This window comes from Antechinus flavipes, chromosome 5 (genome assembly GCF_016432865.1).
Source record: "Antechinus flavipes isolate AdamAnt ecotype Samford, QLD, Australia chromosome 5, AdamAnt_v2, whole genome shotgun sequence".
Taxonomy (NCBI): domain Eukaryota; kingdom Metazoa; phylum Chordata; class Mammalia; order Dasyuromorphia; family Dasyuridae; genus Antechinus; species Antechinus flavipes.
Window position 1 is genome coordinate 144,025,171 of NC_067402.1, and position 120,985 is coordinate 144,146,155.

Below are 120,985 nucleotides of genomic sequence, written 5' to 3' on the forward strand. Positions count from 1 at the left end.
CTTGGGCACCGTGCAATGCAGAACTTAGAGAGAGCAAGGTCAGTTTAGAGAGTAGCTCGGACGCCCCAGAATTCTCAGGCTGCTGAGCGGCGTCCAAGTCCCCCAGGGCAGGGTGCGGGCTAAACCAGGCGCTGGGCTGAGCTCTGGGAAACTGCGGAATAAGCAGCCCCAGCCACCCAGTGCGCAGCACTAAGCGAACTACACCAGAAGTTTCGTAACGTTACTAGGCGAGAAAGTAAATCCCACAAGTAGGTGCTTATCCTAAGGACTAAAACTGAGAGTACTCTCATGCATCTTCACACTCCTCCAATCTGCCCGAAGCGTTTCACACCGCAACTGAAAGCTGCTCTGTGCAATGAACACTGCCGCACACTCCCAGCGCCCCTCACCACACCACTACCCCCGCCCCTCCCCCCCCGCGCTCCTCCCCACGCAGGCGCACTGGGCAGCCAGTACACACACTGCACCTTGCGCTTGCGGGCCCGCTCCCGAATTCACCGTCTTTTCTTCTGGTCCTGGCCTGGGGGGCCGACAAGGACCAGAACAACTCGAAACTGCTTCCCTCCGCTGCATCATGGGCTCGGGGAGTAAGGTCAAAAAGCCAAAGAAAGCCAAGACCACGGTCAGCGTGGAAGTCACAGTAGCACCTCTGGAAAGCTGTTTTTTTTTTTTTTCGCTACCGGGAGGTTGGGGATTGAGGGGGGATGAACGTGACCAGAAAAAGCGGGGAGAAAACCGGGTGGGCGTGGCCAATGGCGAGCTAACGAAAGAACTGAGAGAAGAACAATCTAGAAACTTAGAATCTTTGCAGCTCAGCCCGGTCTCCTTAGCAACGACGCGCGTCTTAACAGTTGATTATGTCTTTTGAGTTTTTTACCCGGGGCTTAGAACTAACTAGTGCCCGAGAGCGGGAAGCTCTACTGTATTTGAAAAAACATCGGATCTTGGACTTGCTGGTCCATCTTACCAGCAGCATTCTCTTTCACCAACCAGGTAAAGCAGTCCCGCTTCGTGCCCTTCCTTTCTTGGACTCGACCCCCTTCTCCATCCATTCTTTGCACATGCGCCAGGGGCATTCAACTGCCCATACCGCGACAGGGCGCCTGGCGGTTTGAGCGGTTGATTGATGGTGTCAATCAATCAACAAGCATTAATTAAGCTTACATTTACTATATGACAAGGCGAGAACCAAAAAAAAAGGGGGGGGGGCAAATATACTGCTTACTCTCATATTTTAGTTCATATTTTAATGGTTGACACAAATTACTAGATAACCACGAGATATATACAAACTAGGTGGAAAGTAGTCTCAGAGGAAAAGAGACAATCGGGAAAGGACTCCTGCAGAGAAGCCAGGAAAATGCAGAGGTAAGGGAGTATGGCATTCCAGGTCTCTGGGATACTGGCAAAGAACTGGGAGAAGGAGGGTTATATCTGAGGGATTGCAGGTTGGTTAGTGTAATTTCATTATAGAAAGTAGATTTCCTGGAGTGAAGTGGAAATAGACTGAAAAGGTCCGGTGACTGCGATTCAAAGACTAGAATTCTAGTCTTGGCTCTGCTTCCAGCCAGTGTTAGTTATTAATTCATTTCACTTCTCTGTCCAGACTGCAAACTTATTGTAGATCCCTTGTCCCTTTGTCTTATTTCCAATCATGCCTTGGAGTAAAAAAATCCAAAAACCCAACCTTGAATTACTTCCCTTTAATGCCTTCCCTAAATTGTCATTTTATAGAGCTGGAAAAAAATCACAAAATTATGATGACTGAATCCACAACAACCTTTGGTCATATTTTATTTTCACCCCTTTCTATTTTCATACCTTCCCTTGCCCTACCTTTTAAGTTGAGTACTAGGACTCATACTTCACTGAAAATAACAGTGAGGTCATTTTCTAAGATCTCTCTTTTCTTTCCTCTTTTAATATCAATCATACAGACTTCCAATTCCCCCATCTCTTCCTTCATACCTGTCTCACATGAAGAAGTAGCACATTTTTCTTGTCAGGGTAAACCTATCTGAGTACCCTTGATCTCATTCCATTTTCTCCCCTTTATCACACTCATGCTCTCCAATCTTCAACCTCTTCTGATCCACTGTCTCCTTCCTCTTCTATCTTTATCCTTAAAAAAAAAAAAAAAAAAAAAAAAACAACAACAACTTACTGGATACTGATCCCTGTTAGCTGCCATCCTATAAATTTCTCCTCTTCTTTTCCAACTAATTGAAAAAGCATTCTCTACACTCAGTTCTTCCATTTACTCTCCCCTCTCTATTCTAAACTTTTTGCATTCTAATTTCCAACTTCATCATTCAACCAAAACTTCTCTTTTCAAAGTTTCAGTGATCTTTTAATTGCCAGATCTCTTCAGCCTTGTGTACAGGAGAAAAGGAAGAGGGAGAAGTAGAATGGTGCAAATAATCCATCATTTAAAAAAAGAGGCAAGACAAAAGAGTTACCAAACTGTGCATATCTTTTGATCCTACAGTGTTAATACTCGGCTTATATCCCAAAGAGATCTTAAAGGAAACAAAGGGACCCACGTGAGCAAAAATGTTTGTGGCAGCCCTTTTTGTTGTGGCAAGAAACTGGAAACTGAGTGATTGCCCACCAGTTAGAGAATGGCTAAATACGTTATGGTACATGAATGTTATGAAATATTATTGTTCTATAAGAAACTATTAGCAGGATGTTTTATGAGGATCAATGTTAAAAAATAGTTGAATAGATTTTAAAAATAAAAAAACTTCATTTAAAAAAGAGGCAACAAAAAGTTACCAAATTGTGCATACCCTTTGATCCAGCAGTGTTTCTATTGGGCTTATATCCCAAAGAAATATTAAAGAAGGGAAAGGGACCTGTATGTGCCAAAATGTTTGTGGCAGTCCTGTTTGTAGTGGCTAGAAACTGGAAAGTGAATGGATGCCCATCAATTGGAGAATGGCTGGGTAAATTGTGGTATATGAATGTTATGGAATATTATTGTTCTGTAAGAAATGACCAGCAGGATGAATACAGAGAGGCTTGGAGAGACCTACATGTACTGATGCTAAGTGAAATGAGCAGAACCAGGAGATCACTTTACACTTCGACAACGATATTGTATGAGGATGTATTCTGATGGAAGTGGATTTCTTTGACAAAGACTCAATTTCAATTGATCAAAGATGGACAGAAGCAGCTATACCCAAAGAAAGAACACTGGGAAACGAATGTGAACTATTTGCATTTTTGTTTTTCTTTCCGAGTCGTTTTTTACCTTCTGAATTCAATTCTCCCTGTGCAACAAGAGAACTGCTCGGTTCTGCACACATATATTGTATCGAGGATATACTGCAACATATTTAACATATATAGGACTGCTTGCCATCTAGGGGAAGGGGTGGAAGGAGGGAGGGGAAAAATCGGAACAGAAGCGAGTGCAAGGGATAATGTTGTAAAAAAAAAATTTTACCCTAGCATGGATTCTGTCAATATAAAGTTATTATAAAATAAAATAAAATATTAAAAAAAAACTAAAAAAAATAAAATAAAAAGAGGCAAAAAAAATCTTTTACAGTGAAGGTTAAAAGAGGAAGGAGAGGGTGAGAGAATGAATCTTATGTCATCAGAATGTTCTCAAAGAAGAAATAAAATAAAAATCTCACAATCTTCTTCTGTATACGCTTTCCTATTTAGGTTGTGACACTGGTTCTCTCTCTTTTGTCCTCCTTGCTGCACATATCCAAACTCTTTTCAAGTCTTGTTCTAACCTTGACAGAATGTGCCCTGTATGTCCCTTCTCACCATTCACGGTCACTGCCCATCATCACCTCTCTTCTTGTATATTTCAGTAACTTCCTAAATAGTCATCTCAAATCTCCCCATCCAATCCCTCCTTCACACAATAGCCAAAGTGCTTTTCCTAAAGCACAGGCAGTAATGACTATGTCATCCATTAATTTAATGGATCCCTGTTACCTCCAGGGTTAAATATAAAATACTCTGGCCTTTCATAACTGTTTTCAATTTTTCTAGACTTTATTCCATTCCCCATACTCTATAATAAAGTAATACTTGGCCTCTTTGCTGTTTCTTTCATACCACATTCAATCTCCAAATTTGAGGGATTTTCCTTTTTTTTCTTTTACTGAGGCAATTGGGGTTAAGTGACTTGCCCAAGGTCACAGAGTCAGAAAGTGTTATGTGTTTGAGGACAAATTTGAACTCAGGTCCTCCTGACTTTAGGGCTGGTGCTGTAATTACTACACTAACTAGCTGCCCCCAAATTTGGGAAAAAATTTCACTGGCTGTCCCCAAGCTTCCTCACTTTCACCTCCTGATTATGCTGGATTCCTTTAAAACAGCTCAAATTATACTCCTTTCCTTTTTCTCCTCCTTCCTCTGTCCCTTCTATCCCCTCTGCTTCTTATCTCCTTCCCTATCCTCATTTTCTCTCCCTCTTTCCTACCTTCTTACTTTTCTTCTCTGTCCTCCTTCTCCTGTCTTTATCTCTGCTTGTCTCTTGTCTTTTTGTCTGTCGCTTTATTTCTGTATGTCTTGTGTGTCTGTCTTTCTCTCTTTCTCTATGTCTTTGTCTCTTGCTGTCTGTCTCTGACTTTCTCTGTCTCTACCTTTCTCTGTTCTTTTTCATTTTCCCTATCACTCTCTCATCATACTAGAAGTACAGCTGTCATTTGGGGGCTGAAATCTCCTCTTCTGAAGGAGGTCTTTCTTGGTTATTACCTTCAATTTGCCTGTATATACCATGTATGTACAGTTATTTGCATGTTGTGTCCCCATTAGAATGTGAGTTCCTTGAAGATAGAAATCATGTTTTTGCTTTTCCTTGTATCATCATCAGTACTTAGAACAGTCAGTCAAGTTAATAAGTGTATGTACATTGCCTACTATGTAGAACATACTGTTTCTTCTTAAATGCTTGTTGACCACCTGGAATGAGATTTTGTCTTCTCTTGCTCTACAACCTCATCCTCACCCTCAGTATGTGTATCTTGGGACACATTAAATGTCTAGCTACTATAGATTACTATAACTTTTGATCAACTAATAATAACCTCACTGTCAACTTTTGTTAGCTCTTTTCTTTTTCTGAAAACAGTTTAAAGTTCTGATGATCAGACTTGCAAAAAGGAAGATATGTTTTTGCCAGCATTACTAGTCCAAGAGCACTTATGTTCTTATATACTATAAGAATTCTAAAGTCCAGTCACAGACATCTTCTTCTTAGATAGAATGGAGAACTGATCAGCCTGTTCTTCTGAATTCTCTACTTTCAGTTAGCACCAGTGATAAAAATTCCACCAATGTCCCAATGCCCTTTTTTTTGGTGCATTATTTCATAATAATTAATAATGCTTTTTAGGTCATTTTCTGTTGTTGATTAATCTTGTTGTCCCAGGATCCCCAGAAATAAATAGTAGTTATAAGAATTGGTCGATCTCCAAAGGTTCTTGGACATGTCCTAGACACATGCCCTGGAAAACCAGCAGACTACTCAGTGGTTTTGTATTAGGTCAACAAATAGTTTCCATGTTCAACCTCAGCAGAAAGTCATTAACCACTACTATTAACTTCTTCCTGTAATCATAATTGGATGACTTGATGGCACTCATGATGGCATCATTAAATTAAGGCACAAGGAACTTTTTCTTCCTGAGATGGTTCTACTGTCTTTTCATCTCTCCCCAGCCTTATCTTATAGGAAAAACCATTTTTTCCCTTTTTATGATGATTTCAGATTTGACGCACACAAATTTTCTACATATAAAGAGCAGAAAAAGACAATTACATATTGACCTCTGAATCTTTACTACCTAGAGCTTCCTTTTTATATTTCAAATTTAAGTAGCAATTCTAACGGGTCCTGCTTGTCTCTCTTCAGTTTTTAATTTCCTTCTGTATTCGTGAAGGGATTCATTAATTCTCTTTTCTTTCTTTTCTTCCCTTTACTGTCACTACTTCCAATAATAACCTCTCCCATAATCACAACAGTATTCAAACATATAAATATATATAAAATAAATACAAGGCAATTTTGATATTGAGAGACTAGAAGATGAACAATCCAGCAAAGACTTGTTTAGGAGGTGGTGTTTGTGGTACGGCAAGTTAGTAGGGCAATGGGTAGAGTACTGGGCTTAGAATCAGAAAGAAGATTCTTCCTAAGTTCAAATCTGGCTTCACACACTTACTAGTTGCTTGACCCTGGTCAAGTCATTTAAATCTGCTCATTTGTAAAATGAATTTGAGAAGGAAATTGCAAACCACCCAATTATCTTTGCCAAGAAAACCCCAAATGTAGTCACAAAGGTATGAAATGACTCAAAAGCAAATTGTGTTGAACTTTGAAGAAAACTAGGGATTTTTAGAAGTAGATAGTAGACATGAAAGACCGTATATTCTAAAAATGAAAGACTACTGCTCCAAGGCACTGACAAAAAAACAAACTAGTCTGTAATAGAGAAAACAAGAAGGCTAGTTTGAATACACTAGCCATTGCATGAAGGGGAGTGTCACATAATAAGGTAAGAAGTGAGTTGGAGAAGGTTTTAAATATCAAATAAAAGAGTTGTGTTTGATTCTGAAGGTAATAGAGAGTCACTGTAGCTTATTGAATATGGGAGCAACATAGTAAAAATCTATGCTTTTGAACTATTTCCTTGGCAGCTTAGTACAAGGAGGTCATTAATAGAGCCTCAGCAGCTTGCTAAGTGCCTGAATGGATGGAGCACAGGGCCTAGAGTTAGGAAGATCTGAGTTCAAATGTGGCCAAATGATTAGCTGAATGATCTTGGCAAGTCATACAACCTGTTTGCCTTAAACCAGTGGAGGTGGAAATGCCATGCTGTTGTCCACAGGATCACAACAAAGAGTTAAGCATCACTGAACAACCAAACAGCAATAGAGACTTATGAAGTCAAGTGTAATAGTCTTAAGGAAGAGGTAATGAGGGCCTGAACTAGGGTGGCCATTGTGTGAGTAAAGATGATAAACTCAGAACCAAAGGAACAATTGTACATAGTGATGACAACAATATCAGTGATGACACCATCGCAAGACAACAAAAATTCTTGGCTTTGAATTGCTAAGGCAAACATCTTTATGATTATAAATGCAAATGATACTAAAATGGAAAATCTTGTTGTTGAGCCCTGGATAATAGGCCATAGCCTCCCCCTCCTCCTCTCCTCCCCCCCCCCATTTGCAATTAGATCTGGGCAAATTGAGTTTAGAAGAGACCCCCTAAACCTTGAAGTTCTGACCCACCTTCACATACCATTATGTCACAGTAAAGGAAAGCAAAGAAAAATATCATCCAGGTGCCCACTTCCCTATCTATCCTCGCCAGGGTGATCCCTCCCTCACTCAGGACTTTCAGAATTGTCCTATGCCTTGCTGTCTCCTATCCTCCCAGTGTCCTTGCCTCCCTCATCTGCCTTTGTTTCTCTGTTCTGCTTTTAAAATGTTTCCCAAAAGATAACAGCTGCAAAATGTTAGGCTAATTGCATAATCAGCTTCTGTATTCTGCTTGGAAACCCTAGTTAGCTAAAATCCTATATAAGCTCTGCACCTCAGTTTCTCTAGTACCATATGCTTTGGAAACATTCTCATGTGGTCAGCTGGCTTATTGAACTCTCCACTTTAAAATTAAACCAGTTTCTACTCACCACAATTTCTCTGATACAACATGTTTGGAGGTCCCATCGAGATAGAAAGAAAGATTAGAGAACCGAGGGCCTCGAAAGGAAACCTTGGACTGGCTGGTTCTGAACTCCCTTAAGAAGGCCGGCCCCTGATAAGTTTCAGGCCCCAAGAGAGATTAGGTCCGGCCACAGTAAAGACTCACTGACACATACCCCTATTTGGCTACATTGGAGAACCTGGTCTGAAACCTTCTGGGGGTAGGTTTTTTTCTCCTGAGTGCTGGTACATCTAGGTCCAGAAACGTTGGACTGGACATAGCCATACAGCGTTTTGACAGAATTGTTGGGATGTCAATTAGCTCCTCTGGATATTTTTTTGTTTAAAAAGCAAGAAAATTCATCTGGGTGCCTTTAGACACAATCTGGGTGCCTTTGGGCACAATCTGGGTGCCACTTGGCACAACTTGGTTTTGGGCTATTTTTTGGTTTAAAGGCCAAAAAGTTCTTGTATGAACAGGGGCTATTTGGTGTCTCCAGTTTTAATCTGGAGCTTGGAAGTCTGGTTTATCTCTGAAAAGGCTCAGTCTGGGTATTTCTGTTTCTGAGAGGGAGAGATTGTCAAACTGAAAACTTGCCTCATGGAACTCTTGAGATATCAAGAGCTTGCCCCTGGCTTGTATTTGTTGATATTATAGTGAAAATTCTGTTATGTTTGTGTGATCTGTGTTTGTGCTTTGTCTATCTTTATTATGTGTCTCTTTAAGGAGTTCTTTTACACTGTAATTACCATAAACCCCCTCCTCCCTCAGCTCTGGCCAAGCTGGGGGCTGCAGAAATAACATTAGCTCGTTAAAATTAAAAAGAACATCTTAACTGATTCTAGAAGTTTTAAGAGCAATGATTGAGGAGTTTGGCAGTTGGTCATTTCAAGATTGAAAAGGTGCTTAGCAGTCAAGCATAAATAAAACAAATGCTATATGTGTTAATTTATTTATTATATTTAGTTGTAATCTCTTTGCACTGACTGTTAACAGAAGACTTAAGAACTGGGAACTTGGGAAAAACAGAAACATGATTTGCTGCTTTTAAAATCTGGCAGCAAACAACCTGGTCTGCAAGCCTGTTAAAAAAGAAAAGAGCAAAAATTTTATCTGGATCAGGTTACAGCTCTGAAAAGAGAGGGAGAGAACAAAGAAAGCTAGTGTCAATTAAACAGACAAGACTCAAAGAGGGGAGCATTCTTCTGGAATTCCTCTGAATTGTTTTTAGGGAAACTTAATTAAGTGGCTCATCTATTGAATTTTGGGGGCTATATATATATATATATATATATATATATTTAAGTTGGAATTGTGATTCTGAAATTGTGGAAGATAATTATTATTGACTGGTACATGCTAAATTTGTTTATTCTGAATTAGTTTGAAAATTGAAACATTAGAACTGGAAATTCAAAGCTGTATTTTATTTGATTCAGTTTAATAACTTGTTGAAACAAAGTTTTGATAACTTACCTGAAAAAAATCACTTGTTTGTTTTCCCTTCTTAAGTGAGGTATGTTGCTTTCTAAAATGTATATTGGGTAATTTGTAAAAATTATGAGCTAGGCTTTAAAAAATTTTGTCAGCTCTGCTGGACATGTGTATAAGCGTCATGAAGTCATTTAGTTGTTAACTATATTAGGAATCTTAAAAGTTTTGAAGGAAAAGAAAACAAAAGAGGTGATTTTGCAAACATGAGACAAGAAAGATTGATTTGCAAAAACAATTGATAGTTTGAATGGAACATCTAGTTAGAATATCACATGGACAAGTATTGATTTTTTTAAAAATAATTTTTAGTATGTTAAAATTTGAGACCACTGTAAATTATATGAGAATCCTATCCATTTCTGTGATAGGTTATGTTGTTTATTTGGCTATCATGTGTGAAAATTGTGAAATTGATAATTCTGTAGGGGTTATTGTTGTAATATTGAAACCTAAAATTGTTAAGTATTATTGATTTGGTGGGTTGTTAAAAGAGGGGAACAGCATGTTAGAAGGAGAGGGGGGGCAGCTTGTTAGAAGGAGAGAGGGACAAGAGATGTGAGGGCACAGAGAGGAGTAGGGTGGAAAGACAGGGCAAGTTCTTTAATGGGAGGAACTTGCCATTTGCTACAAGAAAGAAAACACACTGGCAGGCTAAATCCTGAAAGAGACTCGGCACTGTAAAAGAGTTATGGAAGTGGGGTCGGGAAGCAAAGTGGAGTTAGGAAAGGCAATATGTGAGGTAGAGAAAGGAGTAGGGAAAGGTCTGTAGACTTGGAAAGGTGCAGATTTAACTCACCCTCCCTTTTCCCCCAAGTGGGTATGGCTGCTTTTTTTTTTTTTTAAAGGAGAAAGAACAAACTCCACTCACAGGACTCCCCCCATTTCCGCCCCCAGCTAAACTCGCCCTGTGAACCTTGTGGGTCTGCTAGACTATCCCCCTTACCCTGCACCAAATCCTTCATGGGCTCCTTCCCTATCTTCTCTCTCTCTTCCTCCCCCCTGCGACCTTCCCTTATGGGCTTCCGGCTTCATAGCACACTGCTGGAGAACCAGTGTCTGGTCTGCCTCTTTCCCGTTCCTTCCTACCCACCCCAATTCTCCAAGTTTCCCCCTTTTCCTTCTGCTAGTTTCTTTCCCACTATCGGCCTATATTACATGGTATTCACAACTGAATGTCAAGTTTAAGGTACTTTAGGGCAAGGACATTTTTAAGCTATATAAAAGATTCTACTGTTTAGCAAAGCAAGAAACTTTTAAGAGGCTTGTTAGAACTGCAAGGTCTCTGAAATGATTATTTTATCAAGGTCTCCATCTGTCTTTAGCAAATTAATATTTACTTAAGTGCATAATGGTCTCCTTGTTTAATGAATATGATAACATATGTGACCTATAACTTTCTTGAAAATACCTACAGCAGGATTTCACCCTCTATCCCTGCACTTGTTTTGACTAGGTTTTGCTCAAGGATTTGTGAGATTTTTGTTTTTATATAGACCTGAACTCCTTGATTAGTGAACTTTCTATTGAGGTGAAATTGTTAATGCATGATTGGTTGTCAGAACTAAGGATATTTTCTCCCATATATTTGTGCTCCCAAGCCTGGAGGACCAGTTTTGGGAGTACAAACATACTCTTGGTTTTTTTTTTTCCTCTTATATCATATTTCTATAATCAGAGCAAATGGTAAATAGAAACCATTAGCATGATTCAATTATGTGATACCTTGCTATTTTCAATCTGCCTATGTATAGTCATTGTATTTTAAATTGAGTGAATGAGTATTTGGCCTAGTCAGCTATCAGTTACTAGATATTTGTATCTGTAGATAATTAGGTCCTTAAAGGTTTCTAAAATAATTTAAGAACAATTGACACAATTGTGGGTGAAATCTAACTGCTATAGTTGACACGTCTTTAATATTTGTCTGTATTGTGTCTTGTGATACAACAAACATGTTTCCTTACATGAAAAGCTGCTGGACAATTTATGTGGGCCTTTCTACATCTTCTAGCAATCCTTATGGAGCAATCTTTCTTTCTCAGAGTATTATTTTTTATTTTATAATTTCTCAGAGATTAGAATCTCTGTTAGAGGTTAGAATCTTTACCCCTGAATCTTTACCACCCTCTTTTCCTCAAATCACACCCGTCCTTAGCTTGCTCTCAGATGTTCACTGTGCCATAAATATCTCCAGGCTGGAGCGTAAGCCTGACTGTTGGTATTGTGTTGATCCCCAAACCCCCTTATTCTACTAAGCTGGCACTAATGGACCTGGTCATAGGAACTACTTCCCAATCCACCTGTTCTTGGGAACAACCATATTTATCCTTGGGAATCTCCAAAGTACAGGCACCTGTCTGGTGACTGCCTCCTCAAATCTTTAGGACCCACTCTCCCTCCTCCCCTCCTCTCCTCCACCCCCTCACTCCCCTACCCCCATCCTGTAACCCCAGTTATTTAATGTTTCAGCGTCTTTGGCTGATGATGCAGTTTGGTATAGGGCTCCTGAAGGTTCATGGCTATCCTCTCAGTATCCTTGCCTCCCTTTTCTGCCTTTGTTTTTCTGTTCTGCCTTTGAAGTATTTCCCACAAGATAACAGTTGCAAAATGTTAGGCTAATTGTATACTCAGCTTCTGTATAATGCTTAAAAAAACCTTAATTATCTAAAAACCCTATATAAGCTCTGCGCCTCAGTTTCTCTGGTATCCTATGCTTTGGAAACATTCTCATGTCGTCAGCTGGCTTATTAAACTCACCACTTTAAAATTAAACCAGTCTCTACTTGCCTCAGTTTCTCTGGTACAACACTATCAGTTACAATCACTAGACACACTAAATGCCTTTTTTAAAGGTCCTATGTAATTGTGAGTAGTTTGAGGAGGTGTTTCTTAGGAAATTACTGGAATCAAAATAAAATACAGCAATAAAAATATTTGGAGTTTTTAAAAGAACATCTTGTTTTAGATTAAATTTCATTTTTATTTCTTGAAAATGTAACAAGATTGACTAGATCAGATCAATACCCTAGACATATATTAAATTTCAGCAAGATATGATTTGGCAAAATTATTCAAATTAATCTTTTGATGTAGATTAAGAGGAGGAAGGAATCTGCAGAGGTCATTTTGTCTAACACTCCAATTTTACAGATGAGAAAACTGAAATCCAGAGAAATTAAATAATTTCCCCAAGGAGTTACAACAAATACAAATAATAAGTGGTAATGCTGAAATCCCATCTCAGGGGGTTTTAGTTCCAGTTCCACACTCCTTCACTATACTATTGCACTTTCTCTTAAACACAGATTAAAATTGGTTCAATGACCAGGTCAAGCCTTCAGAGTATTCACTAACAGGTTTATGTCAACTGGAAAAGAGATTAGTGAGGTGCTCCAAGAATCAATCTGTTGTTGGCCCTCTGCCGTTCAGTATTTTTATTAGTAATTTGGATGATGGTACAGAAATGATTTGCAGATGACACAAAGTTGGAAGGACAAAATAACATGGTTGTCAGAATCAGAATACAAGAAGTTTTCAGTAACCTGGAAATATGGGCATAAGATAAAAATTTAGTAGGGAGGAATATTAAGTTCTACATTGAGGTGAAAAAAAATCAGTTTCATAAAGGATAGGCATGGATAGACACATTCTAGTGAAAAAGACCTGTGGGTTTTAATATTACTGCAAGCTCAATAGGAATCAATGATATGATAACAATGGGCTGTATTGAGAAGCATATTCAAAGAAGGCAATAGTTTAGTAAGTTCTTCTCTGGTCAGTTTTTTTTTTTAAATTAAAACTTTTTATTGTCAGAACATATGCTTGAGTAATTTTTTACAACATTATCCCTTGCACTCAATTCTGTTCAGACTTTTCCCTTCCCTCTCTTCACCCCCTTCCTTAGATGGCAGACATTCTTATACATGTTAAATATGTTATAGTATGTCCTAGATACAATATATGTGTACAGAATCTGGTCAATATTAAAGAACACATTGTTCAATTCTGAGCAACTTTTAGCAAGGTTTAGGAATACTTCAAGAAGAAAGCAACCAAAAATCATAAAAGGACTAGAAAACATGTTATATAATAGTGGTATCAACTCAAACAGAAACAGAAACCTTTTACCATCTACAAGAATCCCTGTGGGCTTCATATTGATTTAGAAAATCACATAGTAATATCAGCAATGTTTAATTATACATTATTTTGTTAAATATTTCCCAGTTACAGGGTCAGCTAAATGGTGCAGTGAATAGAGCACCAGCCCTGAAGTCAGGAGGACCTGAGTTCAAATCTGGGGTCAGACACTTAACACTTCCTAGCTATGTGACTGTCTGGCAAGTCACTTAACCCCAATTGCCTCAGGCAAAAATTATATATATAATTCCCAATTACATTTTAATCTGGTTTCATTCAGGAGTATTGTAGGCTGCATGTGGCCCTTGGATGATAGCCTCTGTTGTAAAAGGATCAGTTTTGGGAAATGTTTTTTCCTGGAGAAGAAAAGCATGGCAAGCATTATGGCAGAACCTCAAATATTAAAAGACTGATATTTAAAACAAAGAATAAATAAAATCCCATGATCCTAGGGATAGAAATAGGAACAAGAGTTGAAAGTTGCAGGGAGTCAGATTGATATACAGAAACTCTTTCTAAAAATTAGAGTTGAAAGAATAGCAGAGATATCTCAGAAAGTGCTAGTAGATTTCTAATGACCATACATCTTTAAAGAGGTTAGATGACTCACTTGGGACGATTGTAATTGGGGTATTTGTTCAGGTTTAAGTTAATGCTTAGGCCCTTTGATTCTGGGAAAATTTATTCTGTACAACTGAAACCTTATAAGAGACAATTATGACTTAATGTAATAAAGTATCATTAAATTTTGATGGACATTTTTTACACCATCTGATTTGATGGTTGTAGATGTTTCCAGTCCTTTTGTGAGGAGAAAGAAAAGATGACATACCTAAAAATCAGATGCGTGTGTGTGCCTGTGTGTATATATATATATATGTATGTATATATGAATGACTGTGTATGTATGAAAGAGGGGGAGAGGAAAAAGAGGGTCTTTAAGTAATGGGGGAAAATCAGAAATTTTCCCCAGTCCTACCATGCCATCCCCATTACATTTTAGACACAATTAGGAATTTTCCTCTTGGGCTTGCCTGGGCAAGCACAGGCAGTTTGCCATGTGCTTCTTCTGAAAGCCACCATTTTTAACTCTTGACTTAACCTTGTTTTATATTTAACTGAAAAACTGGGGGCCATTTGCCAAAAGGAACTCTTTCTCTCCATTCCCTATCTCACGTGGCTGAGATGCCTTCTGCTACCTTCTCCTTTTGTTCAGTCATGAAGCAATTGCCTTTGTGCCAAGGCAAATCCCTTTACATGCACAAGTAATTGCATTCCAACCCAGTTTTCTCTAGCAAACTGTCCCCAGCCCTTTTAATCCCCCAGCTCTGTCATTAATCTTCAATATCTGCCTATCTGCTCCCTGCTTGCTTACTTGCCTAAATACACCCACTTCTCCCCATTCTCAAAAAACCCTCTCTCAATCTGCCCATTCCCCTAATTGTGTCTCTTCTTTTTTGTTTCTACACTCCTTGAGAATGCCTTCTATCGATGGTGTTGTTGAGGTTCAGAATGGAAACTCCAAAAGATTGGGGTTTTGCATACTGGTGTCATGAGGTGTCTCAAAAGAATTGCAGGCTTGACCGCTCCTCCAAGTCAAGAGGCAAAGTTTATTGTTACATCCAATTGACGTAGATTAAGCTCCAAAAGGATTTAGCAAAGAACCATGGGTAGGAAGATAAATTTATAGGAAAAGTTAGAGAGATGGGAGCTTCATGTTATTCTAATTATATGATTTACAAGTAGGTTTGATTGTCTCAAGAACTTGGCTATCACTGACCAGCAGATTATCTATCAGCAGTGTTTGTAAGACTGTTCTAAAGCCAGAAGACTTTAGGATCACTGACAAACAAGTTGTTAGAACAATAGCACTCTAAGGTCAGGGGACCTCATCATCACTGCTATTTTTCCTTGAAGCTGTACCCTCTTCAGTGCCACCACGTCTTTTCCTCTCACTCTCTCAATTGCAGTCTAGCTTCTGAATACCCCATTCAATTGGGTGCTCTCTGCAAAGCCATCAAAGATCTCTTAATCACCAGATCTAATGGCCTTTTTTTCAGTCCCCCTTCTCTTCATTTCCCTGCAGTCTTTGACACTGTTGTCTAACCTCTTCTTGATCCTCTCTTCTTTCTAGGTTTTCCTGAGACTATTTTCTTTTAATTTTCCTCTTGCCTCTTGCCTGATTCCTCTTCTGTTTTCTTTGCTAGATCTATATCCAGGTCTTGCCCAGGGACCATGGATATCTCCCAAGTCTCTGGTCTTGGGGCTCCTCATCTTTATTGTTTCACTTCGCTAGTTCAGCAACTCTTCTGAGTTTAATTATTATCTCCATGCAGATAATAATCAAATATCTTTATCCAGTTCTCCTGAGCTCAAGCTTCATATTGGCAAATGGCTATTAAATATCTCAAACTGGATGTTACTTAGGTAAACATATCTAAAACTGAATTATCTTTCCCCATAACCGTTTTTCTTTTCCTTAATTTTGAAGGCAGCACCATCCTTTCAGTCACCCAGGCTTGAAAAATAGGTGTCACCCTTGATTTCTCCCTTTCTTGCCAAGTCGTGTGAATTCTATTTTCATAGCATTTCTGATATGCCATACCTCCTCTGAAACTGCCACCATCCTGGTCCAGGATTTATTTCATTATTTCATGCCTAGATAATTGCAATATCTTTCTGATTCATCTCCCACGTCTCATGTCTAGTTCACCATCTATATAGCTGTTAAATATACCTTCTTTGTGCATAGCCCTGACCATGTCGCCCCTTCCCCACTCCTCCATTCAGTAAAATCTAGTAGTTTTTATTACCTCCAGGATCAAATATAAAATCATCTTTTTGGCTTTCAAATCTCTACATAATCTGGTCTTTCCAGTCTTCTTATAACTTTCTCCTCTCCAAATAGTCTACAATCTATTGAGCCTGGCATCCATGCTATTCTTTCCAATTTGGTGCAGTTTCTATAACATGACCATAATGCCTGGAATTTTCTCTATCATTACTACCTCTTAGATTCCCCCAACTTCCTGTAAACCTCAGCTAAAATCCTATCTTCTCCAAGAAACTTTTCCTGGTCCCCTTTAATGCTAGTTCTTTCTTTCTGAAATTATTTCCTATTTATACTTTTAAATATCTTGTTTGTACATAGTTGTGAGCTCCTTGAAGCTGTTTTTGCTTTTCTTTTTATTACTTGTTCTTAGCTCATTGTTTGCTTGTAGACTCTTAATAAATATTTGTTGTTGTTGACTTTTGGGATGCTAGGAAGGAGGAGAAATTCCCCTTCACCCTAATTCTAGTCTAAAAGTTCAAGAAAGAATAACATAGGAAAAGGAAGGAGTCTAGTTCACAGCTCAGTATTAAAGCAAAGAGGGCAAAGGGCAGTTCAATAAGAATCTGTTCTTCCTTGCTCATCCTCTTCATTTTGGAAGCATCTCCAATTCCTGCGGACCAATCAGAGATCAGTTTCCTTCCTGTGTTTGTGTTTGTGTGCCTGCACATGCGTGTGTGTGTGTGTGTGTGTGTGTGTGTATGTGTATGTACTTCCTTGAAAGATGCCCTTCAGACAAATGATTTGGGAACTCATCAAATTGATGAAACACTCCCCTGATTATTCCCTTTACACCTAAAATGAGGAGATAGAACCAGATTATCTTTAAGGTCATTTCCAGCTTAAGGACTCAAATTTTATGCCAAAAATCCTGCTTTTAAAATAAATGGAAAATTCCATTAAGTTAAAGCAACTAAAAAGAATTTCTTTAAAGATTTACTCTGCAAAAAGAAAATTGAGATTTTTATATATGTTCTGATATTTCCTTCAGGTTTATGTCTTCCGTTTTAATATATAAACTTATTTTATATAGTCTCTATATATTATGCTTTTCCTTTTTCATTTTATCTGCCTTTCACATTTAGCTTAATATCATTTCAACTTCTACTTTTTGATTTCTATTCATATAACTGTTTTATAAAGTATTGTTTTGGCTTTTATAAGTTTTATTACTTAATTACTATTAATAAAACATTCAAATATGCAAGTATGGATTCTTAAAATTTACATGAGACCATTAACTTCCATTAACTTATCTAAAAGTTTTTAATCCATGTGTTAACTTTAACATTTTTGTATTCTCATTCAAACAATTTTTTCTATGTATTTTTCAAGATTTTGTTGTTTTATTATTACTGTTCACATAGTTGTTATAATCAATTTAGTCTGACTCACTTTAAGACATATCCTACCTGTGTTCATATTTGCCTTTTAGAATTTTTTTCTTTTTCTCAAGTCCTAACCATAAAAGGAAAATAAAACAAAACAGAAAATTTGCCCAGCAAAACAACAGAGAAGATTCAAAATGTTTAACAGCAAATTATCAATTCAAGAAAATATATATTAATAGAAGAAATTATATTCATGAGTATCTATCTTTTCTTTGCTTCCTTTGTTCTTTTGTTCTCTGCTTCGAACTTTTTTTACTTTATTTTTCTTCCTTTTGGCCCTCTCATTCCCCCCAACCGTGCTATAGCTAATCATATATTTATATTTTTATACTATAGATAAAACACACACACGCATATAATATATACAAACATACATTCATACCTACCCACAGACCCGACACATATCTAATACACACATGTACATACATGAAACCATTAACTTCCATTAATTTATCTAAAAGTTTTTAATCCATGTGTTTACTTTAACAACATGTATATAGATATCTACCTATACTTAGACACATACACACACATTTATACATGTAAACATGCACCATGTAAATTTCTCTCTTGATTGAATCTTTAAGTCTGACTTATCTCTTCTATCCCTGCTAACTCTTCTGCTATAATTCTGCTTCTCAATTTGCCTTACTATTTAACCTTTGATCCTTCCTTTTTCTTATTCCCCCATCCTATGCTTCCCCTTTTACCCATCCCTCTCCCTTTATTTCCTTAAAGATTTTGGAGAGTACTATATCATTCATGGTGTATATATGTAGTGTTGCCTAGTTAACCCATCCTGATGTGAGTAGGTTTTCAGAACTGTGAGCCCACCTCTTCCAATACTTCTGTGTCTATTTTTCCTCTGCACTTCATTTGTATAACGTAATTACTATTTTTACCTTTGCCTAGATAGTTTTGGTTTTAAAATCAGATCATATTCAATTCTGCCCCACTCTTTCTTTTGAGCCACCCAATTGCTGAAGCCAGTTTTTTACATGGAAACTTATAACATATGTTTAATATAAGTTTCCATGTAAAAAACTTGTCCATGTTAAATTCCTTGAAATTAATCTTGGATAGACTCATATATGAAATTTTCTATTGAGTTCTAGGTTTGATTGAAAGTCCTGAAAATCTTCAAGTTCGTTGAAAGTCCATTTTTTTCATTTAATATTATAGATAATTTTGTTGCATATATTTGTGACTGCAGGCCTAATTCTTTTGATTGCCAGTTTTTGTGATTTCAGGACCTGTGATCTTTTATTGTGGCTGCTGATAAGTCCTTTACACTTCTAGTTTAGCTCCAGTGTATTTGAATTGCTTATATTTCTGGTTTCTTGAAAAATTTTCTCTTTGATCTGGGGTTTTCACAAAAGATATTTTTAAGATGCTGATTGGAAGCTATTTCCCCCTCATATTCTATTACTCCAGGACAATTTTTTTGGATTATTTCTTGCATCTGTGTCAAGGTTCTCTTTTTTGGTTAACTTTTTTTTTTTCATAATTTTGTTTTTATTGGATAGTTTTTATTTTTTGAGTTTTTCCTCAATGTCTCTCATTTGATTTTTACATTTTAAAAAAGTTCTTCTATAAATTCTCTCTGGTCAGAGAGCCATTTAATGTTACCCTTTGTGGGTAGAAGTAAGTTTTTTTTTGTTTTTGTTTTTTTACACTTAAGTGTCCTTCTCTGAAGATGAACCCTGGTCTTCCCTATTCCTACAGTAAGTTTCTGTGGTTGGGTTCTCTCTTTGTTGGTTCATTTTCTTTTTTAAAAATAAGTATTAGTGTAAGTATCTCTAATCATGGAGTGTGGAGATAGTATCTCTACCTTCACTTCAGCTCTTACCTCTGAACTGGAATCCGAAACCAAAAGTTCCACTCTCATGTAAGTGTGGGCCTCATTGCTTCTGCACTTAACCAGATGTGCTAGTCCCTTCTTGCTAAGGGCAGCATCTCTGTAGCACATCTGGTCCTGCTGTTTCAATCAGCCAAAGTTCTCCCAGTCTGCCTGAACTTAAACACCCTCTTCAATTCCACAAACTGTCTGGGAGGTGAAAATGTCTGTGATTTCCTATCTAGCCCCAGGTTAGCACGTGGTGCTAATGCTTGGTGTTTCTGCAGAGCTAGTTGGGAGATGTTTGCATTTCACACTGCTTAATCTCCAGCCCTGGGTTGGTCTTTTTATCTTCTTAGGTTGTACCCAGGAGGACCCCCTGTTCTGCCCCAAGTCTTGTTGATTTTTCACCAGTCTGTGTTTGCCCTGAAATGCACATTTGTTCTATTTATGAGAGGATCTGGAGAGCTTGAAAGTTTTTGCCCTACTTGGCCATTTTCCCAGAATCCTCTCCCTATGATTTCCTCTATTTATTCAACTCCTTATATTGGGAGCTCTCTTTGGAAACTCCTACCAATGTAGCTTGATGAAATCACTATTACTTATATAGATTTAGGGGGTTAGCTTGGACATTGGGAAGTTAAATGGCTTGACCCTGGTCACTCTTGTGACCAGGATATGTCAGTGACAGGATTACCCAAGTCTTTCTGACCAAGTCCAATACCCTTCCATTTCATCAGAGTTGTCAGATACAAGTAACAGCTGAAGCAGAACCAGATTAAAAAGTAACTATGAAATATGTAACAAAATAGAAATTAGATAATAAAATAGAATATAGATAAGGTTAATATGTGGTTTTCTAAGTCAGATATGGTTTGGTGGTCCTGTTTCTATGTGAGTTTGACATTACTGAACTTTATCATGTCGCCTCTCCTATTAGACACAACACTTGCTGTATGTACATTGCTTAATGTTGCCTTGTATGTGTTTCCCCTCCTATGTTGCAGATTGATTTGGTTGGGTTCAAGTTTGATTTTGGAGACATGGAAATAAAATGACTTCAGCTTTATAGGAATTTGTGCTCCTGAACTTTCTTACTCTAATCCTTAGATATTGAATGGACATGGCCTCAGACAAATTGGGAAAGACCTTAATTGTAAAAGGCCAAAGTCTCCCACAGCATTCTGGGCTATTGTTAATCATCTTGATTATTACCTTGCTGAGTGGACTCCCGATGAATGGAGGAGAGAGTGAGGCTAATGGCTCTTCCAAGCTCTGCCTCACTTAAATGCAATTTAGGCAGAAGTCAAGACATTGCCCTTGTGATGTCATTGGAGCTCATCAAGAAGAAGGGTGAACAAGAACAAAGGTGATAGTGATGACAACAATAACTCTAGAGACTCCTTCTAATTGTTTTCTAGCCCATATCTCCTATTCCCCAACTGTTCCCTTGACACTGATTTTTGTCTAGACACTATGCCTCATATACAATTACCCTTAATGTTTGAAAGAATCATGATCATAGAATGAAATTAAAGGTTTCTTTAAGGTTAAATGAGAAGTCCACTGCTAAACATATATGTATGTGGGGCTGGGGTGAGGAGAAAGTTTGGCACTGAGAGACTCTGTGCTTTAGTGCCATGACCAACCTCTTCCACTTCCTTTTCCACCCCAGCCCTGATTTCTCCATTTCATAGTTTTAAAACTGAAAGAAGTTTTATGTGTCATGGAGGCCTACTCTATTTTATAAGAACCTCAGAGAGGTAATTGCTTTGGACTTGATAGTCATACAGCTGATTGATGGCAGAGGCTCAGCTAGACTCCAGGTGGTTTGGAATCCAGGCAAGTGTTTTTTTTGGCAGATAAAACATTCACTGCCTGTTGAGATTTATAGACCTGAAATTGTACCAGCTTGACAGTAGCTCCTGTAGCACCCCAAGGGAGGCAGAGGTCAAAACCAAAGCTGAGCCAGTCCTGTGTATTTTCCAGTACAAGTTCCAGGTCTCCCTTTCACCCTGGAGAGGCCAGGGGCTTTCTCGGTATTATATATCACTAATCACCTCTGGTCTGAAATGACAACCCCAGGAAAACCGTGGGGCCAGTGCAGCAGGTTCATGGGACAAAGTGACACAGCGATAAGTTGAGTATTTACTGAAAACCCTGAATTTTTTAGGGTTGGGGGCTCCAGCACGCGGCTAATTTGTTATGTATGTGGCAGGTTTGCAAGGTTTCCAAATGCCTGTGAAGAGCCTGGGATGGAGACTGTATTTGCCAGCCAAAGATGTTTAATTAGTTGGTGAGGTAAGTGAAGGGATCTCCAGGAGAGACACATGAACCTCGAGTGATGGTTTCTTCCATGTTTTGTGTGCCCAGCATATCTAATCGGCAAAGGTTAAAAAAGAAGGAAGGAAAGGAGAGTAGATAAATGGGCCGGGATCAGAAGATAGGGACTGAAGTCACGGTGCTAAGTAGCAGCAAATGACCTTGGGTATGCAGCTTGACTAAAGTAAAATCTGGAGACTGTTCCCTCCAGGATTCTAGCTCTGACTAGTTGGAATTCTCAGACTTCAGGAAATGTAGTTCGCAAGAATCTGATCTTGGATCCGGCAAGACGCACTTTGGACCTTCAGGAAATCTTGTCAGTAAGGCAGCCCTCGCCACACTGCCCATATTGGAAACTGCTAGTAGTACCAGAAGTTATGCTTGTAATAACCAGCTGAACCAAATGTCCTTCTGGGAGAGCTCAAGACGACTCTCTCACCTTCCTTCTCCTCTTCCCCTCACCCCCCTTCTCTGCAATAAGACCTTGGCACCGCTGTGAAAATCTCAGGTTAAGAATGGGGGGTGGAGTGGAAGCCTGGCCCTAGACGTGACCCCTAGGCGGACCCAGCAGCGCTCCCCGACCGGTCAATGCGTCTTCCTTTCCCCGGGTTTTAATTGCAGGTCCTGGGCGTGGCTTCTTTCCGAGCGGGAATAAGGGGCAGGCGGGGCTGGACGGCTAGTGAGCTGATAGAGTCTGTGTGACTGCCCAGTCTCTTAGCAACAGCTCCGTTGCAACTCTTTCGGTTATGGGCGACAGTCTTAATTCCCCGGAGGAGAAAGCCCGGCTTTATTTGAAAAAGCATCGTATCATGGAAATGCTGAACTACCTCACTTTTCAGTTGCTCTATCATCGGCCGGGTAAGGGTTCCTCCTTCCCCTCTGGCTTGGTGCGACACCGGAGCAGAGACCCTTACTTTCCTCTCCAGCATCTTTAGTACCCTTTCCCGGCAGGGCTCCCCACACACATGCATCCCTATCCCGCTCTCCTTTCGTCTCTTCTTCTCTTCTTTCAGACAATTAAGAGCTGCAAGTGGGGTCACTGTGGGGTAGGGTCTGGGAGCCAGGAGTTGGGCTTTAGTCCTAGCTTTGCTTCCTGTCAACAATGACCTTAAGTGTAATTTACTGAGAGTGAGATTGCAGGCTCCCGGTGGGCAGGAACTGTGTTTTCCAGCTTTGTAGTTGATATTTTCCTTTTTTAATCCTCCCACTCGTTCTCCTCCTCTCTCCTTCACTCAAGAATGCTCTGTCGCCCCTCTTCCCCCTGCCTCCAAAGGGCGATGGGGGAGCAGAGCCGACTTGTTGCTAACTCCCTCTGCGGCCATTCAGCAACTCGTCTCCCTTGGAAGTTCGTTCTGTTCAAATGTATCACTTGATTATTCTCCCTCCATCTATCTCATAGTCTTCATCTTCTAACCCGTTCCCTTAAATTGGAGGCGACAATATGGACGTTTCCTCTATCGGAATCAACAATTCTTCAGTCGGCTTATATCCCTTCTCTTTGATTTGCCACCTAGGTCTTCCCCATCCAAAACCAAACCAAATCAAAAATCCCAAACCCTTAGGACTCTCCCAAGCAACCAGTCAAGCCATAGAACTCATCTCTTTCAAATAAAGTGGGGGGGAAAGAGCTTGTCTTTGCTTACAAAGTTTTCTCTTACTCCTCATCCCTTGTTTCTAGTCTTGCCACTCGGCTGATAGGGCTCTCTTCAAAAGTTATCAGCTTTTAATTGCCAAATCTTATACTTTTCTCAGTTCTCATACTTTTCGACGTTACAGATAATGCATGCTGATAATTTTAGATAGATGGTGCTTATCATTTTAAGAAAAAAATCTGTTTATACCTATGTTTTCAAGTGTTTTTAATAAGAATGTTTCATATTTTGGCAAAAACTTTTCTAAATGTGTTGATATGATTGCTACTTTTGTTATTAATAGGATCAGTTATGTTGTTTTCCTTAAGTTCAACCACCCATCCCTGCATTCCTGGCATGAATATGAGATTTCTTGCTCACAATGTATGTTATTTATGATATACTGTTGTAATCTCCTAGCTAGTATTTAGGATTTTTGCTAAATATTTATTAGTGAAACTGGTCTATTATTTTTTCCCTTTTGTTTTTGCTCTTCCTGGTTTAGGTATCAGCACCATATTGTTTCATTAAAGGAGTTAGGTAGACCTTTTGTTTATTATTCCAAATTATTTATTATTGGAATTAGTTGGTCTTTAAATATTTGGTAGAATTCATTTGTAAATCCATCTGATTCTGATGGCTTTTTCTTTAGGAAGTTCATTTATAACCTTTTTTTTTTTTTGGTTGATTAGTTGTTAGAAATAGTTTTTGGGGTTTTTGTTTTTTAGAAATTCTTTAATCTAGTCAGTTTACATTTTTCTAAGTAGTTCAGTGTCACTTACATTGTTAACTTTATTGGTATAGACTTGACAAAATAACTTAATAATTGCTTTGATTTTATTTTCATTAATGGTATATTCATCTTTCCATTTTTTAACATTAGTGACAATTTTTTCTCTATTTAAAAAAATACTAACCAATCGATTTTTTTTTTTCATATCAAGTTTCACTTAATTCAGTAGTTATTTTACATTCAATGTTATTCATTTCAGTTTAAAATTTTTAGGATTTTTAATTTGGCATTTGGGGGTTTTAATTTGTCCTTTTCCTATTTTTAAAAAAATTTAATATCCAATTCATTGATCTGCTCATCTTTTGGCAATATTTTAAATTAATTTTGCTTTAGTGATTAAAAAACAAAAAAAAGAATTTCCTTTCCCTCCCTTCCCCCTGCTGAAGAAAACAAAAAACAAAACCCTGCAACAAATGTGCATAGTGCAAACAAAGCAAATTTTCACATTGGCTATGTAGAAAAATTGTCTTATTTTGCTTAGAGTCCATCACCTCTCAGGAACTTGGGTTGCTTCCTCACTCATTCTCATCTGCTCACTTTGCATCAGTTCATCTTCATCTTCCTAAGTTTCACTGAAATCATTTTTTCCATCATTTCTTTATGGCACAATATTATTCTGTTACATTCCTTTACCATAACTTGTCCACCCTTTCCCCAATTGATTAAAAACCTTTCTTTTCAATTTACTACTACAAAAAGAACTGTTAGAAAATCACCTTCCTTGAGATTTCTTAACATAATAAATTCAGTTTCTGAATTCAATTTAATGGTAATTTGCTCATTTTCTTCTTAATTCCTTTTTTATTCATAATCCACTTAATAGTGCTTTGATAACATTCTAGGTTGGGGCTTTTTTTCTGTTGGTATTTGAGCATATTTTTTTCTGGCATGTGTCTTTTGCTTTTTAAATCTGTGGGTTTTTTTTTTCTTTTCTTGTTTTTAGCTAAATGCAACTTTCTTTTGGGAATTTCTTTTATGGTATATCTGTTGCTTTATTTTTTAACAGCACAGATGATCTTACTGTTTTCTTTAGTCCCCATATCTATCTTAAGTGACATCCAATAAAAGGCAATCCACTGGAAAGAATTAATAGTATCTTGTAGATCGTTGCAATTTCCAATAGTATTTTGCCTTCTTGAAAAGGTTAGAAAAGTATATGCATATGTGATTTTGTGTTTTACCCAGCCATCTAATCTCAAGACTTCTCATAGAAGTCCCAAGATTTGTCAGTTTTGTAAAAAGTTACTTTTAGGGGCAAATTAAATAAAAAGAGTATGAATGAGCAGCTAGGATCAATCACTTCCTGTACAAACCTTCATTTCTCCTATCTGCTTTAGTTCTTACTTTATCCTTCAGCAGTGTTCCAGAAAGTATGGTTTGTATGATTTTTCACTTCATATAAATTATTCCATATAGATAGATTTTTGCTTTTGCTAGAAATTAAATTTTAAAATTTAGTTAAGAATTCTGGGATCCTGTGTTTTCGTTAAATTATCCTTTAATGTTTATTATTTTTTGAGAATATTTTATTTGGAATATACCTGTAGTTTTAATTTTATGGTGTTTTATGAAAATACAAACTATTCTTTTACAGATAAACCAAGAGAATTTTTGCTAAATATGTTATCAAAAATAAAGATTGCGAAAACAACTTCGGTAGACTTTCCTTATCTCATTGATGACTCTAACTTGGTTTCTATGTTTGAAATAATGGACCCTACAAATCAAGGTTTTATAACTCCTGTTCAGTACAAAGAAGGTTAGTGATTTTCATTTTATAACTATAAATAGTTTGTAGTCATTTTAGAACTTTAAATAATTTACATTTTATGAATTTCCTTTCTCTTTTTCACACGCATAGCTCTAAAGAACCTTGGTCTGCTGGATTCAGAGGAAGTAATAGATGAAAAGTTAGACGTTATCACTAAGGATTACTTCAGGAAAGATGTGTAAGTTTATTTTTTAAAATATTAAGTGTTTTTCAAGTAGAATGATCATTGCTTAGAGGTCTCCCAACTTTTCATGAGAAAGGAAAATTTATATTGTGAAACTTTCAGTTTACCTGGGAGTTGATGAGGACAATGTTGACACTAAGGGGATTGAGCAGAAGTGCTTAGTAGACAGGCCATTCCCAGACTCCCTCCCCTGTTAGCAGTTCCATAGAAGTAATTTTGGTAGTAATTTGCCATGGCCAGTCTTTGAGATATTAGCAGCTTCTGATCTTTGATAACTTAAAGAATTTAGAAGTCCTTTTGAATTTTGAGGTGTGTTTTATAAATGTTAAAATGTGTTTTTTTTCTTTAAACTAGAATAACAGGGATAAAAATACATCAAGATCAGTGCTTTTATATAAGTAACTAAAAATACTAGTATTAAATCTATATTACTTATATGAAAATGTAAATTTACATATAATGTAGATTTAATACTTATTTATTAAGTATAATCCTGTAACTATGTATACTTTTCCTACTAGTTTATTTCCCAACCATTCTACAGATTATTTTATGACTAGCTATGACCAAAGAAATCACTTGCCTAGTGATCAGTTTGTTAGTAACAAATCTTTCTAACCTTAGTTGGGCAGGTCCTCATATACCTAGATTCAAAACCTTTCCATCTTGGTATATGACCTACCAAAACTTGTACCTTTCTAACACATTCTTCAAAAAAAACGTTCACCTCAATGTCATAGAGAAGCATCCTAGTAGAACTTTAGTTGAGATTTAATATTTAACTTAATAATTTATAATAGAAATTCCTTGAGGGGAGGAATTGTTTTCCATTTTTGTTTTTCTGTCTCTTGTACCTAATAGAATAGTTGACACTTATTTGAATCAAACTTTCTGAATCAAATTGATACTAAGAATAGTATAACTGAATGTTTTCAGTCTTAAAATATGAAAAAAGAATTTTTAGACCAACATATTTTAGAGATGTCTTGTCCAAGAGAAAATTTTGGCCCCTATTAGAATATATTGCTTGTGCAATAATCATTCCTTCTAAGATCAAAGGAACATCTACTCAGCTAGGTGGTGCAGTGTTTAGAGTACCAGACCTGAAGTCAGGAGGACCTGAGTTCAAATCTGGCCTCAGACACTTAACACTTCCTGGCTGTGTGACCCTGGGTAAGTCACTTAACCCCAACTGCTTAGCCAAAGGAAAAAAAAAAGAAAAAAAGAACATGTACTGTACATAGTAGAATGAAGTCTTCTCTTGGGGTGCCAGCTATAGAGGTATTTTCCTAGGCAATTGAAAAAAAGTCTTGGATCTGGTATCAGGAAGGACCTGAGTTCAAATATGACCTCAGACAAAAGCTGTGTGAAATTAACTTGTTTGCCTCAGTTTCCTCAACTGTAAAAAGAGGATAACAGCACCTACTTGTAGTGTTCCCATTAGTTTTCTGGAGGTCCTTGGACTAGCCTTTGTTTCAGCAGAGTAATTACCATGAGAATAGCCAGGGATAAAGTCCAAATTCTTTATTATCTCCTTCACAGTCTAGTTTCCTTGCCTGGGGCCCAGGTCAGCTTTCTTGAGGTCCTCTGGAATGTGTCTTGATTTCTGTGGGGGAGGCAGGAGGACTACCAGCTTTTCTTTCTCTCTCCGAGTCTGTCTCCAAGCTTTTCTCTGAGTCTCTAACTCCGACTGGCCTTGGTCTCAGTGGAGGACAGGCTTGCCAGGCTTGTCGGTGGTATGAGACAGAATGAATGAATCTGGCTGAGTTTGTCCCAGTTTATATGCTCTATTACAGTTAAATCCATTCATCATACTAAGTATAAGCCAATCATGATATCACTAGGGAACCATTATTTGTTGTAAGATTAAATCAGTCATACAAAACTAGAGAACAATTAATCACCATGCTAAACTAGATAACCATTGTCTCATCAATTCCACTGACTTAACACCTTGTAAGAATCCTTGTTTCAAGGACAGAGTTCTGACCCATATTATGAAAAGCATCAAATGAGATCATTGTACAGCACTTACTATATGCCAACATGTGGCAGAGGTTAAGCTCTATCTAAATATTAGCTATAAATATTATTAATACCTGTGCTCAAGGTGAGCACAACGTCCATTCTTTGGTATCTAGTTCTTATATCCTGAACATGGACACTAGTATCAGTGTGTACCTACTTATGTTCTCCTGTGCTCAGCATGCAATTCTAGTATTTAATGGGTAGTGGAAAAAGAGATGGCCCAGATGACATGAATATGGTTATTCAAAGGCAATTAGGAATACTAGATGACACACTTAGATATTCATTAATCCTGAGACCCTTTTTTAATATTTTAGCAATTTGTAAAACAGAGAATCCATTTCTATCAATGAATGAGAGATTCACTTAATCCGATTTGTTCATACATGGCAACCAGTCATGGAGTCTGTCCAACTTGTGAGAATTAACCGAGTTTTCAGTCCCTCTTAACAAAATTTGGTCACTCTCTCAAAATGATGAGCCAGAAATAGACTTTAGTAGAGGATTACCATCTCTATTTACTCTCAAGACATAGCATTCACTTCTAGAAATAGAAATTATATGAGGCACATAGTTCTCTAGAAATGGATGTCTTTCCCTATAATTGTTTCCAGACTATCTTGTAGTCTTGGTCACAATACAGCCTAAAGCCAGGCAGGAGCTGGAAAGAGTATTTAAAATTTTCTCCCTGTATTCAGCTGCAGCTTCCAGGAAAGGTCAATTCTGTTCTCCATCCTTATTTCAGCCCCCAACACAAAGGCCAAGTATATAAAAAGTTTTGAGTTTTAGAGAGAATTCTGGCTTGTCTTGATCTGTTTCAGTTCCTGCTGGCAGAGCACAAAAGAAATTGATTAGCGAAATGATTGTGAAAACTGAATAGTTTTTCAGCTCTTCGTAAAATCTGGCTTCAAAAATGTGGTTTCATCCTCTTATTGGCATCATAAATAACTTAAAAATCAAGTATGTTTATATTTACATAAGAATAAATATGCATCATAATTGACAAATGTATGCTTTGGTTCATTTGTAGTTTTGTATTGTCCAGAATACCCCCTTAAATAATATAAGAAATGACTGGTTTAGTTATATTTTATCTAATTAGGCCTGTTCTTTTCTCAATTGCCTTCAGTGTTATATTCAAGTGTGAATCAATAAAATTTTTATTTTTGTTCCCTTTAGGGCTAGAAAGACCTTGAAGATGTGGTTATCTTTTTAAAAAACCGGATCCAATTTGGTTCCTAATGTTTATCCAGTTTGGATGCTAAGTGCATTTCCCTATAAAAATTAGTGTTTTCTTCATTAATACGTTAAACTGAATGAGTTAAATGTATTACATTAAATGATTTAAATTGTTAAAATAAAAATATCATGAAAAGTTTTATTTCTGTATTTGCTTTTATCTTTACTCTAGGCCTCAAGGAGGCCTAACATAATTCGTTGAGGGAAACATTTGCTTTATTGCTATACTCCTATTTTTGCTTGGGGGCATATACTTTCTATTTCTGATTTAATACTTTTACTGCTGCAGTGTGAAAATGAGCAGAGCTCAGATGTGCATGTGCATTTACATGAAGATATGGCCACTGCAAAAAGAATCTACTTGAATCCCTCGATTTCTTTAGGATATTTTCTTAATCTTAAACCTTAAACCTTAAAGGTGAGGGATGACCTTTATGAATAGACCTTATTTAATTAAGCAACTGGTATGATAGGGTCAGTGCTAGATGCTGGGCTATCAAAATCTCCCTAAGTCTCCCTAAGACAGTTTTTATCACATCTATAGTCCAGTAAATGCATGCATATATAAGAGTATACCATCTGGGCAAAAGATCTATTCTGTAACCATAGCATGCCAAATTTCAAGTGATTTGAATGGAGGTAATAAGCATTGATCAACATGTGCTTCTCATCTTCTGGGACTTCCAGTGAGATAATCTTCACTCATTTGAATGGATGGGCTCAACTATTAATTTCTTCAGGATGATGACAGACACCAATAAACAAGAAAAAGATGATGGTGACTGAGGCAAATGCTGGAATGGCTTGGTAGGTGGGGTATCTAAAATATCTATCTGTCTTTCCTAACTACTTTGAACTCAACTTCTATTTCACTTCTAGAGAATGAATGACAGCAAGTCTTTGCTAAACTTTCAAATTAATCTCAAGTTCAAGAGTCTTCATATATTGTCTTTGAGAGATTAGAGAGCACTGAAGCAGATCAGGGCAAGTTTCTCTCTACCCACAAGCTTCTTTTAACACAAGGTTTTAGTTCTCACTAACTTTATTCAATGTAAAAAAAAGTCTTTGTCTAGGCTCAAACTATGTCTTTAACGAGCTAACTCCTTTGCTATATTAAGAGAATTGTTTGATGGTTTCTAAGATCAGTACTCACACACAAAAAAACCCCAATTACTGTATAGAGAGATGATATTTCTGGTAAGGACCAATGCCACATTTTATTAGGATAATGAACAAAATCAGCTGGTTAAAGTATTGTATAGATAGATATTTTGCATTTGATTTCAGAAGAAAACCAGCTAGATCAAAAAAATTGTTTGGGAAGGTCAGTGAGAACATGAAACAATGAGGTATATATATACCAAAAAATATAGAAAGGATGCAGCTGCTTTTTTTTTTAATGAGTTCACATTTATGTAAATGTTGAAACACATGTAGGAAAAAAAAAATTAAACAGTATTTTACTATAGTGAAGCCAGTGATGAAATACTGCAGACAAAAGTTCATTAAGCAATTCTGAATCAAGTTTTACTTCTTTATTTAACTTCTTTAAAAAATTATAATCAAAAGCCTTTTGAAAAAGGACTTGCATTATTTTCCTGTGTTGGGCCAGTTTGTTCTTAAATTAAGTAGAATCTCAACATCTTGCGGAGCTAGTTTATAAATTCCAAGTTCATTTAATGCTGCTGTAGCAGTAGGTTCTTCTGTAGCTGACTGTAGTACATCCTTCAAAAGTAGGGCAGATCCAACATTTAAATTCAAGACAATACAGGCTTCTTTGATACTATTTTTAAGAGAGGGAGAAGGCAAACAAAACAAAAACTTCTTTACACTCTTATAAAGTAATTTCATTTTGAGATACTAAGTACCCCTTACTAATAGCTTAATCTTTAAAATATATATGTAATTTCCTCCCCAATTATATATTTGTTAAAACATTCATTGTTGGGAGTTTTGTTGTTGTTTTGAGTTCCAAATTCTATCCTTCTCTGAGGCAATAAATAATATGATGTAGATTATACATTGCAATCATGTAAAACATTTCCATACTAGTCATTCTGTTCAAGACCCGAGCTCCCCCCAAAATGAAAGTTTATGAAGTATATTTAGAAATCTTATATATGAATCATCATAGCTTTTAGCCCCATTAAAGCTAAATAAAATTATTTTTAATCTTTCAAATTGAAATTTTTTATATTTTAATTTTCAATAGCTCATTTGTTTCTATTGTATATACTTTCTTTGCTATCAGTCAAGATCTCATGTCTATATAAAAATAGATTTGGGATGAGGAAAGAAAAATTAAGAAGCAGAAAAAAAAAAGACTAAAGTGAAAATAGGGCAGTATTGACTGTTACAGTTATCTTTTATTGTATTATCTACCAGAAGCAATTCTTCTTAAAAAAAAAAAAAGTCTGTTACTCTGTATTTAATTCAATTTTTTTTTTAAAAAGACAATTCAATTTTAAAATCAATCCTGGAAGCACTTGCTTCTGAATTTACTTCATACAAGAGATAAGAGTTGGGAAGCGGAGCCCTGACAGAGTCATCCTTAGCAGTTACTTAAAAGTAACTCAGGCAACTTCAAAGAAGGCTCTATTTAAAAAAAAAATTTGCTAAACTTTGTTGGTGGGAAGGAGTTTCTCTGTACCAATGAATTCTGAGGTCCAGACCTCACAATATAATGATAACCAAGTTTACTATTATCAGGTTTAAGTAGGTAATGAATGAACTTCAGGTCTGGTTTAAACTTCAATATTAAGTATATTACATTTTACTATCTTAATTCTATCTTTACAGTTATTTAAGAGACCTGAATTTATTTTCCATGTTGTGAGAACTACACTTTGTAAATCACTATATATGTGTGTAAGCTATTATTTTTATACTTTGTCACATAAAATCATGCAAAATTTAAATATTAAATAAAAAAATCAGGTAAAAACCAAGATTTCACTCCTTTTCATTTATAATAAGTTCCCTGAAAAAACAGGGACCAAGCATTTTGTTTCTTTAGTGTTGACCAAACAGAAAGTGGTACTTAAAGAGGTAAGTGGGAGGAAATCATTTTTAAAATCTTATAGGGCAAAATTTAAATTGGGTTATATTATCATTATAGTTAGCTGAATTTAATTGATTCCAATACTTTTGTCACTTTTTATAGAAAGTCTACCACTATCAGACTTATCTTTTTTTAAAAAAGAAATCAACTTGATCCAACTACTTAGCAACACTAGTTAAATTTAACAAATCTGCAATTCACTTACTGCTTGAAATAGTTTTCTGGTCTCTTGCAATAGTGGGAAAACAAAGGGAAAAGATTTCGAGTCATGTCAAACTGAAGCTGAGCTGCTCCTCCTTCATTGAAGTAATTTGCAAGAATTATCTGTGTAAAGAAAGAACAATTTATCCCATGAAAGAGACTTTTTTCCACAAATATTAACCTAAGGAGCCAACTATGGGATCTACTTACTTCTTGATAGATGTATATATCCAGCTTTTCTACAAGCATTTGCCAGAAAATTTTAAATAAGGAGTAACAAAGCTGTTGTTCCAGTTGAAGTAGATGATCTCTTAAAGAAAGCAACAATGGACAAGCTGAACTTGACAGAGACATTACTGCTTGCTCTGACTGGGAGGGCAAAGACAACCACCTGAAAGAACCAAAACCGCAGTCCACTGCTGAAAAATCTATATAGCAAAAGTTATTTTACATTTTGTTTTGTTTAAAAAGCTGTAATGCATTTCAAAATTTACTCAAACTGTATGGGAATTATTTTGAATTAAAAAAAATAAACAAACCCAAGCCTTGGTTATCAGTTGAATAAAATTAAAACAGGACAAATCCTAAAGAAAACTACTAAAGATTTTATGCCATACTAATAGTGGTTATTATGAATCAGCTACCTGACTACGAAATCAATATTTAAAGTAAATGTTCAGTTTTTGTAGTAATAACCCAAATGAAACAACTAGGAGTAGTGACATTTTCATATCTGAATATTTTAAAGTTCAAAGTGTTTAATAAGATTTAAAATATAGTCAAATTCTCACTTTGACACTAGCCTCCTGCCACTTTTAAGGAATCTTAAATCTTAATCTTTCCCAGAAAGGGAAGGAAGAAAATAGTATTTTTGGAAGAGAAGAAACAAAAACATAAAGGCTGTGAATGGTCAGATTACTGAAAATAATTAAGAAAACTTTGACATGATGTCTACAAATGATCTTTTTCAACTAAAAATCACGAAATGAGAAAATACAGAAAAGACCAAGTAAAGCTGCTGTCAAAAATGGCAGCAGTCAGGGAAGCGAAACTTGGAAGAGGGCAAAGGCAACTGACATTGTAATGAGAGAATGAAGGGAAACAACCACAAGAGAAGCCAAAGTTCTGAAGGTCTGCTGTCAGCATTTACAAGTTCCTTGGGGCAGATACCTATATGCCTTCTAACTTTGAGTGGTTGGGAGAGGACACAGTAGAATATATAGTCCATTCAGCTCTGTCAGTCCATTTATACGGTTCAACAACGGATCAAGATCAAATCAAGAAAGTAAGTTATTTCCCATAAAGTCAGGTTAAAATGGCAAGAAATATAAACTATACTTTAGAAGATTTAAATGGAAAATTTCAAATTATTGGGACTTAAGTATAAAGAGCTATTAACCCTCTAATAATAATCAGGATAGTTCATTCTCTAATGATTCTGGATGTTAATTCTAAACAGATATTATTACAAAAAACTTAATTCTAATTAAGACTAAAAAGATTCCTATAAATGAGGATAGAGAAAACTCACCTTTCTTTTGTGTATAATTTGGCTGCATCTTTGATATCTCTGAAGACGTGGTCTACTTGACGAGTCAACATGTCAAGCTTCAAGCGCTCCAAGAGGTTAATCATATCATCAAAAACTGAGCTCTCCATAGAGGCTAGCTGCCCTAGCTGCAATTTACTGAGAGCTTTACTCTCTGCAAGAACTTCCAAAGCAGCCTGTTGAAGTTGCAAGAAGAACTAAAAGCCAAAAAAAAAAAGTTTATATATTCTAACATAGTAGTATATGTGTGTGTGTACATATATAAGTATATATATATATTATATAACTACTATAAGGTTTTTTCCCTCTAAAATAATTGTGTGATAGAAGCTGTCTGAGAAGCTAAAGAAAGCAAACTAAAAATGTCAAATGACTTTTACAATGATATTAGTATAGTAATTTTTCTTTGATAACTGAAACACCAGATAATTTATTTTCATCCTACCATCTTATTCTCCCACACGTGACCATAAAAGTAAAACAGAGTGTGAGTTTTCTCTAGAAACTTGAGTTAGAAATTTGTTGAGTTTTCTCTAAGGTATTTCTTTTGATTTACAAGTTTCTCCTGAGGAAATATAATTTCTGCCTTCAAGAAAGAGATGGGGGCCCATGAATGTGAAATGCTATACTTGTTAACCACAGGTGAGATGTACTTTTGGTTTTGCTGTATTACAAGGAAAGTCTGGGTAAGGGATATGGGAAAAAGTTTATCTGAAAATGACTGTGACTTTGTAAAAACAAGAGGCACCTTAAAGTTTCAATATACTTCAAAGTATCAAATATCAAAGTTTCAATATACAGCAAAATATTTACACATCTTTTGTGATAGCAAAGAACAAAGTAAATCTATCAACTAGGAATAGCTAAAAAAAACTTGTGGGACATGAATGTAACAACCTATTACTGCACTGTAGCAAATAATGAAATGTGAAGAATTCAGAAAAGCCCAGGAGGAAATATGTAGTCAAAGGTGCAGAACCAATGAATACAGTGGAAATGGAATAGGAACCTCCTCTCCAAATTCTATCATTATTATGAACCAAGTTTGGCCCCCAAAAGAGATGAGAAAACATATGTCCCTCCCAAAACTCCAAACAGTATTAGATATAGCTGATGTCTGGTTAAGTTTTGCTGATACACATTCTTCTTTTTGTTAAAAAGGAAGATTCACTGAGTAGGGAAGTAATATAGTTGGAAATGAAAGTGATATAAAAAGCAGGAAAAAAAAAAAGTTTTAACAAACACCATTTGGGAAGTCATAAAATTAAATACCATATATATAAAATTTTCACTGAGCCAAGTAAAATTTGAACAATCAAGAATATATGTGTGTGTGTATACATACCTAAATATTTGTATATACAAACACATATATGTATACAGTCAGGAAGTGACTATTTTTATCTTTTTTTTTTTTTTTCCCCCAATTAAAATTCTGGATAGCCCTAAGTGGCAAACACAGTATCATAAATCATTTTAGGAGCATCAGGCATTTTGTTGACTTCATAGTAGTAATAAATTCACTTTTATATAGTAGTATTTAGTAAATTGTAAAGCATTTTCCTCACAATCCTGTGAATTAGGTAATGATGTAATAAATGTCACTTTTAATAAATTGCAAATACTTTGGTTTTACCAAATTCTTTGGCTACAATTGAACAAAACATGAATTATGACAGGGCTTTGCTTTTTTAGACAATAGTAATAGTAAAATTCAGGTATCTAAAATATTTAGACCAAAAACTTTAATATTTTGTTAATTATAGGAATAGAGGTAGATGTGTGTGTGTGTGTGTGTGTGTGTGTGTGTGTGTGTGTGTGTGTGTATGTGTGAGAGAGAGAGATGCTGGAAACAAACACCCAGACAAGGGTATAGTATAAGAACATTTTAATAAAAATTTAATAAAAGCTAAAAATTTTATTGTAACACATAAGAAAAAGATAAACATAAGGCATCAAAGTAATGTGATCATATAACAATTGAAACATACTGATAAAAGCATTATTGGTTTAGGTTTAGGAGATAGCCCAAGAATAAGAATGAGGAAATTTTAAAGAAATATTATGGAAATTAAGCCTATTTACTTAGTGAAAAATATTCACATGAAAAGTTTTAACAAATGGTTTAAAATTTAAGAGGAAAACACAATATGTTCTTTTGTATATCCCCTTCTCACATTTAGGTAAATGCTAGAGTGGGAACAAAATAGTTAAGTAAATAGGAATGTAAGGAAATGACTTTAGCTTTCATATAAGTAGTCGTCTAGAATTTCCCAAAATACATATAAATCATTATTAGGCCAAAAAGGCTCTTATTTTCCTACCTAGAAGCAACAAGAAAGAATGTTGGGAGAAAGAAACAGGAAAGGGTAGCCAAAGAGCTAGAGAGGACTAAGAACTATACAACTCACACAGAATAGAAATAACTATGTAATGCAATACTGAAAAAAAAAAAGATTCAAGTAGAAAAAGATTCAAGATTTGCTTTGAGAGCAAAAATCATTACTTTGAAATGATGAGAGAATAAAAAATATCAATGGAAATCAAGGGAAGCTAAGAAAGAACAAGCCTAAATTCACTTTTATTTCCATTGAAGACCAACATTAATATTTAAAATAATTCAGTAAAAAAAAGAAAAATGTAAAATCCTATACTTGGGATTCAATAAAACAATTGCACAAGTACAGAATAAGGGATACAATGTAAAATAGAGTTTTGGGGACTTGCAAACAAGATGAGTCAAGTGTGATGTAGAAGCCAAAAATGGTAAGGGGATCTTGGGCTACAGTAATTTAGAAGCAACAAGGTGTCCAGAAAAGGGAGTTATAGTCCTATTGTATTCTACCCAGGTTAGGCCACAGTTGAAAGATGTTATCATTTAATTTAAAGAAAAAGATTTTGCATGATAAAAGGCAATTCTCAAAATGAAAATAAATGCACTGGAAAATAATTTTCACCATAAATATACCTGATGAAAATCAACAAAGCCATTGTAAAGGCGGAAGAATTGTGACCAAGAGAGTGAGGGGATTCAAAATCTAATGCCAAAGTAAAAACTGGTTGAAAGGACAGTTAGTCAATATAAAAGAATATTCTATAGAAGGATATGATTGTTGTCTTTAAGTTTTAAAGAGCTGTTAAGTAAAAAACCCTCTCCACCTTTTAAAAACATTATTCTAAATTAGGTGGTAATTGCAGAAAAATTTTGGGCTTCTAATATTGCAAGACATTGGCAGTTTCTCATGAAAGCATTGAATTCATTTTATGAAGAGTAAGGAAAAACTTTCTATTGACTTGAAACTATCTAAAAATAAAATGTACAGTGAATCAAGTTGACAAGCACTTATGAATGCCATTATGTTTTTTATCATTATGGCACTGTGCCAGACACTGTGCTAGAAATGCAACTATAAACAGAAAGCCATTCCCTGCTCCTAAGAAGTTTACATTCTAAAGAAAGAAGGCAATACATAAAAGGGAGATGAAAAGCAGGGACTGGTCTGGGTACTTTCCTTAAAAAGGAGGTTTTTAGGAAGAAAAGAGCTGTAGGAGTAGAGCATACTATGAGGATAAGAAGGCAGCTAGGACATAGTAGACAGGTTTTTAAATGAAGATTAGCCACTTCTCAAATATATAAGAATTCCTAAGTCTCAGTTCCAAATCTATATGAAAACATGTCAATTCTTCAGTGGAAAAAATGATCAAATGGTAAGCTATTTTTAAAGGAAACAAATTGTTGTGAATCTGTTGAAAACTTATTTAAATTATCTAATACTAAAGAAATATAAATTTTTAAAAAACTTCCAAGTTTTCTGAAAAAGAAGCACTTGAATACATTCTTGGTGCAAATGTAACTAATGTATGTCTTTTGGGGATCTATATGGCAATATACAATATGATATATAAAATGGATCATATCCTATTACAAAGCTGCTTAAGTTGTGGGTCATGACCCCATATCAGATCATGGAATTGAATGTGGGGTTACAAAATTATTAGTAGTCAATGTTTGATTTGTATACCTATTTATCCATATATCCAGGATCATGTAAAAATTTCTCAGATGAAAAAAAGTCGCAAGTGAAAAAAGTTTAAGAAGCCCTGCTCTGTTCTGCTAGTACAAATTGCTTTTGTTGTTATTCTGCACCTTTGATTTCATCAATATAGGGAAAAATCTGTGTGGAAACACTTTCCACCAATGAAGACCAATCCTTCTGTAAAGCTGAGAACTACTCAAGAGACATCTCAATCTTCGATTGTATTTGAACCTTTTTCTCTCACCTAATGTCTATGATTCCAAAACAACATGAAAGGAATAGACTTTTTTAATGGAAAAAGGAAAAAAAAAACTGGACTTCTGGAGAAGTTTCCAGTGGCTCTAAGATATTAAATGACTGATTTTAATCCCAGAGCTTCTTGACTTACTTAAGAAAATAATTACTACTTACTAAATACTTTCTCTCATAATTTTATTTGTAACTACTAAAAACTGAAAACCAGACTATGTTTCAATGATTCTTGAAGAATGGTTGAATAAATTATGGTATATCAATGCAATGGCATATTACTGCATCATAAAAAATAACATCAAAATTACGTGGAAAGTTATGCAAGGCAATGAATGCAGCAAGAGAAAAACTGGCTGAATTTCTATATGGCACTTATATTAATTAGTCTGCAGACTACACAAATATACCCCCCCTTTCAAAAGTATGAGCAAATGTATGAGTAAAAAGTATGAGTATGCCACCAGCTATAAACTGTATGGTTAATGGAATGGTTGGCTCTTGTTCTTCAATGATTCAAGTTAATCAGAATTTCAGGATTTCTTATCACATTTGAGGTTTCAAGTTGAGAAACCTTGGTCACATATCTTAAATTTTTATTAATAGTATCCCTCATACATTTAAACTTTTGAAAGAATGAAAATAAGTTAGAATTATATTTTAAAAATAACTAATAGAAAAAAAATCCACTTACAACATTGTCAGCCCAGTCTGCTAGTACTGTTGCAATATAGTTAACAGCATTAAGAATTGCACAGTATCGAAAAGCAAGGGAAGCTCTGGTCTCTTCTTTCATAACTTGAGTTAATCGTATCCTGAAATCATCAACTAAATCTTTCTGTAACTCCAGGAACTGAAGCCTTCTGGAAGCTGTGGGAAGATTCTTATACCTGTCTGCAAAGAAAAGTTAAAAAGACATTGGGGCTCTTTTTAAAACCTGATATGCCCAAATTAGGTTTTTTCTTCAAAAAACACAGGCAATTAAATTGGCTACAATATACAATTGGGGCCCCCTTTTTTTGGTGAGCTATTGCTGCCAGGAGACAAGTATGAAAACTTAAGAGATGAGCAAGGCAGTGCTGGCACAGCTGGGACAACTGGGACAAAGGTGGAGAACCTGAGAGAGCATCTGGAGAAACGATGGACAAAGACTGTGGTGTCTTTCTCTGACACAGACATCCTCCATAAATATCCCAATTCAAAAAGAATCACTTCTTCCTTATTTTTGATAACTTATATTCAAGAGTATACTAATCAACCAATTATCAGCTATTTACTGGAGACACTTCAGAAAAAAGACTTAGAAACACTATGTTTTATGAAATTTCCTCTCATTTAGCTTTATCTGGGGAAGTACAGCAATATTCTCCATACACATATAAATTCCTAAGGTTTCTTTTGAATTATTAAAATATTTCAGAGATGGAAAATCGGCCCACAATCTGCCAAAATCTAAATTTTGAATTTGATGGCTCTGTGTTGCTCCCTGTATAGTTTCCATTTTAATTGAAGCCAGATTTCCCAATTCCAATTATTTGGAAATATACATCTGAATAGTACCTGTTATAACAAGCAGCAGGGTCATAAATGTCTCTGCACAATCTGGAACCTTCATTTCATCAACATCAGTGATATCCTTATATTGTGAAACCCAAGCAGCTTCTGATGAAAGCATTGAATCCATCTTCTGAAGGGCAACTGAAATACATACAAAATTATGTCACTTTTAAGTGTGTTTATATTGTTCATCTTCAAACTCAAATTTCTTAGGAAAGATCATGATTTAAAAATAAAATAAAATAAGCAAATCAACACTGAAAATGAACACCCATCATTATTCATTGTCAATATTACATCAAACCTTATTTTAACATTAAAACTATTACTGACAAAAGATGTTTTAAATAATTATATTTAATTGATTTAAATACCATCACTGGAGATTCTTCTGATATTGCAAATACTATAAATCAAGGAATCTAGAATCATAGTGTCATAACTTTAAAGTTCAGAAAGACATTAGAAACCATCAAGTCCAACTCCCTTATTTCATAGGTGAGAAAACTGAGGCAGGCAGAAGTTAAGTGACCTACCCAAGTTCACATAACTAAGGGTCTTAAGGCAACATTTGAACTCAGGTTTTCCTAACACTATGTCCTTTTCCATCATGTTGACTCTTCTCACAACATTCTCAGAATCAGAGAATTTTAGAGTCAAAATAGGTTTCAGAGAATGTAGTATTTTGTATATCATGGATCATTTTCATCTGGTGAAGTCTTTTTAAAAATTATGACTTTAAATGTATAAAAATGAGTTTACAAAAAAAAAATCCATTCTATTAACATATAGTTATCAGACCAAGTTAGGAACTTCTGATCTATTTCAATCCTTGTATTTCTGACAGAAGATATTTGTCTGCTCTTCAGTAAAAATATAGACAGTGCAATGTTTGGAAAGTAAGATTCCACAGGAAGAAAAAGAAAGGAAGTCTGGTTTGGCCTGGTGAAGCCCAGACCAAAAATAATTTATTTCAGCTATGTAGTTCTTATATTAAAGGATGGAGTGTTCCTATATGTATCTAAGAAGATTCTAATGGTAAGAGTCCTTTATTATTAGATTATAGAGAGCAGAATTCTGAATCAGGTGTCCTAGCCTAAACAGTGTTTTATGAAATTTCTTCTCATTTGCTTTTATCTGGGGCAGTACAGCAGTATTCTCCATATCCACATTAATTCCCAAGATCTCTTCTGAATTATTAAAATATTTCAGATATGGAAATAGAAGACTTTAGCCAGATGTGTACAAAGATCTGACATTTCTCATCTCTGTTTCTGTAGTTTCTAGGTCAACACAACCACTCTTCTTAAATGTTTGCCTCATCTTTTCCTTATGCACTTCAACCTATATGTTTGTTTGTTTCTCTGCCTCGCTCTCATGGCAAGGAGGAAATGAATCAGATGGCACAAAGACTGAAAACTCATTCTCTTTCCCTTTATTCCTGCCTCTCTCCTCTGAACTTCTCTACTTATGTTAAGAATAGCACCATACTAGAAGCTGGAAAATGAAAGGATGCCCATCAATTGGAGAATGGTTGAGTAAATTGTGGTATATGAATGTTATGGAATATTATTGTTCTGTAAGGAATGACCAGCAGGATGAATACAGAGAGGACTGGTGAGACTTACATGAACTGATGCGAAGTGAAATGAACAGAACCAGGAGATCATTATATACCTCAACAACAATACTGTTTGAAGATATATTCTGATGGAAGTGGATCTCTTCGATAAAGAGAGTTAATTCAGATCAAAGATGGACAGAAGCAGCTACACCCAAAGAAAGAACTGGGAAATGAATATAAACTGCTTGCATTTTTGTTTTTCTTCCCGGGTTATTTTTACCTTCTGAATTCAATTCTCCCTGTGCAACAAGAAAACTGTTCAGTTCTGCACATATATATTGTATCTAGGATATACTGTAACCTATTCAACATGTAAAGGACTGCTTGCCATCTAGGGGAGGGGGTGGAGGGAGGGAGGGGAAAAATTGGAACAGAAGTGAATGCAAGGGATAATGCTGTAAAAAATTACCCTGGCATGGGTTCTATCAATAAAAAGTTATTAAAAAAAAGAATAGCACCATAGTCCTACTCTTTTAGATTCGTAACCTGAGACTTCTTAAAAGCTTCCCTCACCCCGTCTCATCTCTCTTCTCTATCTCCAAATAGTTGACAGTTCTGTCAATTTTGCTTCCATGGCATCTCAAATCATCTTGCCTTCATTCCACTCCCATGGCCATTATGTTAGTACACACAAACTATGATCACATTTCATCTATACTATTAGAATAGTCTCCTAATTGGTCTCCCTGCTTCCGATTTCTCTAAGTCAGGAGAAAAGCACAAAAACAATAAACCATAAATGTATATACCATGTCTCCCTCCCAAGCCTAATAATAATAATACAGCTTCTTACATTTTCTTTCCATAGTTAACCATCTTTGAAAGCAGGTCTCCTCTGAGAGAATATGCATACAACTAGGAAAGGTGCTGGGATATCCATGAACACTTTGTAGCTCCCTTTCAAACAGAAGTACCTCATCCACCAAGTGACAGAAGAGACTGTCATCATATAAAAGACAAGGAATATCGGCAGCTAATTTCTCAAGAACCAGCATCATAAGAGCACGAGAAAATTCTAGCTAGAAGAAACAGAAGCACATAGATGTAAATAACATCTTAGTATTATCTAATAATACACAATTAACTTTATAATGAGCACTTTGATAATGGTTTTCTTACCCTTGCATTTACAGAAGAGCCTACTTTATCTAATATTGGTTGAATTTTCTCATCTAGAAACCTAGCATGGTTTCCAATCCACATAAGTACCTGAGTCAGGTACCATTCAGGCTAAAAAAGAAAAAAAGTCATAAAATTATAGATTAAAATTAAACTTACAAAATAAATGTTTTTAATTGCATAATGCAGCATCATGATTAAACCTCACTGAGGTCAATTAAAAATCATTCTATTTGAAAGTATTTTTGTCCTACATTTTGTACATATCTAGTATTTGGCACTAAAATGTTTAAATATACTAATTCAGTATCTACAACTTTAAAAAATGATACTAAAAGTTAGTAACACACTTTTAAAAAATGCTCAGAAAAATGGAATGGGAACTTTTAAAAATATGATTTTTATATGCTTTTGTCCTTTTAAAGTAGAAATTAAAATAATTTTTCAAAATTGTTTAAAGGGAACTAATAAGCCAGTCTGTGTTAAGCTTTCATCCCTTTAACATCAGAGTTCAATGCCTAAAGTCAAAGCCAATTCGTTAAATTGCCCAAAAGAACCCTCTCTAGATTGGAGGTACATATAATGAAGTTTTGATAATAAAAAACCATTTTGAATTGATTGTCTTTTTCCACCAAATTTCACTTTTTCCCTAAAGAACTAGAATATCTGTCTCTGAGAATAATTCATGACAGGATTTCTAGTTAACAGGGCAAACAGTTATGGAATAAAAAGTTGGAGGGCAGAATATTGGTTTTTACAAAGGCTTAGTTTGATTAAAAAAAAAAATTGACACAAATTCCTTCCTGTCCCTCTACAATGTCACTGACTTGTCCTCTTCTAAACTAAATTTCCCTGTAGTTCTACTTTGCTCTATTTCTCTTTTCTCCTCCAAAAGTTTTAAGAAAACAAAAGTAAATTTTTAAAAAAGTATATCTCCCATACTCGTTAAATCCTTCTTTATTTTCAAATTATATTAAGACAAATCATATTTTAACTTTTGAACATACAATGCATTGAACAGTGAGGTTTTTAATCTTGCCATCATTCCATGAAAACAAGTGTATGCAAGATTGCTTCCCATTTCTTCAGGATGAAGAATAGATATAGACAATAAATGGAAAATTTACACAATTGGGAGTAATGTACCCAAAGAGCTTCTCTGTTTTCCATTTTTCTCCCAAGAAAAAATAAAAAATAAAAACATTCTTGTATTCTTATTTTGTAAAAGGTAATTAGGTAGTTAAAGGTATAGTAAAAATACTTAGTTGGATCCTGTGGCAGTGCATGTACCCAAGTTCTTGCAATCATGTTACATCATGTCATTGTGTTAATGTGTGTGACATAAATGGCCCAACTTATGCACATCACTTTCCATATATACATTTTTCTAGGGTAAGTTTCCAAACTAAAGGAATGTGAATTTCTAGAGAACAAAACATGTTAACTCCAAAGTTTCTAAATGAAGTCATGTTTTCATTTAAAACTGCTAAAGAATATATACAAATAATACTAGACGCAAACAAACAACTCATATGAAAGATGGTAATTTCACACCTTGCTTATAATATTAGTTTGTCGATTCCCACTGAAGTGATATCTGAACCTCTTCTGGAGGGGAGTCAGCATAATCTGAATGGGAAGGATGACCAGAGGTGAAGCTGGAAGAGAATATTTTTCTGGAAGTTGTTTTGGTTCAGTCAGTAATTCATCTCTGAGATGATTAAGTCAAGGTAAAAGTCCCAAAAATTATATGTTTAGAAATCATGAGTTTAAAAAAATGTTCAGCATTGGAATGTTACATGTACATTTTAATCATTTTTACTCAGGGATTCTATGATTACTATATTTATATGTCCCCCCAGGAAGTTGCTGCTAAGAACAACACCCCTAATATACACCAAATTATTAATAGTAGCACTTTAGAGATAGAAGAGAACCAGAAACAAAATAGATATTCATTGATTAGGGAATGGTTAAACACACTGTAGCATGTGAATGAAATAGCAAAGTATAGTGTTTTAAGAAATGACAAATATAATGACTACAGAGAAGCAAAAAAATCTACATGAACTAATGTAAAAATGAATTGAGTCCAAATTCCCTAATATATACAAGGACTACAATAATATAAATGGAAACGGTCATAAACAACAACAAAAAAAAATTGAATGATGCAAGATTAATAAAGAAAAGCATGGTTCCAAACAAGGTATGAGAAGACACTCTATTTTACCCTCTTGTAGAAGCAAGAAGTCTATGAGCATAGTATTGTACATACTTTCAGGCTTTTTTGAAAGACTGATTATTTTTCCTGATTTTCCCCCCCTTTTTCCTTTTTTTTTGATTAAAAATTATTATTTATTTGGGATTTGGTGATATTTTTAAAATTACATCAATAAAAATTTATTTTAAAAACAAACACAAAAATGTAACACTTATTAAATTTTTAAAAAATTAATACTGAAATAAGTGAAATTATTCAACTATAACATTCATAGCCAACTCAATCAGCAGCCTAGTATTCTGAAATGGGTTAAGTTTAAAAATCAGCCCACCTACTAATCACTAATCTACTGCCTCAAGGAATTTAACTGACTTTGAAGAATGCTTGTAAACACAAGGGAGCCTGGCCTAATATCTTTATAACCCCAAGCTGTCAAGGATGGTTTATCATTTTGCATCTGGACTCTCAGGAGAGAAGAGGGAGTTATTGTTACACCCAACTTCCAAGCTTCTAGCCAATCATGTTGTTCCCAGCATCATGACTCTGTAACCAATCACGTTGCTCTTAATTCCGTGATATCATCTACCCTGTTCTGTTTTTTGTTCTGTATTCCCTAAAACCTATAGAAGGGGAATCATCCTTTTGCTTAGGATCTTTGGCATAAATGGAGGTAAGCCACTGATTCATTTATTGCCATGCAACATGGCCCAGCTAATAAATGTTATCTTGCTCAAAGAGTAGTCTATTTACTTTTTTGTTAAATTTCACTTGAAATTCAGCTTAGTATCTACAGCCATCATGCTGAAAAGCAATTTTGGAAATATAGCCTGTCAACTGTTCCTGCAGGTTAGGTTGTGCTAAAATACAGCTATGAGGACCTAGGATTTATCATCAAAGTCTTTGGCATCATCAAATGATCCCAGATCAGAAATATATATGATTTTTTTTCTGAGGAAATGACATTAAAAAAGAGACATTAATATGTGCTTTAATGCTGCAACCTAATGGATATTTTTATCTGATTTACAAATAAAATCTTTCATATGCCTTCACAATTAGATCATGAGATCTTTGCAAGTAAGATAGGGACTCTTCCTTTTCCATCTGTATTCTCAGTGCTCTGCAAAAAGAGCTTAATTTTTTTCATATATCATCTAAAACATCACTAGCAATATAGATAAGGATGACTAGGACAATGATAAGGTCCAATTGTTATGGTGCTTTTCCCAACAAATGCTATTCATAAGATAAGCAATAATGGCATTACTGTTCTAGTTTTACAGATGAGGAAATGAGCTGAGAAGATAAATACTTTCTAAAATAGGAACCTCCATTTTCTTTCCTCTCATCCTCTTCTTAGCTCTCTACAGTTTGACTATCAATCTCATCAGTCACCCAAAATTGCTCTCTCCAAAGTTTTGAATGATCTCTTAATTGCCAAATCTAATGGCCATTTCTCAGTTCTCATTCTTTTTTGACCTCTCTGGAGCCTTTGATACTGTTGACAGCCCTCTTTTTGATACTCTCTCCTCTCTGGGTTTTTGAGATATTCCTACCTGTTTGACCATTCATCTTCAGTTTGCTGAAGATGCTCTTCATCCAGGTCAGATCTGCTAGTCATGGTGGTCCCAATGGACTCTAACCTTTCCCTTCTTTTCTTCCATGGATTCAATTATTCTTTTTATGCTGATGACTCTCATATTGCTTATGTAGCAAATCTTGCTGACCTCCATGCTTGCACCTCCAAATACCTAAATATCTTATAGTCATCTTAAACTCAATATGTTCAAAACTGAACTAAATCTTTCCTCCCAAATCCTCCCCACTTCCAGACTTCTCTGTTACTGTGAAAGGTATTTGGGGCTCAAAACCTAAGTATACTCTGACTCCTTCCTCTCACTCACACCTCACAACCAATTCAGTTATCCAGGCCTGTCAATTAAAACTTTTAACATGTCTTGTATATATTTCCTTTTACCTTCTGACACTGCTGCCACCGTATACTATTGTAATAGCTACTCTTTAGTTCTGCCTGCTACGAGCCTCTCCCAACTCCAAATCATCCTCCACTCAAAGTAGAGTCAAAGCAAAGATCTAAAGGTATTCCTCCCCACAACATAATATGTTCCAGTGGTTCTCCTCACCCTTAGGAGCAATTTTTTTTTTAAATTCTCTTTGGAGTTCAAAGGCCTTCCAGACTTTCCACCTTTTTACACCTTCTTACACCTTTCTCCCTCCCATTACCTCTATAAAACAGGGACATTGGTGTCCTTGCTGTTCCTCAGGAGACAAACACCACCGCCAGACTTTAGGATTTGCACTTACATGGATTACTATTCCCCACCCATAGAATACTTTCCCTCCTCATCTTTACTTCTTGATTTCCTTCAAGTTTCAGTTAAAATCCCATCTTCTATAGGAATCCTTTCCTGATTATTCTAAATTCTAGTGCTGTTCCTCTATTGATTACTTCCAATTCATCTGATATGCTGCTGGTTTGTACTTAGTTATTTACATAGTATCTCTCCCATTAGATTGTGAGCTCCTCCAGAGCAGGGACTGACTGTCCTTACTTTGCTTTGTATCCCCAGAGTTTAGCACAGTGCCTGGCACATGGCAGACACATAATGAAGGTTTACCAATTCCTATGCTTACAGTGCTAGCAACCCTCGAAGGCCAAATGTGCATCCCTCTTCTGAATCTAACTCTAATGCTACTTCTACTACACACACCTCAATTATTCAAAAATTATTTTCATGTCTGTGTACAAAAAAGTTTCTACTACTACAATGTAGATGTTAGAAACATTTCTTATTTTATATATATATATATTTCACTTTACATTCTAACAGATCTACAGTAAATATGTCTTCAAAGCTGGCCCAACAGGGTTAATTTGTCAGTCTTTCCTTTAAAGATAACAGAATAAAGAAGATAAATGAAGTTATAAAGAAAACATATTCACAAAATGTCTTTCAAGAAAAAAAATTCTATTTTCCCCCATTAAGATACAAAATTCTACTATGATGTAGTGACATAAAGAGCCAGAAAGCATACCAAAACCAAAACCTTGACTCCCTCTTGGTGGAATGGGGAATAAAGGGTCAGATTTCCTAAGTCAGTTGCATTCAGAGTTTTAATCCTTTGCTGAAAATCCTTTCCATGGGCCACAGGCATACTATGTACCTACGTGTGGCCATATTTTGCTAAATAAAAGGTCTACTACTTGAAGTTTGGAAGTGGGAATTTCCAGTGCCTAGCAGAATTTCTATAATATACCAGGCACATAAAATATCTACTGACTGATTTCAAATGTTTGTTTCAAGGAACCTAAAAGTATGATGGAAATTATAATTTAAAAGCACTATTTTCTTGCTGAAGGAAATGCAAGTCTCTTAGATCAAGTAAACATTTTGAAATTCTTATTCTACTCATATACAACGTTTTAAAAGAGGACATTACATTTTCTGCAAGGATACATGAAGATCAGATCCAAACCTCATGCCACTGATGTTAATTCTCAAGTTCATCACTCTTCCCCTCTTCTCTTTCTCTCTCTCACACATACACACACATGTGTTCACATATGTGCTCATGCATACATACACACACAGACACATATGCTGTATTTTAAAAAGATTTTACTCTTTAATCATATACTAATTGTATAAAAAGTGTTAGTTCCAAAAAGATACGAGGTTTGAAGTTTCAGAAGTTGACAGAACAGTGTCTCCAAGTTACTATATACCTCTGGGGTGCCAGCTATCTTGCATAAGCCAACATTCTGAGGCTGAGGGGGCCCAATGAATGGCCAGTGAAGCTGTGTTAATACCTCTTCAAAGTCACTGCAATAGAAAATTTTTACTAGCATATTTTAGTTAAAATAGAAAACTAAATAAACCCTCCATAATATTAAACATAGGCATATTACCTACCATGTTAGCTTGTCCTTGAGGATTTTATGCCAGAATTTAACAGTGGACCTAACAAAACTAAGGAGATGAGAACATGATGATTCCTGAAGTTTAATATCCAGCTGTGCCATGGATACTAAAGTAGTAGCTGCCTCTGGTACATTATTGGTCATTAGATATTGTTGAATATTATCACTGGAAAGCAAACATTAAAGTACAATTAAAAAAAAAAACCAAACAGGAAAACTGCTTAAAATTAGAAAAGCTTTTTCTTTCACTGATTTTAGATAAAACTGAATACAGATCTGGATCAAACAAAATGATGACATAGGCAACATTTACTTTTCCTCTAATCTCACTGCTTATTTGTTTATTGTTTATTGCTATCTAAGGAAAGACTGTGACCTCTTATCATCCTTTGCTATTCAATACTCATGTACTACCCAAAGTTCTCTCCCCATCCTCCCACAAAGGGTCTTCCTTACTTGAACCTCCAGTTCTACATCTCTTTCTTCATTGTCCCATTGTCCAATGTCACTATCCCTTTTCTCCACTATTAAAACTTACCTGACCTAACTGCTAAACTTTTGGAACTGTATTAGGTGATTAACCAACTAATCTTACCAATTCCAGATATAGTGCTAATATCTTAATATGTTTTACCCTTCCTTACATTTTAGCAGAGATTTTCAATGTTATTAATCAAAGCAATGCAGATATCTAGAGGAGGGGATGGGGAGAAGGGAGGGAAAATTTGGAACACAAGATTTTGCAAGGGTCAGTGTTGGAAAATTTTCCATGAATGTGTTTTGAAAACAAAAAGCTTTAAAAAAAAAAAAAGCAGAATTTTATGCACTGCGGCAATACAAATTGTTTCATCTTATCACAAAGGCAACCTATTTCCTACTCTATTTGGCATGCCCTGGTTTTATGTCACATAAACACAGGATTTGGAGTCAAATTTGATTCCTGGTTCTGCCATTTAGAACTTGTGAGATCTTGGGCAAGTCACAATCTCTTCAGGACACCATTTCTTCATCTGTAAAACCATGAAGTTGTACTAGATTACCTACAAGCTTCTTTTCAACTCTAACTTTATAACTGTATAGCACGATTCTACAATAATAGCTCCATTACTCTACTTGTTTGGATTGTTGTTGCTGTAGTATTCAATTAAGTGAGGTTTCCAGGCAACTGCTGCTTAGTTCCCAAATTAATTAGGGTTCCAAAATATCTCATTCCTATCTATTGTTCAAATTATTTTAACTGAGATTATCTAAATTCTGCTAATTGATCTGATGTAATTGCAGCAGACATCAATAAATAACAAGGACAAGATGGAGGACAGGGTCGCAAAAGGTAAAGGATTAAGAAAACTGAATTAAAATTAAAATTGAAACATTAATTTCTCATGGGTAAAACCAGTCAATACTACTTAAAGCAATTTACTTATTCACTATCATAGCAATCAAACTCTCAAAGGATTATTTTGTAGAACTAGAAAAAAATGATAACAAAATTCATATGTAGGCAAAAAGGGTTATGTGTCTCAAGAATGATAACAACAACAAAAAAAAAAGCGAGAAAGAAGAAGACCTAACAGAGACACAAGGATAATCATAAATTCAATACAATCTATTATTGAATTCAAATTCTCAAGTTTTAAAATAAATGAATTCTCTATTAATTAAAAAAGAATGTAATATTCAAAATTTAGTTTATATTATTAAGTCTTCTGGAATCACAAGCATTATATACAAAAAGTTACTAAATAGTATGTGCCCTCTGACCTAGCCATACCGCTGCTAAGTCTATACCCAAAAGACATCAAAGAAATGGGTTAAAGTACTATATGTACAAAAAGATTTATGACTTAAGTGAACTGATGCAGAGTAAAATAAGCAGAAGCCGAAGAAAAAAATTATATTATTAATTTTATAACACTGTTTTGAAGTCTTTTATAAACTGATGAACAATAACATGGGCAGAACCAGGAGAACAATTTATCGATAACAACACTGGAAAGACAAAAAACTTTAAAAACTTTATGAACTGTGACCAACAAAATGACCATTGATGCTTCTAAAGTATGAATGATAAAACACTCCTACCTTCCTCCTGCCTCACAGAGGTCTCACTTCTCTTAGGACAGAGACCAAGTATTATTTTCTGCATGAAGCCTCTGATTCTCCCAAATATGTGTCCTTCCCCAAACCAATTCTATATTTAACTACTTTATTTGTGCTGCATGTTTCTTGCTGTAGGCCCTATCAAAATGTTACTTCCTTGTGAGTAGGGATTGTTTCATTCTTTGTAGTTATATATCTAGAGAACAACATAGGGCTAGACACATTGTAGGTACTTTAATTCATGCTTATTGATTATATAAAAATTATATAAAATAAACTTCTTTTTTGAAAAACATGAGCAATTTAGTCATTGACACAGCCTTTCAGTTGAAACAAAATGTATACTTTAACTTTATTACATCTGAAATGCTGGGGTTTTTTCTCTTTGATGATTTCTTTTTCTTTAGCCTTCCAGACATTGTAATTCTCCTGGCAACTGTATAAGCAGCGTTAATTAATCTGATGCAATTGCAGCAGAAAGGACAGGATAAAGGGTAGGGTTGAAAAAGATAAAGGATCAAGAAAACTGACATAAAGCATTGTCTACAGCATGTAGTAGGTCTCAAATCAAACAATTCACTCACTAAGACCTGGGTAGATGACATAGTCAATCAAAAATTTCAATCTTTATTCTTTTATACATTGTACCAAAATTCAGAAGATACTTTTAAACATAGCTTGATGCACAGCTATAATTATTGTTTATTTCAGACAAACCATTCTAATTTCCATTTTAATCAACCACTTCTAAAAATAAATTGTAATAGATCATTACAAATTAAAGATTTTAATTAATTACTGAGCACTGTTTGCTTAAAAAAAAGAAAACCCTGATCCCTGAAAAAGTGTTTAAAGTAGCTGCTTCCACTTCCCCTGAAAGAAAGGATTTTTTCCTAAGGCATATGTACAATCATTCTCCCTCTTATCACTAAGCCTTTTACAATCTGGCTTTTGAACAAAAACTGCTCTTTCCTAAATTACCAATGATCAAATTGCCAAATCCCATAGTTTTTCTTAATCCTTCCTGATTTCTCTTCACCATTTAAAAGTTATAACTATCTGCTCTCCTTCTGGATAGTCTTTTCTCTGTCAGTTTTCATAATATTCTTCTCTGTCATTCCCAAGTTTCCTCTGATTCCATAGCATACAACCTAATTACAAGGCTGCCCAAAAGCTCTGGCACTGTATTGTGTCTTTTACTCTTTCTATACTCTCTTTATCAACTCCTTTGGACTTAATTATTATCTTTGCATATGATTCTCATATCTATACATTTAGCTCTTATCTTTCTATAGAACTCCAGTCCACACCATCAACTGGCTATTGTCCCTTCAGGCATTTCAAATCCAAAATGTCCAAAATAGAACTCATCTAACCCTGAAATTTACCTTTCTCTCAAACATTCCTAATTCTGCTGAGGATATCACTACCTTTCCAGATTTACAACCTTAATGTTATCCTTGATTTTATGCTCTCACTCCACATATATAATTAACTGCCAAATCTTGTTATTGTTACTTCCACAAAAGTCTTTTCTTTTTTTAAAGTTTTTTTATTTTCAAAACATATATATAGTTTTCAACAGTCACCCCTACAAAACCTTGTGTTCCAATTTTTTTTTCTCTTCCTTTCCCTACATCGCCCTAGATGGCAAGCAATCCATTATGTTAAACATGTGCAATTCTTCTATATATATATATATGGTATTTTATTTTTCAAAAGACATACAAAAACGGTTTTCAACATTCATCTTTGCAAAAGCTTGTGTTCCAAATTTTTCTCCTTCTCTTTCTCCTCTCCCTCCCCAAGATAGCAAGTAATCCAATATAGGTAAAACATGTGTAACTTTTCTAAACATATTTCCATATTTGTCATGCTTTGCAAGAAAAATCAGATTAAAAGTAAAAAAAAAAAAAAAACGGAGAAAGGAAAAAAAAATCCAAGCAATCAAACAAAAATAACAAGGTGAAAATATTATCCTTTGATCCCCATGCAGTCTCCAAGATAATACTTCTAAAGTATATTGATTAAAGAAATGCAAATTAAGACAATTTTATATCTCTCAGATTGGCTAAACTGACAGGAAAAGATAATGAAAAATATTGGAGAGAAAAACTGGGATACTAATGCTTTGTTGGTGGAGTTGTGAACTGATATAAGCATTCTGGAGAGCAATTTGGAATTATGTCCTAAGGGCTATCAAATTGTGCATATCCTTTGATCCAGTAATATTACTACTGGGTCTATATCCCAAAGAGATCATAAAAAAGGGAAAAGGATTCACATGAGCAAAAATGTTTGTAGTAGCTCTTTCTGTGGTGGTAAAAGAACTGGAAATTGAGTGGATGTTGGGGAATGCCTGAATAAGTTATGGTATATGATTGTAATGGAATATTATTGTTCTATAAGGAACTGTCAGCGAGCTAATTTCAGAAAGACTTGGAGAGATTTACATGAACTGATGCTGAGTGAAGTGATGGAACCAAGAAAACATTGTACATAGCAACAAGATTGTGTGATGATCAACTGAAATGGACTTGGCTCTTTTCAACAATGAGGTGATTCAGGGCAATTCTAATAGATTTGTGATGGAAAGAGCCATCTACATCCAAAGAGAGGACTCTGGAGACTGAATGTGGATCACAATATAGTCTTTTTACCCTCATCGCCTTTTGCTGGACAATTACAATAGCCTCCTAATCAATTTCACTATTTCAAGTTTCTCCCTTTTAAAAAATCCATACGCCATACAATTTCCAAAAGTGATTTTTCTGAAGCATATGTAAAATCATGTCACTCCCCTACTGAATGAACTCCAGTAGCTTCCTATATGGCAAGTAAGTTACGTAGTGGTTAGAGTGACACGCATGAAGTCAGGAGGACCTAAGTTCAAATCTGGTCTCAGACACTTACTAGCTCTGTGACTCTAGGAAAGCCATTTAACCCTATTTGCCTCAGTTTCCTCATCTATAAAATGACTTAGGGAAGGAAATGGCAAACCCTTCCAGTTTCTTTGACAAGAAAACCCCAAACAGGGTCACAAAAAGTCAGACATGACTGAAACAAATGAACAACAACCAAGCTTCCTTATAACCTCTAGGATTTCTGGTATTTAAAACTCTTCCCAACTTGGCCCCTTCCTAGCTCTCTAAAGTTCTTACATACTATGACTTCCCAGTCTAGCACACTGGCCTACTGCTCATTCCTCAGACACAGTGCTCCATCTCCCCTCTCCATGCCTTTGTATCTCCATCATGCTTTAAAATAAATTTTTTCCTTGCTTCTACCTCAAGAATTCTTAAGCTTCCTTCAAGATTCAGCTCAAATGATAACTTCTAAATGAAGTCTTTCTTGGGCCCTTTGTCTGTTGGGGTCTTGCCTCCTACAATCTACCTGGTTATCTTGTATTAGATTTATATTATTTCTATATCTATCTAGATGAGTGCATGTTGTTTCCACATTAGAATATAAAGGTTTTCAGGGAAGGGACTATTTCATTTTTGCTTTTGCATCACTGGCACTTAGTACATACTATAGCATGCCCTTAATAAATGCCCAATGAAGGAAAATTTTCCCACATCAGATAATTTGTAATATTTAAATTTAATTCTCTTCCAAATGGAAATAAAGTTCCAAGAAAAAAACTTGCATTCATTTACAATGCATGAAAAAATTAAGTTATTTTTATGACAACCAAAAGAATTAAGATTTTATAATCTAATTAGCTTGTTTAATGTTACCAATATCCTGTTCAAGATAGAAGCTTCCAATGAAATAATAAATTAAGGGTGTAATAAATAAAGCATATTTTACCTTAGCTCCTCTATTTGTGAAATCCATTTTAGATAGGCAAGATGTCGCTCAATCTCTTCTATTTGGCTAATCGATACTCCAAGATCATCCATCCATGGCTGTGCTGTCAACAAATGGTTGTTGATTGAACTAAAGAGAAGAGTTTCTTTTTCTAGAAGCTGACTAAGAAATTTCTTTGAATCTTCAGCATTTTTTAAGGCATTCTGAATTCTTTTAGGGACTTCTGATGAAATTGTAAGCACCTAACCACACCAAAAAAATTTTTACAAAAATAGAGATTAATGCCAAAATATCCGTACTTTTACATTCAAAATATTTTAAGTTCTTTATTATGTATAAAATATAATACAATTTCAAATTATCATAACATGATACTGAGCTAGAAAACAAAAATAACCCATATATACCAAACTCAATTTCAAACTTTTACTCAGATTTTATCATATCTAAAACATCTTATCATGTTAATGTTTTAACCCTTAACATTATGAAGCATTTCCCTTTAACTGTGGCTGTCCAAAAATAGAACAAGGACAGAGAGTTTGGGGTTCTAGAGAAAGCTTTGTATGTAGGGATTGTGAGACTCAAGTAAATTCTCTGTGTGATACAGAACCAGTAACACCACGCACTCTGGACTGTAGTTTTTTTATATATAAAATGTGGGAATAAAAGAGGACTAGAGGAAAATCAGTAAAAAGGTGCTGCTGCACATCACTACAGTGCTTGTGTAGCCTCCTTACCCCCACTAACTTCAACAAGACAGAAAGGGGAAAAGAAAAGGCATTGTTTTGGTTTTGCCATCCCTGGCTGCAAACTGTAAAACTTCTACAAAAAGAAAAGAAAAGTTCTTCCTATATTTAGAATGGCCCTCTGAGTTAATGGTTTTTAGAAGTATGGATTGAGAACTGGTAAGAAATTTATCAATACTTTAGTCTAACTCTCTTCATGTTACAGATGAGAAACTGGGTCCATTTATTTTCTCAAGGTCATGCAGCTAAAAGTAGAAGAGGGGCTTTATTTCTATTTGAAAGACAATTAGATTTAAACATTACAAATGAACAGATTAAAACAAGAATTAATTTTTGAAAACTTTACTAAAGATTTCCATATTATGGAAATATAGAGATTAAGATTAAGAATGATAATCTTGCACCTATTTTGCAAGTAAAAATACATTTTATAGGCAACAGTACATTAGAAAGAATATGCATTGTTCACGGAAAGAATATGGACATGTTATTTTTAAACAATTTGGTAGTCATAAAAGAAAATCTCTTAATCTTTGCAAAAGGGACAATATAATTAAATATAAAAGCACTTTAAAATAATTCTAATAAATGCCATTACCAACATCATTTTTCCAATTATATTCTGCCATTCAAGTAGGAATTTTGTCTTTTATTTTGCAGAATATATAATAAGTGGTGGGTCCTTAAAAATGCAAGTTATACAACCATTACCTAATTCTCCTGATCCCGAAACCAAAATGCCAGTTTTTTCTATCTTTAGCTTACTCTATACAAAAATTGCAATGAACTCATCAATTCTATACTTCAACAAAAGCATGGTTTAATATTTACCTGTTCTTCTAATTGTGCTTTATTTTCTGTCAGCTCTTCTATCAGTTTTCCAAGTTTCTTTAAAGATTTAAGATCATTTCCAACTTTCTTTTCTACATATTCAGACACGTAGGAAGGGATATCACAGACATCTACATCGTAGTTGGTTGGTTCTTTTCTAACAACAGCTGCCATTCTTAGGTCACCTGAAATTTTTTTTATTGTAAATCACAAAATTACAATATTCACTCGATGACAACTTTATGCTACAGAACATACATAAGAAAGCACAATAGGATCACTCAAACAATCCACAAGCATTTATTACTCTGCAAATATATGCTGGTTCTGAAGATACAAAGGAAAAAAATAGACTTTATTCTTAAAGAATTTGCTTACTACTAAGGGATATCATCATGTACAACATAAGTAAAATATTTAAATGTGTGTACAAATAAATACAAAATAATTTCCAATAGCTGGGAGTACCAACAGTTAGAACAGAAAAGGTTTCATATAGGTGGTGATACTTAAAAAGTAAAGAAACAAGAGCAGCTAAGTAAGTGATGGAGAAGATAGTGAACACCACCAAAGTCAGGAATACCAGAACTAAAATTTTATTGCTGACACTTACTAGCTGTTTGATTCCAGGCAAGTCATTTAATTTCTCAGTGTCCCAATTTCCTTATCTGGAAAATGAAGGGATTAGACTTGATCTCTAAGGATCCTTCAGGTTCTAAATTTATGGTATAATAATCTCTAACGAGTCAGAAGAGATGAAGGGGAAGTGTTACAAGCATAAGGGACAGTCTATGAAAAAAGCACAAAAACCAATTGAATGCTTCTATGCAAAACTGTTTGGCTGGAAGACAGTGTACAAGAAAGGAGGATTGTGGAACAAGCTAGAAACAAGAGCCTATAGTTAGTTTATTAAAAGTTTCAAATGCAAAATGGAGGACTTTGTATTTTTTACTATATGCAATAAGCAAGAAATGATAAGAGCTTCCTGAACAGTGGAGGGCCATGCTTCAGGAAATATATCATTTTGGTAAGATCTATGAGAGACAGAATAGAGAAGAAAGAGTAGAGCCTCAGAGGCTAATGAGGAAGCTACTGCAATACTTCAAGCAGTAGGGGATTAGGGCTCAAACTAGAGCCAGAGAAGTGGAGAGAACTGGACAGATAGGACTGTTAGGAAGAGAGAAGCAACGAGACACAGCAACTGATTGGATGTGACAATGAAAAATAGGAGGATGTGCACCTGGATGAGTGGAAGGATGAGAGGACCCTTGACTGAAATATCCAGATTAGGAAGTGGAATAAGTTTGACATTGGGTTGAGGAGTGGGGATCTTGAGTGAGTCAGAAAGTTCTGTTTTGAACAAGTTGAGTTTGAGATTCCATTAGGGAAATCTAAAGGAAAAATCCTTAAAGGAGAGAAGAAGGCTAGAAGAGAGGCAAAGAAAGGTTTGGGATGGGAAAGCTAAAGATAAAGATTCAGTATAAGAAACCAAGGAGTGGTCAGACAGACAGAAGGAAATACCAGAGGAGGCCATGAAAACCAGGAGGGGAGAGAGGATCCAGGAAGGAAAGCGAAGAGGTAATAGTATTAAACAATACTGAGACATCAAACAGAATGAGGACTGAAAATAAGCCACTGAATTTAGCAACTATCAATCACTCTGGAGGGAGCTATTTCAGTTAAATTATGAAGTCAGAAGCCACACTTCTGTGGCTGAGAAGCTGAGAGGAGAGAAAGCAGAGGCAAGGGGCAGAAATAGTTTTTTTCTAGCGTGATTGTACAAAAGGAAAAGATACAAGGCAATATCTTTATTTCTGTTATATTCTGTTATTACCTTAATGATAGTTCTTCTTTTTTAAAAAAAATATTTAACGATAGTTCTCAACACTTACCCCTGCAAAACCCTGTTTTTCTCCCTCCCTTCTCCCAGATCTCCTCCCCAAAACAGCAAACAATCCAATATAGGTCCGGTCTCAGTGAAATTCCTCTAAACATATCTCCACATTTACCACGAAAATCAGAAATCAGATCAAAAAGGAAAACAAATGAGAAAGAAAAAAAAAAAAAAACAAGCAAACAACAACAAAAAAACAAGAAAACATCTTGAGGTCAAGTTTTTTGAGGATGGTGAAAATCTAGAAATGTTTGTTTTAGGCAGCCCAGAAAGAGGCAGCAGAGGAGAAACTGAAAATAAGAATCAGAGGGAATTGGATTGCAGAGGCAATCTACCAGAAGTTACACAAAAGAGGAGAATCAAAGGTACTTATAGGGGGGTTGGCCTTGGTAAGGCTATAAGTAAGGGCTTTGGTAAGAAGGGCTATCATTATCATCAGGAAGCAAGTTGGAAGCACAGTAGATGGGGCAGGCTGGGTCTGGAATCAGGAAGACCTGAGTTCAAAAATCTGACTTCAGACACTGCCTATATCATATTAGGCAAATCCCTTAAAGTCTGCTTGCTTCACTTTCCTCAATTGTAAAATGGGGATTAAAATGAGGATAATTTGTGAGGATCAAATGAGATATTTGTTGTTGTCATTTTTTAAAAGCACTTAGCACCATACCTGACATACAATAGGTATTCTATAAATGCTTCTTCTCTTCCCTCCTTTTTATAGGAGACCAAAATAAAGGAGGAGACAGTGGAGGATGATACCAACTAGTTTATTTTCCCTAGTTACATATAAAATAATTTTTTAAATATTTGTTTTTAAAACTTTGAGTTCCAGATTTTTTTCCCTCCTTCCCACCATCCCCTACCCCCCCCCCTTTAAAAAGGCATATGTAAAATTGTGCAAAACATTTTTAAGGATATTTATATAAGTGGGTCTTTTGAAACTAGCATACAGATGATCAATTCTGATGGACGTGACTTTCTTCAACAATGAGATGAAACAAATCAGTTTCAATTGACCAGTAATGAATTAAACCATCTACACCAAGTGAAAAAACTCAGAGAAATGAGTGTGAACCACATAGAATTCCCAATCCCTCTATTTTTGTCCACCTGAATTTTTGATTTCCTTCACAGGTTAATGGTACACTATTTCAAAGTCCGATTCTTCTTGTGCACCAAAAAAATGTTTGGACATGTATTCATATATTGTATTTGGCATACACTTCAACATATTTAACATGTATTAGTCTACCTGCCATCTGGGGGAGGGGATGGGGGGAAGGAGGGGAAAAGTTGGAACAAAAGGTTTTGCAAGCTGAAAAATTATCCATGCATATATCTTGTAAATAAAAAAAAACTATTAAAAAAAAAAAAAAAACTAGTATACGAAAAAGAGACAGCCTGGACTTGTGAAGTAGTAAACTTGGAATGTACTCTAAAGCCCTTAACTTCTATATGCTTCAAGCAATTCTCTAAGATTTAACTACTAAATTATACCTGGCGGGAAACTAGATGGCACAGTGGACAACCCTGAAGTCAGAAGGAACTGAGTTCAAATCCCACCTTAGACATTATTATTAGACTTATCAGCTGTGTGACACTGGGCAACTCACCCCCAATTACCTCAAAAAAAAAAAAAAAAAAGAAGAAGAAGAAGAAAAACAAACACAAAAAATAAACCATAAGTGGATAATAAAGCTTTATCATAAACAAAGAACCATATGGGAAAAATACCATCACTAGACTGATTAAGTAATTTAGGAAATCATTGATTTTTTTTTCTTTCATGAACTTTAAGATTTAATTATTGCAATAGTCTTCTTCTAATTGGTGTCCTGCCTAGTATCTCTCCACTTCAATCCCTCCTCCACTCAATTGTAAAAATGATGTTTCTAAAGCATATGGCAACCTCCTTTTCCCCTCCTTCAATCCCAGAAGCTTCCTAGGACATGCAGAATTAAATATAAAATCATCAGTTACACTTGAATCCTTCTTTCCTTTCCATCATTCTTTTACCTGCTGCCCTCCATTATACTCTGCCACAAATAACACAGAGCTTTTCTTTGCTCTTCCTCACACCCAACACTCCATTTCCAAGCTTCTAGCATTTTCACTGGCTCTCATCCTATACTTGAACTTTCTTCCTCCTCACAGCCTCCTAGCTTTCCTGGCTTCCTTCATGTTTCAATTAAAGTGCTACTTGCTGCAAGAAACCTTTCCCAATTCTCTTTAATCTTAGTGTCTTCCTTCCTTTAAGAATTATTTATTGATATGTCGAGCTATCTCCAATTTATTCTATCGTGTTTGTTTTTATTACTTTAATTTTTTTTAAAAAAATTATTTTATTTGTGCAAAGCAGTTTGCACATAGTCTCCTGCCCCAATCGCCCATGACCGGGAACAGCCTTTTAAAAAATCGTTTTGTACCCCTGCCTTTCGTACAGCGCCTGACACATGGTCAGCAACATAAATACTTGTCAACTGACTGGACCCCTACGGCAGCGGGTTAAGGTTATACAGACCCCTACTTTTTTTTCTATAAATGCATTAAAAAGTTATTAATAGTTATCACAATTTTTAAAAATTCAATTAAAGTAATAGGCTTCACCAGAATTCATGGATTTCCCTATTAATTTATCGACGGATGATCTCTGGACCCCTAGAAACACTCCCCTCCCTCTTGATTTTGCAGATGGGAAAACCGCAGTTGAGGGACATTAAGTGACTTGCCGCGGGACGCGTAGATAAGTGCCACAGCCGGGACTCGAACTCAGGACGCTGCACCCCTCAGCCTCCTGTGTGCAACCCGCCTGCACGGTTCTCTCGGGCTTTTTTCCTTTATGGAGGGCAGGGGGAGGGGAGATCCCATCCCTAGTTCCTGGCCGTATTCCCCCTCATCCTCCTCTGACCTCAGCTTAGCTCCGGCCGCCTGATGCTCTCCGTCTTCTCGACTCCATGCGCAGGCCGCCAGCAGGGAGCAGCCCGTGCTATCAGCGGAGGGAGCCCCTCCAGGGCCGGACTTGCTGAGACAGTGACGGGCGTTTCACCCCGGAGGATGCCGAGGTGGCTGCCAACGCCACTTCCTTTCCTCGACTCGCTGATTTCTTCCTCTGGTTCCCAGAGGGACATATTGCTCATTTTCCCTAGCTGTAGAGAACTAGCCTCTAGCGCCATCGCCTAGGCGGAGGTAGTGCTGCAGCTCTTATGAGCACCCGGCGTCTGACTTGCCATTTTTGTCCTGGTGTCTGAACTTATCGTGGTCCTGATGATTTAAACTCCCTAGGATTGCGGGTAATAGTAGTAGTAATAGTGGTAGTAGCATTTGGTTGGTGGTTGTCATTCATGCTAGCAGGTCAAAATGACATCACTATGTAGGGGTCAAGGTGCAGTGTATACTGTAACTAATCAGACCAGTCAGAACAATAGGAACTTGGAAGGCTCTATCCTTTTGGAGTACTAAATTTGGAGTAGAGATGCCTTTGAAGAGTAGTAATACCGATAAAGTGAAGCAGGGAAACATTATACACAGTAACAGCAAGATTATGTGATAATCAACTACGATATGATGATCAACTTAGCTCTTCTCACCAATTCAGTGATCCAAGCCAATTACAATACACTTAGGATAGAAAATGCCATCCACATCGAGAGAGAAAATTATGGAGGCTGAATGCATTGGGAAGCATACTATTTTCACCGTTTTTTCCCTTTGTTTTTTCTCTTCCTCAGAGTTTTTCCCTTTTGTTCTGATTTTTCTCTCCCAATATGACTCATATGGAAATACGTTTAAAAAAAAAAAAAAAAAAGAATATATATGTATAACCTAAAAAAATTTAAATTAAAAAAAGTTTTTTAAAAAAGAGGAGTAATAGTGGTAGTCGTAGTGGTGATGATGATGATAATAGTAGTAAACAATAACAATAATAATATAATTTTTATAGAGCATTTTATATAACATTTATATTTACTGCAGATTGTATGAATCAAATAGAGAACACTGGATCTAAAGTCAGGCTGATCTGAATTTGAATCCTGTCAAACAAGTCATTTTACCTTTCTCATTCTCAATTTCTTCACTTGTAAGATGGACATGGCAATAACACTTAACTCACAAGATTATGATGAGGATTCAGGAAGGTTATGGTGAGGATTCAGTAACCTATGGATAGCACTTTGCAAATCTTAATGTGCTATATAAAATATTAGCTATTATTATTAGTGATGGATCACAAATCTTACAGGTGATAACTGATAAAAGCTGTAATAGCAAAGAATACCCCTCTATGAATCTAAAATTCTTTGCCTTTTAATGTATAGATTTAAACAGTAATAACTAAGAGTGCAATAACACCATTAGAGTTTTGTAAGATTGCTGCCTTGACTATAATTTTCAGTTGCTTCTTGTCTGCTCCCCTCAGTTTTTATAGAGTTAGAGTTTTAAAGGACCTTAGCATATAATCCAGTCTCCTAATTTTAGATAACTTACCTTAAGTCACACAAGTTAAGTAACATATAGCCAGAACTTGATTTCAGTTCCTTTTGGCTCCAAATATATTGCAATCCATCTCATTGTGACATTAACTGTAAATCAATAATAATCCTAGGAAGAATATGATGGTCCCCATATATTTAGTCTTCGGAAAATTGCAGTTGTGAATCTTCCTCCTATAGGATTAACTATAAAATACACTTAATTTTAATTAGTTGTCCTGTCTTCTTTCAAGTGTGAATAATTTCAGTATTAATAAATTGAAGAATCCCTACCAATAATGCCACAAAACAGAAGTTTAAGGATCATAAATCCTAGTCTGGTTTTGAAATAAGTAGAATATTAGGCTTGGGCCTCAAGTCAGTTAAGAGAACTGAATTTAAAATTTGACCATCACTGGCTTTGAGAAAATATGTTTCTGGAAAAGCATGGAATGATGAAGGTAAAGCATAAGAGAGGATTCAAAATATAAAGCAATAACTGTCCATTTCAAGAAAGCCTATATAAAAAATACAACACATTATGTTCAAAACATAAAATCTTTGCTTCTTTGTAAGTTTCCTTTTTTTCTCTGCTTTGCACTTTTTAATTTATTTTTTCCCCTCTTTTCTCTCTTTTTGTTTCACTCCCCATTAAAATTAAGCTCGGATACACACACACACACACACACACACACACACACACACACACACAGGCATACATAAATACAAATATATACATACACAATACATACGACATACATGTATCTATACATATAACATCTCTATATAATATATATATATATTAGATATCTATAGACATACACACATGAACATCTTCATATGCCTCTACATAAGTCAGTGTTATGCTTATGTCCCTAAGAAATTATCCGAATTTATTCCATTTATCTCGGTATAAATTAGTCGTAATGAACTGTTTTTACTTTGTTACGGGAGACCCATGAAGTGGGAGTCATCTGTAAACGTTTGCAATGCAAAGGCATCAGTAAAGCCGAAAGTGATGAAATAATTATGATAATAATACTGAACAACTGGCATTAATACGGGGCTTTGAGGCTTGCTCGGAAGAACTTTACAGATGCTATCTGGTGGGTTTGTTTTATTGGGGAGGGGAACATTTCCCCCAGCCTCACACAAGTTCACCATCTCGGGCAATCCGGTCCGCCGAGGGCTAGGGACCAGCGGCAAAGCCCCGGGATGGGACCCGCAAACTCTGAAGCCGGAGTCGCCTCCACACTGGTGCTCGGGGCCCGAGGCCCCAGGAGCGCCGCTTCAGAAGCTCACGGACAAAGTGGCGGGCGTGAAGGTACGTGGCGGTGGCGCCTGGCTCCGCCCGCCCCCTGCTGGACTGAGCCCTTGCGGGGCCGTCCCCGGCGCGGGGTCCGCCTCCTCGTCGCGTAGTCTGCGCCGCCGCACGTGTGCGAGCTCCGGCGACAGGCTCAGTGTCGGTCGGGAAGGGAGGCGCAGGCGGCAGCAGCAGAGACGGGTGCAGCAGCGGCGGCGGCGGCGGCGGTCATCGATGTTCCGCGGCCTCGGTTGCCTGGTCTTGCGTTTCTGCTTAGCCGTTCCTCCCGGCCTCCGGCGGCGCTTCCCCCGCCTCCCCGAGATCCCAGGAAGTGTTTCGGCCTCCCACGGTGCGGTTCCCGATTCTCTCTCTGGTAACCCACCCTCGGGCCGGAGCCCCGTGCCCGCTGGTGAGTAGGCATTACGCGCGCCTCCGGCTCTAAATTGGAATCTTAGTCTCTACTCGCCTCCATTACCTATTATGTCCCCGGGAGCGTGGCCTGAGTCATTCCCAGCGCCCCTGCTGCTTCATTCACCCAGACCCCGACTCCGCCTCTTCCAGCTTTCATCCCGGCCTTGGGGTCTGCCCTCCCCACCCCTTCTCTGTGTTTGGCCTAATGCATGCCTTCCCCACCTCCTCTGCACTTTCTTTAATCTCTCCTGCTTTCTCCACTCCTTCCTTCTTCCATGTGCTTAGTCTCCTACTAGACGTTTCCTGGCAAAATTCTATTTGCCAAAAAAAGCGAATGGATGAGAAAGGAGTTGTGAGTGACGAGGAAACAGTGTTGCTCCATCTATGGGGTAAGGCGGTGAATCACTGAACGGTTTTTGAACAGCTAGAAAAAAGCATAGATCAAATAGGAAAAGGGCATATTGGCTCCATCCATCGGGATGCTTGCTGCACCTGGAGTGAAAACCCAAGTTCAAATGTGTCCCCAGACTCTTACCAGCCTTGTCACTTAATCTGTCTGCTTTTCCTAAAAAAGAAGATGACAATAACATGCACCTCCTAGAATTGTGAGGATAAAAAGGAAATATTAGTAAGGTGATTAGCTCTATACAAATGTTTTCCAAAGTCATAGACTTTGTATCTTTCCTGTGAAAAGGATTGAAGCAATCATTTGAATCTTTTGTCTGGAATTTGCATAGGCAGGCAGTCGATAATCAGGATTTGTAGGACCTTATTTCCTCAAAAGATGTCTTAAATGATTCCAATTTCCAAACTATCCTTTTTGCCAATGTCAGGTAGAATGCTTAAAATAAGGAAGAACTTTTTTTTATTATAACTTTTTATTGACAGAATCCATGCCTGGGTAATTTTTTTTACAACATTATCCCTTGCACTCACTTAAGTTCCGATTTTTCCCTTCCCTTCCTCCACCCCTCCCCTAGATGGCAGGCAGTCTTATACATGTTAAATATGTCACAGTATATCCTAGATACAATATATGGGTGCAGAACTGAACAGTTCTCTTGTTGCACAGGAAGAATTGGATTCAGAAGGTAAAAATAACCTGGGAAGAAAAACAAAAAATGCAAACAGATCACACTCATTTGCCAGTGTTCCTTCTCTGGATGTTTCTGCTTCTGTCCGTCATTGATCAATTGGAACTGAATTAGATCTTCTCTTTGTGGAAGATATCCACTTCCATCAGAATACATGCTCATGCAGTATCGTTGTTGAAGTGTATAATAATCTCCTGGTTCTCCTCATTTCACTCAGCATCACTTTCTGTAAGTCTCTCCAATCCTCTTTGAAATCATCCTGCTAGTCATTTTTTACAGAACAATAATATTCCATAACATTCATATATCACATTTTACCCAACCATTCTCCAATCGATGGGCATCCATTCATTTTCCAGCTTCTAGCCACTACAAACAGGGCTGCCACAAACATTTTGGCACATACAGGTCCCTTTCCCTTCTTTAGTATCTCTTTGGGATATAAGCCCAGTAGTAGCACTACTGGATCCAGATTGTTCTCCAGAATGGTTGGATTCGTTCACAACTCCACCAATAATGTATCAGTGTCCCAGTTTTCCCGCATCCCCTCCAATATACATCATTATTTTTTCCTGTCATCTTAGCCAATCTGACAAGTGTGTAGTGGTATCTCAGAGTTATCTTAATTTGCATTTCTCTGATCAATAGTGATTTGGAACACCTTTTCATATGGGTAGAAATAGTTTCAATTTCATCATCTGAAAATTGTCTCTTCATATCCTTTGACCATTTATCAATTGGAGAATGGCTTAATTTCTTATAAATTAGACTCAATATTCTATATATTTTGGAAATGAGGCCTTTATCAGAACCTTTAATTGTGAAAATGTTTTCCCACTTTGTTGCTAAGGAAGAGCTTTTTAAGTGAATTCTTGTTCACAGATAAAAGTAGTTGATTGGCAGTAGAAAGCATAAAGGAAGACATCTTCCTGAGTTCAGATCCAGCTTCTGTGGCTTATTAGCAGTGTGACCCTGGGCAAACTGCTTAGCCCTATTTGCCTCAGTTGCCTTCTATACAAAATGAGTTGGAGAAGTAAATGGCAAACTACTCCAGTATCTTTGCCAAGGAAAACCCCCAAAATGGAGTCAGGAAGACTTGGATACAACTTAAAAAAAAAAAAAATGATTAGAGAAGGTGGACCGGACTCTTGCCAATAATTCTAATAAAGAGGATAAAAAAGAAGTTGGAAAAGATACTTTCTAGGATTTCTTCCGACTCTTTAAGATTCTATGGATTGTGTGATTTACTTTTTTTTTTTTTTTAATTAATTTTGGGGCAGCTAGGTGGCACAGTAGATAGAACTAGAACACCAGCCCCAAAGTCAGGAGGACCTGAGTTCAAATCTAGTCTCAGACACTTAATAGTTCCTAACTGTGTGACCCTAGGCAAGTCAAATGCCTCAGCAAAAAAAAAAGCAATAATAATAATATAATTTTTTTCAATCAACAGACATTTCTTCCTCATTAAAAAAAAAGATAGAAAATCAATAAATACACATAGTCTATTTTACTTTTCATCTGTGCAGGAGGAATACATGGATGAAGAGTTATGTAGTGTTGGTAATGAGAATTGTATGGTTTTGTGTTCTGACTGGACTTAGACCTGAAAATGGATGGGAATGGATCTGAGAATCTGATCTGTCTGTGCTGAGCTGTTTCTAGCAGGGCATCTTTCCTTTCTCATCTTGTATGGTTTTTCCTTCCATGTCTTCCATAGAGTATGTCCATATTACCCCTTCTTTTGCTTCGTGACTAATCATACATATTTTGGACACACTTTAATGGAGCTGTGATTGTCTCTCCTCATGCAGAGTGCTACTCATCCATGGCTAATCCACCAGGCAATCCTTTTGTCCATATCTTTCTGTAAATCCCATATAACTTTTGGGTGACCTTCCACTAGATCTCTTGACATTTACATAGATAGCAGTGAACTATACATTAATTATTCACTAGTTTATCACTCATTGTATTTAGCATTTTGTCCTTTTACATTCTCCCGCACACATATATGAATATATATATATATTTATGTATACATATGCATCTTATTTCCTTTTTATTCCCCCTAAACACTATGAATAAACACAGTATATTCATAAATACCATCTATTTCCTTTTAATCCTTTGGGTAACCTGCAACTATAGTTCTTGGGAGAATGTGATATTTAATGACTGAGGATGATATAGCATCATTAGATGAATATTGATGTTAAAAACATGGGTGTTTCAGGAAGAAGGTTAGAGTCATGAAAAGGCTTTGCATAGTTTTTCTAAACTGGTTTTCCTTTTAGTCAATTTTTGGCCCAATCCATTGTCCATCAAACACACATCCTAAAATTAGACTAACTCTAGGGAAATTCAACTGCCTACTATTGTTCATCCTTCCTTCTCAGAGGACTGTTACTATCAAGAGAGTGATGTCCTGACTTGCAAGTGAATTGGATTTAAATGAGGCAAAGCTATGCCATGTCTTAAGTCTCATTATCTCCTCCAGATTGCTTGGATTCCAGTGGCAAGACATAGGTCAAGATGACTAGCAAGTTCTGGATTTGGAGTCAGAACCAAAGTTTTTGCCCTACTTCACTACCTTTGTGACCGTGGTCATATTTTTTAATTTTTCTGTTCCTCTTCTTTTTTTTTTTTTTCTTCTTGTTCTTCATCATCGTTTTCATTGTCAAATGAATGAATGAAGAATTTCTTAAGCCTGCTGTGTACAAAGTTCCTTTCTAAACTGTGGAGACACAAATAGAAAATTATATAGTCATTGTTCTCAAAGTATTCCCATTCTAATGGGGCAGAGAACATATATGGAAGATTTCACCTGAAACTCAAGTAGAAGAGAGTTCCACCTTAGGTTACAGCAGCAAAGTAGATAATAAAAGTCATTTTGTCTGATTAAAATCATGTCTGTAAATGCAATGATTGGACAAGATGAACCCTGAGGATCACCGAGATGTGAATCTAGGATCCAAAAATTCTCAGTCAGCAAGAATTGTTAATTCCCTTATGTGTACCAGGCACTGTGCTACTTACTGAGAATATAAAGACAAAAGTGAAATTGCCCTCTCTTCAAGGAGTGTGTAGTCTGTCCTTTGTAAAATCTTATAAATGAGTTTATATTGCAAAACCATTGTTACCATTATCTGCAATCTTTCTTCACCTGGCAAGAAGATCACATCTTTGCTGACTGAGATAGTTAGTTTCTAGAGTCTTTTGGTTTCCTTATTGTGGCAATCAATTTATATACATGAATTTCCTTAGAAAATAGTCATAGATGATCTCATTGTTCTTTTGTGCATTTTCCATTAAATCTAGATGAAATTGCCTTGCTTGCATGTATATTATATTTTTTCTTCTGTTTTCATATCGATTCTGTCTTTTGTTCTAAGAAATTGATAGTCTGAACATGATTTGGAAATGACTGATGTAAATAAATAACCGTTTTTAAAATATTAAGTATCACTTTTACTCTTTATGGTATTACTTGGTATATCAGTGCTTCTTGACACTTTCTGAAGATAATATTCATGTTTATATAGATCCCAGAGGACATAGCTTTAAGTTTCACTCTAATACTTTGTACTTGTGTGACCTTAGTCAATAATCTCTTTGGGTCTCTTCTTCTCTAAAATGAAAGCTTTGCATGAGATGGTTTCTAAGATTTTTTCCCTACTCTGAATCTATAATTCTGTGATCCTAAGTTAAGGGACTTTTTTTTTTTTTTTAACTAGACCTGTAATTTTGTTCTTATAGAGAAATTCCAATAAGTCAATTTCTTTGTATTGCCACTTTGATTTAGAAAGCAGTAGATTGGGATTGAAATCTCAGACTGAAATTCAGACCCTATCTTTGTTGCTTCTTATTTGCAGGACCTTCAGAGCCCTGAGCAAGTTACTTGCTCAGGTACACACAGCCAATATATGTCAGAGGTGAGAATGCAGCCTACATGTTGCTGACTCCAAGGCCAATTCTCTCCACTATAAGCTTCTTCTCCAGTGTGAAATTTTTGTATTGACTAGAAGTCTTCAGCCTCCTTTGTTTCTTACTATTGAACTATGTTTTCAGCAAATTTTTTTCACTTACCATATCCACCTTTGCATAAAATTGACCAAGTAATAAAGTGCCTGTTGATTTTATTTAGAATATCTTGAGTTCTTCATGGAATTTCTTTACCTCATCATTCTCAGCAGTAGATAATTGACACACAAAATATGATTTTCCTTGTGCTGTCCTTTTTGCAAAAATGTTTACCAGGAATATTGAAATTTAAAGTGATCATTTCTCATGAAATATGTCTTATTGCCTTTGAATGCATGATAAAACCACCTCTTATTTTCCTCTTCAAGAAAGTTTGTGAGTCATCCCTCTGACTTTCTTTAGTCTTTTTTTTATCACAATGCCAAGAGATGTGTGATGTTGAAAAGTTGGTTACTTAATAAGAATCTCACATTTAGAGTAAAAGAAGCAAAATTAATGTGTATAGGTGCTATAAAAATGAAGTGATTCTCAGTATCCTTTCCTCTATTCTTTGCCATTTGAGCACTATGGGCTATTTTGTAAAGTACTAAGGGACATATATTTTATTTTGTTTTGGGTTTCTATGGCCAAAGAATTTGCTAAGTGATGAACCATCTGATAATGAAACTTATTGGGCCTAGGAAGACAGAAAGTCTGTTTCCAAACTATATTTTAAATCTTCCTCAATCTGAAAGAGTTTATGCTTCATTACAAGTCACCTTCATAAACCTAGGGGTCACCTCCACAACATGACAAATCAGAGGAAATGTAACATTTTGTGGAGATATGAATACAATACTAAGAAATGAATTCCAGTGGTTTATTTCAGTATTGTTTTTAGTAAACAAGCAAGGGTCATTTAAAAATCCACTTAAGATTCCTGGGAGAAGAATGTATCAGTAATCATAGATTTGGAATTGCAAAGAATTTGAGAAATATCCAGAGAGAGAACTATGGAGACTGAATATGGATCAAAGCAGAGTATTTTTGTTTTTGTTGTTGTTTTTTTTGTTTTTTTTCCTTTTTGACCTGATTTTTTTTTTTTTTGGCACAGCATGATGAATATGGAATTATATTTAGAAGAATTGCACATCTTTTACCTATATCAAATTGCTTGTTGTCTTAGTGAAGGAGGAGGGGAGGGAGAAAAATTTGAAACACAAAGTTTTGCGAAGATGAATGTTAAACACTACCTTTGCCTGTAGTTGGAAAAATAAAATATTATTTTACGAAAAAGATATACTTGTTGAATTGGAACATCTTAAAATGTTTATGTTCTTTTTTACTCTCTTCCCTTTCTCCAAAGATTATATTAGATGCTATCTTGGGACCTTTAAAATGGAGACAGTGGAAGTGACGGGAGTATCTATGAAACGTTCTCTTTCCAGTGATGATCTAGCTCAAGCTGATGAAGCTAAAAGACAAAAGGTCTCAGAATGTCATTTAGCTAAAGACCAAGAGACTTTGGATAATGACTGTGTCCTGAGCAATGTGACCAGACAATCTGAAACCACAACTGCTGAAGAAGTTAGAAATAATGTTGAGGCCCAGATTGAAGAAGAGGAAGAAGAGGAAGATGGACTTTTGGAGGAGGAGGAAGAGGAGGAGGATGGAGAGGGAGAGAGCTTTGCTGATATGATGAAATATGGACTCACCGAGGTTGATGTTGGTATCACAAAGTTTGTGAGTTCTCATCAAGGCTTCTCAGGAATCTTAAAGGAGAGGTATCTTTACTTTGTATATAGTTGATGTGGCTAGGCTGTGTGTGGAGCTGAAATTCATTTCTAAAAGCACAGCCAATAAATTCATGTACTCCATTTCTGTTTAATCTGGGAATTTTAAGATTAAAATATTTGATATTTAGCAGGAGGGAAAGAGTAGGCCAGAGTGTGCTGTAGAATATTATTTAGTGAAATGGTATTTTGTCAGTTGGATTATATTACAATCTCTATACAAATAACTCCCATTTCTATAGATCTAATCCTAGTTTCTCTCCTGAATTGAACTCCCATATCACTGACTATTGTCTATTTGTCTGTTGCACATTTAGAGCTGGATTCTCTGCAGGCATCTCAAACTCACAATGTCCAAAACAAAACTCACTATCTTTTCAAACTGCCCCATATTTCAAACTTTTCTATTTCTGTCAGTGGCACCATTACCTTTCTAGTCGCCCAGCTTTTCAACCTCAGTGGCATCCTTGATTCTTCCCTTTCCCTTAGCCTATGTATCTATAATTGGCCAAATCTTGACATTTCTGCCTCTACAACTCATCTCATCTGCTCCCATCTCATGTAACCCACCACCCCCCCCTAATTTAGACTCTCGTAACTCATTAAATTCCAGTGATTCTTTGTTACTACTAGGATTAATCATAAACTCCTTGGGCAGATAAATTTTAATTGACCTGGGTCCAAATTATTTTTCTAATCTTATCATACATTATTCCCCTTCATATGCCCTGTAGTCTAATCAAATTGAATTTCTTATTGTTTCTAATATGTGGCATTCCACATTTCCAATGGTATAGTATTTACATATCTTTATATTGGCTATCCCCCATGCCTAGGACAAATTACCTCATTTCTGTCTCTTAGAATCCCTAGGACCTTAAAGATTTAGCTCATGTACTGTCATCTTTCATCTCCAGTCAAACTCCACTTCCCCAACTACTTGTGCCTTCAGTCCTTAGCTCTTATTTCCTTTTGTTTCTGGATGTACCTATATATTCATAATAATAAGTAACTTCCTTGAATTCCTTCTTTGTATGTCCAGTGTTTAGCACTATGGTTGGCCTATAGTAAATGCTTAATAAGTGGTTTTTGATTGATTGCTTGATAGCTTAATTTATGTGCTCTGGGTTTTACTGTCAAGGGAGTCCTGTTCTAAAATACCTAATTTATAATTCATGTGCAAATAATGCTGCTGATAATTTCCAAAACAACTACTTTTATTAAGAGAGTTAAAGTTTTCTTCTGGAATTTTAGAACTTAATTTCTCTAGCTCCTCTTGCCCTATGTTTTCACAGAAAATACTTAGACAAATGTCACAGTTTTTCAAGTTCTCACATTTTTTTTCTCCCTATTCTGATTAGGATCTTTTATTTCATTATTCTAGGGAATTCTTGGTGAGAAAATCTCCATGAATTCAGCTCAATAATGAATATATAACTTTATAGTTTTAGAATATTGCTTATGGCTTTGAAAGTTTGTTATCCAGAATCTCAGAGTTAGTTGATGTCAGAGGCAAGACATGAAAAAGTTCAAATCTTCCCAACTCCAAAACTGGTCCTCTAGCCATTACCTTCAAGCTACATGGCTTTTTGTTGAAATTATTGTGATTTTTCAAAAAAGAGTGACCTAAATTAATACAGTTTTACTTTGTTTTATCTTTTATTTAATGCTAATTCTTACTTGTATAGACCAAGAAAAAAAATCATAAATTGAAGTTTTTCTACTTTTCTGCAGGATTATCATAAAAACCCACAAAACCTATTTATTATAGTGCCCAGTTCATATTGTATGCAAGTCAACATTCGTTAAGAAAAAAAAGACCATCATAATAATGATTCCTTGTATCTTAATAGTGAAAGTGGAGAAAATTAGCCTGTTCAAAGCTTTTATTGACATTTTTGACTGCTTATAAATGTAATTTTGAAATTTAATGAAAAATTGAAAGCTTATTTACTTGCCTTTTTTTTTTTATCAGATATTCTGATTTCATTGTTCATGAAATAGGGAAAGATGGCCATATAAGCCATTTGGATAACTTATCTGTGCCAGTGGATGATGAGGTAGATACAGATTTCTTTAACAGTTACTGATTTTAGTAAATTATATTATTTTCCGGCTTTACAGATTTCTTTGTTCTTTCTTTTCTTTTTCTTTCTTTCTTTTTCTTTCTTTTTTTTTTTTTTTTTTGTCATTTTAAAGGATCCTTCTGAAGATGTGTTTACAGTTTTGACAGAAGAAAATAAGCAGCGTTTGGAGGAACTTCAGCTTTTTAAGAATAAAGAAACTAGTGTAGCAATTGAGGTAAATAACAGAAAAAAAACTTGTGAAGAATTTTACCAGTGTTTCTGCATTATCATTTTGGAGTAGAATGTGATTAAAGCACCATTGAAGGCAGACTTTTTAATATGGCTAACATAAATTATGTTATTTGTACATCTTCAGCATAACTACTTTACAGTAAAATATTGGAATTTTGACAGTTCCTCTTTTTAAATATGTTTTGGCCTTCAGTGGTATGATGAATAGAGTTTTGGACCTAAAGTCAGGAAGACCCAAGTTCAAATGTGGTATCAGACACTAACTGAGAAAGTTACCTTTTTCTGTTTAGCTAGTTTATAGCACCTGTTTCCCAAGATCGTTATGAGAATCAAATGAGATATATGTAAAGACGTGGTGCCTGGCACATAGTAGGCTTTTAATAAATGCTTGTGTTATTTCCTCCCAAATCCTTAAATTCAGTGGTCATTGTGAAGATTAAATGAGATAATTTTGTAAAGTGATTTGCAAATCTTAAAGTGCTATATAAATGCTAGTTATTTTTGAATGTTTATATGTGTTAACGTTATTTTATGTTCACCTTGAAAATTCAAGGACATTTCCTAATTTAAAAACAAAAACTGTGATCCTTTGGACTTATTTCCTTTTAGATTCTTTAAATGTTCTTTGGGGCAGGTGGCATAGTAGAGAGAGTGCCAGGTCTAAAGTTTGGAAGAGTCGTCTTCTGAGTTCAGTCTGGCTTCAGATACTTCCTAGCTGTGTAACTCTATCCAAGTCACTTAACTCTGTTTCCTTCAGTTTCCTAATTTGTACAATGAATTGGAAAAGGAAATAGCAAACCACCTCTGTGTCTCTGCCAAGAAAACCCCTGCTAGGGTCATAAAGGTTCAGGACTGAACAACAGTAAAATGTTCTTTATCCTACTCTATCTGCCTAGGTGGTTGGAATTTAACCATTAGGTATTCCTGGTTAGGCCAGACTCAGGTTAGGCCCCTATTAGCTTAGATTTAATATTGGAATGAAATGAGATATTCATTGATGAGGTAAGAGTGAACTAAAGGAGATTTATCTCTTAGATAAGAAAGAATATTTTAAGGACACTGCAAGTTGATTTTAAGGACAGTGCAAGTTGCACTGAACTCCCCTGCCTCTGGGTTGCTCAGGGTGATCTTCCATGATAAAAAGAGGCTGGCACTTCCTGGCTATTTGTACTTAGGTGACTAAGAAATGATTTCAGCAATCTAAGCTTTTTGTCCTCAGAGCCAATCAAATCTCAAGGGCAGTTTCAACATCTTTTACTGAAACACTAGTTTAATTTGCACGGGAGTTGACTTTAGAATATTGCTCCAATCCATTGAACATCTTATAAATCCTTAGAGGGGTAATTGGGTTGGAGTTGAGTTCATCTTATATTAGTGACTGTCATTATTATCACTATTATCAGTAGTAATAATAAATCACATTTATCTAGCACTTTGCAGCGTTCCATAGTCTGGCTCCTCTTCCCTTTCTCCCAACCAGAAAAATTACTAATCCAGTATCTTATCCTTTTGTGGAGGTAACCTTGAGATCTGCAAGGATGTGCTTATCAGAAAAAAAGTCTGACAGTTTCTAGCAAGCTGGCAAGGCTTCAAGTCTGGTCTCAGGGACAGGCTGTGTTTGTTGTCTGAGGAAAGAATCTCATTATTCAGTTGGCCAGTGCTTGGTGAATTTTGTTGTAAGCCACAGAGATTTAAGAAACGGGCAGAAGTTCAGCATTGCTCTAGTATATGGCTCCTTCCTCTTCCCTGTTTCCCTCTCTCCCTTTATCTCCAAATGGCTGCAAACATGGAATCCTGGTATTCTCGGATTATCTATAAGCAGCAATTTACCTGTTGGTAAAGTTAGTGTGCTATCTATGTTTATAACTAGTGAATGGATACAAACTCAGAGAATATTAGTAGATAAGACTTTAGATGGATCATCTAGTCTCAGTCCCAGAGACATGACTTGTTTTGCCCAGGATTACAAAGTTTATAAGTAGAATTTTTGGCACCTGAGCCTAGGCTTTCTGAGTATTGTCATACTGTACACCATACTTCCTTCACTGAAAATATTGAACCATAGCCACATTGGCATTCTTGCTAAAAATAAAAACAAAATTTAAAGAGATTGCCATTAAATGGAGGAGGAGGGACATCTTATAGACTCTTAAAGGAGTAAATTGGCAGAATTTAAATCCCATGAATAGAATAGAAAGATTTCATGGGACAATTGGTGACCTCATCTCAGAGAGCTCGTGACATGTATTACCAAACAAACCATCATGAAAATGATAACTTCCATTCCAACAGCTGTTGTAAAAGATGAAAATGGAGAAATTTTTTGAAGGATTTAATGAGGGTCTGTAAACTCAGCTAATATATACCTTTGTACCTGATGACTTCTATGTGCAGGTAATATACAAGGTTAAGGTGAAAATTCTATGAGAAGATAAGGTTTAGGGAAAAAAGATATTATTCTGGATCAGAAATTAAAGATTAAATGTAATTCAGAAGCTGCCCCATTCATGCCTTTGTGACATATGTGTCCTTCAAGAAGAGAGTTTAGAAGCTAATGGACATAGTAAACACAAAGACTGAAATTGATTTTATTTTTCTATCCCAGAGTTTAGTCTTATATGGTTAGAATTGAGATCAAAATCAGCAGCAAATTGGAAGGAAAAATGTATTTGAGAAAAGACTTTGAAAAGAGCTATTTTATTCTATTCAGGCAAGCCATCAACTCTGAAAGAGGGAAATGGGCAAACATAAAGATATTACTCCTATCACCATTTCTTAGCAATTTTTAGCCAAAAGGAAGCAGAATGTAGTAGATAGTGAGCTGGTTTCACAGCCTGAAAGAACTGGGTTCAAGTCTCATTTTTGACACTTCCTGTTCTTGTGACCCTGGACAAATTACTTAACCCCTCAGTGCACTGAGATGATTTTCTGAGTCTGTAATTGACAGCAAAGGTACTGACCTGCATTGGTGGAAATAGTTGCTTCACTTGGGAATTCCCTGTACCAGTAAATTTACAAGTCCCTGTCTCCTTCCATTTTCACCAATGGAAAATAGTTACCATGGAGAAATTCTAAGACAGCTTTAGTCAGCAAATGTGGTTTGTGTTAAACAGAAACATACAACAGCCAGTGATAGCAGTTCAGAGAACGAGCACTTGTGCAAAATACTATAGCAGAGGAAGGTAGAAGATTATGAGCTGTATTGCTTCAAAAAATAATTAAGTGGAAGGGAAAACAAGTTTACAGAGAGCTTGGCATGAGACCCAGCTGAGTCAAATCATCCCAAAAGCATTTATAACTCAAATTGGAAAAAATAAAACGTCTACCAGGTTCTACAGTGATCTGTTCTCATTGGTGACAATAATGAAATCAGCATTTTTCATCCTTGCCACCTGAGCATGCCATAGACTGAGCAGAATAATGCTTAATGCAGTGGAAAGAGAAATGAGTTCAGATTCTAATTCTGATGCTTGCTCCACTTAAGTGAGGCAGCTAGGTGGAGTGATGAATAAAGCATGGGGCCCAAGTCAAGACTTTTGTTATTGTTGAGTTGATTCATTGTATCTGAGGCTTCATGACTCCATTTGGAGTTTTCTTGACAGAGCTACTTAAGTACTTTGTCATTTCCTTCTCCTGCTCATTTTACAGATGAGGAAACTGAGGCAAACCAGGTTAAGTGAGTCACACAACTAGTAAGTATCTGAGGCTGGATTTGAACTCACATTTTATTGACTTATTAATAGATACTTAATGCTCTATCCACTGAGTCACTTAGCAGATTAGAGTCAAGAATACTTGAGTTCAAATCCAGCCTCAAGACACTTACTACCTGTGTCTAAGTTTGCTTCCTGTGTTTCCTTATATGTAAAATGGGCATAATAACACTTACACCTCAGAGTTTCTGTGAGAATCAAATGAGAATAATTGTTGAGTACTTACTTAGCTCAGTATTGTTACCTCTATTTCCTCATCTGTAATATTGAAGCAATTGTAGAGGGTGATCTCTTAGATTTATGTAAGATCTAAATCTTTGAATTTAAAATGAAGTTAGGAATGGCTAGACCTGACCAAATAAATACATATGAAATATGTGCTGGGGATAGGATATGATTTCAAAGACAACTTTGCAAGCTATCTCAAAGAGGGGAAGAGTTCAGCTATTGGAAGAGAACAGTTCATATAATTTTAAAACAAAAGTCACTTCTTGCAATAGTCCACTTCCCTCTTCTTTCTGCCTTGGGGAAGTGCTCATGCATGGTAATTTAACCAAAGGTGACTTGAAAGACATCAGGAACTTTTTGTCTTTTCTACTGCTTTTTAAATCTCCATAATGCGTTTTGGTATTTTTTGTTTTGTTTTTGTAGGCAATTGGGATTAAGTAACTTGTTCAGAGTCGCAGAGTAATTAATACATGGCTGAGGCTGGATTTGAACTCAGGACCTCCTGATTCCAGAGCCAGTGCTCTATTAACTGTGCCACCAATTGCCCCTCTGTACTGACTTATAAAAATACATTTTTTTGAATCTCTTTTTCCTTCAGTGTCAGATAAGAGAATATGTAAAAGCACTTTGCAAATCTTTAATCACTGCATAGATATTAGCTGATTTTTATACTTTTATTGCATTTTATTTCTATATCTGTGTATATGTATGTGTATGTACACACACACACACACACACACACACACACACTTACATAAAAGAATCTAGGTGGCATAATGGATAGAACATTGGACCAAAAATCAGGAAGACCCAATTTTAAATTCAGCTTCAGATACTTATTAGCTGTGTGATCTTGGGCAAGTCATTTAATCACTATTTGTCTGTTTCCTTTACTATAAAATGGGGGTAACCCTAGCATCTACCTCTTAGGGTTTCAGTGAAGGTGCTGTGAGATGATATTTTTAAAGCACTTAACATATTGCTTGATATATAGTACACCTTGGATAAATGCCAGCTATCATCATTATTCCTATTAAATCCTCTGAATGCTGATTTATTGTTATATTAATTTAGATTAAGCCCTGGAATACGTCAAATCATTTTCATTAAAAATCTTATCTATTTGTAAGAAATTTGTCTTACCATCACAGAAGCAAAAAAAAAAAAGATTTAAGAAAAGCATTTTATCAACTCTTTCTTGAACTATTTTGATAACCTCCTAATTGGCCTACTTGCCTTCACTATTTCACCAGAATGACATTCATAAAGCACATGCCTTATCATGCTCCTTCTCTCCTTAGAGAGCTCTAGTGATTAATCTAGTAATTAATACATGGCTGAGGCTGGATTTGAACTCAGGACCTCCTGATTCCAGAGCCAGTGCTCTATTAACTGTGCCACCAATTGCCCCTCTGTACTGACTTTTAAAAATACATTTTTTTGAATCTCTTTTTCCTTCAGTGTCAGATAAGAGAATATGTAAAAGCACTTTGCAAATCTTTAATCACTGCATAGATATTAGCTGATTTTTATACTTTTATTGCATTTTATTTCTATATCTGTGTATATGTATGTGTATGTACACACACACACACACACACACACACACACACACACACACACTTACATAAAAGAATCTAGGTGGCATAATGGATAGAACACTGGACCAAAAATCAGGAAGACCCAATTTTAAATTCAGCTTCAGATACTTATTAGCTGTGTGTTTCCCCTCTGCTCTGCCTCTTAAAATCCCTGTCTTTCAAATCTACACTCACAGGGCTCTTAAATGAGGCCTTTTCTCGAACCCTTTAGTGACTATTGTCTCCCCTCTAAAAAATTGTGTGCATTGTATATTGTGTATTTCCTTGTAGATGCACACATTGTTTTCTCCCAACAATGTAAACTTCTTGATGACAGAGACTTTCTTTTTGTCTTTGCATCTCTTGTACCTGAGCTCACATCTAGCTTCACATTTATTAGCTATATGACTGAAGACAGGTCACTTAACTTAATTGCTTTAGTTTCCTCATATGGAAAATGAGGATATCATTTTCTCAGGGTTATTATAAGGATCAAATAAAATGATCTTTATAAAGCACTTAGCACAGTGCTTGGCACATAGTAGGTACTATCTAAATGTTAGCTATTGTTATTTTAATTATGTTATTATTTTGTTACAAATGTTATATTATCAGTATTTTAAACACTTCCAATTTACATCACATTACATTATATTACATTAAAATGTAATGAAGACAATAGCATTTATGCAATGTCTATTATGCTATAATAATAATTATTTTTATTATTAGCATCTGATACTGTGTCTGGTACATTAATAGGTGTTAAAGAAATTCTTGTAGATTAATATTTTTGTTGTAGGTTGTTGAAGACACCAAAGAGAAAAGAACTGTTATCCATCAAGCAGTGAAATCTTTGTTTCCCGGATTAGAGACAAAAACAGAGGAAAGGGAGGGGAAAAAATATATTGTGGCTTACCATGCAGCTGGAAAAAAGGCTTTGGCAAGTAAGTGAGTATGTGATTATGTGTAACCTTGACACTTAAGTTTAAGTTTAAAGAGGGATTGATACTTGTCCATTTTTAATTGACTTTAATTTTTGTTGAGCGAATGATATTCATGATGTCAATCCTTCAGAGAAGATGAATATCGTCCATTAAGAGTTCAGAGCATTGTATGGGTTGTTGGTCCAAGCCACAATGCTAGAACTAAATGATCTGCTTTGTCAAGATCCCTTTCTTTATGGACAAAGAATTTATACAATTTTTATGATTTACTAGAATAGTTTTTGGTAATTGGAACCTGAAGAGGATTGGGCATAAATCTAGTAAGGAAGTGGGGAAAGCATTTCTTTGTTTTTAAAGGAATTCATGTGAAATAAGAACAATGTCTTATTTATTTCAAAGTAATGTCTTTTAAAAGAAGATAATGAAATAACATGTGGAGAAAATGAAATATGTACCTGGTTTTAAAAAAGTAAATGTTGATTTTTCTCTTATTCATAAACAAATTGTATGAACAATTTTGGGAAATTTCTGAACAAAACCTGAGACATTTTAGATATTGTTATTAAGAGATACATATACTAGTAAGGTTAGTTCATTTTATTATTATTATTATTATTAGTCAACACCACCCTTATTCAGTAATAAGATTAGAAAAAGATGTCAATAAAGGATGTCTTAATCTAATTGATAAATCAGTAAAAAAAAAACCTAACAAACTTTTGGTATTTTTATAGTTGCTTCTTGGAAATGACCATTTCCTTAGGAAAATGTATCTAATCTTGGCTTGTATGACATGTAACTAAAAGTGATTGGAATTATGAGTTCTGTTTTTGTGAGTGTTGTAATTATACTTTTTTTATCCATTTCTTTTGCTTGAGTCAAATGAATTTTCCTTCTGTTCCCTTTGTATTTCTTCTACTTTCCATGTCTTCTGCCTTTCATGCAATTCCATAAGTTTGTACATTATCTACCACTTTGTTTCTGATGTTTCATTTCATAGTATCTTTTAATAAAGAGATGGTAGAGACTCGCAAGTCATCTGGTCCAGTTCTCTCATTTTACAGATGAGGAAACTGAGGACCAAGAAGTTTAAGTGGCTTGGCCATAGATAGTCATGTGTAATAAGTATTAGTGGGTGAATTCGAATCCCAGTCTTTTAACTACATGTCCATTTCTTCATTTCACAGAGAATCATAGAATGATTTCATAATTGGAAGGACCTGTGGTCCAAACAATACTCCCAGCACACCACTTTTGTACATGCCGGATTAGTGGCCACACAGCATAATTTAACAATTTCTGAGAGTTGTCCTTCAATTACATCTCTTGCCTCTCTGTCCCTTTCTCTCTAATCCCAGTGCCACCACCTGGGTACAGGGTCTAATTTTCTTTTATTCAAAATGTTCTCTTACACTCTCTAGGAACAGAAAAGCAGTGCTATCAGAAGGTAGTAGAAACTAGATAGAGTTTACATTTACATACCAGGTGTGTAATGGAAGCAGAAAAATGGAGGGTAGTAAAAGCTATTTAGCAGTTTACAAATGGCAGCACCCCTATAATCCCTTCTCCCCCCCAAAAAAAACTTCTCAGTGATATTTTAGTGAGTTGATCTTGAAATTATGCTTAGCATTGTACTTGACACATAGTAAGCCCTATGTAAATGCTTTTTCCCTTCCTTTCTCCCAATTTTCAAAGTTAAATTCTTACTATATTTCCAGAACTGCATTTATTTCTAAACCATAAAAAATTAAAAAGAGGACTAAAGCATTTTCCATCCATCTAAATATGTTACTTATACCTGTATACATATTCTATCTAAGAAATATTTACTTTAAATAGAGATATTATATCCTAAGCATCAAGAATTGTGCAGACTTCAATTGATAATAATAACCTATAGTATTAATTTTGTGTTTAGAAAGTACTCTGATACCTTTACCTTTCAGACTACATGTTTATAAGGAACATCCCTCTTTTATGAGGAAACTGGAATTTAAACAGGTTAAGTAACAACATGTATCTTGAAAGCCCAAGTTAGGACTCTCTTTCATTCATTCATTCTTCTTTTTACACCATACTGTCTAATGGATCACAAAATCATAGCAACATAGCTTCTCTCTTTAAATGACTATTTAAGTACTTGGCTATGAATATTATAGTAGTTTTAGTTGTTTTTTACCTTAAGTAGTCTGAGGAACACAAATTGCCTAAAGTTTTACTTGGTTTCATTTCTGTAATTTTGTAACTAATATGTTACGAGTTTAAAAAATTATTAAGGCAACTATTTCATGTCTCTAACACTTTTTGAATTTATTTGGGGTTTTTTTTTGCCTTTTTTTTTTTTTTTTGGCTGAAGCAATTGGGGTTAAGTGATTTGCCCAGGATTGCACAGTTAGAAGTGTTAAGTGTCTGAGACCAGATTTGAACTCAGGTCCTCATGACTTCAGGGCCAGCACTCTATTCAATGTGCCATCTAGCTGCCCCACTTTTTCAATTTTTAAACTAAGTTTTAGTCCAATTTTCTTCTTTATTTAATAGTATTTGATATTTTTATTTAACCTTTCGTTTATTTAATATTTCATATTATTTAATAAATATTTGTTGAATTGAATTTGCAAGATAAATACATCCTAAACAACATTTACTTTTTTTTTAATGTCATCTCTTGATTTCTTTTTTTTTAATATATATTTTATTTTATTTTATAATAACTTTATATTGACAGAATCCATGCCAGGGTAATTTTTTTTACAACATTATCCCTTGCACCCGCTTCTGTTCCGATTTTTCCCCTCCCTCCCTTTACTCTCTCCCCTAGATGGCAAGCAGTCCTATATATGTTAGATATGTTGCAGTATATCCTAGATACAATATATGTTTGCAGAACTGAACAGTTCTCTTGTTGCACAGGGAGAATTGGATTCAGAAGGTAAAAATAACCCGGAAAAAAACCCAAAAATGCAAATAGTTCACATTCATTTCCCAGTGTTCTTTCTTTGGATATAGCTGCTTCTGTCCATCATTTATCAATTGAAACTGAGTTAGGTCTCTTTGTCAAAGAAATCCACTTCCATCAGAATACATCCTCATACAATATCGAACAACATTTACTTTAAAAGAATATCTGTAAAGTAGTTACATTTTTCATTGATTGTAATGATAAAACAGGGCAATTTATTAGAAAATTTTTTCTCCATTAAAATATAATTTTGAAAGCCTTATTGAAAGACTAAAATAGATAACTAGGTGATATACAGAATAGAGTATGTGAATCAGGTGTCAGAAAGACCTAAGTTCAAATCATGATCCAGAGCAAGTTATTTAGCTTCTTTCAGCTTAGCTTCTTCTGTTAAATGGAGATAATAAGAATACCTACCTCCCTATTTTATTGTGAGGATAAAATGAGAAAATATTTATAAACCTAAAAGTACAATAAAAATACTTTTATTATTACTAATGCCCCTGGTTTTAATGATAATAGTGATTCAGCAGACTGTTACAGGCTCAGCATTGTAGTATAGTAGGAATTTTGGCTTGTAGAGAATTGTAGAACTCCAACTTAAGTTTGCTTCTCTTTACTTAATAAGGAGGATTTTTATTACCCAGGCTTCCAACCTATTTTCCTGCTTTCTTCCCTGGACAACAAACATCTTTCCCAAACTTGCAGTCACCGTTCTTCACACATGCTCAGAACTCAGAATTTTGATTTCTTTTTACTTCTGAGAACCATGGCTTTGAGATCTAGGCATCAGTATTAAACACCATTAGCAAGAGAATATTGTTGTCTGACCCATTAAACTCTGACCAGAAAAATTTCTTTGAGTCTAGATTGATGATTCAGAGCTGTAAAATTTCCAATATTCTAGGATATTTATATGTATATTTATATCAGGTGGGGCCTGAACCTAATTCTCCCCTGGAGCTTTGGTGAAAATTTTGTAATATCTCTTCTAGATAAAAAATACCCTAGAATATTGGAAATTGTAATTGTGTGTCTGAACTCTAAATATTTTGAAGTCATTAGATTCATCTCCTACCCAATTCTATAAAGTTTAAATTCTGTATATAATATTTATTTAGACCATGAAACTTGTTCTGTGTTTTGAGAAAGTGATAACTCTTTGCTTGTTATTTTTATGCACTTACTAATTGAGTATGCAGGTATAGAAATGAAAACTTAAATCCCAGTAGATTAATTGTCTTTGATATGTAGTATCTCCCTTTGTGATTAATCATTCCTTACAGTTAAGAAAAATGTAGAATTTTTAGGTAAGAGACCAATTAAATTTCAGGAATTTTCAAATTGATAATTATATAATTATGGTAATTATCTACAAGAAAGCAATACTGTGGATTGGGCAGTGTTTTATTTCATATCTTAAACTTTTCACTGAAAACTCTTAATTGGAGTCCCTCCTTATCTTGGGAAAGGTTCTTTTTTTTTTTTTTGTGGCCAGGAACACATGCACATTCATGTACATACTAGTTTCTTATGAAGGTTTTGTGTGTCATTAAACTAGTGAGGCCCAATTTATTTTGTCTGCAGGGAAGTTTGTTATACTTTTAATTTATTTCACCACACACACATTTATTGTTGCTTCCACTATGTTCCATTGCATAATTTTCTGAATTGCTGTCACTATCACTGCTAGATGCCATCTAAATCTACATATAGTCATAATTTCTGTATATTCATTTCTAAAGCACTTTAATAATCTATAAATTAAATGTTGCTCTCTTATGCTCTTTTTGCTGTGCATTTGGACAGAGGTCAGAACCGCCACAGGTAAGAACTGTTGGCATTCCATGTAGATAAAATGAAATTCCAGTGATTTCTGATATACAAATTTGCTGGCTAAAAAGCTAATAAAAATCAGAAATTTCTGCTTCAATAACAAAAAATTAGAAGGAACATCTAAGGTAATTTTCTTACTTCAGATTTTTAGAGGAATTTTTTGGGGGTATAAAGGGAGGGTTTGGGAAAAGAAAGCTTTGGAGGAGAGCCATGTACTAAGATTGTAAGTAGAAAAACCTTCTATACTTCTCAATAAGACAACATTTCATGCAAGTATTATTGCAGTCATACATTTGCTTTTAGATAATTTCACTTAATTGCTAGGGTAATATTTAGAACATTTATTTGATAATTCCTCAATTGCTTATTCCTTAGCTGAAACCACAAGGCTGTAAGAATATCATTTGTTTCTTTTGTGAGACAGTTTTTAAGCTGCAGCTTCAGCAAACAGAACGCAGTAAATTGGAAGAACACAATAAAACATACAAATGGGTGAAATATTTTTTAAGAATAATCATCACTAAGAAATTGTTTAATTTGTATCTTTTACATTTTTTCTGATTCCTAACCATTATGTATGAAATATGTGATTCTTATATTTGTTCAGGTAATGTATATAATTAAATATCACAAGACCAAAGCATATTACACAACGTTTGGTATAAAAAGATGTTGCCTGTTCATTGGTAGATTTTTTTCAGACTTCTGTACCATTGAAATTTCAGCTTTGAGGCACAGCTGAAACCAAAACCTGTAAATTATTTAATCATAGATTTTCAGATAGACTATACAGCTTAGACCACACATATATCTTCAGGTAGCTTAAGTGTTTTAAAAATTGGCCCCTGGAAATTCATGAAATATATATTCCTATGGTAAGAAAAAAATCTTAAAAATTTAGAGTGCAGTTTTGAAAGTTTATTTAGTCATATTTTATTCTTAATTTTTCTTTTTCTCCAGAAATGGTTAAACAGATTTTATATGCCAAAAAAGATTTCTCCTAGAGGTCCAGATTGATATCCAGTTTATCTGGTGGTGGTATTAAACTTTTGAGAGGGAAGGAATATTTAGAAATGTTTTTTAAAATAAACAATTTTATATCATTTTTGAATAATTTCCATTCTTCTTATTATAGAGCATAAGGCTTAATTCAGTCCTTGTGAAAAACTACAGACCAATGAACATTAGAAAAACCTATTGTTATATATTTCGATTTAACTATTGCTTCCTATGAAACTGAGGGTGTTGATGCTCAGATGCTAGAAACACATTTTATAAATTGACTCTCCCAGAATTGATGGTGCCTTTTATAGTTCTGTACAAGTGGAAGTCACTGATCGATAAATATCTTTACAATATTTATATTTCATAGCATTTATGGCAAGTTAAGTGATTGTCCAAAACCCCAAAACAAGTTTTTGAAGATCCCAGGAGATCAGTTTAAAAAACCAATAACCTGTGTTGACTGTTTAGATCAATTTCTTACTTCCAGGCTTCAGGAACAAGTGATTGAGCACTCATAGTATCATTTAAATTAAAAAAAAAAAAAAAAAAAAAAAAAGGGAAGCTCATAGCAATGGTACCTAGCCAAGCTGTAAATTAAATATGTTCATTTTTGTTTGTTTGCTTTTAAAGATCCAAGAAAACATTCTTGGCCAAAATCTAGGGGAAGTTACTGCCACTTTGTTTTATACAAGGAAAACAAGGACACCATGGATGCTATTAATGTACTCTCAAAATTTTTGAGGTTAGTTTTTTTAAAAAAAATTTTCTCATATACTATAAAAACATGATTTTAATTTATAAATATTAAAAGGCTGTGAAAGGGCAATCTGAAGAAATAGATAATAGAAAAATCATTTCTATTTGGATTTGGTATGAAAACATACATTACATGTATATCAGTATGCTATGATAGAAAAAAAAAAGAGCATTGACTTTGGAATTGGAACACCTGTGTTCAAATCCTACTTCAGACTAACTACATTTATAAGTTTGGAGGAGTCACTTAATCTCCAAAGTCCTTGGTTCTTTTATTTACAGAGTGAGGGACTAGAATAGATGAACTCTGAGGGGCATTTCAGCCCTATGATCCTATAAATCTTCTGATTGGTTAGACTAGTAGAAAAATTGCTTTTGGGGGGAAAGGTCCTTAGAAATCATCTAGTCTAGCTTCCTTTTTGTAACATAAAAAAACTGGGACTGAGAGATGTTAAATATCTTGCCCAAGATCACATAGTATGTGGCAGATGCCAAATATTTGGTATAAAAAGTTTATCAAAAAATGAATAATCTACATACACATAATTGAGAACTAACATACAGCTTATGATATAAGCTTCCTTCCCTCCTACTAAAATCTCTATTTAAATGACTCAGATTATAGAAATTTCATTTTACTGTACATAACAACTCTTGAATTTTTTGTGGATTCTATTCCTGAAAAAATTTAAATTGATTCTCTCCTACAAGCAATATTGTAACATAGTTTAAAAGAAATTCTTAAAAGAAATAAAGAACAATTTTAATATTTGGAGAAATATTCATTATGCATGGTTGAGCTTTGACACCATAATTAAAAAGGTGCTACAATTAATTTACCAAATTTAGTGGCAACAATCAGATTACATATGTATAAAAAAATAATAAAATTAATCTTAGGAACAAAAGATTTAGAATTTCAAGGAAAATAATAGAAAAAAAGGAGGAATCACAAGACTTAGTTTTGATAATTAATGTTATATAATATAATTTAATTTGAAATTGATTTTAAAGAATGAGAAGGTAGATCAGTTGTACAGACCAGATATGGAAGATTGAAACAGATCTGAACTAAATAATTCATTCCATTATAAAGGAAAACAGTTTGGCACAATTTGGTTTATAAAAAGTCAAACTCTAATAAAATTTGAAGTACCTTTCATACTTATGGCTAGAGGGAAAGTTGTTAACCAAACATGGAATAGAGGCAGTCATGAAAGATCAAACAGATAATTTCACTTAGAAAAAAATTGAAAAGCCTTTGCACAAACAAAATCAATATAACTTTAAAAAAAATGGCTATTGATTGGGAAGGGAAACTTCATAACAGGTATCTCTGATAAGAGTCTGATAGCCAAAATGTATTAGAGAACATAAGTATTTTGTTCTGAAAGAAGAATTACAAACTATTACAAATTATATAAAACATAACTTTCAAATTAAAACACTACTGAGATTTTACCTCTTACCATACAAATTAGCAAGTACAGAAAGTAATTATTGGAAGAGATATGAAAAGAAAGCACATGAATATACTTTTTGTGAAGTTGTGAATTGGTCCAATCAGTCTGGAGAGCACTTTGGAATTTGATCCAGAGTTCCTGCTGCTAGAATTCAGAGAAAGAAAGAATAGTCAAATATATACCAAAATATTCATAGCAGCATTTTTGGGTAGTAGCAAAGAATTAGAAACAATGTAAATGTCTATTAGTTGACAGGGCAATGATTGAACACGTTGTGAAACATGCATATAATTTTAGATAGTTATCATTAGCATGAATATTGGTTATTTAACTATTTTTTTGTTTGTTTTTTTGATCAGAGTTAAACCAAACATATTTTCCTACATGGGAACCAAAGACAAAAGGGCTATAACTGTTCAAGAGATTGCCGTTCTTAAGTAAGTATAAGTTAAAAATACTTATTTTTGTGGTAAATAATTGTTTAAATGTAAACTGCTGAATGCTTTTTTTCAAATTAAACCTCTGTTGTTCTATAGTTTTCCTTTTTTATTGATTTACTCTCATATTTTGTGTTGTTTGAGTAATGTATTTATGTACAAATTTTTTAAGAGTCCTTTTACAATTTTTTTTTCCTTTTCCCTCCCCTTTTAATGATTTCAAAGGAATTCTTTCTCAACTTTGAATTTAGAGTTCCTTCTGGCTTTTCCTTTGTCCAGGGGAATCCTTGTCTGCTGCTCTAGGTGGCAAGAAATCGTACTGCTTGGCACATGGGAGGTACTTAGTGAATGTGGATTGACTGGCTGATCTCTGAAGAGACCCATTTTTCTTTGTTTGGCCTCTTAGATAGCATGATAACTGTTAATATATTATGGCGTCTCACACATTGCCTACCTTCTATTAACTGAACTCAGGATTCCGTTTTCCACCCATGCACCTTTGTACAGTCTGTCCCTCCTACTTGGAATAGACTCCCATCTTACATCTTTGCTTCTTAGAATCCTTGCCTTAGTTCCTTCAGCCAGGCTACATTTATTTACCTGATTATTTATTTGTTTGTTTATTTTCAATAGTATTTTCTTTTTCCAAATACATGTAAAGATCATTTTCAGCATTCATTTTTGTAAAACTTTGAATTCCAAATTTTTTCTCTACTTCCTTCCCTTCCCTTCCCCTTCTCCAAGACCAGCAAGCAAAGCATTTACTATATGGTAGACAAGCTTATGTGTTCCTTCTCATGGGGAGCACCTAGTGAATGTGCTTTCTTTCCTTTCCTCACTTATTCATATGTAGACTTTTATATGTTGGTTTCCTACTGTACAGTGCAAACTCCTTGAGGAAGGGGACTGTTCTTTATCTCTGTATCACTTGCATCTGGTAAAAGCCAGATAAGGATTTTTGGATATGATCAGTGCAGGAATGCATAATTTTAACTGGGTTTTGTTTTTCAGTGGAGATTTTCAGTAGGTGGAGGGAAAAAAGGCAAATTTTCATGAAAATAAATTAAATTTAAAAGATTGATGAAGTATTTGTGATTCTTTTCAAGTACCTGGAATACTAACCTGTACCTTTTATAATTTTTTAAAATAGATAAAATTCTGTTTCTTTCCCTAGTAACAAAACTCTCACAATAAATGTGAGAACTTTTCATCGTTAAGTATATACAATTCCTACATTGCCCAAGTCCAAAATATGTAGATCCCAGTTTTCACTCCAAAGTTCACCATTTTTCTGTCAGAAGGTAGGCAACTTGTTTCTGTATGAAACATAAAATCATGGAACTTCTAGAACCATGTTTGATCATTATGTTGGTAGAGTTATTAAGACTATCAAAATTGTTTTGCAATGTTGCTATTGTATAAATAGTTCTGGTTTGGTTTGGTTCTCTTTGCTCTGTGTCAAATCTTACAAGTTTTCACAATCAACCTTGTATCTCTTAAGCTCATTAGAGAGAGATTCTGACTTATTTCATAATTATAACTTTTTTATTAGTATTCCAGAAGAAAGTAAAGGGAAAACTTTGAGCAAAGGAAAGGAAGTTTTACCATATAAATACTGAACTGCAAGTTATGTAAATTTTTTCAGTAATTTGCATAGTCCTGTGTCCTTGTAATTAAGGAGAAGAGTTAAAATTTTGGTCCCTATACTTTCTACAGAATTGAGAAAATACATCCAATAAAAAAGTTGTCTGAAATCTTTGCCCTTAGATAGATGGGACATTGTTGCATCTATTGTGAGCCATCAAGACTAAACACAAGAAATAGCAACTTGAAAATACTCAAAAGTATTGGACATTGGCAAATAATAAAGCATTTTCTTGGTTGTTGTTTTACTTACAATTTTTTTTGGTTATTTTGTACTTGACAGTCATCAACAAACATGAACATTTCCATATACACAGAACAGAAACCGAGGATATGAAATCATAACTCATAAATTTCTCTTATATTCAACTTACATAATTTTCATCAATATAATAAATTCAGTATTCTTGTTTCAGAGCTATCTGGTTTCATCCCTTTAGAACCTCCCACTGTTATGTGATTTTTTTTTTTTAGCTTTTCAGAAGAATATTTATTTCAAAAGTATAGTCACAACAAATGTACAAATATTATTCTCCAAAACTCAAGGACAATAATCCCCTGTAAGTTACCTCAGTCTCTGGAGATGGGGGGAAGGGAATGACTTTCCATTTCTTATTTTTGACATCTATCTCTTTTCTTCTTTCTCTCTCCTCTCCCTCATAATTCCTACCAGTATATAGTGAAGCAAAACAAATCCATACATTGAACATGTTCAAAAAGTATTTTATCAGATTTACTTCTTAAGTCTCCCACTTTTTTGTCAGATAGTATGTTTTATTCATTGTCATTGGTGCCTTGGAGTCATGGTTGATCATTAAAACATACTCTTTATCAAATGGAATAAGTGAATCATTTTCTTTCATATGTTCTTCAGTCATGAAAGATTATTCCTTAAAATAATTTCCAAAGATTTTTCTAAATGATCCATCATTCTTCTTCAGAATATAGCTGAAAGTCTAAGATTTTTAGTACAAACAACACAGTTTAGTTAAGCCTCCTAGGCTGCAGGTCTTGTGAATTGCAAGGAGGTACTATACCTGAATAAAAATCTAACCTCTCTTCCATTCTATGTTGCTCTTGCTTTTTTAATGGCCATGATCAAATTGGTTCGGCCTCAGTTTCCAATAATCTGCTCACATCCTAGAATTTCGCAGTGAGACAAAGACTTTCTTGCTGTCTTTCTCTTTTTAGAATAACTGCACAAAGACTTGCTCATTTAAACAAGTGCTTAATGAACTTCAAGCTGGGCAACTTCAGCTACCAGAAAAATCCTCTGAAGTTGGGAGAACTCCAGGGAAATCAATTCACTGTTGTCCTCAGGTAAAAAGTTCTTGTCAGGAGGAAGAGAGATCCTCAATCAGGTATTTACTTGGTCAATATGTATGAGTGATAAAGAAAAATAATTCAAATTTAGGTCAACTTGTACAGAGGGAAAGGAATGATAAAGAAGGAAATGACCCAGAAAGGTTAATGTGTTTTTAAAAATTGCATTATGCCTTTCTAAAAGAAAATAGAGGATTTCAATAGAAATTGTAGTGTCTCTTTAAAAAAAATTTAGAACTATTTAACATTTTTAGTAATAAATTAGTTTAGGGAAGAGTCAAAATAAAGTCAGAAGGTAAGACAAGAAAGGAATTGAAGGAAAGGAGAATAATGGTGACTAAATCAAAACCACTTTATGATAAACTGGTCTTACTATTTGTGAAATAAAATTTTCTTTGGGTGATTCAAATATTTGCAGAAACATAACAGGAACTGACCATCAAGTACAGCAAGCAATGCACTCTCTGAAGGAAATTGGATTCATTAACTACTATGGGATGCAGCGGTTTGGAACCACAGCTGTCCCCACGTATCAGGTTGGAAGGTCTGTGTTTAATTCATATTCATTTGTTTTCCACTGTTTATCTTAAACAAGGTATCTTTAACCTTTTTGTAAAATCTGTTTTTAATGTCCTAATGGAAAATAGTAGAAAGAGAAAATAGTAGAAACTTGTGGTTTCTCGTGGATCTTTTCCTTGTTTACCATGTCACTTGAGACACATCACTTAAATGTTTGGTCTTCCCAAGTCTGATCTTGAGTGTGGTTCTCATTTGTTAAAGGTTTTTGCCTTATAGCCTACATGCTGTTATCAAACAATAATTCCCAACTATTTCGGAGTTTTGACAAACCTTTATCAAACATTGTTTATCATACTTCATTCAGCTATTTTCCAACCGAGTTGTCTCCTCTTAATTTCCAGTTCTTTGCCACTATAAAAAGAGCTGCTATAAATATTTTATGCTTGTTACACATATTTTATCTTTTCACTTTTTTTCCTTTCTTCAGAGTTATAGTAATAGTATTACTCTTAAGGATAAGAATAGCTTTTTTACTTTAGCAATGAGGTAGTTAGTAGTAGAACTTATTTGCAAGCCCAGATCTCCTCATATCTAGTCACAAATACTTGAGAAGTTAAAAATATAGGATATAGTTTTTTTTCTCCTTTAGTTGTAAAATGTGTTAATGATCTTTAGTGGCATTATCCTTAAGACTTGTAGGTAGTTATTGTTTTTCATGAAGTTTAATCAACATAACTAAAGAGTAAGTTGAAACAGACTAGAAAGATTCAGAGAATATTTGAAATGTACTGATGTGTCAGAGAACACTAACATGGAATAGTGGAGAAAATTTGCAAGAAAGCTGTTTTCAGCTTCTAACTTAATGACTAATTTTCCAGAAAGGAGTTATATTACTTTACATATTCTGTATACCACTTTAATGAGAATGCAGTAAATGGCAAGAAATCATGATTACATCTCCAGGGATTTGTTTTATTAAGAGAAAGAAGTTTAAGGGCATGTTTTAAGGGCAGCACAGGTTCATCCCATTTATCAAAACGTTTTATACAACTAATGATGCCAAATAATTGCTGTGCATACAATATGTGAACTTTAACATTTTAAATCTATTATGGCCAGTAAGCCAAATGTAAAAGCTAAGTGGCTAGAATGATTTATTCCTTTACTTTATCATTTTACATTTTTTGTTAGAATCTGTCTTTATTATTATTCTTTATCATATTGTTATATTTATAATAAAAAAGAAAAGCAAAATATATTAATGCTTACTTAATCCAAATGCAAAGAAATTCATTACAGTACAAAATTTATTTATTTATTTTATTATAGCTTTTTATTTACAAAATATATGCATGGTAATTTTTCAGCATTGACCTTTGCAAAACCTTCTGTTCCAACTTTTTTTCTTCCTCCCTCCCTACCCCCACCTTTAAATCGCAGATAGACCAATATATGTTAAATATGTTAACGTATTTGTTAAATACAATGTATGTTTACATATCCATACAGTTATTTTGCTGCACAAGAAAAATTGGACTTAAAAATAAAGCAAAATTAACCTGGGAAGGAAATCAAAAATGCAAGTGGACAAAAACAGAGAGAGTGGAAATGCTATGTTGTGGTTCACACTCATTTCCCAGAGTTCTTTTGCTGGGTGTAGCTGGTTCTCTTCATTATTGAACAAATGGAACTGATTTGGTTCATCTTATTTTTGAAGAGAGCACGTGTATCAGAATTGATCATCATATAGTATTGTTGTTAAAGTATATGATGATCTCCTGGTTCTGCTCATTTCACTCAGCATCAGTTCCTGTAAGTCTCTCCAGACCTTTCTGAAATCATCCTGCTGGTCATTTCTTACAGAACAATAATATTCCATAACATTCATATACCACAGTTTATTCAGCCATTTTCCAATTGATGGGCATCCATTCAATTTCCAGTTTCTAGCCACTACAAAAGGACTGCTACAAACATTTTTGCACATACAGGTCCCTTTCCTTCTTTAAGATTACAGTACAAAATTTAATAAAGTAAATGATCTATTTAATTTCAGAGCCATCTTACAAAACTGTTGGGATGAAGTCGTAGATTTAATATTGAAACCTCGTCCTGGAGGTAAGCTGTTTTTGAAATGTTTTTATTTTTTATTAAAAAAAAAAACAACTTTATTTCACTACGTATCCATTTATGTAAGTATTGTAACATACTTAAAATGAAAAGATCCATAATTGTGTATTCTTTATGTTTATCACAGATTAAAGCCCTTTTGAGACTTAGCAAATGATCTCCAAGAGTTGCCATGGCCTCTCTGAGAATGAGCTTCTCCAAATATAGTCTGGCTAGTCTTTAGGTAACAGACAAAGGTAGTTTTTCACTGGAGTTATGCCATTATTAAAACATTTCCAGCTGAGTTAATGATCAACTGGCCCAGCCTTTGAGGGGGTCACATTTGTGTCATGATGATGTTTTAGAATAGGACTTTTGTGTAAGAGTTCATGGTTTGCTGTCCAGGTTGACTTCTTTTAACCATAAGCTATGTAAGGAGAACTTTCATAGTGTTGGGATCCTCACATCCAATTAGGTTGACTGGCTCCATCTCAGTCAAGAGCCATTGATTGTGCTTTGGTTATGGAAAGCAGCCTTTTTTTTGGTTGTGTATATATTCCTTGTTCTTTATATGGGATTCTCTAAGGGATTTAGAAGATACTTCCCAAGCCTGGGTCAGATCCCTTAACTATATCAGCAACTCTTCCTCACCTTACTCTATGATTTGTCTTCCTCCCTACTTTCTCTTCCATGGGTTACCGAAAAGATACTAAGAATTTATTTGAGAAATCCCTGTGCACTCTAGTCTGCCTGCCAATTGGCTAAATCATGGTGGCCATTTGGGCCAAAGTCTAGAACAATGTGATAGAGACTTTATGCATTACTCACTTTATATGGTCCCTTGCTTTCAGAAAGTCTAGTTTATTTGAGCTCTTAGTATAGTGATGCTCATTTGGGAGAGTGTCTCTCTGTTCAGTCCTAACAAACTTGAAAGTCTGCTCACTGCTCATTTGAAAGAAATGTTTCATCACTATTGATTTTGGTGTTAAATATACCTCCAAATAGGGACCTTCAAATAAATTTGGCCAACATTCTAATCATCTTGAAGAAATAGGTAAATGTCAGCTGTGACACCTGCCTTTCCTTTTGCAGGCAGAAAGAAATCTGTGCTTCTGAAAACAAAAAGTATTAGAATCAATAAATCAATTAACAAACATTTATAAAAAATCAAATAAACTTCATTCTTTTTATTCCTTATGGTTCTGTAAACCCTGGGAATTTTTTTTTTTTAAAGAATTCTTTAATTGGGGCACCTAGGGGCACAGTGGATAAAACACCATCTCTGAAGTCAGGAGGACTTGAGAAGGTCTCAGACACTTAATACTTTTTTGCTGTGTGATCCTGGGTAAGTCACTTAATCCCAACTGCCTCAGCAAAAAAAAAAAAAAATTAAATTATTCAATGACCAATTCTGATGGACATGGTTCTCTATTCAACAATAAGATGATTCAAGCCAATTCTAATGGTCTTGTGATGAAAAGAGCTATCTGCACCCAAAGACAGGACTGTGGGAATTGAGTGGGGATCACAACATAGCATTTTTACTTTTTGTTGTTGTTTGCTTGCATTTTGTTTTCTTTCTCAATTTTTTACTTCTTGATCTGATTTTTCTTGTGCAGCATGATAATTGTGGAAATATGTATAGAAGAATTACACATGTATAACGTATATTGATTGGATTACTTGCTGTCTAAGGGAGGAGTGTGGGGAAGGGATGGAAAAAATTTGAAACAAGGTTTTGCAGGGATGAATGTTGAAAATTATCTATACATTTGTTTTGAAAATAAAAAACTTTAATTTAAAAAATACAGACTACAAAAGAATAAAAAATGTTTTTATAAAAATATGTCCCTAACACTAGATTTTATAAAAAAGATTAAATTTACATTTACTTTGACAATACTAACATTTTTGCTAACTGTTCAGTACTTGGAATGATAGGACTCCCTTGTGTTAAAATCTTAGCCACTTGCTAACTGTGTAAAGGTGATTAAATTTTCATCTCTCTGGACATATTTTCATGATCTGTGAGATGAGAGGATTGGACTAGACAGTTTCTGAGGCCCCTTTGAACTTCAAGCACAAGATCTTTTGATGAATGGCTTAGTCAATTCATGAGAAAAAAACTTGCCCTGTGAGTTCTGAATTAGAAAAACAGAAGCAGACATCCCTAGTGAGTCAGAAAGGCATATGAATTACTATTTTGTTTTAGCCCGCAGCACCAAAAAAAAAAAAAAAATCTACGCATGCTTTTCTTTCTGCTATAAAATGGGTACATGGCCACAAGATTGTTTTTGGTTGACGTTTTCAAGTGGGTATTTCTTGACATGCATTTTATTTTAAGAGTTGGAAAGATTCATATTGATTTGTTTTTTGCTAACTTGTTTTTGCAGCCGAAAAGGGATATTTGGTCAGATGTCGAGAAGAGTGGGCCAAGACCAAAGATCCTGATGCTGCCCTCAAAAAACTACCTGTCAAAAGGTGTGTGGAAGGGCAACTGCTTCGAGGACTTGCAAAATATGGACTGAAGAATATTGTATCTGCATTTGGCATAGTGAGTGTGATTTGTGAAGTTAGGCATTGACTTTAAGAGATGTAACATATTTTAGGTGCTGATAGCAGAGGGTTTTTTCTTTTTCTTTTCTTAAGGGCAAAAGCAAAGAAGAAAAATTCATCCTAAAGGTGAATTTATATGAACTGTTTTTAGTCATAAATACAAATGAGTAAAATGGTTTTAATAGGAGAAAGTATTTCAGTTCAGTAAACACTTTATGAATATCACTGTGTGTAATGTAGGGTGTTAGGAACTACATATACAGGGATTAAAAAAATAGTACCATTTGGCTTCAAGGGACTTACAGTAAGGAAAAGTAATCTATACTAATGGATATTTCACAGCTAATTAATTTTATATGCTTTCTACTATTAGATAGACTTTCTTAATGATTTAGAAAATAAAAAGTTGCAAAATCTGTATCTTCTCTCATTGAGGGGATGGATCACTGGAATTTGTGTTTTCCTTTATTAGAACAAAAAAGGTAAGAAACTCTTGGTAAACTAAAAAAGATACATACAAAACTAAATAAATTTGCATTTGTTATAATGAACTTGAAGGCATATCTTTGCCCTCTTCTTGCTTTGTATGTTAAATGTCTGGTAAAATTGTGATAACTTTTTGAGATAAAATTTCATCTAATATTTAGATCTCTCTAATCCAAGCTAGATTTATCACCAAATAGTGATGATGCTTTTTCCCTTCATGGCAACCAGACAGTCATTTGGTTGCCTCATTGAGTTCATTATTAGTCAGATTGCTTGTGTTTTTTTGTCTTAGGGAAACCTTAAAATGTGAAAGTGAAAGTCCTGTTTGCCATACATTTACAAGTTCTTTTTCTTAAAATCACTAAATTACAATTAAATAAATAATAATAATTTTAAAAAACTATAGCTTTGAGTGTATTTGAATATAACCTACAAATAGTTTATCAGCCTTATCATTGGCTGATAAAAATGACTGTTGTATAATTTTAGCTTGCTGCATTTCTGTCTACAAAAAAGTTAATGTTGTTTGCAGACTTCTGTAGGGTAGATTTGGCAATTTTCTTGTAGCCTGAAAAATAAAGAACAGCAAACAATAAACAAGGAGTGGTCATGATTGTCAGAAGTTCTTAATCTGTAGTCCATGAACTTGTTTAAAATACTCTGGTAACTACTTTAGGATAATAGGTTTACTTTTAAGCTTATAAATTTTATTTTATGCATTTAAAAACATTTTTCTGAGAAGGGGTCCCTACTTTTCACCACTCTGTCAGAGAAGTTCATGACATTAAAAAAAGTTTAAGAACCATTAAGACGATCTGAAAGATGATTTTCAAGTCTGATTTCTTCACTCATTTTTGTGTCTTGCTCATTTCTTCTTCTCTACAGATACCAAGAAATAATCGTTTGATGTATATTCATAGTTATCAGAGTTATGTGTGGAATAACATGGTGAGCAAAAGAATTGAAGAATATGGACTGAAACCTGTTCCAGGGGATCTTGTACTTAAAGGAGGTAAAAAGGCAAAGTTGTCAGTCTCAATCTTTTGTTCCTCACCTTGTAATATACCATAGATAGATCATTGTTAAATAATTTTAATTTGACCTTGGCATTTGAGTTAAAGAGGTATGTGTCTAGCATTTAAAAACATGGAAGTATAATAAACTGCGATCATTTTATTCAGTGTAGGTTTGTGTGCAGATCTTAAAACAACCTTCTGGTATTTGGACACTTCAAGGTATACACCTAATTTTCCAGCTAAAAATGAGTGTGGGACCAACAGAAATCATGAAAATCTCAATAGATGCAGAAAAAGCTTTTTACAAAATACAATACCCATTCTTATTTAAAACATCAAAGTGCACAGAGATAAAGGAAGCTTTTCTTAAAATAATAAGCAGTATCTATCTAAAATCTACAGCAAGCATTATTTGTAATGGAGAGAAGTTGGACACATTCCCAGTAAGATCAGGGGTGAAACAAGGATGCCCATTATCACCACCATTATTTAACATTGTACTAGAAATGTTGGCTTTAGCAATAAGAAAAGAAAAAGAAATTAAAGGAATTAGAATAGGCAATGAGATAATAAAACTATAACTCTTTGCAGATGATATAATGATATACTTAGAAAATCATCCAAAAACCTATTGGAATCAATTTACAGCTTTAGCAAAGTTGCAGGATGTAAACCTACACAAATCATTAGCATTTCTGTATATTGCAAAAAACCCATCAACAAGACATAGAAAGAGAAATTTTAATTAAAATTATTGTAGACAAAATAAAAATGACTGTGGCATAGTTTCTGGTTCTAGATTGTGATCCTCAATTTAGTTCATAGATTAACTCAGGGTAGAGTGTTCCCTTCATGTAGCTCATCTCATGATAGTCACAGATATGCAGGACAGGAGAAATCTCTGATACATACATATCAGACACCCATAGCAATTTCTTCTCTAAATAACTTAACCAAATTTTAGAGACCCTATTCAATGAAGTAATTTATTCTTATATAAAATGGTTTTTAGAATGTGGAGGTAGATCCTTATTTTATCCTTTTTAAAGACAAGCTGGCTTTCCTTTAGCCCTTCTTTTCCCCCCATTATATTCATCTGATACAACTTTACATGTAGGGTCTTTTTATTTATTTATTTATAAGACGTTGTTGAAATGATCTCAGAATTCTGTGACAGATTATTGGTCACCTTGATTCCATTTTAAAATTGCTGATTTTTAAAAATCAGTCATTTAAAACTGGCATTTAAACAAATACCACGAAAACATTCTTTTCCTCCTAAAGCTTTTATAGTGCCTTATAATCATTAACCAATTTCCAGATGGGTTCTTTTCAAAAAAAGAAAATTCATTCCTTTTCCCTAAAACACCTATTCCAAACTTACCAATAAAATATCTAATTTTAGAAGGCTGATATGAGAATATTTCATGTTAATTTAAATTATTGCTTATTTGTAAATTTGTAGCTATAGCCACATACATTGAGGAAGCAGATGTTAATTCCTACTCCATCCATGATGTGGTGATGCCTTTACCTGGTTTTGATGTTATATACCCCAGACATAAAAGTAAGCTTCTCTCTGTTTTCCTTTTAAAAAATTAAAAATGTGTGTTTAGAGATGATTAAGTTTTCTTAGTTCTTAGCCATCTGTCACATTTTTGGAAGCTAAGGGGGAAAGGCAAAAGAAATTCACTTACTTTAGTTTTTTAACTTTAATTTGCTGATTTGGGGACCCAGATTATAAATCTCTTTCAAACTCAAGTAGATGTAAAATAACATTGTTTACAAAGCTACTAAATAAATATTTGTTGAAATGAATGAATTATTTATTAAGCACTGGCATGTATACAAAGCCTCTTTGTGATCTGTATGTTACAGATTCACTTTTTAGTTAGTTAAATAAAGTTAATCAGGAAGAAGATTTTCTAAACTTTATAGTTCATCAAAGTAGATTAAGAGTAGAAAAACAATTTTTTAAAATAATACTTGAGGACTAAATTAATAATTATCTTATATTTCAAGGACTTTGTTTTAATGGCAGAGAATTACCCTAACGTAGCCTGGAACCTCTGCTGAAACATGAACTAAAGTAAATAGAATATTGCTTTATTTGGAAATAAAAGTGCTTCCCTAAGCTATTCCTCTCTAGAATCCATTCATTCATTTGTAAACATTTATTAAGTGCCTACTATTGCCAGGTACTATACTAAATGCTAGGGATACAAAAAGATGCAAAAAATAGTCCTTCCTCTCATAAGGCGCTTACAATTTAATTGCAGAGCTGATATGCAAATATATATAAACCAAGATATATACAGAATAAATAGAAAATAGTGAAAAGAGATGAAATTAATGTAGAAATGTGAATATGTTACTTCTAAGAAGCAGCACCTTATAACAACTGCACTGATTCTCAATGTTTTTTGTCCATTTAACATGCTGTTCATAATATTGTATAATAATTTACTGCTTAAAGATGCTATTAAAGAATTTTTAGCATGAACTCCTTAGACCATAATGGAGAAAACCCCCAGGGAGTTGAGAATCACTAAATGGGAACTACTGATCTACTTTAATCCTTTAGCCTACAGGCTTAGTATATGACTAAACTGAAATATTGCAGAATCATCTGGGGTCATGGAAATAGGATTTCATCTACAAGGGCTGAGTTTCAATTCTAAATACCTAATCCTCCAGCCCTGGTGCTCTGTATTCTGAATTTCCTTGTCCCTTCTATAATTTCATTAATATGAAAGAAAAAGTGTTTTTAAAAAGAAAAGGAATTTGAATAAATTATGAAGTAAACTTCTTCCCTAAAACAAGTACCATGAGAATTTATAGTTGGTAGTTTAACCACTAGGGGGTTCTACTAGCATAAACAGGGGATTACAGAAGTCTTATTGCTGTTAAAGACCGAACTGCACCAAGAGTTCTGGGATAACCTATTTAGTCATTGAAGATGAATAAAACATGACTGTTCTCTTATTCCAGAATGCATATTCCTTGCTACTAATGGAAATTGTCTTCCTTTGATATTGATTATGCTATTAATAATATCCTCAAGAATCTCTATGCAAAGGGCTTTTTTTTTTTTTTAAATAAATGCCACTTAAATGACTGGAATAACAGTCACAAACTTAATGCTGCTTACCAAGGACACTGTTTTGGTTTCAAGGTCATAAAGCTTTATTTTTGCTCCTAGTTATGCAAAAAAAAGCCTCTTAATCCTTGGTTCTCCATGACCACAAGGTACTCTAGTTTTAAAAAAGCCTAAGTGATCTGACAGTCCTTCCATCTTCCCTCTAATGGTGTTTTAACTAATGTATCTCCAAACTAGAAGGAGATAAGAGGAAAAGGTAGGAACTAGCTTCTTCCTCACTTTATTTTGCTGGGTCTCAATGTTGACTCTTTGATAGCACTGCTGGATTTTTTAATTTGGAGGATGTGAATAGGGAATCAGATATGATCAGTGGTATCTTACTAGACCCAATTGCACAGCTGTTAAACTTGATTAAGAGGCATTGTGATTTAGTGCAGGACTTCTTAACCTTTTTCCACTTGCAATCCCCTTTTGGCCCAAGAAATTTTTATGCAACCCTGGCTTATATACCTCTAACAAAGGTATATAAAATAGGCATCAAACATTTACTGATAATAATTCTTAAAAGAAATTAATTTTAAAATAATTCTTGGGTATATGTATAATTTGACTGTTTATTAAAGATGAAAACAAATTTACATACTGGTGATATGGATGTGCTTGTTTATTTTTACATAAAGAATTAAATGTTGATGGAATATTTGAGACTTTTTTCTATTGCCAAATTTTTCATGATCCTCCAAGCTGTGGCAACCCACAGTTTAAAAACCTTTGCTCTAGTGGATAGAGTTAGTCTGGAAATAATACCTGTATTCAAACCCCAGCTCTAACGCAGACTGACTCAGAAATCATCTACCTTAATCTACATATAGATGAAAAACCGTGTTGTAAAAACAAGAAGTTCTTTATTCTTCTTGCTTTGGGGTGATATAATTCTAGATGTTCTCATTCTGGTAGTTTGAAGACACATTTTTATGCAATGCTAGGAATGTGTTAATGGTTACAGTCTTTAAGGAAATGGATTTTGTCCAAAGGGGGTCCAAGGAAACATTTTTAATCCGTCTCATACTGATTTAACATGTTATTCTACATTCCATTTGATTCTTTTCTGTTTTGCTTTAGTTAGTGAGGCTTACAAGGATATGCTAGCTGCAGATCATCTAAATATTGACAACATGAAACATAAAATCCGAGATTATTCTCTATCAGGTGCCTACCGAAAGATCATTATTCGCCCTCAGAATGTCAGCTGGTGAGTAATATTTTGGAGTGCAGTGGAATCGAATCATGTCTTCTCTGTAATGTTGACAGTAGTTAGAAGATTTTTTCATATTTTTGTGATTTACTGTTTCTAAGTAAACCTAGAAACAAATAAACTCATTTTGAATGCCAGCCATGCAAAGGAGAATTATATATAAGGGAAGTATATGGAGCATAAAGTCTTTATCTGCTGTGAAAAACTTAAATTTGATTTAAGAGTTTATAAGAAAAAGAATTCTCTTATTCCAGATTGGCTGAAACAATTCTCAGAATTCATCTAGTAGTTTTCATGTCAGGTCCCCAGTGGATAGAAGAGGACAGAGACAAGAAGATTCCATTTGTATTTTAATCCATTTAAAAATACTTAAATGCTTGTCATTGTCAAAATTGGCATATCTCAAATGAGACTTGTTTTCAAATTAATTCCTATGTGTATATATTTTTAAAGGGAGGTTGTTTCGTATGATGATCCTAGAATTCCACTTTTTAACACGGATTTGGACAACCTAGAAGGAAAACCACCACCTGTGTTTGCTGCTGGTAAGTAGGATTACCTCCACCATTAAATAGTGAGCATTTTGATAATAATTGCTATGTTATTGTTGCCATAAATTATGACATCAGCTTTATGTCTGAATAGAAATTAGTGGCTCAATTAGCCATGCTGAAAGTACAACTTATTTTGTCCCACTGGAGCTCCCTAAGGCTAAATGGTGAGGCTGACCTTGAGTAGAACAAGGGCTGAAAATGGTGATCCTGTAACTGAAATCACCCTGAGGGTAGTAGAACAGAGTGCCTGTTGAGCCAGCAGAAAAGACAGGGGATCTGCGATTGGAACTACCTAGGGATGTGGAGAAGGAGGGAACATCTGTTCTGAATGATGCCCAAAGTCCATTGGGAATAGAGTATAACGGAGAAGAGAAAATATGTATTCAGACTGATTTCTTCTCTTTGATAGTGTTCTGGAAAGAATCTTCTCCTTCTCTTCCCCTCTCCCCCCATCTCACTCTCCATGAAAAATTCTTTTATATTGCCTGGGATTTTTCCAATTATAAATTATTTTATCACGAAATTCCTCTTTTTCTGTTTCCTCATGATAAGAAGCCACCTGGTGTTCTTGAAATCTTTCTACTAAATGGCTTATCACAGTAGCTGGTAATGAACTCTTGGCAGAAAATAAAAAAGACAAAATGGCCCTCAGTTCTATTTAAACTGTTCTCTTTTGTGCAATGATGGTGACTGATATAACATAAATGATGTAACATAAAAGGAGGAAAAGGATGATATGAATAACACAGTTTTTCTTAGACCATTTATAAACATAAATTGTTGGTATGCTGAATGTTAGAAGTTGCTAGGTGGCACAGTAAATAGAACTCTAGGCTGAAAGTCAGAAAAGCTCATCTTCCTGAGTTCAAATCTGGCCTCACACACTTAGTGGCTATGTGATTTTGGACAAATCACTTAACCTCTGTTTGCCTAAGTTTCTTGATCTGTAAAAGTAAACTGGAGAAAGAAATGGCAAACTATCCAGCATCTTTGCCAAGAAAATGGAATCATGAAGAGCCAGACACAACTGAAATGACCAAATAACAACAAAACTCTAAATGCAAAAGCCTTGTCCAGAGATCAACAAGCATATAAAACTAAAAAGAGTGAACCATTTTAATACAGAGATTCTTATTATAAATTATAGCATATAAGGACAATAAACACATAAGCAACAAGCAAATAAAGAAGGTAGAACTGAATGCCAAAATGGCTCACGGACTATCTTGGGGAAGCAAGCAAGAACCTTAAACTAGAATGATGGCCATGTAAGTAGAAAAAAATGAATGCACAGGAGCAATTCTGCCTTTACAAGATTTGGTGACTGGTTATTGGGGGGTGAGGGAGAAGGAAGAGTCAAACAGACTTCAGGATTATGAATCTGGGTGACCAAAAAAATGATGTGATATTCTCAGTAGAAATAGGCAAGTTTGGAAGGTGATGATGGGGTAGAAATAGTGAATGCTAGGGTTAGAGTATGGTAGATTTGAAAAGTTTATAAGTCATCCAGGGCATCATGTTGTAATAGATAGAATGCTGAATTTAATTCAGGAAGGTCTGGGTTAAATTCCTGCCTCAGACATTTATCAATTAGTTGTATGACTGGCCAAATAACTTAACTTTTCTTGGGTTCACTTCCTAATTGATAGAAAGTGAAGGAGTTGGACTAGATTGCCTCTGTGGTCCCTTAAAGTTATAAATCTATGATCGTACATCCATTAGGTAGTTGGTAATTTGGGATTGGAGTTCAGGAGAGAGAGTATAGCCGAGTGCATAGATTTGGGAGACTTCTGCATAAGGATGATGACATGGGAGTTTATGCTATTTCCAGAGGAGATAATATAGAGGAGAATCCAAGGGGACATCAACACTTAGTGAAGATGAATTGCCAAATGAGACTGAGAAGGAGTGGTCAGGTATGGAGAACTAGAGTAGACTGTTGTCAGGAAAGCTAAGGGACAAATGAGTGACTGACATTCAGAAATTGTAGAGGAGTCAGGAAGAATGAGAACTAAGAGTTTCACAGTTAAATGAAATTAAAACAATTTTAAGGTATCTCTTTATTCCTGTCAGTTTAAAAAGATGATTGATGCAAAAACCAATACAAAAAGGAAACATGCATGTTGATTCAGGCAAATAGCAAGTATTTGATAAGCTCTTACTATGGGCCCAGACACTATGGTGCCTGCCCTCAAGGCAAAGCATTCCAGATATGGGACATTATGACCAGTACAAAAGCCCAGGTGGAGGAAATGAGGTATCATGAATAAAGAACAGAAGTGAGGCTAGTTTGGCTGGATTGCAGAGAGATTGGAAAGATAAGTTGACAGGGTTGTGAAGGAATTTTAAGGCTATAATGAGAAGGTTCTTCTTGAAGTGATATTGGTCAATTCAACTCAACATTGTTCTCCACACTCACATCAAATGTAAGAGTTATTAGTATAGAAAAAGTAATCAAGCTTGTGTAAACTGATGAGCTCATTGAGAAAAAGTGTAAAGAAAGTATAGGAAACTTAGAATAGGACTTTAGCATTTCCACAGTTAAAGCATGTAATCATGATATTGAGGAAGACTGAGAAAGAATGGTTAGGAGAGCATGTCAGAAAAACCCAAAAAGAAAGGATGGTCTTCATTGTCACATGAAGCAAAAAGGCCTAGAGGAATGAGGGCTAAAAAAAGAGCACTAGATTTTAGCATTAAGAGATTACTTAGATCTTTGGAAGAAGATTTTATAATTAAGGGATCACTTATAGCTTCAGAGTGAACAGTGAGGTCAGAAGCCAGACTACAAATGGTTAAACAGTGAGTGATAGCAGAAGGAGTGGATCTTATGAGTATAACCATGTCTTTCTGATAGTTTGGCTGAATAAGGGAGAAAAGATATAGGACAATAGCTTAGGACATCATTGTAACTAATGGAAGTTTTTTTAAGGATTAGAGAGATAAGCATATTTGACAGTAGTTGATAAGGAAAAACTGAAGATTAAAGGGAGAAAAGGGAAGATATTATTGAGGTTGAAGTTCTGTGGAGAAAACAGAAGATGAGATCAGAATTGAGGAGTCATTTCATACTTAGAAGAGTTGAAAAAAGGGTCCAGCCATTTTTGAAAGCAATTTGGAATTGTACAAGATGTGACATTTTTCTTACCCTTTGATTTAGCAATATAAGTACTAGATTTATATTTAGGGAAATTGACGGGAAGAAAATATGTTTTTATATTAAAAACAGCTAGTAATGGAACTACTTGTAATAACAAAAGGTTGGAAACTATGTATCTAGTGAATAGAAAAGGACTGATCAATTAATCATGTATGACTTAAGTTGGCCTAATGGTCTGATGTGTTTGAATTCTGCCTCAGGTGCTCACTCCCTACCCCTGAGACTCTAGGCTTATTACCTATCTTTTCTCAATTTTTTTCTTCAATTTTGTGGTAAAAGGTGATAATCATGGGACCTGCCTGCCAAGGTGGTTGTGAGGATTAGATGAGATAACATATAAAATACAAATTTGGAAACACTTTGTAAGCTACATTATCATTATAACTATGAGGAACAAAAGAAGAATTCAAAGAAACATAAGAAGGCTTGATTTAAATTATGTAAATCGAAAGAAGCTAAATCAAAAAGACCAACAAATTATATATTTATTCGATCTGGACCTGATTTCATCTACATCAGAACTTCTAGTGAAGGAACTCTCTCTGCAGATACAGATCAGCAGTTATTGTGCATCTTCAAAGTGCTGATGGCCTAAGGATGATCAGTTAGGTGACTTGCCAGGTTCATTCAGCCCATACCTGTCAAAATTTGGACTTACACCCACGTCTTCCTATTTCTGAGGCAACCCTACTCTTATTACATGTCTCCTTATAGACTTAATTAATATGCTTGTTACAGCATTGTAAATGAAGACTGCATTAAACGGTAGTAATAATAATAATAACCAAATCCAGCAGACGGCCTTGGTAATAAAACTCAATTTAAAGTACTCTCCTTTATTTCTATTTAACAAAAAGCAGTCTGAAAAAGTGTTAATAGGGCTGTTTGTGCCCCTGTTGCAATCACACTTGGTAACTCAAGACAAGTCATATAACATGTCAGGACATAATTTCCCATTCATACAGTTTAGAAGTTGAACCAGATGAATTTCACAGAATCACAGCATTTAAAATGGGAAAGAACCTCACTGGCTATCTAGTCAACTCTGTCTCCAAACAGATTCCCTACGGCAGTGTTCCAGACAAATGATTATCCTATAGCAAGAATATCAAACATAGCACCATCTCCCCAACCCCCATCTCCCCCCAAGGCCACCCTTCTCCACCCAAGTCAGCCCATCTCTCTTTTTGTAAAGTTCTTAGTGAGTATTCTTTATCCAAATGATTGATTAAAAATGTAAAACAGTACAGGGCCAAGCACAGATTCCAAGGGTACTTCACTGGAGTTCGCCTGTCATTATGAATATTCTGTGAGTCTGGCCATTTGTCAAATGCAGGCTTAGATCCTTTGCAACTCTCAATCAAGGAGGTTTTCTCAAGTTCTTTTCCTCTTCCCAATATTCCCTTTTTAGCTTTCTATGTTGGTGTCTTTTAAGTTTTTAATTTTAGGTTTCTGCTTTACACCTTCTCTGCCTTCAATCTGGCTGTGCTAGATAGAGAATGTCTCCATTAGAACCCCTGTTTATAGGAAACTTTAACATTTGCAAAGCACTTTCCCCCCCACAGTGACCTAATGACATAGCATTGTTATCCTAATTTTATAGACGGGGAGACAGACTCTTAGGAAAGCCAATTAATTTGATTTCAGTCATGCATTATCAGAACCAGGACTCGAATGCAGGTCTTTTCACTCCTAAGTCCCTGGCTGTTCCCACTTTCTTAAACTGCCTCTCAGTGTCATGGTTACCTTCCTAAAATGGGCCTCTCCTTTCACATGCCAAGTTTGTGCATCCCCCAAATTTTTCTCACGTAGCAGAAAACTGACTGTGAAATGATCAAGATGTCTACTGCTTTTGCCAACCTATGCAGTAGTTTCTCTTCTGCACTTTTCTACCTCAGTCTCATAATTCTGGCTAGACATAAGCAATTGAAACATAGAATTGAATTAGTGATATTTTCTAGGTTTGTAGGATTTTTTTTTTCCTACACTGAATGGCAAATCCCACTTCAATTGAGTGATTCTCAGATCAAATTACACATCATACAAGGGAGGGAAGAGAACAATGAACTTATGTGCAAAACTTGTGCTATGTATTCAAATAAGATTTCCCAAAGGATATTATTCTTTAAGGTAAATGAGACCTCAGGTGGGCTGGAAATAGAGATAATGCAAATTTCAAAGTCTGAGTTGAGTACAACTTAATGGGATGTATAAGTATTTAACAATTTTGAAAGTGGCTTTCCCAAACTTTCCCTTTTATATGGGATGAATCCATTTTCTGAGATGTGTGCCAGCCAGTTGTATTTGCTTCCCCAGGAAGTCTAAAGCAGTGGAGTGGAAGTAAAGTATTATTTGTTGTCACCACTGCTAGATCTGTAGTTTGGAATCTTTCAACATTGGTGTGGTTGGAAGCTAGGAACACAGTTTCCAGAATTGTATTTGCCAATGATTGAAATAATTGTTGCTTCTGCTACTAAACAAAAAGATGCAAAAGCATTTTATCTATGATGGAGTCATTTGGGCCCAGGTGTACGCTTATCTAGATGAAGTCATCACTTTGAAAATAGGGGTTTTTTTCTGGTGGTTTAGAAACACAAAGCAAAAAAAAAAAATTAGTAATGAGTGCCAAGTTTGTGGAATAATAAGCGGCTGATGTGAGTGTGAATATTACTGAGAAGTTCTTTCTCCATCTTTATGCTGCTTAGCCATTAGCTCATAATAGGCCATCATGGCAAAACAAAGAACAAAGTTGCTATAGTTTGTGGTCTGGATTTCTGATTTAACTCATAACATTCTTGAGTTAGAATTTATAAAGAATTCTTTAAATATGGTTAACAGTTTCACATTCTCTTGAGGCCTTTTGTTTAGCACTTTGTATGTCACTGTGACTTGTACCTGTGAGTTGGACCAGTAGCTACTTGTTAGGAATCAACACCCTGTGAGAAAGGAATTAAGAGTAGCATAGGACAAATAAGTGATACAGGAGGTAAAATTGTATTTACTCTAGAGAGCACAAATGTTGGTGGGAGGCCAGGAGCAGTTTTCATAACTAGATCTCCATTCCTTCTCAGCAGAATTGACTATCTTCAAATTTCTTCCCTTTTGAATTAATTTGTATTTTATTATGCCCCAATTAAAAAAAAAAAAACCATGTTATTTCATTTGGAGATCATTCTCACACTCTCCTTTTCTATTTACTCCTTGTCTTTCTGATACTCTAAGGTGCCAAGAGAGTTCAGAGGTAGAATTACCATAGATACTCACTGAGAGAGTATACATTACAGATCACTCCTCCATGCTTCTCTCTCATACAGAAGCACCAGAGGGCTGCCCCGGTACAGTAAGGCTTTCTGATGGTTGGAAAGGTAGAGCATTGCCACCATTTTTTGTTTATCTGTGTTTAGAGATTATATGATCCTCCAGCTCATTTGCAGCTGCTTTTATTTTCCTGACTCTTCTCTTCTTTCTTGGATGACAGAAGGTAAATACAGGGCCCTGAAGATGGATTTCTCACTCCCTCCTTCAACATATGCAACAATGGCCATTCGAGAAGTACTAAAAATGGATACAAGTATCAAGAACCAAACACAGTTGAATACTACTTGGCTCCGCTGATGCTCTCCCTGAAGATACAAGTATGGAGGAAAGTATCAGCATCCTGGTTCACTATTCTTTGTGTTCTTTTAGTACAAACTCCATGTGGATAATTTGTAGTAAAAGTTTGTTTGTATTTTTTTTCAAGTTTTTATTCGCTTAAATCAATAATTTGCAATATTTGTACAAATGTGCAAATCTGGAAAACCTAACTAAAATTTAAAACAAAAAATTGGTTGGTTTATTTTAACACATACACACTCATACTGACATGCAGAGGCAAGAGGGGAATAATCGATGAATCTACAAACATTTATTAAGTGTTTCCTGTGTAATAGTTATTGCACCTAAGCATTGGAAATACAAAGAAAGGCAAAAATGTAAAGTCCCTGGTCTCAAACAATTTACTTGATAATGAGAGAGACAGCACATAAATAAGTAGTAAATACATACATATTTAATAACATAGTACATACTGTGCATACTGTAATAAGTACATATAAAGTAGAAAGGAGGCTTTGGGGAGGCAGATTTAAGTGACTGCCCTCCTGAATCTTGAAAGAAATCAAGAATGAGGAAGGAGGAAGCATTACAGCAATGGAGGTTAGAGGTGTATATGTAGGGGAGAGGAATCACTGTTGTAATGAAGAATAGTAAATAGAGTGCTAGTCTTAGGTTCGAGAAAACTTTTTGTTTTCTTTCAAGGACCTTCATAGTTCGGTTCCATCTCCACCTTTCAAATCTTCCCCAGAACCATCCCCCTGCACCCCCAAATACTCTGCAGTCCAGTAACACTGGCCTTGCTGCTCCACGCATAAAACCCTTCATCTTCTGACTCTGGATGGTTTCACCAATTGTCCCCATATCTGTGCTGCTCTCAGTCCTCATCCCCATCCTCCTCCTGGCTTCTTTTAAGTCTAACTAAAATCCTACTTTCTACAGGAAGCCTTACCTGGTCCCCCTGAACTCTCATGCCTTAGCTGTTAATTAGCTCTAATTTGCTATATATATTTGTTCATACATGATTAATTGTATGTTATGTTGCCTATTCGACTGTGAGCTCCCTGAGAGACAATAGGAACTGTCTGTTTTTCTTGAACCCTTGGCATAGTGGCTGGCAAAAAGTAAGTATTTAATGTTTATTGGCAGGGGCTGCTGGGTGTTGTAGTGGATAGAGCACTAGCCCTGAAGTCAGAAGGACCCAAGTTCAAATCTGGCCTCAGACACTTAACACTTCCTAGCTGTGTGACCCTGGGCAAGTCACTTAACCCCAATCAAAAAAAAAACCCAAAACAATGTTTATTGGCTGGCTTGATTAAAACCATAGTCTCTGGCCCTACCTTGGCTGTGTCAATCAGAGCCAGCTCTATAACCTCTCAGCTCTCTCTGACAATTCTCTGAGATTATCATTTTAGAACACTTGCTATTGGTAGATGGAACGCAAGAGTTCCTTAAATTACTAATCTGGGTGAAACAAAAAGGTAAAATGGCAGTTGTATTTGCTTTCAGCAAGAAAAATGGTTTTGGATTAAGATAGATATTTTAGGGGTTTAATATTTCTTTAAAGAAACAGCAAGTATTTTTATTATTAATAGGAATTGAAAGCGACATTGTAAGTACCAGAAGCAGTAAAGTTAAGAACTGTGTAGACTATTAGGAATGACAGCTATACAGAGGTAGTGTATGTGAAGAATGACTCTCAAGTCCCTCTTCCCCTGTAATTCAAGAGTCTTGACACATAAATATAAATTCACTTGCACTTAAGTCAACATGAATGACCCCTTGGGTGGTCATAAGTATAGCAATGATCCCATTATCTAAAATCACCTATTTATCAAAAGCAAGGTAAGAGTCAAAAGTAGAATAAAACATTTTCAATATAAAGGGCTTTTGTATCACTCCATATTTGTACAAAAGCTTTTGTATCAGTGCAGGACTTATTAAGCTTTTTCCATTTGTGATCCCTTTTCCTCTCAAGAAATTTTTGTATGACCCCTGGGTATATAGGTTTATAAAATAGGAATACAAATCAAACATTTACCAATAATAAATCATAATTTCATGATCCCAACATTCAGTTATAAGATCTCATATAGGATTGTGAACCAAAGTTTAAGAATCTGGGTATTAGAAAATTCTACTGTAATAGGGCTTTTTAACATGATGTAAATGAACAACTGTTTTTATCAATTTAAGGTATGCTTTTTATTACACATATTTTTATCTTGAAGATTCTTTCCATAGATACAGGTCCTTCAGAAAGATAAAGGAGGGAAAGGTAGCTAGAAATACCAAGAGTTCATACCAATGGTTTTATTCCTTGTCACCAGCAATTTTGGTATTGCCCTTGCTGGCAATGGAAAACACATTTTCTGATGTGAAAAGACATGAAAGAATAAATTAGCCATTCTAACATCAGTTGCTTTTGTGATCCAGTTTCAATTTTTTGTCATTTCTAAAATTAAACAAATGGGTCAGTGCCTGTTTCTTTTTTGGTTGTGTTAATGAGCCATGTGATTAACTGAAATGGAGTGTGGATGAGGATTTTGTGTCCTGTGTAGTGGCAGGGAGATGGGCTCTATGATTTTATATTTGTTGAAGTAAATTAAGGTCCCTTTTGATACCCCACCACCTCCTCAATAGTGAGCTCATGATGAGAAGTCAATGAAGCAAAAAAATTTACTGTTGAACTTGAAAACTGTTGTCTTGAAGAGTTCAGTTTGCTCTTAGTAGTGATAATAGGTTTTCTTTCCTTCTTTGGACTTAATAATCAAATATTTATCTATTCTTTTCAAGCTCATAATAATAGTAAAAGCTAACAATCGTATAGTGACTACTATGAATCAGACCCTGCATGCTTTGCAATTATTATCATTTGTCCCTCACTACAACCCTGGGAGGCAAATGTTGCTATTATCCTCATTTTACAAGTGAGAAAACTGAGGCAAACAGAAGTTTTATGACTTACCCAGAATCGCACAGCTAAGAAGTATCTAAGGTCACATTTGAACTTCTCTTCTTGACTCTGGATCTAACTCTTATCTGCTGTACCACTTAGCTGCTCATATGCCCTACTTATCACAGGTTACAAAGTATTTTTCTCAAAACCATTCTGCAGTAGAGCTACTGAAAGTATACCCATTTTATAAATGGGGAATTAAAGCTCCAAAGAATTAAGCAACAACCACTGTCACATAGCTAAGAAGTGATAAAGTCAGGTCTCATTCCCTAGTTAGTTCACCTTCTGTCTCTGGGCCCATTGCTCATTACTCTATGTTTTTGTTTTGGTTCTCTTAGCTGTATCAGGCTAAAAGAGGTTAAATATTTTATTTCTGTAAAATCCATCAAAAATATTCATGTAAGTCTAAATTTATAGAGAAGGAACTTAAAAATCTAAAGCAGTCTTAACAGTTTCCGACTCCAGGGACAGCCTTTTATCTACTTACTACAACAGAGCTTCTTAAACTTTTCTAATTACAACCCCTTTTCACCTAAGAAATTCTCATGTGACACATGTGACATGTGCTATATAAAGTAAGTATACAAATCAAACACTTAATGCTCAGTAAATCATAATTTAACAACCCCCACACTTATGTGACCCCATATGGGGTGATGACCCACAATTTAAAAAGCTTTATACTACAACATACCACGTGTTTATAATTGGAACTCACACAGATGGTTTCAGGACACAAATTTGAAGGTGTTTTTGTAAGTTATCTTATTTTCAGCTATCATACTCCTAAAAGTGTCATAAAATCTTTTTTTTTTTTAAATGATTTGTGTGGTTTGTCCTGCCTTCCTTGTTTCCTGTCTTACTTTCATCTTCCTCTCTTTGTTTTGTCTAAGTAGGCAAACAAATCTTTAAACTCAAGGGCTAGGCAACCTGGAGAAGAGGTTAAAGCTCAACAGTTAATCTTGATGAAATCGTGTGTAAACTAGCTTATAAAACATCCACAATGCAACAGTTCAGAGTGAGAACTCAAGCCAGGACTTGATTTCCATGGCAAGCCAGGCTTCTTGTGAAGGGTAGGAATGTCATCAGTTGAGAAGCAGAGCTGAATAGGGCGGAGATCATCACAGAGCAGTAATGACTGGGAAAGGCAAAAGGCATTTTGTTCACGTGGGGCTTTGTGCTTTCTTTGCTTGGAACAGCTCCAGCTACAACCAGTTAGCACTGCTTTCACACAAACGGTGACTGTGTGGAGAACAATACCCCCACTTTCTTCTCAGACTGACACCCACCCACCCCTGTTCTTTCTAGATTGGGCTAATCAGTTTTCTACATTCTTACTATTCACAAAGACCATTTTCGACATGTAAAATCACTTCCCTGCCCCATTCAGACCTGAACACATGAGCCATCTAATTTTCACTACAGTAAAGTTTTTGTTTAAATGACATTGTTCACCTTGCTTAATCAACTCACCTGCTATATTAACTTTATGAATAATGAATAAGTTTACTGTGTGTGTGTGTGTGTGTGTGTGTGTGTGTGTGTGTGTGTGTGTTTTAAGTTCAAAACAAAGGCATTTACTGGGACAGCTTAAGAATGATAGTAATAAGGTCCAGAGTTCACTTTCCCACAATTATACACATTATTAGTGGGAAGAATGGGTACATACATAGAATACCCTAGTTCTGAGGCAACAAGCCAACTCATTTCTCTAGGACTGGAAGTTCCGCATGTTCCCTCTTATTTGCTGATATTCTTGAGCTGTTTTGGCCTGGGTGCAGCAATCTCTCCGAGATAGATTCCTCATCTGATCTCCCTAAGCTTACTTCTCTTGCAACTTGACTCTTCCCAACTGTCACAACTGATATGTTGAAAACGTGGTTCATTCCCTCCTCTGTTATGAGAAGTCACACTCAAATCCTTGTGAGTGCCTCTCCTACTCCAAAGCTGACAAACTTGCAAAAGCTTTTTTTACTGTGTATTTTTCTAATGTTATTATGATAAAAGTATTACCAGAGGGTTGGCTGCCAGATGTTTTATTTTCCTGTCCACAGAAATTCATAAATATTGTCTACTAAGGTAATGAGAAGCAATGACCTATACTGAGCAAGGGAGTACTCCTCCCAGTTGAATAGCATATTCTCTAAATACGAAGTACTGTGATATTGATATTTTCCCAATCCTGTGCTATATGGTAGAAAGAGCTCTAGAATGGAATGCAAGAGACCCAGATCCAACTTGTGATTGTTATATTAGTTGTGACTATTCATGCACGTTTCCTTAACCTCATTGAACTTCAGTTTCTTCATCTGCAAAATGAGTTAATACTTGAACTACAGAATCAGAATCTCAGAATAGAAAGAAACCTTAAATAGTGTCTACTCCAACTCATACCCATGCAAGAATTTCTTCTAGAATATCTTTGATAAGTGTTCATCTAGTCATCTACTTTAAACATGTCTAATGAGGGCATGTACTCTCTTGTGGTGCTTTCCACTTTTGGATACCTCTAATTGTTTGGAATTTTCTTACAAGAAACCTAAACATGACTTGACAAAGTCACAGAATTTTTGTAAGGAAAGCATTTTGCAGATTTTTAAATGTCATTATACGTTGCCAGAAAGGATCAAAAGATTTAAGGTAAAGGTATATTTTTTTAAAATTTTTTTCTCAGTATTTTTTTAATTAAAGATTTTTATTTTCAAAATATATACATGGATAATTTTTTATATTCCCCCCTACAAAGCCCTGTGTTCCAATTTTTTCCCTCCCTTCCCCTCACCCTCATCCCTAGTTGGCAAGTGCTTCAGTATATGTTAAACATGTGAAGTTCAATCTGTTTATTTAGTGCTATACCAATCAGACTCCCAAGAAAATATTTTAATGATCTAGAAAAAATAACAACAAAATTCATATGGAAGAACAAAAGTTGGAGAATCTCAAGGGAATTAATGAAAAAAAATCAAATGAAGGTGGCCTAGCTGTACCTGATCTAAAACTATATTATAAAGCAGCAGTCACCAAAACCATTTGGTATTGGCTAAGAAATAGATTAGATGATCAGTGGAATAGGTTAGTTTCATAAGACGAAATAGTCAACTATAGTAATCTAGTGTTTGACAAACCCAAAGATCCTAACTTTTGGGATAAGAATTCATTATTTGACAAAAACTGCTGGGGTAACTGGAAATTAGTTATGGCAGAAATTAGGCATGGACCCACACTTAACACCGTATACCAAGATAAGATCAAAATGGGTCCATGACCTAGGCATAAAGAACAAGATTATAAATAAATTAGAGGAACATAGGATAGTTTATCTCTCAGACTTGTGGAGGAGGAAGAAATTTATGACCAAAGATGAACTAGAGACCATTATTCATCACAAAATAGAAAATTTTGATTACATCAAATTAAAAAGCCTTTGTACAAACAAAACTAATGCAAACAAAATTAGAAGAGAAGCAACAAACTGGGAAAACATCTTCACAGTTAAAGATTCTGATAAAGGTCTCATTTCCAAAATATATAGAGAATTGACTCTATAAGAAATCAAGCCATTCTCCAATGGATAAATGGTCAAAGGATATAAACAGACAATTCTCAGATGAAGAAGTTGAAACTATTTCCACTCATATGAAAAAGTATTCCAAATCACTATTGATCAGAGAAATGCAAATTAAGACAACTCTGAGATACCATTACACATCAGTCAGATTGGCTAAGATGACAGGAAAAAATAATGATGAATGTTGGCGGGGATGCAGGAAAATTGGGACACTGATGCATTGTTGGTGGAGTTGTGAACAGATCCAACCATTCTGGAGAGCAATCTGGAATTATGCCCAAAAAGTTATCAAACTGTGCATACCCTTTGATCCAGCAGTGCTACTACTGGGCTTATACCCTAAAGAGATACTAGAGAAGGGAAAGGGACCTGTATGTGCCAAAATGTTTGTGGCAGCCCTGTTTGTAGTGGCTAGAAACTGGAAACTGAGTGGATGCCCATCAACTGGAGAATGGTTGGGTAAATTGTGGTATATGAATGTTATGGAATATTATTGTTCTGTAAGAAATGACCAGCAGGATGAATACAGAGAGGCTTGGAGAGACTTGCATGAACTGATGCTAAGTGAAATGAGCAGAACCAGGAGATCATTATACACTTCGACAACGATATTGTATGAGGATGTATTCTGATGGAAGTGGATTTCTTTGACAAAGAGAAGATCTAATTCAGTTTCAATTGATCAGTGATGGACAGAAGCAGCTACACCCAGAGAAAGAACACTGGGAAATGAATGTAAACTGTTTGCATTTTTGTTTTTCTTCCCGGGTTATTTTTACCTTCTGAATCCAATTCTTCCTGTGCAACAAGAGAACTGTTTGGTTCTGCACACATATATTGTATCTAGGATATACTGTGACATATTTAACATGTATAGGACTGCTTGCCATATGGGGGAGGGAGTGGAAGGAGAGAGAGGAAAAATTGGAACAGAAGTGAGTGCAAGGGAAAATGTTGTAAAAAATTACCCTGGCATGGGTTCTGTCAATAAAAAGCTTTAATTATTTTTTAAAAGTTTTAAAAAGTTAACAACAACAACAACAACAAAAAAAGTGAAGTTCCTCTATACATATTTCCATTAATATTGTGCTTCACAATGAAAATCAGATCAAAAAGGGAAAAAATGAGAGAAAACAAAATACAAGCAAGCAACAACAAAAAACATAGTGAAAATACTATGTTATGGTTCACACTCAGCTCCCATAGTCCTCTCCAGGTGAAGACTATGAATGTTATAAAACGTTATTATTCTGTAAGAAATGACCAGGAAGATGATTTCAGAAAGGCTTAGAGAGACTTACATGAACTGTTGCTAAGTGAAATGAGCAGGACCAGGAGATCATTATACATGGCAACAAGAAGACTATATGATGATCAATTCTGATGGACATGGCTCTCTTCAACAACGAGATGATTCAAACCAATTCCAGTTGTTCAGTGATGAAGAGAATCAGCTACACCCAGAGAGAGAACTATGGGAACTGAGTGTGGACCACAACATAATATTTCTGCTTTTTCTATTATTGTTTGCTTGCATTTTTGTTTTCCTTCTCAGATTTTTTTCTTTCCTTCTTGATCTGATCTTTGTTGTGTAGCAAGATAACTATAAATATGTATACATATATTGTATTTAACATATACTTTAACATATTTAACATGTATGGGACTACCTACCATCTAGTGGAAGGGATGGGGAGAAAGAAGAGAAAATTTGGAACAGAAGGTTTTGCAAGGGTCAATTTTGAAAAATTACCCATGCATATGTTTTGTAAATAAAAAGCTATAATAATAAGAAACATTCATATAGCATAACTTATTCAGCCATTCCCCAACTGATGGACATTCACTCAGTTTCCAGTTTTTTACCACTATTAAAAGGACTGCCACAAACATTTTTGCACACGTAGGTTCCTTTCTCTCTGTTAAGGTATATTTTAAAAATTGCTTTCTAGGGCACACTAAAAGTTTTCAATTTCTCCTCCCAAAAATTTTTAGATTTACTGTTAACTTGATTATATCAATAAAAGGGAGTGGTAGTCCAGATAAACTTACAGTGAACATGTAAATATGTAGAAAACCGTAAATATTCAAATATAATTTGTGTTTACATGTAGCTTCATAATGCAGTAAATTAATTTTTTTGATAAATATTTACTTTCCTAAATTACTTTTGGTTAGGCAAATACTGAAATGAGCTTGTACTTCTTAAGTAGAAACCAATTAAATGCATGAGGAAACTAGCCCAAAAATATAAGGGAGTTATCTTTGACTCCTTGTCATTCCTTTTTCAAGGAACTCAGTACATAGCTCATTCTTCTTGCCCTTATATTAAGGAATGCTAGTATACAAGTTGTCCCCTTAATCACCCTCACCTCCCACTTTATCAATTCCCAGTCCTGTAATCTAATCCTCCTCACTTCAGTCTCATACAGGACTCACTATCATTGCCAGTTATTCTATTTTCATTATAAATAAATCTGAAAATCCTTCCTCTGCCCATATTCTCTTATTCCATCTCTTCATATGCCTCATTCCTGCAAAACCTGACCTTCAGACCCTTCACCTCACACTGCTGTGTCTAGCCAACACTCCTGCTCTCTAGCTTCACTGTGAGTCCTTCAGAACCTTAGCTCTGTGGTTAACTAGTTCAACCAAACACTGCTTATGTTTACTATACCCTAAATGCCACTAAATTATACTAAAGAAAATGGTTTAATCCATACTAGTCAATGTGGTCAAAATTAACAGTATCAGTGCAAAGATCTGTAAGATATTGCACCTTCTATATCTTTCCAAAAATCTTCAGTGGTATGTTTATTAAACTCAACAAAGCTTCAATTAATCTGTCAAAAATTGTGGAACCATACATTTCATGGAATTACCCAAAGTGGAAATCTGTGAATGACTAAATTTATAAATGTAATTTTGGCAAGACCAAGAAACAGAATGGCCCTGAATGATGCTATCCTTATTGCAAACTGTCATGTTAAATGTGGAATTATCTCCATGGAGGATTTGATCCATGAGAGTTAAGCTTTTGGCAAGCACTTCAAAGCTTCAAACAACTTCCTGTAGATCTTCACATTGTTTTCTCCATGGGTGGATAGGAAAAATAAGACTGAATATTTTATGAAAGGTGGAGATACTGGTAACAGGAAAGTCCAGATCAGTAGGCTTATTAGAGGAATGGACTAAGGGTGATTATTGTGATTTTTTTTCTCATCATCTGTAAGTAAAAATTCCTGTGGTTTAGAAAAAGGTGAAAATGGCAAGCAAATATGGATCAGAAAAAAAAAAAAACACCTCAAATAATAAGCTATACAAAAATTTTAGGCCTATATATCTTGAATGTTTAATTCGAGAATAGGTAGGTTCTCAATGTAGAAATCAGCAAATATCACACCCCATAAAATGAAATAGATTCTAACAGACAAGAAAAGACATTACAAATGTGAGAATCACATTTGTTAAAGCAAAGATCAAAATTAGTATGAAACTAGAAGAATAAAAACGAGAAGATAAGAGTGTGCAGTTGGAATAATTCAATCCTTACTTGTTCAAACAAGTTATTGAAAATGCAAAATGAATCATGGATGGAAGAAAGGTCATAAATATAAACTGCAACAATTTCATAGACAATTATTATGATAAGGATACCAAAAGTGGCTTAGTCACCAAATACTTGTCCAACTCAGTATACAGAGAGAAAGAGATGGCAATCAATGACAACACTAGCTTACAAAGAAAGGTATTGGAAAGTAATGAATAGAATCACCTACTTAAACAGAGAGAAACAGAGAAGTTTAACTAGTTTAAAGAAAGCTTAGCAAGAAACTCTCCCAAAAAAAGTTATCTCAAAAGCATTTAAGGATGCGGATGGAAGAACAAGATTTTTCTAACATTTTTCCTCAGTCAGAGTCAGAAGAACTTCTGCATTTGATCTTGATATCGGAGCCTCGAGTGTGTTTAAAGGGGAGATAGAAATGCAATGTAAGAGAACAAAAGTGGGAAAATACAGATTCTTCCTTGGTTCTTCCTTGGAGGCAAAACAATTGGTTGATTATTGAGAAATTGATTCATTAGGTATATGATGTAGGGGAAGATACCAAAAACATGGGAAAATATCTGGCCTTATTAGTGTCCAAAAAAGGCAACTTAGAAAATATCAACAACTACTGACCTATATACCAACATTTTTGTCCAAATAAAACTTTTATAAGAATCATTTACCCAACAATTAGAGCATCCTTGAGCATTTTCTTAGGGAAGAAGCACATTTTAATTTTTTTCTTTTTTTTTATCAATCCAATATCAACAGCCTAAAACTCAACAAATGTAAATATTTAAATAAAGAACATAAAAAGGATTACACATGACACCATAATGTTCACTATAAAGTTTTTTTAAAATGTGTATATTAAGCTTAACATGATAGTAATAAAACTACTGTTTACTTTTCTGAACTTTTCTGGCACCCTTCAATATATTTTTTTCAATGTTTCATGAATAACTTTTTCTTATTTTTCTTTTTAAAAACTACTATCTCCACAGTGAAATACATGCCTTCCCTTGTAA

The 120,985-nt window shown here is 35.1% G+C and overlaps 3 protein-coding genes and 1 non-coding gene across 8 annotated transcripts; 3 read left to right on the top strand and 1 right to left on the bottom strand.

The window, feature by feature from the left end:
- The first annotated feature begins 744 nt into the window (after positions 1–744).
- On the top strand, positions 745–29,486 carry EFCAB10 (EF-hand calcium binding domain 10). 2 transcript variants are annotated; one of them, XM_052000166.1, is made up of 4 exons: positions 745–993; positions 25,717–25,881; positions 25,984–26,071; positions 29,285–29,486. In XM_052000166.1, exons 1-4 carry the CDS (start codon positions 858–860, stop codon positions 29,319–29,321), a joined length of 426 nt encoding a protein of 141 aa, XP_051856126.1. In that variant the 5' UTR covers positions 745–857; the 3' UTR covers positions 29,322–29,486. The 2 variants fall into 2 exon arrangements, with proteins under 2 accessions (XP_051856126.1, XP_051856127.1); XM_052000167.1 differs by lacking the exon at positions 745–993 and adding an exon at positions 21,493–22,556.
- Positions 29,487–30,864: 1,378 nt separating this feature from the next.
- RINT1 (RAD50 interactor 1) lies at positions 30,865–61,358 on the bottom strand. Of its 2 annotated transcripts, XM_052000164.1 has the most exons (14): positions 61,204–61,358; positions 56,402–56,586; positions 54,822–55,063; positions 48,901–49,074; positions 48,661–48,810; positions 44,296–44,452; positions 42,742–42,852; positions 42,416–42,641; positions 40,002–40,139; positions 39,136–39,335; positions 34,138–34,352; positions 32,817–32,997; positions 32,611–32,729; positions 30,865–31,127 (listed from the first exon to the last, which is right to left on the bottom strand). In XM_052000164.1, the coding sequence occupies exons 2-14, from the start codon at positions 56,573–56,575 to the stop codon at positions 30,935–30,937; spliced, it is 2,280 nt and encodes a 759-aa protein (XP_051856124.1). In that variant the 5' UTR covers positions 56,576–56,586; positions 61,204–61,358; the 3' UTR covers positions 30,865–30,934. The 2 variants fall into 2 exon arrangements, with proteins under 2 accessions (XP_051856124.1, XP_051856125.1); XM_052000165.1 differs by lacking the exon at positions 61,204–61,358 and having other exon boundaries at positions 54,822–54,924; positions 56,402–56,489.
- Positions 61,359–63,678: 2,320 nt separating this feature from the next.
- On the top strand, positions 63,679–112,301 carry PUS7 (pseudouridine synthase 7). 3 transcript variants are annotated; one of them, XM_052000464.1, is made up of 17 exons: positions 63,698–64,476; positions 70,899–71,316; positions 73,301–73,385; positions 73,525–73,626; positions 79,967–80,111; positions 84,880–84,897; positions 86,542–86,653; positions 88,490–88,567; positions 91,403–91,531; positions 91,953–92,078; positions 94,110–94,171; positions 96,556–96,716; positions 98,090–98,216; positions 99,686–99,787; positions 102,443–102,572; positions 103,029–103,120; positions 109,768–112,301. In XM_052000464.1, exons 1-17 carry the CDS (start codon positions 63,861–63,863, stop codon positions 109,902–109,904), a joined length of 2,640 nt encoding a protein of 879 aa, XP_051856424.1. In that variant the 5' UTR covers positions 63,698–63,860; the 3' UTR covers positions 109,905–112,301. The 3 variants fall into 3 exon arrangements, with proteins under 3 accessions (XP_051856426.1, XP_051856424.1, XP_051856425.1); XM_052000466.1 differs by lacking the exon at positions 99,686–99,787 and having other exon boundaries at positions 63,679–64,476; XM_052000465.1 differs by lacking the exon at positions 84,880–84,897 and having other exon boundaries at positions 63,699–64,476.
- Positions 94,624–94,765, top strand: LOC127539503 (small nucleolar RNA SNORA70). The gene has a single exon (XR_007947938.1). It is a non-coding gene; the product is annotated as a small nucleolar RNA SNORA70 (small nucleolar RNA).
- Positions 112,302–120,985: the final 8,684 nt, after the last annotated feature.

Bases quoted from the DNA above. Each gene is read 5' to 3' on its own strand.
- EFCAB10 (XM_052000166.1), top strand. From the start codon at position 858: ATGTCTTTTGAGTTTTTTACCCGGGGCTTAGAACTAACTAGTGCCCGA. The intron at 994-25,716 runs GTAAAGCAGTCC...ATTCTTTTACAG, and splicing joins CATTCTCTTTCACCAACCAG to ATAAACCAAGAGAATTTTTG. The intron at 26,072-29,284 runs GTAAGTTTATTT...TGTTCCCTTTAG, and splicing joins GATTACTTCAGGAAAGATGT to GGCTAGAAAGACCTTGAAGA.
- RINT1 (XM_052000164.1), bottom strand. From the start codon at position 56,575: ATGGCAGCTGTTGTTAGAAAAGAACCAACCAACTACGATGTAGATGTC. The intron at 44,453-48,660 runs GTATCTTTTTGG...TAATCATCTCAG, and splicing joins CTTCTGAAACTTCAAACCTC to AGATGAATTACTGACTGAAC. The intron at 39,336-40,001 runs GTACTATTCAGA...TTTTCTTTGCAG, and splicing joins CCTGCTGCTTGTTATAACAG to ACAGGTATAAGAATCTTCCC.
- PUS7 (XM_052000464.1), top strand. From the start codon at position 63,861: ATGCTATCTGGTGGGTTTGTTTTATTGGGGAGGGGAACATTTCCCCCA. The intron at 73,386-73,524 runs GTAGATACAGAT...GTCATTTTAAAG, and splicing joins CTGTGCCAGTGGATGATGAG to GATCCTTCTGAAGATGTGTT. The intron at 73,627-79,966 runs GTAAATAACAGA...TTTTTGTTGTAG, and splicing joins AAACTAGTGTAGCAATTGAG to GTTGTTGAAGACACCAAAGA.